General features: G+C 41.4%; 8 protein-coding genes and 1 long non-coding RNA gene across 13 annotated transcripts in view; 4 read left to right on the top strand and 5 right to left on the bottom strand.

Annotated features, from left to right (window-relative positions):
• Positions 1–13,609, bottom strand: part of plcl1 (phospholipase C like 1) — a 91,940-nt gene extending 78,331 nt beyond the window's left edge. Inside the window, exon 1 of the mRNA XM_078262622.1 lies at positions 13,423–13,609. Coding sequence (XP_078118748.1) covers positions 13,423–13,596 — 174 coding nt within the window. The 5' untranslated portion in view covers positions 13,597–13,609. The remainder of the gene's footprint in view (positions 1–13,422) is intronic.
• Positions 13,610–37,429: 23,820 nt separating this feature from the next.
• On the top strand, positions 37,430–62,206 carry rftn2 (raftlin family member 2). The gene is made up of 9 exons (XM_078262620.1): positions 37,430–37,891; positions 50,385–50,565; positions 52,694–52,802; positions 53,553–53,727; positions 54,129–54,347; positions 56,603–56,709; positions 57,497–57,600; positions 57,839–57,920; positions 60,471–62,206. The coding sequence occupies exons 1-9, from the start codon at positions 37,753–37,755 to the stop codon at positions 60,672–60,674; spliced, it is 1,320 nt and encodes a 439-aa protein (XP_078118746.1). The 5' UTR covers positions 37,430–37,752; the 3' UTR covers positions 60,675–62,206.
• Positions 62,207–64,404: 2,198 nt separating this feature from the next.
• On the bottom strand, positions 64,405–70,560 carry mob4 (MOB family member 4, phocein). Its single transcript, XM_078262618.1, has 8 exons — positions 70,452–70,560; positions 69,700–69,762; positions 69,507–69,607; positions 69,343–69,385; positions 68,611–68,697; positions 68,367–68,446; positions 66,981–67,092; positions 64,405–65,676 (listed from the first exon to the last, which is right to left on the bottom strand). Exons 1-8 carry the CDS (start codon positions 70,509–70,511, stop codon positions 65,542–65,544), a joined length of 681 nt encoding a protein of 226 aa, XP_078118744.1. The 5' UTR covers positions 70,512–70,560; the 3' UTR covers positions 64,405–65,541.
• A 2,603-nt stretch (positions 70,561–73,163) lies between these two features.
• Positions 73,164–77,627, bottom strand: hspe1 (heat shock 10 protein 1). Its single transcript, XM_078262619.1, has 4 exons — positions 77,501–77,627; positions 73,866–74,021; positions 73,465–73,554; positions 73,164–73,381 (listed from the first exon to the last, which is right to left on the bottom strand). The coding sequence occupies exons 1-4, from the start codon at positions 77,501–77,503 to the stop codon at positions 73,331–73,333; spliced, it is 300 nt and encodes a 99-aa protein (XP_078118745.1). The 5' UTR covers positions 77,504–77,627; the 3' UTR covers positions 73,164–73,330.
• A 474-nt stretch (positions 77,628–78,101) lies between these two features.
• On the top strand, positions 78,102–87,730 carry hspd1 (heat shock 60 protein 1). Its single transcript, XM_078262616.1, has 11 exons — positions 78,102–78,211; positions 80,598–80,773; positions 81,905–82,240; positions 83,511–83,606; positions 83,706–83,799; positions 83,890–84,058; positions 84,155–84,254; positions 85,157–85,402; positions 85,507–85,681; positions 85,793–85,971; positions 86,410–87,730. The coding sequence occupies exons 2-11, from the start codon at positions 80,600–80,602 to the stop codon at positions 86,566–86,568; spliced, it is 1,728 nt and encodes a 575-aa protein (XP_078118742.1). The 5' UTR covers positions 78,102–78,211; positions 80,598–80,599; the 3' UTR covers positions 86,569–87,730.
• Positions 87,731–90,825: 3,095 nt separating this feature from the next.
• Positions 90,826–98,320, bottom strand: coq10b (coenzyme Q10B). The gene is made up of 5 exons (XM_078262617.1): positions 98,189–98,320; positions 94,736–94,891; positions 92,811–93,003; positions 91,939–92,040; positions 90,826–91,713 (listed from the first exon to the last, which is right to left on the bottom strand). Exons 1-5 carry the CDS (start codon positions 98,284–98,286, stop codon positions 91,546–91,548), a joined length of 717 nt encoding a protein of 238 aa, XP_078118743.1. The 5' UTR covers positions 98,287–98,320; the 3' UTR covers positions 90,826–91,545.
• Positions 98,321–99,897: 1,577 nt separating this feature from the next.
• On the top strand, positions 99,898–115,595 carry sf3b1 (splicing factor 3b, subunit 1). Of its 4 annotated transcripts, XM_078262611.1 has the most exons (24): positions 99,898–99,973; positions 102,428–102,600; positions 102,854–102,955; positions 103,152–103,266; positions 105,718–105,797; positions 105,925–106,125; positions 106,310–106,784; positions 107,018–107,139; positions 107,255–107,452; positions 107,572–107,673; positions 108,017–108,196; positions 108,290–108,376; positions 109,098–109,368; positions 109,918–110,063; positions 110,216–110,362; positions 110,700–110,825; positions 111,540–111,761; positions 111,875–112,057; positions 112,150–112,261; positions 112,387–112,507; positions 112,603–112,734; positions 113,098–113,370; positions 113,953–114,169; positions 114,952–115,595. In XM_078262611.1, exons 1-24 carry the CDS (start codon positions 99,946–99,948, stop codon positions 115,108–115,110), a joined length of 3,972 nt encoding a protein of 1,323 aa, XP_078118737.1. In that variant the 5' UTR covers positions 99,898–99,945; the 3' UTR covers positions 115,111–115,595. The 4 variants fall into 4 exon arrangements, 3 of the variants coding, with proteins under 3 accessions (XP_078118737.1, XP_078118739.1, XP_078118738.1); XM_078262612.1 differs by lacking the exons at positions 99,898–99,973; positions 102,428–102,600; positions 102,854–102,955; positions 103,152–103,266 and adding an exon at positions 104,589–105,353; XR_013502693.1 differs by lacking the exons at positions 105,925–106,125; positions 106,310–106,784; positions 107,018–107,139; ... (14 more) ...; positions 113,953–114,169; positions 114,952–115,595 and adding an exon at positions 104,556–105,353 and having other exon boundaries at positions 105,718–105,762.
• On the bottom strand, positions 112,641–122,990 carry LOC144525627 (uncharacterized). Its single transcript, XR_013502694.1, has 2 exons — positions 122,353–122,990; positions 112,641–114,224 (listed from the first exon to the last, which is right to left on the bottom strand). It is a non-coding gene; the product is annotated as an uncharacterized LOC144525627 (long non-coding RNA).
• Positions 122,964–142,987, top strand: part of ankrd44 (ankyrin repeat domain 44) — a 44,156-nt gene continuing 24,132 nt past the window's right edge. For both annotated transcript variants that reach the window (XM_078262614.1, XM_078262615.1), the window contains exons 1-5: positions 122,964–123,088; positions 133,011–133,094; positions 139,180–139,258; positions 141,299–141,369; positions 142,751–142,951. In XM_078262614.1, coding sequence (XP_078118740.1) covers positions 123,062–123,088; positions 133,011–133,094; positions 139,180–139,258; positions 141,299–141,369; positions 142,751–142,951 — 462 coding nt within the window. In that variant the 5' untranslated portion in view covers positions 122,964–123,061. The remainder of the gene's footprint in view (positions 123,089–133,010; positions 133,095–139,179; positions 139,259–141,298; positions 141,370–142,750; positions 142,952–142,987) is intronic.

Below are 142,987 nucleotides of genomic sequence, written 5' to 3'. Positions count from 1 at the left end.
GCAGACATGAACACGAGTATTAAGTCTCTCTCTCTGTTATTCTATTTGTCATACTAATTTCCTACAGACACTCTCAAATACATACTTAGAAGTCTTACACGCTTTTAATCTAAAACTGTTAAAGTCCAACTGAGATTACATTGTTTATGATGCAAAAGCGTCCTGTACTCTTTCCAGAAAAACAATCAGCCCATAAGTATAAAATAGATGCTATACTTTTGGTTTTCATGATGCATTCTCTTTGAGTCAAGTCATAAACTTTGCATAAAGCAATAACATCACCGTTCTATCGTTGGCTGAAACAATCTGAAACCGGTTTACTGCTGTGTAGGTTTTCCCAAAATGAAAAACAAGTACTGCAGAGGTCAAGAATCATACATAAAATAGATATTTACAATACAAATATGAAAAATATATTTTAAAAACAAATGTGAAATGTTATGAAATTAAAAGAGCTGTACAGTAACAATAGCAACCAGACAGTATCCCTCCACACAGCACAGACTTTAAACAACAATCCGCTCTCTGGCTGAGGTCTTCTTCTTATCTACAGGCACGGACACACACCTTGTGTCGCATCCTAATTCGCTAAATAAGCATCTCCCGGGGAAAATGCTCATCTATGCTGCATGCTAGATATTGTAGCTAATTAGCCAGCCTGTTATGCAAATTAAACCCAGCTTAAAAACATAGCTGCAAAAGTCAAAATTGGTCAGTTTAAATGCTAAATTGTGTGGTTTATACTGTATTCTTCAACGCCGCTGCTAAATAAACCTGACATCTGTCCTCAGCATGTATGTCACAGTTTGATGTGCAAGTTTGTGTCTTCTTTCGGCCCGTACTGAAGCTTTTAATGAGAAGCTTTGAGGCTAAAGGAACATTTCTAAAGCCTTTCCAGGATTGTTTATCTTCCTTTTAATAAAGAAAGAAACAATAACAACACATTTTAAAATCACTTTGACATCCTTTTTGGACTGAAAAAAAGAGACTTTGTGATTTCAGTTGACCTTAAACAGAAGAGAGCAAGACATGACTATAGCATTATTGGCTCGGACGCTAAAAAAGAAAAGAAGAGAGAACTAGGCAGGGCTGTAGTCAAGTCCACCTTTGTCGAGTCCAAGACAAGTCCAAGACCAGGACTAGTCGAGGACCTAGTCCAAATAAGGGTCAAATTAAGCCACATTATTTACTTAAAATATAAAATTTCCCAATTCTTGAACTTATTACTTGTGATGAAGAATCCAGAGTACAAAGTGCTCACTAACATTGTGTCTGTGGCCAAAATGAATATGGTTGATGCCTGATGATTGAGAAATATGATGCAGCCAGGTGTATACCAGGTGACCAATACCGGTTTTCTGAACGAGCGCGCTTCATCAATGGCTTTGTGTTGAAGGAGGAAGTTACTTTAGAACAAAAGCATATAGTGCTGGACTCGGTCGAGACCAACTAGAAGTTTTGGCGAGTCCAATGGCCGAGTACGCGACAAGTCCGAGTCCAAATACCAACGAGTCCAAGACGAGTCCGAGACAACAGAAAAGCATCTTGAGTCCGGACTCAAGTACTACAGCCCTGGAACTAGGTGCTCCAACAATCACTCATATCATTTGTTGTGAAATTCCTTAAATCAGAAATCTGTGAAATTACAGGTATTACACATTCTGTGTGCAGGTCGGACAGAGAAATCTGCCCCGGAGTTCAACAGTTTTTTTCTCCCACACTCCTGTGAGGCCCAGAATAAATATATAAAATAACAAGATACTGATAAGATTCCTCACAGCGCTCCGATTGGTTTTCAACGTGAAAGCTAGGTGATATGTGTAATCAGTTAATCACTCTTTACAATCGGTCAGGCACCAGTTGTTTTAGACTTGGGGCTGTTTGGAAATGTCTTTCCTTTAACTTGAACCTGAGCTCCAGCGCATGAACCTCTCTTTCTGTGAAGAATACAGTCTAAGATGCAGAACACGGACTTTGAAAACTTTTCTGCAGCAGGATGTCCTCTCACTTGAGGTAGGAAAGAAAGGTTACATTACTGTTTTCAGCTGCAAGGGATTGTTTGTATTTTTTTTCTAATCTAGCATATCCAAAGGATGGTACCAAAAAGACAATATGGTAGACAGCTATGCACGCCACATTTCTGACCCATTAAGCTAAAGTTATACTTTCCCTAGTCTACGTCGACGACGGTTCATTTACGGGATAATTCCGGTGCCACCGGAAGTTCTGTCAGATGTTTCTCACTTTCCACTTTCTTTGAGTTACAGCTATAGTGCGTAGTTTCTGTCGCCCCCATGAGGAATTCTAAGTAATGACAACAAAACTTCCACATGACGCAAGCCTTCGGTGATCGCGCACCACCCCTCCTCCTCCACGCAGTTGCTAGTAGCCAAGGAGAACTTTTCAGAAGAGGTCATTATCTTCACTTGAGTTTCTGCTTGCGAAAGTCGCCAGACGCCACAATCTTCTGAACATACTGAGAAATACAGAGAGAGCTGTATTAATTCATTAATTAGCTTTGAAACAACTCATTTGGCAATTTCTCAATTGTAACGGACGTTCATTAATATCAAAAAGTTACGCACTAAAGCTTTAACTTTAAAGCTACATTGTAGAATTTCTCCCCTCTAGCGGTGAAATTGTATATGACAACCAACTGAATATTACTTTCTAGCCCCTCCCATTCCGAGTGCATTTTAACTCCTACGGTGGCCGTATTAGTCCAAGAAGTACGACTTCGTCCGTGAGTGTTCCTTCCAGTGTAATAATAGTTTTGTGTTATTTTGGTACCATTTCATTGCTAACATCAGCTATCAGGTTCCCAAACATATACAATGTATAATGTTAGTAAAGTATCAGTGCTATCGTTATTCTGTATATTGTACAAGATTGTAAGGCAATGTTTACAGCGTAGAAGACAAGCAACGAAGGTTTGTGTTTTTAATGTTTCTCTAAGCAGTACGAACAATGTCGATGAAACCGAAATTAGCTCTTAGTATCTCCATCGTTTACACGCAGCTGTCTAGCTGTAGCTAGTCTGTGTTACAACTGCACATGACAGGAGTTGTCTGCCAGGGAAATCACGACACATATGATTACGTTTATGTTACAAGGTAAACAATCCTTTTTCATCATTGACGCGAGGAAAAGTATCCTTAGACGACATTCTAGCGTTATGCACAACCATGCACCAAGCAACTATAAAACTTTGAATTTACACAAACAGGGAGCGGTGGATTTTTGCAAATCTCACTACAGGCTGTAGGTGGAGCCAGAGGAGCTGGATTATTTTTAAATGACCTGCTTCATGTAGTTCTACTGGAACATAGGGTCAGTTTCAGTAAATATGACAGAAAGTTAGTTTTATAAGTCTTACCTACTGCATCTTAAATGTGAATATTTTTTAGGGTCTTCTCTCCTCTGTGACAGTAAACTGAATATCTTTGAGTTGTGGAAAAATCAAGACATTTGAGGACGTCATCTCGGGCTTTTGGAAACACTGATCCACTTTTTTTTTTTACCACTTTTTACACTTAATAGACCAAACAACTGATCGATTAATCGAGAAAATCATCAACACATTAAATCAACTATGTAAATAATTGTTAGTCCGGGGCGACCTCTAGCCCAGTAAGAGCGTGCGCACCATGTAGGCTGAGTCCTTTGCAGCAGCCCGGGTTCAAATCCGACCAGCAGCCCTTTACAGCGTGCCATCCCTCATCTCTCTCCCACCGTTACAGTCTATCCCATGTCACCTTCAAATGAAGGGAACAAAGCCCCCAAAAAAATAAATCTTAAAAAAATAAAATAATAATTGTTAATCGTAGTCGATTACAATTTTGTTTGCATTACTGGTAGTACACTCAGAAATACGTTAATGTCCCTTCAAGACCCACTGGCCAATTTCCTACACTTAAGCACTTTAAGGTTGTTTACCTGAGTGGAGCCACAGTTTTCAGACCACTTTGTGTCACTTAATAGGAAAAGTCTACATTTTCTATTGGAATAATCTTTTTATACAGTTTATTTTGTATGAGGGACAGTGGATTAGTAAATAAATAGGTTTTTTTGCTTTTAGCTACAAGACGAGTCTTGTGTGTGCAAAGGTTACGAAACACAAGTCAGTTTTAAAAGGTCCAATGTGTGGGAATTTCTCCCATCTAGCGTAATCCTTTTCCTGGGCGAAGAAGAAGACTCCTGTTCCTGAAATTTGGATTTTGAATACGTGTGGTCCTCCATGTTTCCTTCTTCAAACTTGCCGGGGCCGGGAAGCTACTATACCCATTAGCAGCATCAGCAGCACCTGTGAGTTTATCATGTGACAGAGAAAACGCGAAAGGCGGAGCAGTACGTCCTGTATGTCCCTTACCGGCTAACGTATTTCAAGATGGAGCATGAATATGGAGCGTCTACCCCAGTTCATGCAAACGTAAATGTAAAATTTCAAGCCAATAGGAATACTTGGAATTGATGGTGGTGGTCAATATTCATGAAAAAGGACAAGTTTGTGAAGAGGCAACACAGATTTTCATGATTAACAACTAAACACGTTACACACTGGACCTTTAAATTTACTGCAATATTCTTTCACTGCCATCACTGAAGTGCTCTCTGGCACGGCCCCTACTCTTGCTGCGCACCTGCCAGTCATCTGCAATCAGCACACCTGTCTGCAATCAAGCCAACAACAGCCAGTCAGCCTGAATATTCCACTTAGACTCTAAAATGAAGAAGAATATAAATGTATTGATTTTGCTATATTACAGGCAAAAAAAAGACTATCTCTCTCATCTGGAAGACCATGGAGGCACCTACAATTGGTGCTTGGATCATGAATATGGCACAGTGTACAGAGAGGCAAATTGGGGGTGTATGAAAAAATCTGGAGGCCGTTTGACCGGTTTGTAAAAGACGAAGACGTAGGGGAGCTGCTACTGTGATACTGTCATATCATTTGCTTTTTGGATGTTGTAGAACGGCAGAGGTTGAGAGAGACATTTTATTGTGCGTGTGTGTGTGTGTGGGGGGGGGTGGGATTAATTAAAAACATTGTTTAAAAAAAATTGCTTTCAAGTACTTCATACAAGACTGCCGCAATGAATGCCGCCTTGTAGAGCTTCTTATGTTGTAAATGAATTTACAGTAACTCTCATATCTGTATCTGCCTCAAACATTCACATCTGCTGTCTTGGATTCATTTTGGAGAAACTTTGCTACATTCAGGAAATTCTTTTCAGCTTTAAGATGAAATAATCTACAAGACAAGCAGCGGAAAACACAAACAAAGGCATTCTTTGTTTCAGTGTTTGTACTAAATAACAGTAGCAACCTCCTCAACACTTTAGCTACAGTGTGCAAGATCTGACAAGGACAGCTGGGTAATGTGTGTGGCTTTACAATCTGAAGATGCCGTCCAGAACCTTCAGTATCCACAATGAATGCGGCTTTGTAGAGCTTCCTCGGTTGTCTGGAAAGAGTCGATTTGCATTTAAGGCTGCACTTTGTGCTGATTTTTGTCATGAGGTGTTTCAGAGCTTTGTCTCCCTGGCAGTCACACACATTAAACTGCGGAGCAGCAGCTGTGATGAGGTGGTGTGTGTTCCCGGAGAGATGTGGCACCAGCAGCGGGATGATACTGGGAGACAGAAGGCTCTCAGTGGCCCAGATTGCTTTGCATGCTAAATCACAGGCGATACATTGTCATTACTCTTGACCGGTTTCCAGGAGAACGTTGTTTAGAAATCATTGTTGGCTTCTCGGCACAGCAGGAGAGGGATGGAGAATTAGAGCGAATGCAACAAAGTGAGAACAATAACACCAAGAAAAACAAATATCAAAGTGCCACTGAATGAAGGACGGGGGAGGACAAAAGAAAACACAATGCAGAGGCTCATACGCTGCGCAAGGAGGCAGAGTGGGATAAGAAACTGAGAAGGGACAAAAATAAACTCGTATCAGGTTCCCACTGTGGCCTTGATATGAAATTCCATGACTTTTCCATGACTTTCCATAATAGAGTGGAGGCACATCTGTGCACTTGTATTTATTTTAAAACTTGTATGGTTTTTATGGTTCTGTTTCTAAGGTCATGATGATTTATAGAGACATGTTGCATTTACTTAACTAAAAAAAAAACAGTGACAACACCCTGAACTGTGAAACTTCCCTTAATACTTTTCCCGTTTGAACTTTTTGAACTCCCCTTCAGAACACAAGACAAAATAAAGAGTTTACTTGCAAAATATAATGTGCAAAAATAATTGGTTCTCTCGATTGCGTTGGTTTCTGTGATCGCTAGAAGCCGAAATAGCAATCAAAATCCGGTTAATTGCACAGCCCCCAAACGCATCGATTGCTATTTAAATTCCCAGAAATTTGGTGACCACTGGACACCCTGCTGTAACACTAAACACAGTCTGGCGGTCAAACTGTGAGGCATCAGAAGGCTCTGACGGTGTCCTTACAGCGAGCAGTCAGGCTGCACACCGGCCTGTCAGGAAGACATCCAACCATGGCTCCCCCCCTGAGCCTCAGCCTGGTAAACCTGTGTGTGTGTGTGTGTGTGTGTGTGTGTGTGTGTTTTAAATCCCACACCGCTCTCCCCTCCCAGGCCTGAGTGACTGCTGTGTCTACGGCGGAGCCTCGTGTTTGCCTTCTAGCCTGTTCCTGAGTAATGCTGTAAGCTAATCGCTGACGGTTTGCTGTGGAAAAATTAATATAACAGCCTGAGCACCAATGGGTTTAACTCGCTCTTTATACATGATGAAGCAGCGCTCTGGCAACCGCTCCAGCTCATCTGGCGGCGATGAATCGCAATGCATGAATGAGTGAATACAAGCCTGAACGATGGAGGAGGAACTGTCAAACAGTTACAGACTTTTCATTTAGTTTTTGCACATTTGTGGATGTAGTTGTTATTGCATTAATTGCGAGACATGGCTTTTCTGCTGTGTTCTCAAAACACACAAGTACAACCGAATATACACTTCTCTATTGAAAAGATACTCACCCAATTTCACAACTTAATTAGCCAGAGAGAAAATGATAGTTTAAAGTTATGATAAGCTCGTCTTCCTATTCGGTTTTGCTTTTCTCCGGCTGAACATCCTGAAGGAGCACCAGCAGGCTTTTTTCTTAAGCCAGCCAAGCACACAAAGTTATTTTCTTATTAAACTAGAGGGGAAGGGAGAGTTATTTCTGGCTTCAAGGGTCAATAGGTGACTGGCCGTTGGAGATTTTTCAAGGGTTGGATGGACGTGGAACTCTCCTGGATGAATCATCAGTACAAAAGATGTGAAAAATATTGCTCTTCGATTAAAAAAAAAAAAAGATACAAGTTGCTGTGTTGTGGAATAACGTAATGTAACAATCCTCAGCGGCCCCAAGGGGTCTGACTCACAAAATGGAGGGGAAAAAAACGATCACAAAGAGACACAAAATGACCACAAACGACACAAAACAACTACAAAGAGACACAAAATTACTAACAATAAACATAAACTGACTGTAAATAGACACCAGACACCCAAAGCTACTACAAACAGATGCACAACACAACAAAACCACCATAAAAAAAGATGCCAAACGACTACAAAGAGACGCAAAACCCGAAAAACACCACAAGGAAGTGCAAAAGACTTAAAAAAATAGACACAAAACGACTACAAATGTCCCAAAACCACCAGGAATGACTCAAAATAGATGCAACCACCAGAAAAAGACGCAAAACAACTATGAAGAGACGCAAAACAACCACAAACAGACACGAAACAACCACATAAGAAAAGTCAAACAACTAAAAATAGATGCAAAACCCACCTCAAAAAAATGCAAATCAACAAAAAGTATACGCAAAATAACTACAAGGAGACACAAAACGACCACATAAAAAAAAGTTAAAACGACTAAAAATAGATGCAAAATGTATTGATTGCAAAACGACTACGAAGAGATGCAAAACAACCACAAGATGACCACAAAGAGACACGAAACGACCACATAAGATAAGTCAAACAACTAAAAATAGATGCAAAACCCACCTCAAAAATATGCAAAACAACTAAAAATATACGCAAAATTACTACAATGAGACACAAAACTTCTACACATCGATGCAAAATGGCCACAAAGGGATGCAAAATGGCAGGACTGCTCCACCCTCAGTGCAAGAAGGAGCACTACCGCAGGTCCTTCATTCCAGCAGCACTCAGACTCTTTAATGCAACATCGTAATGTAGCACTGCTAGCTGTTTCTGCAATATGAGCCATCACTGGACAATATTTTGCACTATGCATATTTATTTATTTTTTATTTATTTATTTTTTATCACTTTGCTACCTCCAACTGTGCAATATGTCATCTCTACTCATCCAGACCTTACTCCTCTATACATCTGTGTTTATATACTGTCTGTTTATATAAGGGTGTTTGTGTAAATATGTATTATTATTATTTCTATTTTTCTATTTCTATACTTTATGTATATTTTTCCCGCCTATGTCTACTTAATGTGTATTTGTGTTATTCTGATGTGTGTACATTTCTTTTGAGCTGCTGTAGCACAGGAATTTCCCCCAGTGTGGGATTAATCTATCTTACCTTAAAAGTAGACTGAGACTCTGAGTTTGGGTCTCTTGTTCCTATGTATACAGGGCGGGGGGTCTCTGACATGTCTGTGCCCAGGGGCCCATTGTCTTATAATCTGTCCACATATATAACCGATTTGACCCTTTGTTGCATGTCAGACCGTCTCTCTCTCTCTTCTCATTTCATGTCTGTCTGTCTGTCTCTGTCTACATTAGCAACTGTACAATAAAAGGCAAAGATGCCGAATAAACATCCCTTTCTTAGCTTTGTGACCATGTATGTTTCAGATAAAGTCCAATGAGTTTTGAAATGGTTTATTTAGCCTCTGAAGTAGGAAACATTTTCTCCATCCATTAGGGGTGCACGATTCAGAAAATGTCACGATTCAATTTGATATAGATTTTTAGGCTCACGATTCGATTCAAAATCAATTTGATTCAAAAACGATTCTCGACTAAGAAAAATGATTCACAGTATTTAAATGTAGTTACTTTTCCCATGTGATTGCAGTAGACATACATTTTTTGCACACCCCTACAACCCATATTCAAAATCACCAAGTAGGGCTGCAGCTAATCTGCCGATTCATTTTATTCTATTTAACACTCTAAATATTTAATTTTCGGTCACACAAAAAAGCAAATTGTCATATTTGAGAAGCTGGGCCAGAGGATGTTTGCTTGAAAGAATGACCAATACATTTTTTGTCAATCGACTGATCGATTAATCGTTGCAGCTCCGTCTCGATTTTTGGAGATACAAGGTTTTTACTGGACAGTGACAAAATTACACAATGTAGTTAAAGCTCCATTGTGTAATGTTTTGAGTTGATTCTTAGCAAAAACCTCTTTGTTCTTTCACAAATATGTGCTCGTTCATGTGTAATTACTTCCGCCAACTAATCAAAGTATTCCCATAAGCGTAGAATCTGACATTCAGAATACGTACGAGCGAGTCGCTCGAATGATGGCCGCCATGTAGCGCCTCCATCTTTAAAATACATTAGCCAAAGAGGGACATACCTCCGCATTTCGCCCTCTTACACCTAGTGGCACTGTGATGAATGCCAGGGGGAGATTACTCGCCAGGGAAGCGAAAAAGAGAATTAAAAACGACAACGCAACAAGACCAAAGTTAATACTGGAGTGGCTAGAACAGCTGCGTGGAAACAACGGAGATACTAAGAGATCATTTCGGGTTCGGCCACCGTAGAAGTTAAAACACGCTCGGAATGGGAGGGGCTAGAAAGTAATATTCAGTTGGTTGTCGTATACAACAAATTCTACAATGTAGCTTTAAAGAAAAATCTAAAAATGGAAATATACGTTGGGGGGGAAAATACATCTATGAACTACGGTCACTGTAAGATCTGAGTTGAACCAATCTTCTCTTTTCCATCCTCACAGGAACAAATGTACCTTGACACATCTCTGTGTGTGTGTGCAGTACTGTAAATGAATATGTATGCATGTGCAGGTCCAGATGATTATGTGTTTATCAATTCAACCGTATCGTCGCTGCCAGAAAAAAAGTGTGAAATCTAAAAATGACTAAAACGATTACTCAGTTATCAAAACTGTTGCCAATTACTTGACTAATCTAACTTCAACTGAAAATCTGCGCAAGGATTTGGTTCCGACGGTCAGTCTTTTGCCCGTTATTAATATTGCGACATATTTCGGAGGATTCTAAGAGGTATTGGTACCCAGCCCCGGCTGTCACAGCTGATCGGTTACTATGGCCGAATAAATTAAGAAAAGAGCGATCACTACGGACGATGAAACTTCAAAAACAAATGAAAGTGAGAATCAACAACACCCAACAAACTGCAGTTACAGCTTAGCGCCACAGATGGCGCCAAAGACAACGAAACAGAGATCTTCCAGATTGTAACTTTAACTTTTTCCATTTTCTACTAATCTGAGGATTAATTTTCTCAATATTTAAGACTTTTTGTCAACAAAAAGTCACAAAATTGTGGGGAAAAAATGGAATGAATATAAAAATCACAGAGCTCAAACTGTTGTCTTTTTCTGAGCCCAAAAACCAAAGATATTCAGTTTACAATCATATAATCAAGCAGAATATCGTCACGTTTCATAAAGCTGGATCTAGAAAAAGTTTGGAATCTTTGCTTGGAAATGACTGAAACGTTAATTATCAAAACGGTTGCCGATTACGTGTCTAATCTAACTGATCAAGAATTTGGTGCCAACTGTCAGTCTTAGCCAGTCATTAATAATCTGACATATTTCGGAGGATTCTGAAAGGTTCTGTATTGATACCCAGCCCCGGCTGTCACAGCTGATCGGGCCTGTCACTGACATCACGCCTCTCATCTGTCCATCCTTTCATGCTCTTCCTCCCCAGCAGCAGTCAAAGGACTCTGTTCAGCTGGGTCTTCCAGATGGGACTCGCTGGGCTGACTCCTGGCCGCTCATACAGTACAGATGCATCAAATGTGAGAAGGTCCTAAACCTCCTTTAGCAATCTTTAAAGGGATAGCTTGAATGTTTTGAAGTGTGGTTGCATGAGCTTCTTCTCCATAGTCAGGAGGAGGGTCTGGCTAGTCCACACATAGCATTCCGAGATAAGAGAAAAACGTGCATTTCTTTAAACCAATCACAATCGTCATGTGTTTTTAGTCCTTTAACGTTTTTATGTTCAAAAGTTGTACTGACACAGAAGCTAAGCAACGTACTGCTGTGGACGGGGGTAGCAGCTAAACACATTTTACACACCTAAACACATTGATATCTGTTTAAGTGTACGCTATATTTAGAATATTTTACCTTGCTGTCAGACAGGTCGTTATGATGGGGAACTGAAGCCGTTATCTCTGCTCTCTTCAAAGCCACCAGACTCCTTTGACAAAAACGGTAATTTTACCTCGCAGAACATGGGAGTTGCTGCTCTACTGCTGCCTCCATCAGTTAGTTTGTGTTATTGTGTGATTTTCGTGTTTTCAAGGGGTTTGTTCGGATTCACCAAAGTCAGACAATAACACAAACAAACCAACCGATCGGGGCAGCAACTCCTGTGTTCTGTGAGGTAAAATTACTGTTTTTGTCAAAAGGAGTCTGGTGGCATTGAAGAGAGCAGAGATAACTGCTTCAGTTCCCTGTCGTAAAGGGCCGTCTGAAATGTTTAAAATGAGTTTAGCTGCTGCCCCCCGTCCACAGCAGGACATTGCTTAGCGTCCGAGTCGGTACTCGTGTCTGTTTCTCCAAACTGGGGGGGGCGTGCCGACCGCCATCTACTGTAGCTAACACACGGAGTATGGAGAAGTAGCTCAGCCCCACTTCAAAAGATCTGAACTATCCCTTTAACGTCCTCCTCCTGTCTGATTTCAGACGAGGTGACACATAACCTGAGGCGGAGCGGATATGTTAGACATTAATGATCCCCTAACATGATCCTCACTTCCCCACCTGGCTCCTTCGGTGACCTGCAACCTGAGCACAGGTGAGGGTGGAAAAAGCTACGTCTACTTTACTACATGTCAGAGAGAAATATTGTACTTTTTACTCCACTACATGCATATGACAGCTGCAGTTACTTTTCATATGAAGATCTGACCTGAAACAACATGAGATATATTGTGTAGAAATGCATCACATTATTAAAAATTAAACCTGTGGTTCCCTGTGCTTTTTGGCTTGTGGCTCCTTAAATGTATTTGGCCCTTTGACAACTTTCAGATATCTACTGTATAAGAGACATTTTCCCCTCTAAACTCCTGAAATGGTTTCATTTAAATAACCGTTTGAGGCCCATCCCAGTTTTTAATCTGGTGACCCTTTGGGGGGGCCTGACCCTGCACTGAACTAAACAAACAGATATCAAGCAATTAAATCCAGCTCCACCTTGGCCTGATTTACACACTGATGCATCATATTAACAATCTAATGATGTCATATATGTAATAATAATAAATCAGTCACAGAGGACAGTTTTCATCCAGAACAAGTACTTTAAGTACATTTTGCGGATCACACTGAGTTCAGTAGTAGTTTAAATGCAGGACGTTTACTTGTAGGGGAGTATTTTTTTTTTAATCATTTTACCCAAGTTAAGGATCTGAGAAATTCCTCCACCACTGTTCCAGACTAGACCAAGGCCATACTTATATATTAAAGATAAGAGTACACCCTGATGACGTTAATCTGCAGTGTGTGAGTGCGTGCGGTGCATTTGTTTCCAATATTCCCACAGAACATTCCTGCAGAGACTTTCTTGGTATTTAATCCTTTCAAAACGTGTTAAAGCACATTATAAGGGGGAAACTAATCCTTAAGGACCTTTTAATTGCATGTTTTATGAATCACCATGCAGCAGTTCAATGTCACACAGAAAAGCAAAGACTCAGAAGTCCAAAGTTGTGTGTTACTTTTGCACAGCTATCATATCATCTGAGAATGTGGCGTGGCTACTTTGAAACCTCAGGCAAAGCACAAAGACGGAGAATGTGGAAATTGTTTGTTGTTTGAAATTACGCACATGTGACGCGCGTAAAAAGGACGCGAAATGAGGGATTATTGGAGGACTTGTGCCACAAGGTGTGCAGCTGTCAAACTCCTGTATGGCCTTAGAGGACGCAGGTGAGGGGTAGACTGGTCTGTGAACCGTGGCTGTGTTTGGAGGCTAAATTAAACCCGACCTGCGAACACCGTGTCTCCATTTTTTAACTCCAGCTTCACTTATTTTAAGAGATTTCCCACATGAAGGTGTTATTTTACGCCATCATTCCCCAGACATGCTTATATTCCCTTGAGGGGGGAGCTTTACGTGTAAAATGGAGCAAAGACAACTGGAAACATGTCATGTTTTCTTACCTTGATGATGCTGCTCCGTCGAGGTGCTGCCTTCAACGTATCCAGGAGAATGGTGTCGGTGTCCTGACCGCCACCGGGGAGGATGACACCGCTCCGCCGGCCGCGGGATGCTCTCGGCGGGACGAACTCCGGCGCTCCGTCGCTGCACAGCCCGTCTCCATCGCGCTCAGACATGTCGACGGGAAAGGCAAAAGAGTTCTCGATTTATAAAACACCGGGTGAGAAAAATTAATCAAGTCGTCGGATCTGACCCGAATAAAGTTTGACTTGGCTGCACGTGGATGCCATTTATTAAAGGAGAAATGGGTTTCCCTAAAGCAGCAGACTGGAGGAAACTAATCTCTCCAATTTCGTTAATTATGAACAGCTTCTCATAGTCACTGAACAGCGAGCCGTGTTGACTTCAGTCCATTCCTGCTCCACTCAATGAGAGTCGCTGCTGAAATCAGAGCATCACAAGCACTATACAGTGGCGACTTGGATGAAAACTGGGCACTGGTGCGCTCCCCGGATGCGCGCAACAAGTCTTCACCGTGGCCAGTCTTGCTTGCTTGTTCTCGAGGCGGCGAATACAGTTTGTGAATCATAAAAACGTGTAAAGCTTCAGTGCGTGACGGGAAATAATGTACGCGACGTGATGTTGGTGGGGGGAAAAAAATGTTTGAAAACAATCCAGCGTTGGCTACACGGCTGCCCAAAACCACCCTAATGTTACTCCTCTTCTCCCCCCCCCGCCAAAACACACCGATGTCAAAGTGCAGAAAGGAGCTAACTTCCGCTGCGGTTTGCGTCGAGAGAAGATCCGTCCATGTGTCAGTGCGGAGCGCGCTGCTCTGACTAAACACAGCTTCTGTGCTCGTCTCGGTTGTACCCAACAGCAACAACAGCCGACTTTTGACGAGAACAGGGAACACAATTGACAGTCGCACCGCCTCTACCCCCGCCACCCCTCCCTTCATCCTTGCCAGCCAGCCCTTCCCACAGCCCGCCCGAATCATGACCGAGTCTCCGGGGTGGCCAATGAGCTCCGCCGCTGCGAGATTTGGAAGCAGTCGGAGGCGCTGATTGGTGGAGAGTCGAGTCCAAGGGGACTGGGAGAGCCTCCTTTACCACAAGACAATCAATTAAAGACAATCGACCAGGCATTGGGAGCACTGGAGGGGGCTGCAGGTACAGTAGAAACCCCAGGGAATATGGGCACTAATTGGATATTGTTTGGTTATAATTGTTTTTGTTGTCTTCATTATAATCTGTCTTCATTATAAAAAACTAGATTAAATTAGATTCACTTTATTGCCTCATTGTCTTATCCCAAAGTACAGCAAATGTTTACAATACAGTAACAGCACACCATTAAAACATATATATATATATATATATATATATATATATATATATATACACACATACATATACTGTATACATATACTGTATATATACATACACACATATACATATATAAACATACATATACTGTATACATATATACTGTATATATATACATACACACACATATACACATACATATATATATATATATATATATATATATACTGTATATATTTATTATAATACATGGGCAGGTAGCACCAAATAAGTTATAATACAAGGCAGTAAATCTTTAAAACAAAAAAATAGCACAAAAAAAAGTCGATGGTCGAAAAAGCAGAAGTCGATGGACAGAAAATTAACTGGCAACCTTTTTGATAAACAGTTAATCAATGATGTCTTGTTTTCAAGCAAAATGCAGAACAATCACGCCCTGGCCCCCAGCTACCTAGCTGGTATCATTCATCCCCATGTAGCCCCCAGGTCTCTCAGATCCTCCAGCCAAGGTCTCCTCCATGTCCCACGGTCCCAGCTTAAGCAAAAAGGTGACAGAGCCTTTTCTGTTGCTGGCCCTCAGCTGTGGAACCAACTGCCACCTGACATCAGAAATGCCCCTTCAATTACAGTATTCAAAACCAGGTTTAAGTGTTTGTCTCTTGATGTCGTCTTAGCTTAAATCACTGATCTGTAAGTGTATTTATTTTATTTTTTATTATTCTGTGGCTAATGTGCTATGTACAGCACGTTGGTCAGTGCGAGCTGTGTTTAAATGTGCTATAAAAATAAATTTGACTTACTTACTTACTTTCAATTTGATGGTTAAACAACATTTTCACAACTCGTCCGTCAGTGAGACTGATTATGTGGAAGTGTCTTAAATAATAAGGTTTTAGGGGAAAGGCATGTGTTTGGGAAGTACTGAGCGGACGACTGAATGATCGAGACTTGGATTATACCGCAAGACGTGTGTGAGAGTTTTTAAACGGACGTTTTGATATAGTTATGCTGTTGTTAAACTTGGCTGCCTCTCACTTCAATGCATCAAGACTTTTCTCCGTTTATTGATTCTCCGTTCACCGTGGAGGAGACTGTCATCCCACGAAAAACGCTACCATAAATTGTTTGTTCAAGCAGCAATTCCGACTTGTCTTGAGCGGTTGGTTCTGTTCCATCTCAAACCCATCACAGCTCCCCATCTTGATCCACTGCAGTTTGCTTACAGGGCAAACCGTTCAGTGGATGATGCAGTCAACTTAGGCCTGCACTATGCTCTGGACCACCTCAACTCTCCTGGCTCCTATGTAAGGATGCTATTTGTAGATTTCAGTGCCGCCTTTAACACCATCCTACCCGAGCAGCTGTGGAGGAAGCTGTCACTGATGGGGGTGGAACCCTCTATCTGTCGCTGCATTATGGATTTTCTCAGCAACAGCAACAATGCATGTGCAGCTCAGCCAGCACATGCATTGTTCCAACTGATCCCCGGTCCACCAACATTGGAGCACCTCAGGGATGCGTGCTGTCACCATTTCTCTACTCATTGTATACCAATGATTGCACTTCCAACAACAGTTTCATCAAGTTCATTAAATTTGCAGACGATACCACCTTGGTCGGCCTTATTAAGGGCAATGACGAGTCTGCTTATAAGCAGGAAGTGTCTCATCTGTTTGCGTGATGTGACAAGAACAATCTGGAGCTTAACCAACAAAAGACAGTGGAAATAGTGATAGACTCCTTTCTCCCACCCCTAACCATCAAGAGCTCTGTTGTTAAGGAGGTGGAGTCATTCAAATTCCTAGGCACTGTCATCACAAACAACCTGAAATGGGAGGAAAACAGTTCCTCCATTATCAAGAGGGCTCACAGTGGAATGTTTTTTCTAAGGCAGTTAACCAAACTGAATGTCTCCAGCTCTGTTCGGTCTAGGTTTTACAAAGCCACTGTGGAAAGCCTTCTGTCAACATCCATTACTGTATGGTTTGCCTCAGCGTCGGCCCAGACGAAGAACAGACTGCAGCGCATTGTGCAGCTAAAATTGCTGCTGATCAGTCCCATCCAGCAAGAGACATTTTTAGGCTGCTTCCTTCAGAAAGAAGGTACAGTGCGATGAGGACAAGGACCTCATGCCTCCTCAATAACCAACCAATAAGAGCAATTTCCCTCCTGAATAGCTGATCCACTGAAAGCGTCGGAAGCGAGTAGAAAAAAAAATCTTCGTGTGAATGTAGATGTCTGAACTCTGACCTCTTCCTGTTGTCCAGTTGGAGTTGGTTCAGAGTGACAGGCAGACTGGTAAAGATTGGTGTGTAGAGGTATATTAAAACTGTGAGACATTATTCATCCCTGTGGTGAAGTAGCCTTTTTCTCTCTTGGGGATCTTCCAGAGAGGTCAGGTGTCAGGGTCAGGGAGGCAGCAGCTCCTCCTGGAAGGAGCTGGCAGGGATTAAGTGTCTTGCTCAAGGACATGAATGACAGGAATATATACTATGTATATATACTATATATATATATATATATATTTACACATCATAATTTGTATTTTTATACATGTTTAGCAGGGTTACATATTGGTGCAAGGCTGATCTTTAGTATCAACAGTAGTGGAAGAAGTATTCAGAAGCTTTACTTCAGTAAAAGTGTTAATACCTCACTGTAAATACTCTACTACAAGTAAAAGTCCTGCATTCAAAACCTTACTAGAAAATGTATGTTTCAGCTTAACGTAGTTAAAGTACTTAAACGACTCATTGTGCAGTAAAATGTTCCCTGTGGAGACTGTCCTCCCCCTGAAACAACACAGGACTTTCCCCCGGGAGAGTTTGAGTCCCGTTTAAAAATAAAAGTAAACAGCGATTTCTTTTTTTAAACTTTACGCATGTCACGTTCAGCAACACGAGCGTAACCGGAAGTGATGTAACGTCTGATTTTAACCCGATCCCCTATCTCAAGTCAATTTCAATTCAAACAACTTTATTTTTCGCTAAAGGGCAATTCAATTTTCAGTCAACCAATCACATAAAAAACAAACAGACAAGAATAAACACCATCGCAATCATTCAATCAACCAACATGTCAGTAGCAGCAGGTCAACAAATGGGAAACCCAGGCAAGAGCAGCAAAGCACACATAATCAAACTTTAAAGTGCTCATATTATGCTCATTTTTAGGTTCATAATTGTATTTAGAGGTTATATCAGAATAGGTTTACATGGTTTAATTTTCAAAAAACACCATATTTTTGTCGTACTGCACATTGCTGCAGCTCCTCTTTTCACCCTGTGTGTTGAGCTCTCTGTTTTGGCTACAGAGTGAGACATCGCACTTCTGTTCCATCTTTGTTGGAAGTCACACATGCTCAGTAGCTAGGTAAGGACTACTAGCCAGTCAGAAGCAGAGTATGAGGGCGTGCCCTGACAGTACCTAGGTAAGGACTACTAGCCAGTCAGAAGCAGAGTATGAGGGCGTGCCCTGACAGTACCTAGGTAAGGACTACTAGCCAGTCAGAAGCAGAGTATGAGGGCGTGCCCTGACAGTACCTAGGTAAGGACTACTAGCCAGTCAGAAGCAGAGTATGAGGGCGTGCCCTGACAGTAGCTAGGTAAGGACTACTAGCCAGTCAGAAGCAGAGTATGAGGGCGTGCCCTGACAGTACCTAGGTAAGGACTACTAGCCAGTCAGAAGCAGAGTATGAGGGCGTGCCCTGACAGTACCTAGGTAAGGACTACTAGCCAGTCAGAAGCAGAGTATGAGGGCGTGCCATGCTAGCAGCTAGGCGAGCATTAGAACGTGTGTTCCAAAGTGACCACGTTTGTCTCTGAAGTAAAGGCTGGACTACAATAGAGCTGTTTGGAGCAGTTTGTGAACAGTGTTTTCTGTTGGAGATGGTAAGTCCCTTTGGGGTGGACTTTGGGCTTTTTTACTTTGTAAACCTATAACATGCACAAAAAAAGATATATAACACAATAAAGGAAAGGGAAAAGCTAAAAATCATAATATGTGCAATTTAAGTTTCTAAACTTAAAAAGTAGCGTTTATGCCTAAACCTAACCAAACTGCGACAGTTTCACAACGTTGAAGACTGCGACCAACGTTCTCTGGTTTAGATATGAGGCTGTATTTCAGCCACAGCTACGGGCGCTATTTTATGAAACGCTCCTGTCGTATTGGAGGGTTAGGAACAAATGACCCATATCATCGTATGGTTTGGAGGACTTGTTGGCCCTGTCAGTGTTTTCCTCTTCTATCTGCTGTTTCTGGATTCATATTCCTGCTGCATTCATGTGTATGTTGCCTTTTCCTGCTGTAGATGTTTTAAGGTTGTGCTCATTTGAACTCCTTTATATACGGTTTGGTAGTTTAATCTACAGCAATGCATCACATTCTATAAGATGATCATGTTTGTAGCGTCGCTGTCCTGTGAGAACCACGTACCTCTAAAAACTTTTAAAACTGTTCATGGTGTCAGAAAAACAGCTGTTTTCAGCTTTGTGACGATGCCTTTTCCAGCTGATCCGAGAGGCTTTTTAAAGACTTTATTTAGCTTAAGAAGTAGGAGGATTTTCTCAACTCGTAAAGGAACACTTCATCCTTCAGTTTATCACAAACATTCAACATCAACACATCTGGAGATACGTGCTTTTCACTGGAAAGGAAGGGGATGAAAAACTGTCATCTGAAAAGTAACTTAAGCTGTCAGACAAATGTAGTGGAGTAATAGTACAATATATACCTCTAGATTTGGTAGAGTACAAGAATAAAGTTACATGCAATGGAGATACTTCATTTGTATCTAAATATTTAAAGGGGTGATAGAATGCAAAACCGATAGTTGAATAACGACAGTTCGGAATCATTCTATCACCCCTCTAAGTAAATGTGAGTTACATTCCACCTCTGCTCTAAATCCATCATGCAAAACATATTTAGGGTAAAATCAAAGTCCTTCAGAAAAAGATGTCTCTTATTTGAAATAATAAACCTTTATCCCACAGGGATAACGAGATGAAGGCGACCGCGTATCCAAAGAAAAAAACACATCCTAAATCCCATATGAACTTTGAGCCTTTTTTAATACAGTGGAAACACTTTGAAGCGCGTTAAGACTTAAACTCCCTGAATCCCCTGAATTATTTTTCGAAGGTGTTTTCGTGAGCAGATACAAGTGTATGTGTGTGTGTGTGTGTGTGTGTGTGTGTGTGTGTGTGTGTGTGTGTGTGTGTGTGTGTGTGTGGGGACCTTGAGCCACACAGCTGTGGAATGTGGTCAGCTGGTGAGGCCTATTAGTGCACGGAGCTTACAAGTCGCGCCTCACTGTGAGTATTCGTGGAGCCAGAGTTCTTTTACGGAACGACAGAATTTGCCATGTTTGTATTTTCTCAGAACGATAGAAAAATCCCAGAACAGAATGTGGAGACTCTGCTGTCTGTGTTGCTTCCCACACAGACTGTACGAGAAATACTATTATTTGTTTATAGGTATATAGGTAGACGTTACAGAGGCAGCAAATGTAAAAACCAACCGCTTTAAAGCTATAGTGCGTAGTTTCTGTCTCCCCCATGAGGAATTCTAAGAAATGACAACAAAACTTCCACATGATACAAGCCTTCCGTGATTCTCCGCCCCCAGTGTGTCAGAGATGTTGATGTAAACTCGTGGTAATAAAAAAGGCAGAGCGCTCACGCACACAGAGCACCCCCATTACAGTTTACATAAACGTGTTGCGTGTTTTTTTTGGGGCTTTTCCGCCTTTAATCGATAGGACAGCTAGGTGAGATGTTATGGTCAACTCTCTCTCCGCCCTGCTTTGGGTGTCTTTTTCCTGTGTGTCTGTGTTTGTTTGTGTTTTGTCTGTGTTTTTCCGTTTGGAGTGCTGGAGGCGTGGTCTGGAGGAAAGTAGGTCAAGGTGCATGGCCGCTTCAACCATGCACTGCCGATCTTCACAGCTGCAGCTAATCATCCAGATTCAACCCAGCAGTATTTAAACCCGGGCTGATCATCCCCTCAGCGCCAGTTCGTTAACTACAACCCATGTGTTCCCGCTCAGACCTGCTGCTTTCTCCGCTGTGCCTGTATGCTCCCAGCCTCACCGTCCAGCCTCAGTCTCCACCTTGGGAAAACCACCAGTGTACTCATCTCTGCCTGTGTCCCGACTCGCCTCTATCTCGGACCAGCCAGGAGTTTTCCCCGCCCTGACACAATCAACTGTGTAACTCTGAGTACACGTTGTTTAATTAAACCTTTTAAAAATCTCTGCGTTCCGGGATTAGAACTAGCTCCTAACAGAACGAACTGGCCATGGACCCTGCAGAGATTTCACACGTAACAGACGAAGACGGCATCTTTCGTGCCATTAAAAATCAAGGAGCTTTGTTAGGGCAGCACAACCAGTTAATTCACAAATTACTCGAGACCAATCAGCAATTGTTCAATCAAGTGACTCAGCTGTCTGCTCAAATTGCTACAAACTTCCTGAAGTTGAACCCACATCCCCTCGTTTATCTCTCCCTGCAACTCTTCAATTTGGTTCACTCTCACTACCACTGTCAGCCCTTATTGATTCGGGGGCAGAGGATAATTTCATTGACTCTAATCTGGTTAAGCAGGCTAATATTCCCCTCATCACTCCCATCCCCTATCAATGTTGCGACCACTGATAGTCAGTTAATGGCAAAGGTAACTCAGCAAACAGTCCCAGTAACTCTTGTTCTTTCCGGTGACCACCGATAGGAGGTTATCTTCAAGGTTGTGGCAGCATCGTTCTCTCCTCTCTTTCTCGGTTTTCCCTGGCTCAGGTTACACAATCCTCAAATAGACTGGCAACACAAGACTATAAACAGTTGGAGCAGTTTCTGTCATTCCACATCTCAGTTCAGCTATTCCTCCCAAAATTGTAACCCCGACTGCATCTGTGAAACTGCCTGATTTGGCATTGGTCCCCAAAGAATATCTGGATTTAGCTGAAGTATTTAGCAAGGAAAAGGCTTTATCTTTGCCACCTCACAGAACCTATGATTGTGCTATTGAGTTGTTTCCAGGAGCCCCCTTGCCTTCAAGCCGACTCTACAACCTGTCCAGGCCTGAAAGAGAGGCGATGGAGAAATATATCGGTGATTCACTGGCTGCAGGTATTATTCGCCCATCAACGTCTCCTGTGGGGGTGGGTTTCTTCTTTGTGGACAAGAAAGACAAGACACTACGCCCCTGTACTGCTTTTCGTGGATTGAACAATATTACAGTGAAAAAAAAATACCCATTGCCACTCATAAACTCTGCTTTTGAACCCCTTCAGGGTGCCACGGTTTTCTCAAAACTGGACCTGCGCAATGCCTACCACCTCGTCAGGATTCGGCAAGGGGATGAGTGGAAAACGGCCTTTAATACACCGCTTGGATACTTCAAATACCTGGTAATGCCGTTCGGACTTACAAATGCACCAGCAGTATTCCAAGCGATGGTGAATGATGTTTTGAGAGACATGTTAAATCGTTTTGTGTTCGTCTACCTGGACGACATTTTGATTTTTTTCTAAGTCCCTTGAGGAACATGTCTCCCATGTTCGTCTAGTCCTTAAACGCCTCTTGGAGAACAAGCTTTTTGTAAAAGTGGAAAAATGTGAATTCCATCGTGAGTCAGTTCCTTTCCTGGGGTTCATTATAGAGAAGGGACAGGTTTCTGCAGATCCTGAAAAAATTAAAGCAGTAACTGAATGGCCCATACCTCAGACTCGCAAACAGTTGCAACGTTTCCTGGGTTTTGCTAATTTTTACAGGAGATTTATACAGGGTTTTAGTCGGGTAGTAGCTCCCCTCACCAAGCTCACTTCCCCTAAAGTCCCATTTGTGTGGTCTTCTGAAGCAGACCAAGCCATGAGTACCCTGAAATAACTGTTTTCCACCTCCCCAGTGCTCATTCACCCAGACACATCATTGCCTTTTATTGTGGAAGTGGATGCGTCAGATTCAGGTGTTGGAGCTGTTCTCTGACAACGCTCCCCCAGGGACCAAAAGCTCCATCCTTGTGCCTTTTTCTCCAAAAAATTGTCACCAGCAAAGAGACACTACGATGTGGGGAACCGGGAGTTGCTGGCCGTGAAACTGGCATTGGAGGAATGGAGACATTGGCTGGACGGGGCGGAGCAGCCTTTTGTGGTTTGGACCGACCACAAAAACCTGGCCTTTATCCAGTCGTCTAAAAGACTAAACTCCCGCCAAGCCAGATGGTCCATCTTCTTCAGCAGGTTTAACTTTACTCTTACTTACCATCCTGGCTCTCGCAATGTAAAACCTGATGCTTTGTCCCGCCAGTTCTTCAGCTGACGTCCGGGCTTACGTGGCAGTATGTACCACCTGTGCCCAAGGAAAAGCCTCCCACCAGTCTCCCTCGGGTTTACTGCAGCCTCCGCCGGTTCCAAGTCGTCCCTGGTCCCACATAGCCCTGGACTTTGTCTCCGGTCTCCCTGTGTCTGAAGGTAATGATACAATACTCACCATTGTGGACAGTTTTTCTGCTCACTATGTAGCATTACCGACTGCCAGTGAGGCAGCGGACCTCTTAGTCTTACATGTATTCCATCCCCATGGAATACCTGTAGACATTGTTTCTGACAGAGGCCCACAGTTCATTTCTCAAGTCTGGAAAATTTTTGTTCTGCTCTTGGCGCGACTGTGAGTCTCTCCTCAGGATTCCATCCGCAATCAAACGGCCAGACTGAGAGAGCCAACCAGGACCTGGAAGGCTCAGAATCCATCTTCTTGGGTGAAACACCTTCCCTGGATAAAGTATGCCCATAATTCCCTGACCACCTCTGCCAATGACCTATCCCCCTTCGAGGCGTCGCTGGGGTATCAACCTCCTGTTTCCTGATCAAGAAAAAGAGTTGGCTGTCCCCTCAGTTCAGGAGAACTTACGTCGCTGTCATCAGGTTTGGCGCGACGCCCGTGAGGCGTTGCTCAGGACTGCGGAGCAGAACAAGAGTTCAGCAGATCAGTGCAGGATCCCAGCTCCCCAGTACAAACTGGGACAACAGGTGTGGCTTTCCTCCAAGAACATTCCCCTGCGGATCGAATCACGCAAGTTGGCACCTCGGTTTCTGGGTCCATTCATTATTGATTCGATTATCAATCCCTCTGCTGTGCGGACTATGAGGTGTCATCCCACCTTCCAGGTGTCGCAACTGAAATCTGTCTCGTCCGGTCCTCTGTGCCCACCTGCGGATCCTCCACCTCTTGTACGCATGATTGACGACCACCCAGCCTACACTGTCCAAAGGCTTTTGGATGTTCGGCGGCGGGGTAGGGGGCTCCAGTATCTTGTCGACTGGGAGGGTTATGGACCAGAGGAGCGTTCTTGGATCCCCAGGAGTTTTATTTTGGATCCGCAACTAGTGACGGACTTCCATCGAGCTCACCCTGACAAGCCGAGGCCTAGAGGCGTCCGTTGAGGGGGGGGTCCTGTTATGGTCAACTCTCTCTCCGCCCTGCTTTGGATGTCTTTTTCCTGTGTGTCTGTTTGTTTGTGTTTTGTCTGTGTTTTTCAGTTTGGAGTGCTGGAGGCAAGTGCACTGCCAATCTTCACAGCTGCAGCTAATCATCCAGATTCAACCCAGCAGTATTTAAACCCGGGCTGATCATCCCCTCAGCGCCAGTTCGTTAACTACAACCCATGTGTTCCCGCTCAGACCTGCTGCTTTCTCTGCTGTGCCTGCATGCTCCCAGCCTCACCATCCAGCCTCAGTCTCCACTTTGGGAAAACCACCAGTGTACTCATCTCTGCCTGTCTCCCTCGTGTCACGAAACCACCTGGACTCTTCCCCGTCGGCTCGCCTCTATCTCGGACCAGCCAGGAGTTTTCCCCGCCCTGACACAATCAACTGTGTAACTCTGAGTACACGTTGTTTAATTAAACCTTTTAAAATTGCTCTACATTGTCTGTGTGATATCTCTGCGTTCTGGGTCAGAACTAGCTCCTAACATGAGAGAGAGGGGGAAGGCATGCAGGAAATCATCACAGGTCAGACTCGAACCCTGGACCTCTGCGTCGAGGCATAACCTCCAAGTATATGTGCGCCTGCTCTACCCACTGAGCCAATCCGGCCACACGTGTTGCAAAGTTTTGTCGGGGCTGAATGTGTTTCAGATACTTCATTTCCTGTCCTTGTCTCTTCCGCCTGTGTGATTGGCTACCCCGCCCTGATTAGTTTCACCGGTCCTTCATTAGCTTAGGAGGAGGGTTTTCTCAACACATAAGTGAAACACTTGATCCTTCAGTTTATCACAAACATTCAACATCAACACATCTGGAGATACGTGGTTTTCACTGGACAGGAAGGGGATGAAAAAACGTCATCTGAAAAGTAACTAAAGCTGTCAGACAAATGTAGTGGAGTAATAGTACAATATTTACCTCTGAGATGGTTAAGTAGAAGTATAGTAAAGTAGAAGTACTGTATAACGTTACATAAAATGTAATTCATTTGTACTTAAGTAAATGTTTCAGATACTTCATTTCCTGTCCTTGTCTTTCCTGCCTGTGTGATTGGCTATCCCTCCCTGATTAGTTTCACCGGTCCCTCAATATCCCTTTGTGTTGTTCTGTGTGTTTCCTGTTCTCTGTGCCAGTCCGTCTTAGTACCTCCGTGTCTAACGTTCCTGCGAGTGTTAATATTTCATCTTGCTTCTTTAATTCCTGACGACGTCTTAGCCTAGTGTTTTTGGATACTTCTGCTTGCTCCTGCACTGGTTTCCTGTGTTCTAATGCTGGACTTTTACTTGTATTTTTACACTGTGGTACTTTTACTTAAGTAAAATATCTGAGTTAGAGCCCGAAAATGCCTAATATCGGCCGACATTAGGCATTTTCCAAACTATCGGTATCAGCATTTATAATGGCCGATTAATTAATATTTAAAAAATAAAATAAAAACGGACGAAACCCCCTTCAACCATGTTGTGAGTGTTGGTGTTGCATAGTTTGTCCACCAGAGGGCACGCTACAACGTCCCTGTTGGCAACACTCATGTTTAACCCTTTAAGTTTCATATCTTAAAGTTTGTATTTTTATTCATTTTATTGATCAAAGCTTCAATATATTTTGATGTTCTGTTGTGATAATAAAACAAACAAGTTTATTTTTAAACTGCATTATCATATCATTTTAGTGAGGACGCATAAATAACTACAAATAACTAATGTTAGGGAAATCTGTGTATGTTTAGTTACGCGTTTCTGGATTTCTTTTTTAAATATATAGCAGCCGATATATCGGAATATCGGATTTTTAAATCACCAAATATTTGTGTCGATATCGGCCTTAAAAATCCTTTATCGGTCGGGCTTGAGTACTTCTTCCACGTCTGCTGTCTGCGAACTAAACTTCTTTTGGAAACGGAGATACACTCAACTTCCTGTTTATTTCCTACCGAATGTGAGTCATTGACATTTAAATGCCAGTTCACTTGGCCTCGCTGCAAAATGACAAAAGGTTTTGAAGTGAGGTGACAGTTAAATAAAACTCGGACAAAAAACGTCTTTTGAGCTCAGGAGAGGAAAATCAGCAAAGGGTGAAAGAGGAATGCAACTCCATCTTCAAGTGTCCCTCTGCTGCTGAAATTCGTGCCTTCATGCTACGCTGCCACTGTGGTGTGAGAAAGTCTTTCTGAGATCCGTGTGTGTGTGTGTTTGTGGGGATGTGTCAAATGTTCAGTGTGGTCAGTAGACAGGTGCTTGCTATTCTCTGTTGGTTGTTTGTCTCCTCAGGACCTTGAAAAAAACAAGACTTGCTCAAAAACGTAGTACATGGCTGAAGTGTGCATGGTTAATGTGCTTTATTGTGGCCAAATTGCTACAGGGATCATCACTGGGATATACATGCAGTTTAGTGTCCCATATTCCCCATACAATGTCCTTAATTATGAACCTGCTAAACCACCTGCTTAACAGGTGTTAGGGTTAGGGTTAGGGCAACCTGTCTCAAATAAGACCCTCATCATTTGGGACACTCAGTTTTTGGAAAATAATTTGGGACACTAAACTGCACGTATACCCATCATTGGTGGTATAATGTGAATATAATTATTAAAGGTCATCTGTAGTGGTCCCGGTAGTCTCACATTGCCTCGTCTTGCATTGCTAGACCTATCTCCACAGCGCTGTGGAGTAAGGTCTGGCTACACCACAGATGCATTCTGGGATAGGAGGGAAAAAACGCTCTGGGTTGTTTGCATTTCTTTAAACCAATCACAACAGTCTTGGGCGGCGCTAAGCTCTGGACGCAGCAATGGTGGCTCTGCAAACTGATCTCGGGAAGGAATTTGTTTTGGTGGGACATTTGCAACCCGTCAAAAAAAAAAAAAATGCCACATTAAATATTAAATAAATTAACTGCTCACACAATACCGCATTCATACAGCATGCGCTGCGGCACGGAGCTCCGCGTTGGCTCGTGATCTGGAGCAATTGTTTTTCACTGTCTCGTCTATTTTTTCTGCGAGCCACGAGCGAATCTTGGAAGAAAACACACTGATAATCTATTACAAACAATATAGATGATATAAATGATCTGATCTGCTATTCATCTGATCTGATGAATAGCGACAGTGGGGATAAAAGCCTGTCGCGCAAATACATTTTGAAAGGGCAACGGCCACACTCACTCCAACCAATGGTGTTACTGCAACACTTAGTGACTCAGTGGCAGAGGGGCAGAGGGACAGAGTTCGAGGTCAAAGGGCTGGTCCTAGGCTCTGGCAGACCACGGTCCGACCAAAACCCCTTAAACAAACTCCAAACTCCTTCTCATGTAAACACTGTCTTTAGGCACATTTATTTTGGGGCATTTTTAGGCCTTTATTGTTGATAGGACAGCTTAGACTGGAAAGGGTAGAGAGAGGGGGAACGACTCGCAGCAAAGGGCTGCAGGTCGGAACCGAACCCGCGGCCACTGCGTCGAGGAAACAGTCTATGGTCGAGGACTGAACCTCTGCATATGGGCGCGCACTCTAACAGGTGATCTACCCAAGATAATTTGTTGAGGCATTTTTAGGCCTTTTATTTCCACAGGACAGATGAAGACACGAAAGAGGAGCAAGAGAGGGGGGAATGACATGCAGCAAAGGGCCGCAGGTCGGAGTCAAACCCACAGCCACTGCGTCGAGGAGTAAACCTCTATATATGTGCGCCTGCTCTACCAACTGAGCTAACCCGACCACGCCAAGTGTTCTCTTAAGGCACATTTATACACCTAAGTTTAATTTTCAGTTTTTATTGGAACATGTTAAACCTTTTAGGGCTGTTTACTCTTCCATTAATCACGTAGACAAGTTGTATAAAACATTTGGCTGTAAAAACCGGCCGCAGTAATCCGCTACCTGGGTGGCAACCTCCCTTTGTTTCCCATACATGTACACCAGCGGAGTGACTGTTAAGCCATGCAATCATTACAGTGTTAGAGTTAATAAATCCGCATGCGAGTGATTATCAACAAGGTCCACGGTTTTGTTTCTTCGTAGGAAATTCTTGTGTCGGCTTTCTTTTAAAAAATCTCTCCAAATGGGGATATTTTTCTCACTATTTGCAGATGCACTGCAGATCATCACACACACTTACACCTACTGCCAGGTGTGCGGGGGAGCATCTGCATGTCAAAGTGTTCGGGATGCTCCATGGGGAATATTTGCATGTAAAGACGAACAGGTGTTGTGTACCGATGTTTTAATGTTTTGTAAATCTCTCTCTCCTGGGTCAAAGTGGCAGCAGCGTCTCGCACCTGCACTCTTTAAAGCACTCTTTGTTCACTAAACTGGTCTTTGAAAAACACACAGGAAGAAGCACAAATCCTTCATTGTTTTGTCCAGGGCTTCTTACAGTTAATATTTCCCTGTCTCCCTGTTGATTTAAGGTCGTGATGACAGCACAGGCTCATTCATCATCATACTATTTTCATCGCATTCTCATGAACGGGTTCATAGGATAACGTAGGCCTACGAAAAGTTATGCACACTAAACCATATGATATCATACGAAAACTAGGAGACAGCCGGCTGGTCACGTGACATGAGCTTCAGAGCAAGGGGGTAAGCCAGCCTCCGCAAAGCGTGCCTAGGTCTTTGGGGTTTTTTGCCCCCAATATCTCCTCCCAGGCAGCGTGGCAATGGTTATGTTTAGGGTTAAGGTTAGGGTTAGCTGCCTGGAAGGCGCCGTTGGAGGCAAAAAACACAATTGAGCGCGTACCTACTATGGAGCCATTTTGTTGCTAATAAGCCATCACCCGCCGTTAGCATTCCATTGACTGCCGTTCATTTTGACGTCACTTTGACAGCGAATAACTTTACATCTGAAGCGTTTAAAAACTCTAATTGTCCATTGTTTATTTCTAAAGAAACACGACAATGTATAAAAGGCTCCATTACCTTGTATCTCACGTTATGGCTCCGACGTTTTTGTAAAAATAGGCTAACGATTGTGTCATAACCACGCAACTTTCTGTCACACAGTAGAGGAATTACCGTATAGTCAGGAGAAGCTCACAGGCAGTTTCGACTTGCATTAGCTGTTTAAGTTTAGTTACTAATGTTAATTAGCATTTTAGTGATCAATAATTAGCCTGTGCCTATGTTATGTCCTTACATATACCTACGCTCTCCATCTCTGCAAGATTGGGAATGATTGAGATTTCTCTTGGCACAGCTACCAGAAGACTTATAACTTTCAGACAGGTTGCTCATGTCACATTTACGTCTTCAAGCTCAGTTGGAGGCTGCTCAGTAACGCTCAGCCATCACCGGGAAAGAGCTTCTAATAGACTTCACTGGTCTCCGTTGCAAGTCTACAGCGTCGCTTTGTCAATTTCTGTCTATGAGCGGCAGTTGCTAGCTCTTTATGCGTGTTTTACAGTAGCGCGCCATCGTGACGTCAAAATGACGCAGTTCTTGCCGGCGCGCCCAGATTTATAGCGAGTGACCAGAGGTCGCGCACCACTCTTTTATTTTCAGCGGCGCGCGACAAAGCGGAAACAGGAAGCATGAACAAGCTCCTGGGTAACTGGATGCCAGGACTCTCACAGTGACTGCAAGTCTCTCTTGTAAACTTACTGGGTTAAGATGACTTCTTTTATAGTGAATGAAAGGCTTGATCCGACCAAATAGGTCATTGAATCAAATTGAAGCATTGACGTCAATGCTGCTGCCAGTTCTGCCGTTGTTTATCTTTTTCTTCTTCTTCTAGTCCGTAGAAAGAGCAAAGTCGGTAGCCTTTCCTCATTAGCACCACCTCTGTTCAGGAGAAGACTGCAACTAGTGTGGCGACCACCAGCGCGGGTATTAATAGTTACAGGGATTCCATCTCCTCACATTTGCGCGCGCCAGCTGGGCTGCGGCTACTGTATGTCATTTTGACGTCACATTGGGCGTGCCAGCTCGGCTACGGCGACTGTAAAACAGCCTTTAAGTCGCTACAGAGCTCCGGCACAGCTCGTCGTACCAGTGGCAATTAAAATAATTTAGATTATCACTCCTTACGGGTGCGTGCACAATGACCGACCCACCCACAGAAAAAAGGTAAAGGTAAAAACTTCACTTTGAGTATTTTCATGTGTTTTTATCTTCTTATTCCATCACTGTTGTCATATCATTTCATCATATTGATCAAACTTTGCTTTTGAAAAACAAGAGTAAAAGTAAAAACCTCAAGGTATGATGTAATCACACATCTTTTGCCCTTTTTTATTCTTTCTCAAAAGAAAATATCCCCTGTGAGTTTTCTTTTCTGCTGTTACGTATTACTAGATTATTATTGATGGTGCATTAGTGTGTAAGTAGCAATTCACTGTTGTAGCAGAGCTTATTTTAACTAGTTTATACAATAGTTAGTTCATCATATTCTCATATGTAAAATGTAAGTAAAATAAGTCAAGTCCACTGTATTGTCAATTCTGCAATATGTGCCAGACATACAGAGCAATTGAAAATTTGTTTCTCTCCGACCCACGGTGCAATAATTACACGTACAACAAGTATAATATAAAAAAGATAAGAAATATAAGTTATATAAGTTATATAGGCTATACAAGCAAAAAAATAAGTAAGATGTACAATACAGTAATACATTCTAAATAGTGGAAATTAAAGTAAAGTACAAGTGGCAAGAACAAGGCAGAAACATGTGCTTCAGTGGACGCCTCCTCTCTCTCCTCAACACTAGATGGCGCCATCACCAAATACATCTCCACACAGGCCAGTCCTCCAACAGAAGATCATCCCATGATGCTTCATGTATTTAATAATCTACACTCTGTTTTTCACAGCAGACATTTTGACTTGTCATAGTAGGGAACAGACGTTACTAATAACATGAACATAACATGGTTTATGTTTCATCACGCAAAAAGAAAGAAGTATATAAATCTGAAAACAATTTGAACAAAAAAATACACCAATATATGAGTAAATGTGCAGTATATTAATAACATTAAATAAAAAAAGATTATAAATGAATCTACCCAGCAGTATATAAAGTCACTAAAATGACCTCCACCTTTACCGGCTGCAACAACAACAAGTGATGCATTATAATCCAGTCATTTAATATACATACACACCATTATTTTACTTTTACTTTTGATACTTGAAGTATATTTTGATGCTCAAATGTTTATTTTACTTAAAATTTTACTTAAGTAAGATTTTTGAATGCAGGACTTTTACCTGGGGGTGGCTGTAACCAGTGGTGGAATGTAACTAAATACATTTACTCAAGTACTGTACTTTGAAGTACTTGTATTTCACTTGAGTCTTTTCTTTTCATGCCACTTTCTACTTCTACTCCGCTACATTCCAGAGAGAAATATTGTACTTTTTACTCCTCTACATTCATCTGACAGCTTTAGATACTTTATAAATGAAGATTTTTGCACACAAAACACATGTAGTTTATAAAATATGTTTTATTATAAATGAAACTACCCGACAATATACAGGCCTACAAGTCCAGCTGAAATGATTAGACCGTTAAACACTTAGTTGATTGACAGAACTGTTCGTTTCCAGTTTCTAAAATGTGAGTTTTTTTCTGCATTGAGTACTTTTACTTTTGATACTTTAAGTACATTTTCCTGATGATATACTTACATACTTTTACTTAAGTAACATTTTCAAAGTAGGACTTTTAACAGAGTAAAAGTTTACTTAAGTAAAGGGTGTGAATACTTCTTCCACCACTGCTTGTGAAAATGTAAGTATTTAAGTATATTTTGAACCAGACAAAATGTCTCCAATGAGCATTAAATATACTCAGCACAGCAAAAACATTTAAACACACACACACACACACACACACACACACACACACACACACACACACGGGATGAAATAATTCTTCAAAAATAACTACACAAATTGAGCTTCCAGCAGGAAACCACTATCATTCAGGAGCTCCACCCGTCTAAGATGTGCTGGGAAGGAAACCCGGGGCCCTCCTCCACTAAACACAGACCTCAGTGTGGGAAGGAAGTGACCAGTTCATACAGCAGTACATTAAACACTGCTGAAGACCTCTCAGCTCTAATTCATAATGTCATGATAAGATCAGAGAAGAGTCTCAGGGAGCTGTTTATGACATTGTGTGTGACACTTTTTTATTTTATTATGTAGGCCTAATAATGAAATCATCGTGCATTAGTTACAAAATAACTATAGGTGTCAAAAATGTAGTGGATGGGAAGTAGAAAGTGGCATAAAATGGAAACACAGAAGTACAAGCATGTTCAAAAGAACAATACTTGCGTAAATATAGTTAGTTACTTTCCAGCTCTTGTGTTTATAACATCATGTGTGTTGACACTTTGTCGACAATAAGGCAACAAAAGGTGACAAAAAAGGTGACAAAAACGTCTAATGAAGGCAACAAAAACGTCTAAGGATACTTTAAGTGTTCATAAATGTATAGTAGGTTATCTGTCGGCACATAGAACTTCTCCTATAGAGACATATTTTATATTATCACAACTGTTATTAAAACTGTTTATTATATTGTTATTGTCATTCATTTCTCGGTTTGCAGCTTCCAACAGCTTCCAGTTCTGGCTGCCCACAGGAGGAGTTATCGTTGTTAAAAGATGAATTATTAAACACAAATATCTGCCTAAAAACGACCTTATATGTGTTTTAAAGTATTTTATTATTTTTTATGATGTGTTTATATACTGAATGCTAAATAGGAGGACTTAAAGAAAGAATTGGATTAGACAGACATGCAGGTGTTTGAGCTGAACAGCAGCGAGGGGGACATGTTTAACAAAGAGACATATTTATATATACAGTTGATGCACAGTAAATATTTTTAGGATTTCCACTGTTGTCCTCCTTTCCTCTAATAATGCCTCTCATCCAGCAGCTGCTTCCTCTCTTCCTCTCCTTCCTGTCATTCATTCAGAGTCGGACAAAAGAAAAAAGTGGCTGAAATCATCCCCGGAAAATTTATATCAATCACAATAGAATAATAAGTTTTTTTTAATTTTTAGTAACAAAAGCCTTCTAACATTTATCATTAATCATATCTGTATTATTACTGTAATATCTTATACATAAAATAACATGATGTGGTGTAAAAGTCTGTGTCATTTTGTTCTCTGATCCAGTTAGACAACACGTAACTTTCTGAAGTATGAGACCAGATGAGCAATTAGTGAAGAGCTGAAATGGATCCAAGTGTGTGTGTGTGTGTGTGTGTGTGTGTGTGTGTGTGTGTGTGTGTGTGTGTGTGTGTGTGTGTGTGTGTGTGTGTGTGTGTGTGTGTGTGTGTGTGTGTGTGTGTGTGTGTGTGTGTGTGTGTGTGTGTGTGTGCGTGTGTGTCTGTGTGTGTGTGTGTGTGTGTGTGTGTGTGTGTGTGTGTGTGTGTGTGTGTGTGTGTGTGTGTGTGTGTGTGTGGTTTTTGCATGAGCTTATGCAGCTGGCGTTACTGGCTCAGAGCCTCAGCTGCCACTCTGACAGTTTAGTTCCCCTATCACTGTGAATGAGATTTTTTTTTAAAAAGCTTACCATTTCCTTTTAGAAATGAAGATATGAGAATAACTGTTTTGTTTTAGTGTGGCGCAGTTTTTGTTTGCATTAAGGAGGACAGTGATATTTTAGTTGTCCTGACCTGTTTGTCAATGTCAATTTTATTTCTATAGCACCTTTCATTACAAGTAAACCCAAAGTGCTTTACATTAAAAACAGCATACACATTAAAACAAAGCAGAATATTTAACAAAAACAAACAGAACGTACAAGTACGACCGTACACATTCACACACACACACACACACACACACACACACACGCACACTGTTTGTCTTACCTAATAATTCAATTCAATTTCATTTATAGTATCAAATCATAACAGGAGTTATCTCAAGACACTTTACAGATATAGTAGGTCTAGACCACACTCTATAATTTACAAAGTCCCAACAATTCTAGTAATTCCCCCAAGAGCATGCATCTATTTATAACTGGTTATCTCTACTAAATGTACCAAAAAGTTGGACCAACAGTGAAATGGAAACTGCAAACAAAGGAAATACATTTGTTACTTGGACAGATTTAGTCGGATCAATGCAGAATCTTTCAAGTATATTACAGTAACTAGTAGTAGCTTATATAACTTAGAAGGTGATGATTTGATTGATTTAAGGTTGTAGCGCCTAAAATTTTGTCATTTTGGACTTAAAATCTGTGGACACCTTTGAAAAGGAACTCAAGACCCACCTGTTTAGACCTGCTTTTGGGTTTATTTTAATTTTAAGTAATTTCTGTTTTGCAGTGATTTGCTCGTCTGTATTTATGTCATTTCTTTTGTGAAGCACTTGAAAGGTGTTAATTAAGTGACTCACTTACTTACATATTGTCGCTGTCGGGTGAAAACTTTGCATGTCCAAAACTTTATATTGAACTGACAAAGTCAGAGGAAATTGCCTTGTCACTGTTTAAATATTTGCAAAACCCCGAGACAGACTCAAAGCATTGATTTATGAAAAAAAATGATGAAATGTGGAGATTCAACGATACGTTTATTCTCACAGATAAAAATGTTTTCCCGAACCAACATGTTAGTAATTTTGCACTTCATATGAATTTACCAACCATTCAGAATATAAAAACAAGGACTTAATTGCACGTTCCAAGGGTGTAACTTTGGGTTCAACATTGAGAGATCTCCAACTATCTAGCGAGGTCCCAGGACATGTATGCATGTATTTAAAAAAAAGCAACAAAAACATCCAAAAAATTCAAAAGGCGACAAATGTCGGAAAAAGCACTAATGACTTCGGGGAAAAAAAATAAAAGAAGGTGACAAAAACGTCGAAAACATTGTCCAAAAAAAAAAAAACTTGAAAATGGCGACCAAAACTCCAAAAAAAAGTGGCGTAAAAACCTCGAAAGAGATGACAAAAACATCAAAATAAATTCCCCAAAAAAGGCGACGAAAACTAAGAAAAATTTGCCAAAGGAAACTTAAAAAAAAGGCGGCAAGAACTCAGAAAAAAAGCAACAAAAACTAAAAGAAAAAGCTGCAAAAATGTTGGAAAAAGCAATGAAAACCTTAAAAAGAAAGTGAAACAGTTTTGATTATTGGAGGGTGTTGTAACCCTGCCATTCTACTGCCCCCCCCATTCTCCCCATAAAAATCGGCCCTGGCATAATCTAGCTTGGAAATTAGTAACTCTGCCTTCCAAGTGTATCTTTCCACGTACTTTGCCGCAGTACAATCTTGAATATTTGTGGCTGCACGCATAAAATAACTTATCAAAATGAACCAAAGACAAATTATCAGTAGTGGCCCATAGGGGTCCATAGGGGGGGCTGCCCTTCTGGCATTTGCCCAAATTCCAGAGGGCCAGTCTGTCACTGGGTGTGACAGACCTGGGATCTGCTTTACACTTTTATGAGTGCAGCTTTCCATCACTAACGAGGGACTTCAGATGGAGTGTGTACTTGGCCGCCTGCTGTGCGTCAGTCTTGAACTCTGCACTTCTAATGGCCCTAAATGGAAGTCAGTGAGTGACAGTGGTCAGAGGTCAGCAGTATTATGATGTGTGTGTGTGTGTGTGTGTGTGTGTGTGTGTGTGTGTATGTGTGTGTGTGTGTGTGTGTGTGTGTGTGTGTGTGTGTGCGGGGGGTCACTGGCTCGACCTCGCTGTTTGATGCCACATGGTCCGGATGTCGTTACAGATTTATTAGATAACAGGAGAACAGTCATTAAAAAAAAAGAGGCAGCATTTAAAGGTTTAAAGTTACAAAGACCACAAATGAAGAAAGTAAATCCTCACAGTCTGGTGTGACCACTGTGATAAATGATCACTGATTGAATTAGTCTCTGGTAATTAGTGAAGAGAAGAGTGGGCAGATGGCTCACAGAAGTAGGCTACAGGCAGAAATTTAAAGGACTATTTTGTGATTTAAAGTGCTCATTTTATGCTCATTTTTAGGTTCATAATTGTATTTAGAGGTTATATCAGAATAGTTTTACATGGTTTAATTTTCAAAAAAACACCATATTTTTGTCATACTGCACATTGCTGCAGCTCCTCTTTTCACCCTGTGTGTTGAGCTCTCTGTTTTAGCTACAGAGTGAGACCTCTCACTTCTGTTCCATCTTTGTCGGGAGTCGCACATGCTCAGTAGCTAGGTAAGGACTACTAGCCAGTCAGAAGCAGAGTATGAGGGCGTGCCCTGACAGTACCTAGGTAAGGACTACTAGCCAGTCAGAAGCAGAGTATGAGGGCGTGCCCTGACAGTACCTAGGTAAGGACTACTAGCCAGTCAGAAGCAGAGTATGAGGGCGTGCCCTGACAGTAGCTAGGTAAGGACTACTAGCCAGTCAGAAGCAGAGTATGAGGGCGTGCCCTGACAGTACCTAGGTAAGGACTACTAGCCAGTCAGAAGCAGAGTATGAGGGCGTGCCCTGACAGTAGCTAGGTAAGGACTACTAGCCAGTCAGAAGCAGAGTATGAGGGCGTGCCCTGACAGTAGCTAGGTAAGGACTACTAGCCAGTCAGAAGCAGAGTATGAGGGCGTGCCCTGACAGTACCTAGGTAAGGACTACTAGCCAGTCAGAAGCAGAGTATGAGGGCGTGCCCTGACAGTACCTAGGTAAGGACTACTAGCCAGTCAGAAGCAGAGTATGAGGGCGTGCCCTGACAGTAGCTAGGTAAGGACTACTAGCCAGTCAGAAGCAGAGTATGAGGGTGTGCTACGCTAGCAGCTAGGCGAGCATTATAACGCGTGTTACAAAGTAACGCACGTTCGTTACAAACAGAGTTATTTTGGCAACCACACATCTCTTAACCCCCCAAATAAAGCACAGAATCTCATAACTCACATGTGTTTAAGCTATAGGCTTAAAACGCTGGAAACCTTAATGCTATTTTGTGTTATATTTATTTATTACTTAGGCCTATTTATTTTGTTATTAATTATTTAATTTCTTCTAATTTCTTTGCAGTCTTTCATCTATGTATAAAGGGTTGGGTTAGGTGGAAAGAAGGGAAATGGAAATGTTTTGTAAATGTCAATGGTACAGATGTAGGGCCCAATATTTTCACAATACAATACTGTTTTCAAGAAATTGTTGTTTATTTCAGTATTTTATTTTGAAATTCTTAACGGAAGTTGTATTACCATCGCTGGCTTGATTGTGGAGGAAACTTTTCCAGAGAGAGCGCTCCTCCTCTCCACGCTTCTGACCTGCATCCACATCAGCGGGACACTTTTTGTCAAGAAACTACCGCTTCATGAAAATAATCTTCTCTTCGTTAACCGGCGGGTTTCCGTTGCTCAGGGTTTCCCCCGCGGTAATTATCAGTGTGAACACTCACAGGGATTTACGGGGAGGACGGAGGAGGTGATGCAGCCGTCCCGTTAAAGTTGAAGGCTCCAGAGAATCTGTCTGTGTCGGCGGCAGGCAGAGCGGATCCTCCGGTGCTCCCACCGCGCTCAGCGAGCGGCTGTCCCCCGCCTCGGAGGCCATGGGCTGCGGCTTGCGGAAACTGGAAGACCCGGAGGACAGCAGCCCCGGGAAGATCTACTCCACCTTGAAGAGACCACAAGTGGAGACCAAAACGGAGACTGTGTACGAGTATGTGCTGCTCGACTTCAGTCTGGAAGGTAGGATGAGATAATCGATGATGCCACCATGTTTAATGATCGATAAATCAATCGATCAATATTTCTACTCACAGCCTACAGATAAAACTCCCTTTTATATGTTTACTAAGAGGGAACTTCTCACCTGGATGTGCAAACAAGTGTTAGGCCTAGGCCTATAGCTGAAACAATAATTAATCAAACTTAGTCAATGGACAGACAATTAATTGGCAACATATTTGATTAATCAGTTAAGTCATTGATCAACTTATAGTCAATAATGTAATTTGAAAAATAATCGTCCAATTTTGACCATCGATGAATGTTTTTTTTTTCTTCTCATTTTTCAATCTAAAAAAACCCCAAATATTTGCTGGTTCCAGCTTTTCAAGTGGGAAATCTATTTCATGTCACTGAAGTTCTATATGTTTGTGTTTAAGGGCTTTAAAGACGTCACATTTGGACTTGGGGACATTGTGATTGTATTGTTTAATGTTTTCTGACATTTTACAGACCAAAAGAATCAACAGTTTAATGGAACATGAATGGTATTTACCATTTATCACCTTAAAAAGGCCTAAAGGTGTTACTTCTTTTCACTAAAACATTCCTCTTTGTGTAGTTGGCCTTAAAATGATCGTAAATAGCAGACAGCCTGTTTATGGTAGTTTTATTTGAACATAGTTTAACTTTACTACTCGCACAGGGGCCGTATTTTCCTGTGATGCTTGTAAAGCGACATACAAGTGACTGTGTTTTTGAAATTTCTATTTATTTTTAAAGCCCTTTCAAACTATACATGTTATAACGTTACAGCATCTAACTGTGGACTTTTCCTAGCAACAGGGCTGTTCAGCCGCTCAGCCTATCTAGAAATAGGTCACACAAGGTTTTTTCCTGCCTTCTTCCCTTGGCACACACACACACACACACACACACACACACACGCACACACAGCAGAGAGAGCCCCACCTGCTGTGATATGGAATCTAATTTGAACATGTGTGATAATCTCAGATGGCCGAGAGGTTGCCATTTTTCCAGAGATAATCCCTTCATCTGGTCCTCCGACTGGCTGTTGTGACTGTGACCTATTTGGAAGGAAACGGTGATTAAGTTCTGAATGGGAGCCGAGCATGTAAACAGCAGGCCGGCACCATAATGAATCATGGAGGAAAGTGCTGCTTTCCAAATTAGGGAGGTCAGGGAAGTAAAGTTCATAATGACTTCAGGATTGTCCAACACTCAACGTGCATCTAGTCCCGTCTGCATTACATCCGATCATGTAGTACAATAGTTCTCAAAGTGAGGTCCTTGAGGGGGTTCCAGGGGGTCCCCAGCAAAAAGTGAAATAGAATTCCATCCATAATAAACACAATGACAGAATGTATGACTATTTTATTTTATATTTTGGTCATAGCTTTCAGAGACTTTCTGTAATAAAACATCTTAAAGCTAAAATCCTATCAGATGGGATCTAATCTAAAATCTAATAAAATGTGGGTCCATGGTCTAGTTTCTGTTAGTTTGGGGGTTCTTGATGTCAAAAAGTTTGAGAACCACTGATGTAGTAGATTCACGGCTCAACGGTTATTTTCATTACATGTTCGCCTGTAAGATGTCAGAAAATAGTAGAAAATGGTTATAGCCAATATGTCCAGAGCCCAAGGTGACGTCTTTGAATGTCTTGTTTAAACCCAAAAGGTATTTAATCTGCTGTTATAGAAGACTTAAGCCTGGGACCAACCTACAAAAGACTAGACAAACCTACTAGGGCTGCCCCCTCTTAGTCGATTAGTCGACTAATCGGTCGTTTTGATCTTAGTCGACTCTTTAGTCAATTATTCATTGTGTATGCTTTTTTTTTCATGCTGAATGACTTATTATCAGGAAGGTTATGAGCACATCTATGGTAAACACAAGATTTAAAGTGGTGCTTTTGCACGATTCTTTATGGAGAAACTCAGTTTTACAGATCTGTCGAGTCAATCAACTAATCGACTAGTCAGCCCTAATTTCCACCAACTTGCACAGATTGTTTTGACAGTCAGGAAAGAGCATGAATCTTACGACTGAGCTTAGACCAACCTGCAAGTCATGCAAGAATGCCAGTTGTTGCGTGTTCGGGTACCAAAACAAATGTGGATGACAACCAGAAGCTTGAACTGTTTACTACTGCGGCAAGTCACATCAACTGTCACTAATTAGTCTTCATTTCCTGAGTAAGTTAGACCGCAAAATGAAACTTGTGCGTTGTCTGGTTAAAGTGGTCTCTGTAGCCGGTGTCTGTCTGAATTCAGCCAAAGATCATATCAGTGTTTTCCCTCGGTTTGTGGAAGATTAGGTGCGTGGATTTCAAGAAAAAGTGAGTTTTTTCAATAAAAGAAAAATGTAATTTCCCCCTTACATTTGTGTCTCTTTGCATCTCTTTGTAGTCATGTTATGTCTCTTTTTTAGATTATTTTTTTGACAGTACAGCTAGGGGAGAGAGAGGGGGAAGACATGCAGGAAATCGTCACAGGTCGGACTCGAACCCTGGACCACTGCGTCGAAGCATAAACCTCTCAGTATATGTGCGCCTGCACTACCCACTGAACCAACCCGGCCACATGTTATGTCTCTTTTTGGTCATTTTTGTTATCGTTGGGCTTGTTTTGGGTCTCTGTGGCCATTAGGCATCCCTTTGTAGTCGGTTTGCGTCCCTTTGTGCTAGTTTTGCATCGTTTATTCATTATTTTGGACCGTTATTATTCCCATATCTGTTTCTAAAACATTTGAAAAGCGAGAGCAGATAATAGATAAATAACACTCAAAAAGCTTCAAGACAAAACTTAAAGCTAAAGAAGTCCAACTACAATCATTAGAGCTGAGAAAAGTCTTTTAGTTACATTCATTCGGCTTTGGTGCTGCCCAAAACGGCTCGGGTGCTGCACCTAAACCTTATAATGGCAGGGGAAACCCTGCATATATGAATATGTGAAGGAAGAACCTCCAAATCTTAAACACCGCTTTGCAACCACGTTGTGTTGTTTCTGAAGTCCCAACAACTCCAACACAGTGATACGTCTTCTGTTTATTTCAGCAGTCACATCCTCTTAAGGCTCTGACACACCAACCAGACGGCCGACCGTCGGCAGAAAAGGCAGTCGGACTGATCAGCGTCCCCGAGTTGGTCAAAAAAGTGCCTCGGAACACACCAAAGCGTAATACGTCTCCATAACAGCAGGCGGCGCTAATCTGTATTGTCGCCCAAAAAATGAAAACTGGCAGCTGATTGGACGAACACGTCACGTGGGTCTGGCTTCTCCCCGACCATAATGGCGGCTCGTTTGGAATACGATCTCGTATTTTACGAAAATAGTTCACCGCAACGTGTTTCTGAAAACATTTTAAGCATGTTAGGAAGAAATAGGCCATACAGTTGCTGAATCTGTCTTCATTTCAGATCGACAAAGGTCAGTTTAAAAGATTTTCGTCAGATTTTGAGAGGCGTTCGTCACGCTTGTCCCGCTCGTCATTTCCGGTAATTGGTCACTGAGTCCGACTGCCCACTGGCCGATTCAACATGTCAAATCGGCCCAAATGAAGGCCGACGGCTCCTCTGACTGACGACGCCACGGAACACACCAAACAGACTCGGGTCACCAACCTCGCCAGACTGTCCGACGGCCGATAATCGAGTTGGTGTGTCAACGCCTTTAGTAATGCCGACCCAACACCAAACGACTTTTCAAGCAATTCCACTGTCTCAATCGTTTGGTGCAAGGTGGTCATAAGACTCAGTCCGAACTGCCTTAAGTCAGTCCTTTTTCTTTTCCCGTCTTGATGTTCTGACAAAATCAAACGTGTTTCATATTATCGTAAGTTTCAAGTCTTGGTAGTGAAGTCTTTGCAAAATCTTCTAGTCTGTGACTCAAAACTCAGTGACATTATGACGGATTGTCTTTAGATGTGAGATGGTGTCAGACTTTAGTCTTCTCAAAGTCTTTTCAGAGTCTTCTAGTGTATGGTAGGCATAAGACTTTCATTCACATCCTATCAAGAATTTAAAGCTTTTAGACTTAATACTTTTGAAGCAAACCTTGGCCTAAAGCTGTTATTATGTATCAGATGTGGATTGAATCAACATTTAGGTAAATGTAAGCATCAGATGGGACTCTGCATCTGCAGATACTCGATTTTGAAGGACTTGGATCAGGATCAGGGCCCACCAAAACTTTGATTAGTGAATGCTCCTTTGCTGCATGCGGTTTTGTCCTGGATAATTTTTCGGAAGTGCCCTGATTCGTTGTGCCTGTCCTCAGCAGGGAGTCACGGGATCTGCTCTCAGACATACTTATAAATACAGAACTTCAGAGAGGGTGTGAGTCATAGATTGTGTCTGGATCAACCTTAAACAAACACCAGGAATCAGAAAACATCTTAAATGCTTCTCTCTCTAAAGAAATGTAGGTTTGTGCTCAGTTGTGCAGCTAGAGAGGAGGAGTGAATGAATGAATGAAGAAATGTATTTCAGACATATCAAAAATAAACCAAAGTATCAAAGAAATATGCTAATAAGTCAAATAAGCAAAACATTCAATAAACAAGTAGCATTGGCCAACTTAGACATGTCTGAAAAGGAGTAGGAAGAAGTATACACTTATTTAATCCTACCAGTTTTCCATAACTCAGTAAATTATTATTATTATTATTATTATTATTATTATTATAGGACTGTTGGGATATAAACTTGAACATGTTGTCCGAGTTGTTCAGAGTCCTCTACCAGACATGCTCTACAAATCTGAGATTTTTTCACCTGCAAATGATCAAACCAGCGGCCTAGATTTGGTCACTTGCATCCCTGAATACTTCCACATGTGGCTTGAGTCATTGAAGCCTTTTATATGATCAGAATATACCGCTGTGTGTTATGTGATTGGTTTAGGAAACAAAGAGGAATCCAAGACTCTAAAAGCATTTGTGACATGTGAGTAAATGGTCAAAATGCAGGTTTATTGTCTTCTGGATTTGTTTAATCATCACAGACTTGAAATGTGCAAATATACATTTCTCTCAAAGTGGAAGGCTCCTTTTTATTTGGAACAGCTAAAGATAAACTGGACTGATTCCAGTCCCTAGTAGTCATGTGCAGTCTGGTGATCTGGTGGTCTTTTACAAGACTTTAAATTGTTTGCTTCAGTTAAGACCTGTGTTTAGCACATTATTTTATGATTTGCTTTAAAAAAATAAAAATAAAATGATAATCTCTGTCTTGGTTTCTTGCCAAATGAGAGCTGAAAAGCCAAAAGGTGCGTTTAGGGTGTGTACGAATCCACTTTTGCTAGTTTAAAGGCGGAAAAAAGGGTCCGTGGGCCAGGCGCATGGTTCAAAACGGGTTCTACTTAGTGAATCAAATTCGGAATATTGTCATATTCGGAATAATAGTGGATTATTGATGTGCATGTAAACCTACTCCCTGACTTTAGACCAGGTTTTTGTTGGTCAATGGCGCGATCACTTTCCGCCACCTCAAGATAGCAATACTCACTTCAATTTTATTGCTGCAAAATGGGATTGTCAAGCAGACAAACTCACCAACACGTATATTATAATACATTGATACTTTGCGTCTTTGTATCAATACAGTATTGCCACGGAAAATATCGCGATACTATGCTGTATCGATTTCTTTCCCCCCACCCTAGAGTTAACCCAACATACAAGATTAATATCTTCGCGGTGTCTTTCCAGCTTTAATTGGCTGATTTGAGTTTGTTGAAGGAGGAGGTGTAGAACGAGTCAGTAGTCTTGGATGTTGTGCAAGCAACACATCTGTCAGTACATGCCATTCATGACGAGCACCTGGCCGACAGATGCCTCACAGTTTGGGAAACGTCTCTGCTGCGTATCTTGTTGAACTGCTTTTCTGTAATGTTTTTTGTTCAGGCATGTTCACCCACGTGGACCACCCTTTTTCACCAAAACATTTGTGCAGATGTATTTAAAGAAGCAGACTCTGCGGAGACTCTGATCCCTGTAGTTTATTGTAAGCAGGATCACGGTCGTCAGTTTGGTTTGAAATGTGCTGGGGACAGAGACGCATTCGGAAGTGTGAATTTTCAGAAGTGCTGGGTACAATGACGCATTTAACGGTTTGAAAGACGCTGTCCTGTAGCTTACTAATGTAAATGAATACAAATGTATACAAAAATGTGATGATGTCCGATGCGTTTTATGAAGAAGAAAGCTTTGACAAAGTAACAAGTTCCATTTGGCAAACACGTGCCACCCACCCCTTCCCCAACCTAGAACGTATCCCAATGTTACACAGCTGTTGCAGTGTTGTCAACAGAGAAGTGTGTAGCCAGCGCAGCAGCAGAACGGCTGTGTCTGTGCCTGCCCTGTTGGGATAGAGATTTTTGTGGATTTGTTGGCATCTGTCGCTCAAGAATGATGTGTTATGAATTTAATTTTTTGTGGTGGGTACAAAATGACATGACGAAATCTGATAGTTAGCGTACCCACCGTCCCCACCGAAATCGACGCCTATGAGCAGGACGCCATTGTGAGAATCGTCCCCACACACCACTCCGCCCTTCACTGGCCTTGCTTCTCCTTGAAACGATGAAGCGTTTCTGGGACACACACACCGACTTAATGCCACAACTCTCACTTTTATCTGCCTCTCTCTTTCTCTCACACACGCACGCACGCACGCATCAGCATCAGCATCCCCCAGTGTATCTCCCATTGCTGTGCCCAGTAGCAGCAGTGCTCCCAGTCAGCTTGGCCTCGTTTTTACTACAGACTGGACGTCAGGCCTGGAGCCAGAGGCAGCACATCAAAGTACCTAATGGCTCATACTTCCCTGATCCTCATTACTGATGTCTGAGCGAGAAATGATGTGGACTCTGAAGAGGTCTTTATATAGTTATTGATCTTTTCATTGCAAACCGCTCATTGTTTCTTACTTTTAAAGCTCAGTCCAGTAAACAAGCTGTTTTGATGAGTTCAAGAGGTCACACAAGAATCTAGGGCTGCAACACATTTTTGGATTAATCCGTCGATTATTTTCGATTATTTATATTAGTCGTTTGGTCTATAAAATGTCTGAAAATGGTGAAAAGTGTTAATCAGTGTTTCCCAAAGCCCAAGATAACATCCTCAAATGTCTTGTTTTGTCCACAACTCAAATATATTCAGTTTACTGTCACAGTGGAGAGAAGAAACTAGAAAATATTCACATTTAACAAGCTGACATCACACAAGTTTGACTTTTCTTTCTCATAAAAGATGACTTAAACCAATTAATCGATTATCAAAATAGTTGGCGATTAATTTAATAGTTGACAGCTAATCGATTCATCTTTGTAGCTCTATGTGGAAGTAAAGTATATAGCTTTTTTCTGTAAAGACAACAGAAATCTCCTGTTTCCTCTTGAGACAAATGACTTCCTGCATGAAGCCTGAGGCTGGAGGCCATCCCAACACGCTTCTACTTCCCCACACATGTAGCCGCGTCATGCAAAGACTTGAAGTGGACTATGAAGGGGATCAAGGATCAGAGGATGACGTGAAGGGTGCACAGCACAGCGATGGCATGTCAGGACGAGATGAACAAATGAGACCATACAGAGGGATTTGCGGGTGGAGAGATGGCTTAGCCTGAGGTGACGTGTATTCATCGCTGGTTGGTTGGATGAACGAATGTGGGATGAACTGAAACATTACAATCTGTCGAGAGATGGCGACTGATTTGTTCAGATGTGGTTTGACCTAGACATCGATTCACTGTCCTGGTTTTAAAAAGGTTATCGCTCTGCCTGCCAGTAGTCATCATTTCCAGGGATAAATGCAATTTTCTGTAATCTCTCTTTTCTGTAATCTGGGCATCTGGATTGTTTCAGATTAAAGGCAGTACTTTCATTATTAAATTTAGAGGATATTTTAAGGGCAGTCAGTGCAAGGCTGCACAAACCTGGCAACCCACACTTAATAATCAATTATCTTTGATTCCAGTCTGTGTCTTACTTCAGAAGAGGTCTTGATTGGCATACTGTGACTAATGCTGAGCTGAGATGGCCAAATTAGTGGGTTAAATGCCTTCTCTAATCATGTCTAGTCATCTCTAATCATCTCTAATCATCACTGGATCGGTCGGTTTGAGTTTCAGCTCATTGTTTGTCTGTCCAGCCCGACAACTTGACTGTTCTGGTTCACTCTCAGCGCTCTCGTAGCATCATTATCCAAGGAAAAAGATATATAGAACCCCACTGTACTCTACCTACTCAGCAGCAAACTGCAGACAGTCACAGTTAGAGACTAGCTGGTGAACATAGTGGAGCATTTAGCAGCTAAAGAGACAGATATTTCCTCTTTGGAGTAGCCTGGTCCTACCAGACTCTGATACATTTCATTTGTCCAGAGAGTCAAATGAAACTGTTCTCTGATTGGACCGGTAAAGATTTGGCCGGAGAAAACCCGCAAATATACCGCAAACCCAGACGGTGTACTGAAGGAAAATGAAAATTGAGCGGAAGTACGTAGGAGGGCAGAGCCAGGCTACTTTTGGAGTTGGTAGAGACCAAAGACTTTCTCCTTTTCACACCTTTGCCTCCTTCCTCCCTCCTTCGCCTCCCATTCTCTCAGCTCTGTCACCTCTGAGTTGTTGCTCATCTCCTCTCAAGACCCTAAATCTCCCCCTGCCCCCCCCCCCCATTTCTCCCTCTCTCCCTCCATCCTGCCAGCTCTCACCTCTACTTCTTTTACCCCCTTTTTCCCCCCTCTTTGCTAGTCCTCCGTTCTTCCTCTCCTCCTCATTTTTTGTCCCACACAGAACTGAACAGAGGCCTCAGTGTGCGGGTTGAAGGGGCGAGTGGCGGCAGGATGGGGGGTGTGAGGACTGAAAGCAGGGGAGGAGACGAGCAAAAAGGCTACAACAAAAGCCTTGCTTGGAGGTGTGTGTGCATGACATCATGGTCCTCCTGGGAGCCATTATCTGCACCATGGAAGCCTGTTTATTCGTAACCCTCCAGACGTTGCGAGTGATCCACGTTTGACACAACAGGCCCCGTTTTGTCCTTTTCGTCTTTTAAAGAAAAAGAAAGTTGTCGTAAAAGTTGTCCACGGTGAAGCATCAACTTTGTCCCCCCCCAGCTGCAACATGTACATGCCCGTGTTAAGTTAGAAACTCAAGTGTTTGGAGTCAGTGGGGTTTATTAAACCCACAGGAATGCCAGTAAACTCTAGCTGTGTTTGCCCGGCCCCTGCTTTAGTGGTTTCATTGAGGTTCTGGTGGTCTTTAGTCTCATAATGGAGGCAGCTAGACAAACCATTCAGAGGCTGCAGTGATCTCAGCTGTGTGGACTGGTCTCCTCCATCTCTGGGGTGTTTGTCCGTGAGAATGTGGGGGGTTGTAGTGAGGAATGCTCTCACACACTCGACTTGAAATGCGTTAAATGGACTGCGTGCGTACGTGTGTGTGTGTGTGTGTGCGTGTGTGTGTGCGCGCTTTTTCATGGGGCACATAGCCAAGCCCCTCTGTGAACAGGCACTCTTTGTGGACACAGGAAGTATGGTGACGGTCACAGGGATTTTCAGCCAGGGTTTTCAAGAAAAACAACACAAGACTCAACTAGCAACCGCTCCTGGAACGCTGCCTGTGTACTCTTTATACCTCTAACTGGTGAGGAAATGGATAACATGGGAACTAAAATGAGAGATGGGTAAACTAGATGACATTTCCAACCAATCTTTCTTTTTTTTTTCTTTTTTTTTTTAAAAAGCACTGGGGGAGTGTATCCTTTCTTCAAGCCTGCAAAATCCTCTAAAGTTGTTGCATGTAGATCTTGATCTGTATCAAAATACACACATTGATAGACAGGCATGATTGTGCAAAAATGCACACGGACTCTACTCCACAAAATCAGATCTTCGTCAGGTAAAAATGGATACATATATGGCTGTGGTATCCATTTTTAAATGCATATATGTATGTAAATCTCAAGGCAATTAACAATTACAGAAGGTACATCTCAAAGAGTTTTACAAAAAGCATCAAAATATCAACAATCATGGTCCAAAATTAGCACCAGCCACCAGCCAAATGCTGGTAAAATATGCAAGTGGCTGGTAGATTTGCATCACTCACCAGCCAAAACAAACGATGGTAATCTATTGAGTGGCTGGTAACATTTGAACATTCACTAGCCATTTGGCTGGTGGACGAAAAAGTTAATTTTGAACCCTGTCAACAATACATCCGAAAATACAGTTACAGGGGAATCTTCTTCTGGGAAACTGTAGTGGGTATTCTTAACTATTTTCCTACATTTTATAGCCTGATAATCAGACTGAATTTCTGTTTTTGTTTTACTTCATTCTGAATTTCTGAACCAATCAGAAAAATCGGTGGCGATCCAGAGGTCTTGAACCAGGCTAGATATTTCATAGACTAAACGATGATCGAGAGAGTAATGGATAATGAAAAGAATCATTAGTTGCAACCTTGTAATAATCAATTACACATAATATCACAGCAGCATGAAGATAACACTCTACTACTTTCTGTGTATCTCCTTTAAGTCCCTTCTTAAAAAGTACTTTTATCCAAGAGCCTTTCCTGATTTTATTTGAGCTTGAACCTCCTTTGAACCGTCTTTTTATTCATTTAAAATGTTTTTTCTATTCTTACTTAAACTGTCCAGGTTTTATACACCAAATAGTTTTTATTTGTTCTGTTTTAAAAACTTGGTCTGTTTTATTGTTTTGCGAAGCCCTTTGTAACGTGGAGTTTGAAAAGTGCTCTATAAATAAAGATTATTATTATTATTTTATTATTATTAGGGGTGCACAATTCAGAAAATGTCACGATTCGATATCAATTTTCAGACTCAAGATTCGATTCAAAAAACGATTTTCGATCCAAAAACGATTCTCAATTTAAAAAAAACGATTCACAGTATGTAAATGTAGTTACTTCCCACATGTGATTGCAGTAGACATACTATGAATCGATTTTTTTTGCACATCCCTAGTTATTATTATTTATTGTGTGCTTCAGTTTAGAGCCACACCCTTCGTAATGGACAGAAAACCACATCAGGCATCACAGCTGGGGGAGCAGTACTAAAAATATGCATACAGAGTGTATATATATATATGTGTGTGTGTGTGTGTGTGTGTGTGTGTGTGTGTGTATATATATATATATATATATATATATATATATCTCCTTTACATAAGAGTGTTGTGAAGTGGTGTTTCCCTCAACATGCCTGGGTTTGTGGTTGTTATTTTTATGGCCGTCATCAGTTTTTGAAGCCAGACACAGCTGGACTCTGGATGTTAAAACTCTCAGACCAAGTAGCAGGAGCAGCAGACATTTTTACTTTCTAGATACATCTTCATATTGCATGAGGCTTGACGTAAAGGAGTTGGTGTCAATTTCACACCATAAGATTTGTTTTGACCATAAAAGTGGAAGTATGTCTGATAAGTGGTTCCATATGTGTTAACTTACTAAAAATAGGACCTACTCTGATGCTGGACTAAAATACAAGACAGAACTGATATTAAAATAAATTACTGTGTGTGTGTGTGTGTGTGTGTGTGTGTGTGTGTTCTCCAGTAGCAACAGTGGAAAAGTGATGTTCAAGTCATTATACAGGAAAGGAAAGAAAACTTTCCCAGACAGTGTGCATGATTTATGGATGGTTGACCGTGTGACAGGATACGTCAATAAAAAACACTGGTCTCGTGTTGTATTGTAAATGGTCCTGATGTGAGGTTTCAGTTTTTCTCACAAACTAAAAATGTATTTGTCAATCATTTAAGCAAAAATGCCATACATTTGCTGGGTCAAGCTTCTTAAATTTAGATTTTCTGCATTTCTTTTTTTTCACATATATCAACTTATATATATATATATCAACGCTTAACTGACAAAAAAATCTGCTTTTATAGGCTGCCAAAGTGAGAAAACACTGACAGTGTAGCCCAACATTAAAATAACTATTTAATATGTCAGTATAGCTGATCAAAAGGTGTTATCATAGACATATCTTAATAATTATGAAATTATTATAAAAGCATACTGTAAAACAGTGATTGGGGCTGTAACTAAGGATTATTTTTCATTGTCAATAAATTGCTGATTTTCTCAAATTATTGGATTACTTTTGTCAATAAAATGTAAAAAAAGAAAAGAAAAAAAAAACAAGGTGACAAAGTTAAGTCTTCAAATTAATAGGTTTTTTTACGACAAACAGCAAATGCTCCCATTTTAGAAGGTGAAACTAGTAAATCTTTGGCATTTTTGATTTGAAAAAAATATATCAGAAATATATTTTAACATTTGTCTGACAAAAAAACTCATCTGATGATGCCTGTAATGCAGAGTTTTGATGTTTTTTGAGTATTTAGCATTTTGAACCTTTTATAACATTATCCACATAGTGTAACCTTTATAAACCAGCTAGAACGCCTTTTACTGACTTGTTTCCTACCGATCATGTCTCTGTCCATGCAGGTAGCCGTCCTACGGTGCAGTATGTGGCTTCACTTTCCGAGCTGCCTCAGGCCCTGCAGCCATACTACACACAAGGCTACATCCTGGCCGCCCTGCACCCCATCATCCTGTCTGTGGGCCGAACCCGTTCACTGCCCTTCAGCCTGCTCTACCGAGCCATCCTCGCCCGTCCCAGACCCAGGTAAACGAATCCTAACCCTCTTTAAAACCTTAAACCTAAAAGAAAGCTCTGGTTTTAATACTTGCCCCTTTGAAACAACCCTTATTTTTGAAGGCTTTTCTTCTTTTCATCACTGTAAGTCTGGACCTATAAGAAAACACACACATATTTATAAACTTTATTTAATTAGCAGTCTTGAAGATGAACATCAGTCAGGGTTGGACTGGAGTCTGGGGCATATAAAACTGTATCACTGCAAAGAAAATGGACATTGAAGTACTGATTGACTAAAATCCTTAAAAAATGAAATATTGGATATTTTCACAAATGTAAAGCCTTTAAAGTCTCTAAAAGACATCCAATACTGGCTACATTCATCTTGTCAAGACTCTAAGATGCTTAAAAGTAGGGAAACACTGAATACTTTCACTTTTGTAGGACTCCGAAAAAACAAAAAGTAAAATATTTTTGGATGGATGGATTTGCGTGGAGCCAGGGACATATCAAACTGGATAATCTGCATAAAAATTAACTTTAAAGTACTGACTAGGACGAATAATGTTATGTAAGTATAATGTAAATGGTAGTGGACCAAGAATTGACACCTGTGGAACCCCATTACTGATGGTAATAGTCTGAGTTCTTCCTGTAAGATAGACATCAATCATCTTGACCCAAAGACTGTAGTTAAAAGCTTTAGTGCGTAAAATTTTTTGATATTAATGAACGTCCGTTACATTCAAGCCATTGCCAAATGAGTTGCTACAAAGCTAATTAAGACTATCAGCTCCACACAACTCTCTCTGGATTTCTCAGTATGACTATGTTCAGAAGATTGTGTCGTCCGGTGACTTTCACGCGCAGAAACTTGAGTGAAGATAATTACCTCTTCTGAAGAGTCCTTTTTTTTCCTTTTTTAATCCTCCGAGTCTTCGGCTACTAACAACTGCGTGGAGGAGGGGTGGGGGTGCGTGCGCAGTTACGGAAGGCTTGTATCATGTGGATGCGCCGACAGTGTTGTTGTCATTACTTAGACTTCCTCATGGGGAAGACAGAAACTACTCACTATAGCTTTAAGTAATGATCTTAAGTATCAAATGCCTTTGGGGGGGTCAATAAAGATGACTTTATACAGCCTGTGGCACACAAGCCTTCCCACTGTGCCCACATGTTCACCTCCATACTGTCTAGTAAAAAGATGAATGATGAATGAAGTCAGCTGCATATTTAATGCAGAGCTCTGGTAGGAGGTCAGACTGGCGTGTCTGGAGGAGACTATGTTGTGGTTTGACTTTATGTTTACCCTGATTTCTATTGGCTAGAAATCCACCCAACAACAGGGCTCCCCCAGCAGCCAATGGAGAGGAAGTATCTCTGACGTTTGCTAGGTTGGGATACTGTAACTGTCAGGATCGTTTTTATTTTATAAGATGGCAGTAGAGGTGAATTAATAATGTTAATGATGGTGTTTTTATAAAAGAATATAAAAAAGGGAACTACTTTATGCAGTAATGGAAAGTAACAAAGTACCACCACCACATCTCAGAGGGAAATGGTGTACTTACGTTTCAGATTAAGATTTTATAAACAAAACATGATTTAATTTATAAAACAAATATGGTCCTGTGCTGTCGATTAAACTATCCAACAATATATAAAGTAGTTAAAATGTGCTCCACCTCCACTAGCTGTAACATTAAAATTATACTTAAAAGTATCATAATAATATTCCAATAATATGATATTAAGATTATTATTGTCTGAAAGGGACCATTCTTCCCAACAAATTCTTTGTACTTTTACTTGAGTGGAATCTTGAGTTTAAGAAGTATTTCTCCTTCAACTTACTTTCATGTTTAAAATGCAGTATGTTGTCTACAAACTGTCATCTCTTCAATTGCTGTTTACCCTCTGAGTAATTGCTATGACAGTAGGTGTTAGCTGCCTCCTGCTGAGCCTTTAAATGATTGATGTGGTGGCGTCTGCAGCTCTGTGACAATTACAAGTGAACTATGAACCCTCCAGCTGGACACTCATCCAGAAACTCCCCACTGACCTGAACAGCATTAACTCTAACCCAGTTACTGCTCAACACGTCTCTCTGGCTGTCTAATGGATGTTTTCCTCTGTCTGTGTGTGGTGTTTTCAGTAAGCAGATGGCGTCCATGTGTTACAGCGTGCCGATGTTGAAGGTGGAGGAGTGGCCGTTACCTGGAGAGTCGCTGACAGGCGACACGGTCAGAGCGCTCATCGACAGGGTCAGTGATATTTACTGGAACCCAGTCGCCCCTCAAATACATAAATACACGAGGGAGCTTCATTTTAATGTTTCTCTAGTCCAGTGGTTCCCAACCCGGGGGGGCCAGCTGCCGCCTCCAAGGGGATCCAAAGATAAATCAGAGGGTTACCAGATGATTGATTTAAGCATTAAAAAAAAGAATCTATATACCTTTGTTCCTTAAGGCGTCTATTTACACATTTTAAGGCCTCTAATATGTTAAATACTGGATATGCTTCTCTTTTCAGGACTCTCAGATGCTTGAAAGAAGTGAAATAATGAATACTTTAACTTTTGCAGAACTTTAAAATAAAGATATTGGATATTTTCACCTTTTCCAGTATATAAAAACACCTCAAATAAGTTAAATATTGAACACTTAAACCTTTTCAGGCCACTAAAATGACTTAAAATAAGTGGAATAGTGAGTATTTGTATCTTTTCAGGCCACTAAAAATCCCTAACATAATTTAAGTACTGGATACTTTTTACCTATTTAAGCCTCTATAATTCTTAAAATCAGTGAAATATAGGACATTTTACATTATATTATGTATATTATACATGTTATCAAGACTTAAAGTTGGTTAAAATAAGTGCAATACTAAAAACGTCCCTAAAATATGTAAATTACCACCTCTTGTGTGGTGTTAAGAACATCCACGTTCCTTCATTGTAATGCTGAGCTAGATGTTTTCAGTGTGTCTGACTCGGTTTGTCTGTCCGGCAGGTGAACAGCAGTGCCCGGGGGGGCGTTCGATTCGTTGCCTCGGTCCTCCAGCAGGTGAGCGGGATCACCAACGGCCGAGTGCACAGTCCGAAGAGGGGCTGCCGCTCGCCTCCACGCAGCCCTCCACGTACTCCGCCTGGAGACAGAGAGCTGGAGGAAAATACCTACAGTCCTGGTGAGACACTCACACTTATACTCATTTATTAATACTAAAGTATTTATTTGCACTATGAAATCAAGGCAACAGAAACACAACTAGAAAAAAAGAAAGAAAGATTGTGCAGGTGAGATTGAGAAAACCCCTAGGGGCTTATAGATGGAAGAGAAAAAAATATGTATAATGAGCAAATACAAAAGTCCTGAAATATACAAATTAAACACAAGTAAACATGGAATTATAAAACAAGCATAAGTTTGGCTACATGAAATAACAAAGGTATAAAATAAAAAACTATATATATATATATATATATACATACATATGAGGATGTGTGAACTTTGTATGTGTGAATGGTTATGGATACAGTTCAGATAGTAAAGTACCAAATGTGTTTCTCCTGATCCTCCCTCATCCAGACTTGAGGTTGCTGGTCTTCTTCCACTCCTGGGCCCCGGGCTGCGCTCCTCTGGACTCCCTGGCCTGTCAGTACCACCAGGGGGCGCTCTCCATGCGCGTCTCCAGGAAGGGTCAGGTGGTCAGCTCCCTGGAAGCTGATTGGCTGGAACTGACTGCCGCCTACTACCGCAAAGGCTGGTCGTTGGTCGACTCCTTCGTCTACTGGGACACACCCAAAGGTTGGTTTCGTGTTAGTCTCGCATCGCCAGACCTTCCTCCACAGCGCTGCGGAGGAGGGTCTGGCTAGTTGTTTTAGTCGTGCAACAGAAAACTCAGATTGGACAGATAGTCTAGCTAGCTGTCTGGATTTACCCTGCAGAGATCTGAGGAGCAGTTAACCATAGTCCTCACAAATCCACTGGAGGTTAGAACGCCAACACAAAGAAAGAGGAAGGGGACGGACATCTGCCCGAAATGAGGGACATCCGGCGGAATTTCCGGCGGCACTTGAACAATCCTGGAAGTGGAACGTTGTTCATATAGACTAATTTCATGTTGGATTAAACCACCATTACCAATCTGGACAGCTACAGTCAGTCATGGAAGAAGTACTCAGATCCTTTTACTTGGAATACCGTAGTCTAAAAATACTCTATTACAAGTAAAAGTCCTGAATTTAAAATGTTACTTCAGTAAAAGTATAGAAGAGTTTATATTTATTTATAGAGCACATTTAAAACCAACCTAGGCTGAACAAAGTGCTGTACAAAGTTATATTATGTTATAAAAACAAAGGAAGACAATAAAAATATAGACACAATGAACATCATACAAACAACACACTTCTATACAAATGTCCCTAGACTAAATCATACGCCAAAGAATAAAAATGTGTTTTAAGACGAGACTTAAAGATCTCGGCAGTAAAGGAGGACCTGATATGAATGGGAAGTTTGTTCCAGAGTCTCGGGGCCACAACAGAGAAGACACTATCACCCTTTGTTTTCATCCGAGACTGTGGAATAGCTAAAAGGAACTGATCTCATCTTAGGTTCCTGGAGGAGTGATGTAGGGTAAGGAGATCAACAATATATAAAGGGGCCAATCCATGTAATGCCTTAACAACAAGTAACATTACCTTAAAATCGATTCTGTATTTGACCGGTAACCAGTGAAGAGAAGCCAATATCGGGGGGGATATGATCCCTCCTTCTGGTACCAGTCAAGCAATTTGTACTATTCTGGTATCGAAAAAGTACTCATTATGCAGAATGTCTCCTTTCAAACTGCCAGATGGAGTCACGAAACTTCACAGGTGTGTAGTTTAGATCAAAATGAAGACTCAGTTCGAAGATCGGTGTGGTCCAAGCAAGGGCGCCAGAAGTAGGGGGTAGGAAGTAGGGAAGGCGCCGTTGCCGCCCCCACTTTACACCCTTAGCCTGATTTGGCGACGCGGCTGGTGCGATCCCATCGCAACTCGTAAGATGGCCACTAGTTTTATTCTGTTTAATACATGAAAGAGATTTGTTATATTGTAGTTCGTCAATGTGGAGCCAATTTGAGATTTGTTGTATACTACTGGCATCAAATCATGTGGGTTTATTTTGTAAAAAGGGACTTCAGCTGTCAGATAAATGTCGTAAAAGTACAATATTTCCCTCTGAGATGTAGTGGAGTAGAAGTATAAAGTAGCATAAAAATGGAAATACTCAAGTGAAGTACCTTTTAAAGTTGTACTTGAATGCTGATGGGATGCTATGTGCATGCATGCACGCATGAAAAGGAAATCCATATGGCGAAGTGTATGTCATTGTATTTCTTTCTTTGATTTGTTTTTATTTCGACATTTTAAATCTGAAGAAGGGAGTGAAGAAAAAGAGCTTTAAAGAGTTAAGAGCAACTTGTGTTTCCCCGTCTTCCTCTACCTTTTCCATTATTATCTTTTCTCATAAAACAGTGATTTGCAAATACTCACAAACTCAGTCACTTCCTGTTTTGGCTGTGGTCCGTCCCCCTCTCTCTCCCGCTGTGTCTATATTTGGAGCCGTCTTCCCGACCTGGGCGACCTCACTTCCTGTTCCTCTGCGGAGTAGCAGACATCATCTGTAGGCCTCTGAGTCCTGAATTAAATATAATATACACACACACACACACACACACACACACACACACACACACACACTGACATTCATGCTCGGGCAGCAACAAGAACTCTCCACACAGAGAGTTTAACCTATTTCTAAAAACTGGGTCGTCATCATCAACCAATGATATCCTCTCATTGTCATGTGTCCTTTGCAGTCTTTCAGCATTAAAAAGATGTGCCACCTGACAGTGTTAAAAAATGTGAATTATTATTTATTTATATATATATATATATATATATATATATATATATATATATATATATATATATATATATATATATATATAATGATAAAAACATGACAATATAAACCTTTGTTCATATTTTTGTGTGTGTGTGTGTTTTCAGGCGAGCCGGTGCCCAGGTCACTGGAGGGATTGTTCGTGTATGAAGAGAGAAGCACCTCTCCTCCGGCCAATGACACCATCGTCGTAGAGCAGTGGACTGTCATCGAGGTGTGTGTGTGTGTGTGTGTGTGTGTGAGAATGCCTTATAATGATCGTGCATGACCTCATTCTGACGAAAGCAACGTGACATGAAATTCAATATCGGCCAAGCAGTGTAAGCTGTAAGTGTAAGTAGGGTGAGAGGGCCGTAAGTCTTATGGAAAGGGTCAGTTCACCCAAATTACACATAAAAAAACCTACTTAAACTATGTGTTTATTCACACCCAATATTTCAAGAGGTTTTGAGAGCTCTGTCACACCACAAACAACTTTCATTCACCTCTCATGTACACATCTTAAAACCTCACCAAACAGTGTCTACGCATGGCTGCAGTAGATACCAGTAGGGCAATGTGTGGATTCAGATGTTGTTAAAGGTACTGTACGAGTGAGACGATGAAATACTCTAATCCTCTGGCTCCAAAATGACACAATGGCAGCGCCCGCATCCGGGATATTTTGGCTTCACTTTTGTACGGTCCATCTTTAACCACCACTGCATCGGTGGGCCAGCTCCATTCAGATAAATGAGAAGGTTGCATTTTTTTCATGCAATGCGAACTAGGCGAAAATACCGTTTTTGTGAAAACTGACCCTTTTAATTGTCTTACAATACTGGCTCCCCCAAAAAACATGAATCCAAGCCAGGTTAGTTCACTAACTGTACTTTGGTTTACTTTATCTAGATTTATGACTGGTTATAAGCCATACATTGCGGTATCTCTTCCTTCTTCTTCCAACTGCTGGCGTATCTGAAAGTGGCTCTTATATATGGAGATGTTGTGTTTACACTCAGGGCTCCAATGTGAAAACGGACTACGGGCCTCTGCTTCACACTCTGGCTGAGTTTGGTTGGCTGCTCACATGTGTGCTGCCCACTCCCATCATCCGTCACGACAGGTAGATGTAATAACTAATTCAGTCTGCGCTCCAATACCCATACTACCATACTATTTAGTATGCCAGAAAAAAATATAGTTATGTCCCAATACATAGACTGTCAAAAATTCCAGGATGTCTGACTGCATCCGGTTGGAAAGTATGCGATGTGGAACTCAGCCTCAGTCTGCTCTGTACTTTTTTCAAGCCTGTTCTGTAAGCTAACCCTGTGTTTGTTTGTGTGTGTTTGTGTGTGCAGTGATGGGAACCTGGCCACAAAGCAGGTTGTGTTTCTCCAGCGGCCGGTCAGAAGTCAGGCAGCAGGACAACCGAGGAACCAGGTGAGAGGAGGAGAGGCGTGAATGATACAGAGTAGACATTATTTTACACCTTTTTATATAGTCTGGATCAATGGAAGTCTGTGTGTTGTCATTCTCAAAATACCTTCGCTACGGGAAACAACAACAAACTTCGAGCTAGCAAGTTACACGCTGAAAATGTCATGTTTTAAAGTGCTCATATTATGCTTTTTGGCTTTTTCCCTTTCCTTTATTGTGTTATACATCTTTTTTGTGCACGTTATAGGTTTACAAAGTGAAAAAGCCCAAAGTCCCCCCCAAAGGGACTTACCATCTCCAACAGAAAACACTGTTCACAAACTGCTCCAAACAGCTCTATTGTAGTCCAGCCTTTACTTCAGAGACAAACGTGGACACTTTGGAACACACGTTATAATGCTCACCTAGCTGCTAGCATGGCACGCCCTCATACTCTGCTTCTGACTGGCTAGTAGTCCTTACCTAGCTACTGTCAGGGCACGCCCTCATACTCTGCTTCTGACTGGCTAGTAGTCCTTACCTAGGTACTGTCAGGGCACGCCCTCATACTCTGCTTCTGACTGGCTAGTAGTCCTTACCTAGGTACTGTCAGGGCATGCCCTCATACTCTGCTTCTGACTGGCTAGTAGTCCTTATCTAGGTACTGTCAGGGCACGCCCTCATATTCTGCTTCTGACTGGCTAGTAGTCCTTACCTAGGTACTGTCAGGGCACGCCCTCATACTCTGCTTCTGACTGGCTAGTAGTCCTTACCTAGGTACTGTCAGGGCACGCCCTCATACTCTGCTTCTGACTGGCTAGTAGTCCTTACCTAGGTACTGTCAGGGCACGCCCTCATATTCTGCTTCTGACTGGCTAGTAGTCCTTATCTAGGTACTGTCAGGGCACGCCCTCATACTCTGCTTCTGACTGGCTAGTAGTCCTTATCTAGGTACTGTCAGGGCACGCCCTCATACTCTGCTTCTGACTGGCTAGTAGTCCTTACCTAGGTACTGTCAGGGCACGCCCTCATACTCTGCTTCTGACTGGCTAGTAGTCCTTACCTAGGTACTGTCAGGGCACGCCCTCATACTCTGCTTCTGACTGGCTAGTAGTCCTTACCTAGGTACTGTCAGGGCACGCCCTCATACTCTGCTTCTGACTGGCTAGTAGTCCTTATCTAGGTACTGTCAGGGCACGCCCTCATACTCTGCTTCTGACTGGCTAGTAGTCTTTACCTAGGTACTGTCAGGGCACGCCCTCATACTCTGCTTCTGACTGGCTAGTAGTCTTTACCTAGCTACTGTCAGGGCACGCCCTCATACTCTGCTTCTGACTGGCTAGTAGTCCTTACCTAGGTACTGAGCATGTGCGACTCCCAACAAAGATAGAACAGAAGTGCGATGTCTCACTCTGTAGCTGAAACAGAGAGCTCAACACACAGGGTGAAAAGAGGAGCTGCAGCAATGTGCAGTACAACAAAATATGGTGTTTTTTGAAAATTAAACCATGTAAACCTATTCTGATATAACCTCCAAATACAATTATGAACCTAAAAATGAGCATAAAAGGAGCACTTTAAAAAACATTTTGGATCGTGCAACAATACATGTCTCGTGCTTGGTTCTTTTGGGGAATGACTGTAAAGATTTACAAAGAATATGTTGATTGTAAAGATTTACAAAGAACATGTTATGACATTTACTCAAAACTGGGACGTTTTGGGACCGATTGGCTGGCATTACGGCATCAAAAGTCAAAGATTGTGTCTGTCTGTCTGTAGTTGCAGGGATAGGTTATTTAAGTGGTTACACTGCACCCTGGTGGACAGAGTGGAGGTTGCAGTTAATTTGCTGTGGCCTAATGAAGGTTAATAAAGAGTCGTTGCCCTTACTATTTGAATCTCCTCATAAAAACGTTAAAAGTAATGTTTCTGCTGCCAAAGCTAAGGTTAGAAGAAAAGACATGAATGCCTGATGAAATCCACCTGACCAAAAATGTTGCATTGATAATCATTGGGGAATATATTTAAGTGTGGATTATTTTTCTTCTTTTATTTCCAATTATCAACACAAAGCCTCTTGTTATTCTGAGCTGTAGTGAAGGAATACATCAAGAATCCTTTCAGGAATGAAGGAAACTTTGCACAACTGAAATGCATTTCTATTTGTTATGTATTTAGTGTCGTAAACTCTCCTTCTGCTCCGTTTTAAAACAGCGGAAACCCTGGAACAGCAAAATGATTCTACTGATCAATAAAAAATATAATTTGCCCTTTATTACTTGTCACTTTATTGTAGATTCCGATACCAATTCGGTGACTTCACTACCGGTTCCTAAATCACAGACATTATTAGATCTTGGTAGAAGCATGCTGCGTGCTGATTGGCTCACTGACGCTAATGAGATTTACTCCTTAGGGATTGAAATTTGGTACTGAATGACAAGTCTTATTTTTTTTCCCCCCGATACTTAGAAGGCAGTTCGGTCAGGTTCCTAAAAAGTACTGAATTCGGTACCCAGCCCTACATGATTTCATCTACCGCCTGTCCCTGTGTCCGTCCCTGTCCTCCAGGCTTTATCTGTGCACGGCGACGTGTCCAGTCGCTCTGTGAGTCGGGCGGTCAGCAGCCCCGTCCCTCCAGAGGAGCTGTCTCCGACCGCCGGAGGCATCGGGGGCTTCCCGGTGTTCGGAGGGGGGTATCCCAGCGCCCTGTCCCACCTTGAGGAAGGCGGCTTTGAGCAGGAAGAGGGGAAAGCTGAAGTCACCTGTATGTGAGCCGGACGGGAGCAGAACTACAGTTAAGAGTTTAAAACGCCGTCGGATTACAGAAGGAACGTCCATAGACTTCATCACTGGGCCATCATGTTCGTGACACCCTTCTTTTTAACAGAGACTTTAATGTAGAAGAACTCGGCACTTTAAAAAGAAAAAAAAAAGTTTTTTAATGAAGCCATAATGAGAATGAGGTATCGTTTAGACAACACGTCCATGGGAGACACGTTACACATATTTAAATCCACATCTTTTCAAGGGATTTCCACCCTCTGATCGGTTCAGGCGCTTATGGGAAATTGTCACAATACTATAAAGCACAGTCGGTTACACTTTACTTGAAGGTATCTACTTAAGAGTGACATGACACTGTCATGAACGTTTATGACATAACGCTTCTGTCATTAAGTGTCATTCGGTTTTTGTCATGACAAGTTAGTGTTAGAGTTAGGGTTCATGTGTTCATGACAGTGTCATGTCACTCTTATGTAGATACCTTCAAGTAAAGTGGTACCGCACAAACACCGATTTCTGCACATTTTGGAAACAACACTGGTGGTGAAATGAGGGAAAGGGGCTCTGACTTTCTTTTACGACCCAGCTCACACGTCTTTCATTTTGGATTCTTTCACAGTTGAACACATTTTAATTTCCCCTTATCTCTCCTCAACCCCTTTTTACTTTCCCCTCCCGAGGTGTTTCAACACCTTTCACGTCACTCTTGCCTTCTCGTGTGTCAAAGTCAAACCCCTCTCTCCTCTCACACAGACCGAAGCAGGATGGGAATACTTATCAGGGAGACTGTCACAGTTTCCCTGTGTACTTTTGGTACTGACAATAGTACTGCCGGAGACGGGGCACATTTGTGCAGATAACGGTATTTCTCTGAGGGAGGGTTCTGGTGCTAGGGGCTGTGATTAACTTGGAGACATTATTTGAAACATTTCATATCAGTGTGTTGACCCCGTTGATGTTTAATCTGACTGGTGTCATTTCATAATCATTCTGGAAATGGCTGTGTCTCATCATGCATACATTTTAAAGTGTTATTTAAAACTATTCACTGTTATTCAAAACTGCAAATTGCTGCTTTACAGGTTACATGGTACTGGCAATACACCTGCTACTCTCTCTGTTATGGATTAAGTTCTTCAGAGACGTTATTACATTGAAACAATGATGACTGTATTTTTTTTATTTAAAGGGGAACTCCACCGATTTTACACATCAAAGTCTGTGTGCAGGTCTTTAGGAAGTACTACCACATATGTGAAAAAAAGGTTGTATAAAGGATCGGTTTGTTCTGAAGACTACACGTTTGAGGATTCAGAAAGAAATGTGGAGGTTTGAGGTTAGGAAACAAATGATCCTACCAGACATCTGCTCGTCTCTGCTGCAGGCTACATTAGCTGGGTCTCTAATAACGCACCTGAATCTGTGACCCAACCGTCAGCGGTCGGGTTGGATTGTGGGTAATGTAGGCGCCAGGTTTTGACAAGGAAAAGAAGAATATGTGGAATAAAAAAGGGACTGTATCTGGTTCTGCTGCATCGAATTTTATACTTTTATGAAACGGTCTGCTAAGAGTCTGAAAATGTTGTGAGTGCAAATGTTAAATCGGTGGAGTCCTCTTTCAATGCTACAAAAGGCATACTGTTTGTTTTTTAAGAGGACAATGCTGTTGTATATATCTTAGATGTTAGTTTTAATTGTGCAAATTTGGGATCCTGCTAATTGTGATGCATGTTATTTTGCATTTTGGGGGAAGGAACGGGATCAAATGTGCCGAAAATATAGTCCGATGTCCAGTGATGTATACACCGCCCACATTTTGAATCATACATGTTTTAAATGTATTTAGCTCCACAAACTCCCCATCAGGGTTTACTAAATGTCAGTATTAATATTCCAACCTTTCCTTTTTTTTGGAGAGTTGTACATTTTGCTTCCTCTTTTATTGTATTAAACAGTTATTTCCCATGGTTTGAAAGTCATGTCGCATTAACAGCATTTTCTACAGTGTTCATTATGGCCCTGTTCATGGGTGTAATTTACAGGAAGGAGGGGGGGGTCCCCCCCCCCCAATAATCAAAACTGGTCAGTGCAGCCCCCCCCCCCCCGATTATCAAAGAATCATTTTCCTTTACATAATTAAAGACATTTGCACCATAAATGGATGAAGAAAAGGCACAAAATTGTTGCAGAAAAATTCGTCAAGGCGTTTGATATGCTCAAAATTTCAGTTTTGCTCAAAAGTGGAGATCTCAACCATACGCTTCCATACAACCCCCCCCCCTACAAGATCCGATCACTCACATTCGGAGGTGGTCTGCGCCGCATATGGCCACATTCTTTAAGTAGTGTGTACACCATAGCATATGTGTCATGGGCCACATTAAGGAGACTATAGCTAGCTCTGTGTATTTTGGCTGCCTTTCTATTTTTAAAAAGTATTTCTCATTACACAGAAACCACAGTGAGTGACTATTGTGTGTGTGTTGGATATTATCATACGGTCAGTCATGTTTTTTTTGTTATTGTTCTTTTATTATTATTGTGGCTCTGCACAGATCTGACACCCGCCCGACTGCTCTCATCCCCGACTCCCCGGAGCTCTGTGCGCCCCAGTTGCCTGGCAAAAATGGCTGTCTCGACGGCACGGAGGTCCCCAGGGACTGCCAGACAGATAATGTTACTTTTAGGATAATAAAGTTAACCTAAAAAAATCTGAACATATTACACACATTCCACCACCAGGCAGTTAAGTCCTTCTGTGCACAAAGACTGTAGGCAGCGCTTTTTCATTAGCCATCGCACGTTTCTGGAATATTGGATGATATGAGTAACGACTAAAATTTACACACACAACAAACAATTGTTTATTAAAATATGTAGGCTATCTACTGGTATATGCAAACGGAAATGTATGCCTTTATTTGCATGTAGAGCGGGGAAGTGAGATCCGTTCACACATTCTACTGCCGAAGTGAACAGACGTACTTGGAGCTGTCCACTTATGTCTCCACACATTAATGCCAGGTGTGAGCACCGTCTAGCGGTGAATCTCACCCTTATTTGATATCTCCTCGGCTGAACCCATTGTTCCGTCCCTCCTCGGTGGAGGCCGTCTCAAAGCTCTCATTTCTGCCCCAAGGAGCGAGCATCGAAGAGGGATCACCGAGGAGCTATAGGCGAGGAAACGCGAGAGCAGCCTTCCTGGAAGCCGTGCAGCTGAAGGAGTTGCTAACTCCGCCCATACAGCTGACAAATTCATGCGACGCTTCAGAGGAAAGGACATCTCATCCCTCTTAACACACGCTCGTTTCCTCTCTCCTCCCACGATTTCATCGCTTCTCTCCCGTGCTTCCTCAGTAGGGTTGGGCATCGTTTGGATTTTAACAATTCTGATTACTCCTTTTGATTCCGATTCTTTGAGGGGTGGAGTTGAAATGGGTCACATGCCTATTTTCACAAATTTTATTTTGATTCAATGGTGGTTTTCAGTGTAAAATAAAGCCACACTAGAGCCCTGCTTACTGTGCTCCCAAGGCTGCAACACAAGAAGCGAGGAAGGGAGGCAAATGGAGGACTCGAGGAGGCCACTTTAGTGACATGAGATGCAGCGTAGGACTCATTCCAGTCCTAATTAATTCTGACATAAACATAAGTGTTAAGTTTCACACCACAGTTTGCAAGAAACACTGAATAACATTAAAATGTCCACGCAACCAGCTGAATAATAGGTCTTTTTTATTAACAGACATCATGAAAATGTCGACAGTAACAAAATTGTTTTAGTCCATTTAAAAAAAAAAAAAAAGTGGGTTTGGATTTACAAGACTCCTCCCACAAAATAACTTAATGAGGGGGAGGGTAAAAGAAGGGAGGTTGTGCTCCGATAGGTAAATGTAGCTGATACTTCATCCTTTCCTTGTATTTACTCAAATATTTAAGTAAAAACTGGCTTAAAGCAGCACAGTCACAGAAAGTCATAGTTTCTATCATGTCAAGGAAAAAGGGAACATCAGGCACATTTTACACAGCATTAAAATAGGGGCATGTCACAAAGCAGGATCAGAGTTAGCCAACAAGCCTTTTCTAAATACTCTGAGACATAATTTCAGAGGCCAAAGAGAAAGAATATCTGACTGCTAGTACACTCACAAAGCTAGAGATTACGTTTGTCTTTGTTCACTACCACGCAAGCCACACACCTACATTTGTGTTTAAATAGCATTACTAAGTCAGCAGGCTAATTTAGTGATCCATTTCATGGGACAACCCCCCCGAAAACAGGCAACACAAACGAAGCGAATAGAGAGAACAGAAGCAGACACAAAAAAAGTGAAGCACCATCAGAAAACATGATAGTGAATTAAGAGGGGGGGGGGGGGGTGGGGTGGGGGTTATATACAGAGGGAGAGGGGAGGCTGTCAGTGTGTGCCTTTGTCAACAATACCGGTCACCATGATTACATTTTTATTTTATTTTTTTTTGCAAATCCAGCTGCTTAAAGAAGACTAAAAAGGAAAAGGGGTTTCCCCTAAGAGGAGTAGTGTGAGAGCGGGGGCTGTATCCAGAGACACATGGTGTGAATCTGAATAAACACAGAGTGTAAATAGGATAGAAAACCTCATCTTGTCCTGCAGGCATGGCTGAACTCTGCTCCCGCTATTCTTTAACCCTTACTTCCTTTGAGACAGACACAGGTGACAAGGGTGGAGGGGACATGGACAGTGTTACTAGACAGGAGCTGTAATACACTGTAGAGAGAGTGTGTGTGTGTGTGTGTGTGTCGCCTCTGTCGTGTGTAAACTTGTGTGTTTTACGTATGTGTCTCCCTTTATGGCAGCAGCAGCAGCTTGTGTCTTTAGGCCTCACTCTCCCCAGCTGACGAGGTGTTCTGGACTTCCTCCTCCAGAATGGGCACGATCAGGTTGTCCTTGGACATCAGGTTGTACTTCATTACGAAGCGTGTGAACCGGTGACAAAGGAACGTTTCGTTCTGAACACAGAAAAACATGTCATGTTTAGAAAGTCATCCCCGACATTGACTGTTTGTGTGTTGGGGGATATTATTTACTAGCATGACAATTATAGTCCTTATTATAGAGTTTGCGATTTAAGAGAGTAATTGTACCTGACAACTGGGGGCAGAGCCAGACACTGAACAGCCCAAACCTAAGGGGGTCAGGGGGCATGCTCCATTTACAGCAGCTATTTGCACTTTTTTTTCAAGCCCTTTCATAAAAGAATATATAAGTTGCCAAGAGAAAGCATTTTCCTGTAGAGCTGACATCCTGTTTTGGATCTAATTGTCAGCTAAACGGTTTCATCATTCTGAAACCAGAACACAACAAATGTTGAGGACTTATTTTCACTCCTGCCACCTAAAGCGAGGAAAGAATCGTCCGATGTTAGTATTTTTAAGTTACGTAGCGTAGATAGGGTAGGCATAAACAGCATTACTCATTTTGAAACCCTTTTTTTACGAGTTCACACAATATTTGCCACAGTAATAGAACTTTAGCGCCATTGATTAGCCGCTCCAGTCAGAGAGACTGAGGGAAAACGACACAAAGTTGAAGTTATTTTAAAACGGGAGTAAAGCCCCCAGAAGCCACCCTCCCGCTCCGCCTCTGCCTCAAAGTGCTCCTTTTATGCTCATTTTCAGGTTCATAATTGTATTAAGAGGTTATACCAGAATAGGTTTACATGGTTTAATTTTCAAAAAACACCATATTTTTGTTGTACTGCACATTGCTGCAGCTCCTCTTTTCACCCTGTGTGTTGAGCTCTCTGTTTTAGCTACAGAGTGAGACATCACACTTCTGTTCCATCTTTGTTGGGAGTCACACATGCTCAGTAGCTAGGTAAGGACTACTAGCCAGTCAGAAGCAGAGTATGAGGGCGTGCCCTGACAGTACCTAGGTAAGGACTACTAGCCAGTCAGAAGCAGAGTATGAGGGCGTGCCATGCTAGCAGCTAGGCGAGCATTATAACGTGTGTTACAAAGTGACCACGTTTGTCTCTGAAGTAAAGGCTGGACTACAATAGAGCTGTTTGGAGCAGTTTGTGAACAGTGTTTTCTGTTGGAGATGGTCAGTCCCTTTGGGGGGGGGGACTTCAGGCTTTTTCACTTTGTAAACCTATAACGTGCACAATAAAGATATATAACACAATAAAGGAAAAGGGAAAAGCCAAAAAGCATAATATGAACATTTTAAAACAATCAAGAATACACACCAAAATACAGATAAAAGCATTTTACATGTAATTGGTTCATGAGATATTTCCAGTGAAACTTACCTCATACTTGTCAAATATCTGGCGGTGATGGAAGTAGGCATGAGAAAATATCCTATAGATGCGACGACAGACTGAGCCTAGTTTGGCCACTGATGACTCCTTGATGCTCACCCTACAAAGACAAATCAGACAAAGGAAGCTGTGTGAAAATATAATTAATGAAAGGCAACAGTGCAGTGCTTCCTAATAGCAATCAAAAAACACTCCAGCCATGATGGCAATAAAGGAGTCACAGTTTGCTTCAAATAAAGTTTCTTCTTGTTCATGGATCACTGGGGAGCGTGTAGGGAGCTGACAAGGTATGCAGGAATTGAACTTCTCTCAAGCTCTCTTCTTTCATTTTAACAACTGTCACTTTTCATGTGAACAACTGAGTGCAACACCATGAATGCCTCCAAAAGAGTGCAACCTTATTTCCATTTTTTGGGGGGCATTTCTGCCTTTATTCGACAGGAAAGCTGAGACATAAAAGGGGAGAGAGAGGGGTGAAGACATGCAGGAAAACCGCCACAGGTCGGAATCAAACCTTGGACTTTCTGCGTCGAGGAACAAGCCTCTGTACATGTGCGCCTGCTCTACCAACTGAGCTAAACGGCCACGGTCACCACTCATTTTGACAGCAAGCTTGTCATAGTGAGCACTTGCAGTGATGAATTTACAGAGAATCCGCAGCTCCCATCGGCTTTACAGAGCTTTATAGCGCGAGCCGGCTCATTGCTTAGCTGTTCTGGTTGACTCTCAGTACTCTCACATTGGCGTTTTTAGAGAAAAAGCTCTAAAAATCCACTGTACTCTAGCTGCTGAGCAGCAAACAGCAGACAGACCCAGTTAGAGACTAGCTGGTGAACATAGTGGAGCATTTAGCAGCTAAAGAGACAGATATTTCCCTCAAGAGTTGGTGGAGAGTACATAATGTCAAAGTGTTCGCTCGTAGGGATGAACCTACAAAGAATTGTCAGCTGAATCTGCAGCTTTTCACAACTTAACGGAGCTTCATTGTGAGTTTCAGCTCATTGTTTATCTGTCAGGTACATGAATTTACTGTTTTGGTTCACTCACTGCTCTCATAATGACATTTTCGGCTGCAGCCAGCAGCGGTTTTCAGAGAAAAAGCTCTAAAAGCCCACTGTACAGCAGAGAGACACCGTTAGAGACTAGCTGGTGAACATAGTGGAGCATTTAGCAGCTAACGAGACACGGATTTCCCTCAGGAGTTGGTAGAGAGTAAAAAGTGATCGAATACTGGACTTACACTCATCAGGTGGACACAAACACGACTGTTGCTCTGCATCTGTGTTGCTTATGTTGTGTTTCCACTTTGTTTCCACTGCCCGCAAGTGGCAACCATTTGTTTGGTTACTGCAGGTTTAAAGGAAGATGACTGACCTGCTGGGAAAGTATTTGTTGCTATTGAGAAGACAGGCAGCTCCGTCCAGCGTGTGCCTGGTGTAATCAATGGCAGGGCACTGTGGATGCAGCAGCACAAAACACACATACAAATTTCTGTTTTACTTCGCACAAAAGCAGAGACAAATAAATCATGCTTAGGTATTCTTACATAGAGAGGGGATGAAAAAAATTAGTTCATGTCACACAAGTGAGCTTTGAGTAAACCACAGTCCCGACTCACCTCTTTGGGTGTCTTGTGGGCAGCACATAAAAAGATCCACTGCTCTGTGGCGGTCATCTGGGTGCAGGTGTCTGGGTGGCACTCACTCTAAAAAGGAGGAGAGACAGGCATCACTACAGCTGACGTTACATTGATACAAAGTCAAATTGAACATACCTTTAAACCACTCTTCAAAAGGAAGGACCTACCTGTTCATTTCACTCTTTCATCATTTGTGATGTCAGACATGATTCCTTGGGCTATAGCTATTTGATTCAATCTACAAACGCTGAAATGTACCAATTAAACTGCTCAAGAAATGTCGATTTTGGTGCATGTTCCTTTTATAAAAAAGGTACAATGGCGGCCCTTTTTTCAAAATGTGTGTTCCTTTAAAACTTTGAATTGCATCTTATTCAGATCTTTGCTGAGATAAAAATCCTTTAACCTAAGCAACCTTAAAATCAGTAAATAAAAAAAGAAGGTTTGTATATCTTGTAGGGTTGGGCATCGAGAACAGATTGCTACTTGGAATCGTTTCAAAAATTATGAATCGTTTCTTTATTGCGGCCAGGTGCTTGTTGTGTTGCAGCCTTGGAGCACAGTAAGAGTAGTTGTGAAATAAGCATGTGACCCGTTTCAACTCCACCCCTCAAAGAATCGGAATCGAGAACAAGAAATCGGAATTGGAATCAGTATCGTTAAAATCCAAACGATGCCCAACCCTAATATCTTGTGAGTTAGATCACTTACCTGCAGTTTTACGGCTAGTCCATTGAGCTCCAGGCAGAACTGCCTACAGAAAGGACAGAACAAGAGCACAACAATTGAAGGCTAGTAACATATGTTTTTCTTTTATTATATTGTTGTTGGTTTTATGTGCCCAAAGTATTTTGTGTTAAACTTTTTCAACATACCTGAGGTGTTCGTACTTCCACACCCCCTCATCCTGACCCTCCGGAGGCTCCAGGATTTTGTCGATATTGGAGCAATCTGATCTAATGTTCTGCTGAATATACTGAAACAGAACCATCACACAACAGTTTTTAGTTGAGACCCGCACTCACCTACAGCACACACACACACACACACACACACACACACACACACCTGTTGGACAGCCAGGGTGCTGTCCATCTCCTCAAATGATTCATCCGGCCAGTTGTAGAAATCCTATACACAGAGGGAGGATAATTTTAGACTACACTCAAAGTGGACATTGTAGCATAAACATGCTAACTACATAGCTGTCATCTGACGTTAACTAACAGCCCTAACGTCATAATAACACATATGACATATGGCGGCAGAGAAGCTAACGCTGGCTAGCTGAAGTCTGAAGTTTGGTTACAAGCAAAGCTCTGAAAATACCTTACTGCCAAAATAAGCAGCCATTCGTTTTTCTACATTATTACACAGCTACGAAGCTAACCTGACGCTAGCTAGTTAGATAACGTCAGCTGGGGTGCGACTGCTTCCTGCAACAGCTAGCTAGCTGTTGTTACTAGAGAGCATTTACGCTAGGTGATATGTTAGCCATGGTTGAGAATCTTGTGCGAACTCCATTCAACAAAATGACTGTCTTATTATTTAAGCAACAACGACTATCACAGGGAGCTCCGAAATGTAGAGCAAGCCCCCATTTAAGTTAACGTTACTCCAGGAACTAGACGGAAGAAACAGCTAACGTTAGCTAGCTGGCCATTTCTAGGTCAGGCCCCTTTTCCTATATGTTGTCTGCGACCTCAGTTGTCGACAAAACACGTTAAATTAAACAACGCGATTTAAAGGAGACAGCATCGCAGAGTCGTGCGGAGTTTTTTGCAGTAATGGTTAAGTGTTCCTGCGGCGTGAAAACGCACCTTTGCCTTGGTTCCAGGCCGATTCCTCCTGAGAACTGCAGTACCCTCCGCCATGACCATCTCGACAGAATACCCGGATGTTCGTCAGCCGCTGTGTTGTAGCAGCGGACTAGGATACGAGAGATATGAACCGATATGAACCTCTTGATATAACGTTACAGTCTGATATGAACACGAAGAAAAGACTTGATATTGAATATTATTAAAGCCCATTTCTGCCAATTTGATTAAAAAAATTCAAAATAATGGCTTACTTTCTCAAAATAATGAGATTTTTATTTTCAAAAATAATGATAGTCTCTCCAATTTGATACTAAGCCATTATTTTCAGATACTACATATTTATTTTGCGAATGTTTCTCATTATTTTGCGAAAGTTTCTTATTATTTTGCGAACTAAGTCATTATTTTGCGAAAGTAAAATCATTATTTTGAAACGTTTCTTATTATAATTGACTTGCAGGATCTGTTTTTCTTTTCATCACATTGGTGGAAATGGGCTCCCATTTCGCCTAAAAGTCCTTCCTTTAAAATATTACTTAAGTAAAAGTATGTGTAGGCCTGTAATAAGGAAAATGTACTTAAAGTATTCAAAGTAAAGTGAAAGTACTCAATGCAGAAAACTGTCCCCTGTGTTATACTATAGGCCTACATGATATCATTAGATTATTATTATTCATTCGTTCATGTAAAAGCAGGATTTTACTGTTGCAGGTGCTTGAGCTGGAGCTAATTTTGAACTATTAAGTACAGTACTTGAGTAAATAAATGCAAATAGTAATACAGTATTGCATTTATTTCCCCTTTAACTTCCAAACAGTATTGTATTTGTTCTTACACAATGGACCTTTTTCACAGCAGACATTTTTGACTTGTCATAGTAGGAAAAGCACCTTAACAATGGCTCAATTCCATCAAGTGTCCCAGTGAGCTATTTCAGTGAGTCAGCATGAACAATACCAGGGTCTCTCCGAAGTGGAATGCAGCCATCATTAATGGTTTTGAATACACCTGTGCTTTTCCTACTATGACATGTCAACATGTCTGCCGTGAAAAAGGTCTATGTCATTCCCCTGTGTATTGAGATAATGACCACTTTGTATTAACATGGAGCTTCTGCTTTCTTAACTGTCTTTGATAGAATAAACGGACCCCAGAGGCAGCTTCAGTAATAACCAATACAACACCAAACCCCACTGGTTCAATAAAAAAGGAACCTAACAGAAAGTTTTTGCCCTGGGGGGTCCAAACAGGTTAATCTGTCCACGACTGTTAGTTAAGTAAATAGTTCAAATTAGCTCCGCTTTAACCAGCTGCAACATTAAATACTGCTTCAACATGAGTGCATCAGTAAAATCACTAACATAATACATATATGACAGTATATGAAAGCCATTTATAACAGGTAGTGTTGTTTTATATACCTCACTAAAGTATATTTTAAGTATAAGTATGTATATATACTTATATTTGCTGTTGCTGTAGCACTGACATTTCGCAATTTTGGGATCAATAAAGTCTAGTACATTTATCTAGTATGTCAATTCATATTTACATTGACTCCTTCAACATTTATACAGTCTGTCCATTCATCGCTGTTATGCTCATGTTTCTCAGATTTTTGCATCATTTTCTATTATATTTATATTACTTTTCTATGTTATTCCAGACACTCAATACCATTACTTATAAATCAGTCTGGTGTACACTGGTAACATGACTTGTGACTCTTCTGCTATTAATCACACTACTGTCACTTTACTTTATTTTTGTCTCCATATGCTCTTGTTTAGTATCTATTTCTATTCTTATTTTAGTTTTACTTTCTCTATTAATCTGTATTTATCACAGTCCTCATGCTGCTGCAACAGCTCTATTTCCCCTCTGGGGATCAATACAAGTTTCTCTTACTTTGGTAATTTATGTACATAAGTTGACAATATTTAAGTCTATTTGAATCACTCCCCTCCGGCAGGAGGCTGAAGTCCATCAGGACCAAAACCTCACGCCTCACAACAGTTCTTCCCCTCCGCCACTAGCCTTATCAACAAGGTCCAGAACACACCCTGACTCTCACCATCTCTACATGCCACTGTACTTACTCTGCTGTACTGCTCTTTTTTATTTTTAATACGTACTGTATTTTTCTATTACTTGATTTTCTTAACCTTGTTATATTTAGACAATGTGTGACATGCACCAACACCAAAACAAATTCCTTGTATGTGTAAAAAAAACGTACTTGGCAATAAAGCCTTTTCTGATTCTGAATATGGGTTTGAATGTATTTTACTTGTATTTGAGTACTAGAATACAATCAGTAGTACAGCATTAACGATCCTCTTCACAAAATCAAATTGTCATCAAATATTGCCCTATATCTCATAGTACAAGTTTAGCTTAAAACTTTTGTCAGCCTTTAGTTTAAGTTCTTTTTTAAATTAGAAAGATTAAGTGAGATCAAGTGGGTTTATCTTGCACTAAATCCCCAGATTTAATTTGGCCTAGCACAAGTCATGTCCGCTTCTGTTTTTAGGGATCTCTCTTAAGTCTTAAGAGTAGGATAAGGGACTACGTTTCATTCCCTGAAGACGGCTGTGAGATACAGTCAAGGGCTACAGAAAAAGCTAGTAAGTGAACCTTTACTTTAGTACACATTACAAGTATACTCAATATAAACTGCTAAAGAAATGCAGAAATAAGACAAAAATCAACAGTTCACCTTTATTATTGTTACCAAATGTGATTAGAATTATTTACAATTGCAATAGAAAAAAAAGGAAAGAAAAACAGACACGAAAGAAGCAACTTAATTCCTTCTCTCCAGGTATGGATGACAGGGACTTGACATGATCTACAGCAACAACAAAAATGAAGACTCATTCCACGTATTTACCGAGGATATCTCCATCCCGGAACAGGAAGTAGTCCTAGAGGAAAGAATAACAAAATTACACAAGGAAGGTACAAGAGGAAACCAATCTCAACGGATTCAGATGAAAAGCTACTGCACCTTGTCGTCCAGACTGACTTTAGTTCCACCGTACTCTGGTAGGAGTACTTTCTCTCCAACCTTCACACTGACTGGCAGTACGTTCCCTTTCTAGAAAAAGAAGAAAAAAAAACACAAGAGCCCTTAGAGCTTAATACCATTAACTATAAAACCCCACATTCCTCATAGCAGATGTGCAAGTATCTCCAATGTTTTAGCCAGAAAATAAGCTCCAATATCAGGGGCATAGCACAAAATTCTGGGCCCTGTAGAAAGGCATTTTCTATGGGCCCCTCCCCACATCCACAGCTATTCATTCTAGCATCTTTTTGGGCCCTCCTCAAATGAGGGCCCTGGGTACTCAGTCCCCTTCCCACCCCCAGTCCGACCCCTGTGCTAATACCAGGCTGAGGTAATCTTACCTGAGTGACAGAGCCAGGACCTACTGCCACCACTGTGGCCTGCAGCACTTTGCCTTGAGCCTTCTCTGGCAGCATGATGCCGCCCTTTGTTACCGTCTCTGCGACTAAGCGCTCCACCAGCACCCGGTCGAACAAGGGAAGGAATTTTCTGAAGGCCTGTCAGTGACCAAAAAGAAAGGAAAAATATCAGCAAATGCGATCAATTATTATTAGGGTTGAGCTGCGGTGGGAGCGTCACTTAAATGGCTTTATTTGTGCGACGTCCTGTCGTGTTCTTTAACTGCCCCAATGTTGCACAAATAGACTTCATATTTCACAATTATTGTTTTTTTGTCAGATCATTTGTAGATCTTGACATTCCCGACCGCACGTGAAGGCAGCTTCATCTCACGGAGAAAGAGAGAACGAAAAGAGGGACCGAGGACACAGTCAGCTGTTCCACAAACTCCCGGGCAGTTCGATGCTTGAGTTTGGTGTTCTCGTGGCAGCGATAGGAGCAGTGATTCTCCCCCCCCCCCCCGTTTCCTGTACGGGAATCTCACACCGCCTCAAAACACACCGACAAGTCTGATCTCCGGTTATATGACAGGCCATCGCAGCGTGACGTCGGATGGCGTTTCTCCAACAGTTTAATCTGTCGCAACTTTATTACATAAATTACAAAAACGAATATTCAAATGCCAAAATTGAAACCCAACTACCTACCCAACCAATGAATATCCAAATAGTCAAATATCCAGATCCAGCCCTAATTACTACTGAATAATATTTTACTTTTGTTACACTACCACCACTGAATAAAGCCTTTATTTGCTGCAAGAAGCCAATAATACCACAAGGGGGCTGTCTTGAGTCCGAGCTTGTGTTAGACAAACCTAAAGACAGTGGACCCTGGACCCCCACTGAATTTAAAGTGGGGTTTTGCAACAAGCACATGCTGATGAAATACGATCTCTATGTGATTTGATGCAGCCTAATAGCAAAGCATACGGTATGACAACTCTTACTCACTAATGTTACCACATAGAACACTGCAATATATGTCTTGTCCTGCCTATTCACCACCTGTCTAATACTTGAATATCACATTGCACTTTTCTGCTGTTTTGCACTCCTGGTTGGACGCAAACTGCATTTCGTTGTCTTTGTACTTGTACTCTGCACAATGACAATAAAGTTCAATCTAATCAACTACAGTTGGGGGGGGGGGAAGGCACAAGCTCAGGGTTTAGTTAAAATGTTTTTAAATACAAAAAAAGTCTGGTTAAAGTACAGGAATGATTAATCAGCAGTTGTGGCTGATCTGTTGGGAAAGGGAGAGCAAGGTAAAGGGAGGAGGGGGGGGTAAGTCTACAGAGAGCTTAATTAAAGACTGTGTCTAACCAATGAATTAGAAGCTCCTCCACAGAGGCAACCTTTGTAAAGTCAAGTATTGCTAAACTCAAGTGTAACCAAAGTCAGCATTCCTTCATCATGTTTAAATATTCCAGGAAAAGAACAAGTAACAACTGAATGAGGGAGGACACAAACATTTCAAACACCAGCTGCCAACATGTCTGATAGCAGCAGATGCATGAGTGACCTTGCGTGAAGGTTGTTTTGGGAACGAGGCGGTGGGAGGGTAAGGGGGGGGGGGGGGTTAAGGACAGTTTGTTGAAGGATCAGTCGGTAGACGGTCAAAGGGGGTGGAGTTACGTATTCATTGTGACAGTTTAACCCGGGCAGAGGAGGACAAGGATGAAATACTTTGACGCCAATGGGGAGGCATTGGGATGTTTAGGGGAATCAGCCACAGTTGGTAAATCCAGTTACAAACTAACACTAAACGGTGATAAAAAGCCTTGACTGGTGATGAAAACGCCCTCCAGGTTTTTAACATGAAGGTCAAGTTCTCCAGTCCTCCAGAAGGTTCTCTCTGCAGTATTTTACGAGGTTGTATAAGATGGGTTTAACTGCCAGCTAATTATCAAACCGCAGTGTTTCACCATATTTATATCAATGAGGGTTATAATTTATTGAGCACCACAAACGGCAGTTTTTTTTTTTTTAAACTTTTATTTAAAAGCCGCACATTATAACATTCATTAAGAGGAGGATTTTCACAGAGCGTTTTTTGCTAGATGTACGTAATGAACTGCCAGCTGTTTTTTTTTTTTTTAAATCCATATAATATTCTGCTATTATATTCACTGTCTGTAGTTTTAGTGGTGCCTCTAGTGCTGTAAGAGTCCAAATTCCCCGCAACATCACTGTAATAAAACCAGGATATTTTGCAAATCTTATCCTGCATTAGCATGTACAGTACAGTTTGTCTTAGCACAAATAAGTTACTATAAAAAGACTATATTAAGATGCTATGTTAAGAGAGCTGGGTTAAAAATAATCAATTCTCGAATTAAAATCAATCTTTGTTTAAGTGACGGAAATGGATGTATGTCACATGTTAATCCTGTTAAGTAAAAACTACTTTGCAAACATTTTTGGGGTGGTGGTCCGTTCTTACTGTAAACATTACCTGGTGCGTTATAAAAACAGTTATTTGAGGGTTGCTTTTTGCTTGTACAATTTACAGCATATGTTCTGAGAATCTCTTTTGTATCCAAGCTAAATTGATATTGTAACTGAAATGGCATTAACCTAATTGATATTGAAATGTAAATGAATCTGGACCTTGTGATTTGGAATTAAATAGATTCGGGAAATCACTGTATCTAAATCATTTATATAAATAAATAAATACACATCTATCTATCTATCTATCTTAGGGTATTCATCTCTACCCCTTACTGTATATTCTATTACTACTATGTTTATTCTATATTTTACTATTGGTTATTCTGTACAATACTGCTTTTTGCACTTTTGTTTAATGGTAAATAGCATTTCGTTGTCTTAGTACTTGTACTCTGTGAAATGACAATTAAGTTGAACGTCTAATCTAACCTATAGCGTGCACTGAGAGGGCGTGAGGTCAGAGTCTACGTAACGGAAGCAGGAAATGGTTTAAACGAGCATGCAATTCGTGTTTTTCACCCACCCAAGGGCATGCATAGTGCAATATGACAGATGGATCTTACGAACGGGTCATAATAAGACAGTTTAAAAGATGGTAACACCGAATTAGTGTGAATATTGGTCTGCCTGTGCGATCACAGACACTTCATCCATCCACATGTGTCTGCTGCTGCTCCAGTAATGAATGAATGAATGAATGTCAGGATTAGTTGATTGGTTAGCTAACGTTACACTATTACATTCTCTACACAGGATCCCAGGTGTCGCGTTTAATGATACAAAAACCAACTAAGCAAGGGAGCAGAGATATGTGTTAGCTGACAATCAGTTTTTAACGTTAGCTGCACATGCACGCGTTTAATTAACCCTCGTTTGTCTCCTCTGACGGTCTACAGTGTATGATAAAGATAAACATGGCTGTGTTTAGCAAATGTTTCCTTCTCACTTGTCTCACATGTGCTTGACCTTGTGATTCGATGTTACAGCTTACACAATATTAGCTATCTGCTAACGATAACGTAGCAGTCGTATGTAGCCTGCTGCTTTATCCTGTATTTTAATATGCGTCTATCTTTGGCGTTAATTACGAATACCGAGAGTTTTGGGACAAAGTATCTTACCATTTCTGGATGTGTGAGAGGTCTTCTAGTCGACGTGAAGCTGCTGCACCCCGGTTTCTTCTTGATCTGACACACTGGAGGGGGGGATCTCTGCTCTCTCCACGTGAAATATACAGCGCATGCGCACTACCTGCTCGGAACTTTGGTGAAGATTCTTTGCCTTCCAGAATATTCTAGAACACCTAACGAAAAAAGCAAAACACGTTTTACATCCATAAATTTTATTTAATGATATTCAAATACGTTTTAAAACTGTTTTTGTAGTGTTTTCTCTCTTATTCGTACATTTCAAGTCGGAGCAATATTGCGCAATGTCCACTTTGACCTTTATTTTTTTCCTCCAATTGCGCACAAGAAAATTCTGGAAACGCCAGCCCCGGAACGAGCATTTACATACATTCTAAATCATAAAATTGTGATTAAGTGTACGTATAACTTACATGCACTTATTATCAACAATATGTACTTAAAGTATCAAAAGCATAAGTACTCAGTGCAGAAGATAGAAAAAAATAAACATCTTAAATCAGTGATCTAAACTAGTTTTGTCGTTATTCATGGTTAGGGGCGCGCCGGTAAATCACCCGGATGTGATAAGCCATGTGCAGTCTCGTCTCAGGAGCTATCCACACGGCTTGTCCTTTTACCTCCAGTATCATTCCGTCTCGCAGACGTGCATCTTGTAGCAGCTACAAGCGTCTTACCTCACAAGTAAGTGCTGACATTTTCACATTTGTGTGTTGTATGTTTATGTATTAAGTTATACAAGCTAAAGAGGCTAATATTGTGAGCGAAATGCTTTTTAAAACGCTGACTTTTCATTGTACATTTTGCACCAGCTGAGAGGTAACGCTAACGTTAGGCTTAAATACTCCTAGCTAACATTTCTGTTCGTAACTGCAAGGACATACACGCTAAACTGTTACTACTACAGCTCTTTAAGCCACATTTATTTTAGCCGGATAATGATTACTATTTAATCAGGAACGTCTCGTGTCTGACATGATGAAACATTTCCTTAAGGTCCCTCCCCCATAATGCTGTGCACAATTTGACTGGCAATGCAGGAGGTGTCTTATTAAGCTGTGTTAACATTTGTCGTCAGTTACACAAATGTTGAGCAATTATTGGCTCTGACAGTGTGATGGCCACTCATTATATTAAGGCTGAGCACGAGCAGAGATGGTGAGGCAGTTCTGCACATGTCGTTTTTACAATTTGACCTTGTGACGCACGACCTGAAGAGCACACGTGCGGGGGTAACCAGGAAGTGGTTTTGGATGAATACATTTCATAATCAGTCACGATCAAGGCCAATATAAATAAAAGTCTAATTCTTTCTTTATTATTGATATATAAATTTAAGAATGTTTGCCAAGTAGGAAAACGTGTGATTTCCAAACACATTGAAGCACATTTACTGTGACTAAGTACAGTTTTGAGGTACTTTGCTTGAATATTTAAAATGTATGCTAGTCCTGCACGATATTGGAAAAAAAACTTGCATTGCGATATTGTTTTTCCCCTGCGATATATATTGCGATATGAAAAAAAAGACATTTTTTACAAGAGGACATAAATAGCCCTATTTATAAATACTAAATCATTCTCAACTACTGGGGTGATTTTGTAGGAGTGCATCTACAAAGAAAATTAAAATGAAAAAGGAAATGTTCTTATGGGAACCAGTCTTTGTTGAACTTTAATGCTTTACAAAAACCAAAGCAGGTAAGGCTGTGATTACTCTTCTGAAGTGATTTTGGAGAGGGAAATTAGGAAGAAATACACTGGTTGACTGACATGACACCATTGTATTCATATAATATCAATCCAGGCTAAAGTGAATGATAACGGTGAAAGTTTACTTTTTTTATCAAGCAGCAAATAAGTTGTAGCGTCAACTGACGCATGCGCACATCGCGATGTAGACGATGAAACAAAATATCGTGCAGTCCTATGCAACGTTATATTTCTACTCCACTACATCTCAGAGGGAAATATTGTACTTTTTACTCCACTACATTTGTCTGGCAGCTTTAGTTACTTTTCAGATGACAGGTTTTTTTTTTGTTATCCCCTCCTGTCCAGGGAAAACCATGTATCTCTAGATGTGTTGATGTTGGATGTTTGTGATTGTTATTATCATTCAACCATTATTGGATATATTGATCTAGCACAAATGCCTCTCATTCTTCCAGCTTCTTAAATGTAAATGTGTTTTTATATATGAATGTCTATTGAATATATTAGAGACAAACAATATGAAGATGGCCCCAAAATTGTGATGAGCATTTCCCCAGTTTTATGACATCATTTACTAAACAATGCTTTGAATAATTGAGCAAAACTTGACGACAAACTATTAATACAAAATAGTTGCAGCCCTAATTGTAGTTGAATATCTGGTCTCATTGTAATAAAAAAATACAATAGTTGCATTTAAAAAAACTAATTCATACATTTGAGGTCAACTAAGTGTGCTGGTGTGAAATCATATCTCTCCCTGCAAACATAAGCTTTGCTGTGACATTTTCTTTGGTTATGGTTTCACCTCTGTAGAAGGTGACTTGGGGAGCTTTGAAAATGTTTCACCATCCCATAAGTGGAGTCATTCATTCACCGGTGTCATGCCACTATTGACCACGAGGGGGCGCAGTTGACCTTTGTAACACATCTGTCCTCCTGTGACAGTGGTGGGGGGGGGGGACGATGGGTGAAATTATTTAGGCAGTGGTGGAAGAAGTACTCACATCTTTTATTTAAAAGTAATACCACAGTATATATTTTACTTTAAGTACAAGTATTAAGTTTTGGCATCAGAATATACTTAAAAGTATTAATTTAGCAAATATTTATAATATAAAGTGGAAAATGGAAGCGCCTTTATGTACCTTAAATTGTACTTGAGTACAGTGCTTGACTAAATATACTTATTTGTATTTAGGTGTACTTTGGCTCCACTCATCGCATCTATTTTCAATGTATGTAAGATTCCTGTGACGACTCAGTAACTTGGCAGATTTGATCTGGACACCTCTGGTTCATCAGTGATCGTTGGTCTCAGACATGCTGCTTAACTTCTCTTTTCTTCCCGCAGAGATGTTTCGTTTACCAACCGTCATGAAGCAGGTGAGGCCTGTGTGCAGGGCGCTGGCGCCTCACCTCACACGAGCCTACGCTAAGGATGTGAAGTTTGGAGCGGATGCTCGTGCCCTAATGCTGCAGGGTGTTGACCTGCTGGCGGACGCTGTGGCTGTCACCATGGGCCCAAAGGTAATCTTTGTCTAGTATTCAATCCACTGGCTGGGTTATTACTAGAGCTGGGCGATCTGGAGAAAATATCGATATATGGAGATATTGTAAGGTTGACAATAGGTGCTTTCACAAAATATGCACACAATGAGATTTTTGAGAAATAATCATCAGTTATGTTGATATAATAACTATGTGGGTAAAGGCAAATAATAGCTAGCAGACTAGAACAGTCTGGTGTGTTCAGAAAATTACATCACTTCACTGTAATACAGCCTTTAAAACCAGGAAAAGACAACACTTTGGTCAAATATTACAATATCCAAAATTTAAGACGATATCTAGCCTCGTATATTGATATAATATCGATATATATATATTGCCCAGCCCTATATGTTTAAAGCACTTACACATTGGCTTCACTTTTCAGACCATGAAAAGTGAAGCCAATGTGGAAGTGCTTTAAACCTGCATTCTATCTAATTTGTTGATGTTCATTTAGTAAATCATGGTCCCATTTATTTTTAAATAGACGATAAAGCAGGGGATGCTTTAGGGGCGTGGCTACACGCCACCTTGTCAATCAGGACAGAGGCTTAGCAATGCTAACCATGGCACTGTGGACATTAAAATGGACCTGAACTTGTTTTTGGTGTTTGTGTTTTCATCTTAAACTTTGACCCTCTCACTGTGTGTTTTTCACTTAAAATGGAAAATTGTGGTTGCCTAAAAATGTCTTGTTCTGCCAACCAAGCTAGTTATGAACAGCGCCAGTGCCCCGAGAGTCGCATTTAAAAAAACTCGCTGGCAAAAAACGCCGCTGTATGACTCTCTTCAGCCGGTTGGAAATCGGCAAGTGTCCCTCATTAGCGTTTAGCTTAGTGCAACACAATTGAAACCATAGAAGACGTCATCTTCCCCAGCTCCACCCTCTCGTTCAAAATGTGTTTCGTCAATTCAAAAGAAACCGCGGCGGCCAAATGCCAAACGAAAGGCTTCAAAACAGCAGTCCACAAACCAAAGGGTGACGTCGTTGCTGCTACGTCCATTATTTATTACGGTCTATGGTTATTACTCACTTTTGTCATTCGGAGCTCACTTGCCCCAACGTTACAGACCCCTTTACCTCACCACTTCCTCTCTGTATTCCAGGGTCGCAATGTCATCATCGAGCAGAGCTGGGGCAGCCCCAAGGTCACCAAGGACGGCGTGACGGTGGCCAAGAGCATCGACCTGAAGGACAAGTACAAGAACATCGGTGCCAAGCTGGTGCAGGACGTGGCCAACAACACTAACGAGGAGGCCGGCGACGGCACTACCACCGCCACAGTGCTGGCTCGGGCCATCGCCAAGGAGGGCTTCGACACCATCAGCAAAGGCGCCAACCCCGTGGAGATCCGCCGGGGAGTCATGATGGCCGTAGAAACCGTCATCAAAGAGCTGAAAAATCTCTCCAAGCCAGTCACGACCCCCGAGGAGATTGCACAGGTAAACGGGATCAGTGGTAAATTCATAGAAATGATGCGTCGCTACGCAGTGGGGGAATGTAACGAAGTACATTTACTCAAGTACATTGCAACATACACATTAATAAAGCAGTAATCCAAAAACATAATTTAAAATAGTAAAACACTGACGAGGAACGTTTTAAGGCGCGGACACTAGGGCTTTGACTCCGAACTTCGTTATTCGAATATTCAAAAAAAGAATGATATTCAAACGAGTATTAGGCAGCCCTTAATATTCGAATTTCGAACCTGTTATGGGCATTATTTTTTGTAAATGTGTTTGCTGGTAATCCTTTTTCAATTCAGGTTCCGAGGCTTTTTCACACATTTCAAAATGTAACTACACGTCGCTCGGCCGCGGCTTAGTAGCCAATATAGGTCTTACTGAAGGCATTTAATGGTCAAAATATTATTAATAAATATTCGAATATTAATAAACAAACAAACTTCGAATATGATTTTTGGGGCAAAAGTCAAAGCCCTACCGGACACACCGAGCCGATAATCGGCCGTCGGACAGTCTGGCGAGGTCAGTGACTCGAGTCTGTTCGGCGTGTTCCGTGCCGTCGTCCGTCCGAGGGGCCGTCGGCCTTCATTTTGGCCGATTTGACATGTATCATCGGCGGGGCGGGCACTGCCGGCAGTCAGACTCAAATGACCCATCTGATTGGTGGAGAGCTAACCCGGAAACGGGGAGCGGGATCAACGTGACTAGACTCTCTCAAAATCTAACAAATCTTTTAAACTGAACTTTGTGGATCTGAAATGAAGACAGATTCAGCAACTGCACGGCCTATTTCTCACTTAAAATGTTTTCAGAAACACGTTTCGGTGAACTATTTTAGTCCAATATGAGATCGTATTCTGAACAAGCCGCCATGACAGTCTCTTTGAATTTCCGGAGAAACCAGACCCGCGTGACGTATTCGTCCAATCAGCTGCCGGTTTTCATTTTTGGGCGACAATGCAGATTAGCGCCGCTTGCTGTTATGGAGACGTATTGCGTCTCGTCGCTTTGGTGTGTTCTGAGGCACTTTTTTTGACCAACTCGGGGAGACTGATCAGACCAACTGCCTTTTCTGTCGACGTTTGGCTGTCGGCTCTGTGTGTCTGCAGCTTTACTGCACAATGACTACTTTTGATACTTTAAGTACATTTGTGCAATACTTTCTACTTAAGGTTTTGAATGCAGGAGTTTTACTTGTGGCGGAGTATAATAAAATGCTTTTAATGTCATTTGTCTTTTTAAGGTTGCCACAATCTCAGCCAATGGAGACGTGGAGATTGGTACCCTAATTTCCAACGCCATGAAGAAAGTTGGCCGCAAGGGAGTCATCACCGTCAAGGTTAGTATTAGAACTTCACACACATTTATTAAAATACTTATTTACTGCTATTATGATAGCTTAGTCTGTGACCTAATCAATACCTGCTCTTCATCTCAGGATGGGAAGACCCTGCACGATGAGCTGGAGATCATTGAGGGTATGAAGTTTGACCGTGGTTACATCTCCCCTTACTTCATCAACACTGCCAAAGGTAAGGGAGCTCACGCTGGCTCGTATAACTTCATCTGTCTGTTGCCTATGAAAGAAACGCATTGCTAAAATCAGTTGTCTCTGTTTCCAGGTCAGAAGGTTGAGTTCCAGGACGCCTACCTGCTGCTGAGCGAGAAGAAGATCTCCAGCGTCCAGAGCATCGTGCCAGCCCTGGAGATCGCCAACCAGCACCGTAAACCGCTGGTTATTGTGGCCGAGGATGTGGACGGAGAGGCCCTCAGCACCTTGGTTCTCAACAGGTACATACGAGAGCTGCTGTGTTGGAAAAAAAATATATATATAAATCATCATTAAAAAAGAAGAGAACTAAAAGTATTCAACAACTTAATTTGCAGGCTCAAGGTTGGGCTTCAGGTGGTGGCTGTTAAAGCTCCAGGATTCGGAGACAACAGGAAGAATCAGCTAAGGGACATGGCCGTCGCCACCGGGGGCACTGTAAGTCCACTTCTCACTCAAGAAACTAAGAACTTCTGTGCTTAAATACTCTACTAGTCACATTAATAATACAAAATAACACCAACAAATTAAAGGACAAATCCAGCGCAAAATGATTAACACGTGTACCGAGTCGACCGTTCTCTGGGATTTGTTTTCATGCTAATCGAATGTGACCAGTTTTAGCCCAAACCGCTAATTAGCTTATAACGCTAGTCATTGGGGCAGAGGGTAAAGTAAAAAGAAATCTCTATTTCTATACCACTAACAAGGCTCAAAATAGCACCACACTTCAACGGCAGCATAATGAGGGTCCCTACATGTAAACTGAAGCATTGAGAACTTTGTAAGTGTACAGACAGTTTATTAAAAAGAGTTTAGAAAGACAGTACCGTTGACGTATACAGGCAGGCGCCATCTTGGGAAAACGAATGCCCCCGCATGTATACGTGACTATAAGCTAATTAGCGGTTTGCGATGAAACTGGTCACATTCAATTAGCATGGAAACAAATCCCAGAGAACGGTCGCCTCGGTAATCATGTTATTATTAACCCCGAGGTTCATTTTGCGCCGGATTTGTCCTTTTTTTAAGTATGATTTGTTTGATTGTAACTTTATTGATCTCCGGGAGGAAATTCACAAGCTGCCCAATAGATAAAAGTATATGAAGTAGTTAAGTTCAGCTCCACCTTTTTACTTTTGGTACTTTTAGTATATTTTGATGCCAGTATTTTGAGCCGGGGGTATTACTTGTAGCAGAGTATTTCTACACTGCGGTACAAAGTAAAAAGATCGGAGTGCTCTTTTCACCACTGCTAAATTGCATGAAGCTCAAGTTAAATGTAATATCTCGGGTGTGTGACTTGATTTCTAAATGTTCCATTATTTCTCTTTCCCCAGGTGTTTGGAGATGATGCAGTAGGCCTGGCTCTTGAAGACATCCAGGCTCACGACTTTGGTAAGATCGGTGAGGTGCAGATTACCAAAGATGACACCTTGCTGCTGAGGGGAGGCGGCAGCCCCGCTGAGGTTGACAAGCGTGCGGCGGAGATTGTCGAGCTGCTGGAGAGCACCACCAGTGACTACGAGAAGGAGAAGCTCAACGAGAGGCTGGCCAAGCTGTCGGACGGAGTGGCGGTACTCAAGGTACGTCTCAAACTGGAGGGGAAAAAAACACAGCCGGTACTAATCGTGGTCATTGTAGTTCTGCTCTAGAAAAACAAAGCTGTGACGCATGCTCTCCATCTCAGATCGGAGGAACGAGTGACGTGGAGGTGAACGAGAAGAAGGACCGTGTGACGGACGCTCTGAACGCCACACGGGCAGCAGTGGAGGAGGGCATCGTGCCAGGCGGAGGCTGCGCCCTGCTGCGCTGCATCCCATGCCTTGACACTGTCAAAACTGTCAATGCTGACCAGAAGATTGGTTAGTAACGCGCACACAGGCTCAGAAGAAACCGTAGTCCTATGTATTATGGCTTAACAGACACAGCTTTCATTATTTTCATAAATCTGATTACCTTTTCGTCTGGACCAGGTGTGGAGATCATCAGACGGGCGCTCCGGATCCCCGCCATGACCATCGCTAAAAATGCGGGTGTGGAGGGTTCACTGGTGGTGGAGACGATCCTGCGGGGGTCGGCTGAGCTCGGCTACGACGCTATGCTGGGAGAGTACGTCAACATGGTGGAGAAGGGCATCATCGACCCCACCAAGGTACAACGCTCATTGATTGTGGACGTGTCAAAGAGAGACGAGAGGCCGCGAACGTCCCCGTACACATCACACCGCTTCATTTGTAGCTTAAAGGACAAATTTCTGAAGTTTTATACACCACAATCTGTTTGATTATGAAATAATGACAAGTTTGCAGCCCTAACTATGTTCAATATCTCTTTTTTTTTTTTTCAAAATCTTAATCCTCTTCACTACATAATGTCTCATAACATTACAGCGCAATTATTGTTGGCTGGACAAAACAAAATGTTTGAAGACACTCTTTTCATGGTCTCTTATTTATTGTAAAAATGTACACGAATAATTGATGTTATATAATAAGACAGATTAATCAATGAGTGAAATGATCGTTAGTTGCAGCCCTAATTATATGCAAACTGGACTGCAGCGTTAACGTCTGGTCTCCTCCCTCTACAGGTGGTGAGGACGGCCCTGATGGACGCCGCAGGAGTCGCCTCCCTGCTCTCCACTGCCGAGTGCGTCGTCACGGAGTTGCCCAAGGAGGAGAAGGAGATGCCAGCGGGCGGCATGGGAGGCATGGGAGGCATGGGCGGTATGGGAGGCATGGGTTTCTAAGCCAATCCTCCTGACTTCCTGTACAGACTTATGTAGGCAGAGTGGTGCTGGGGGGGGGGGGTGTCTGAGGAGAAATCCTACAAGAAAACTGCACCCACCTCCTCCGAGCTTTGCCCAAACTGACTGGCCATGAGTATGTTGGAGCTGCAAATGTTTGATGCCCCTCACCCCCCCACCCCGTCGCCCTTCCACGACTTCACACGCCTCCCATCTCTTCTCTTTCTGGAGGAGTCGGCCTCGCCCGACTCAAAGAAAAAAAAACTGCGAATGAGAGCCCATCAAACCCAGTTACTATACCTCTGCTCCACTCTAACAGCCGACAGAAAGATGCTTATCCAGATTTACATACAGTTGTGATCTCTGTAAAGTGATTATTAAAGTGGTCTAAGAACATAGTAAACATATTGTTGATGCTCTGCATTACTGTGAGCACGAGAAAAGATGCCTAGCTAGGATTGTGTCAGTGTCCTTTCATTTTTGTCATTGTATTTTGTTAATTCTTGTTTTTTGTTTTTTTATATATATGTTTTTGTCCCCCCCCCCCCTCCCCAGCTAACATTATGTGAGTTAAAATCTGTCATTTAAATTTAATTAAACCAATTTTCTTACAGAGCTTTTGAGGATTTTCTGTCTGAAGTGAAGTTCCATTGCATGTCCTTGTACGTGACCACAATTGGGTGAAGAGTGCCTAAATTACCAGAGTCGGGAGTATCACCAGGGGCCTGTTTAAAATTTTTTACAATAATGTTTACAGAGTTGCTGTGGTTGTCGTTTTCATGCGTGCAGCGTTTTTTTCAGATCATCAGCTTTTACGTCGTCGATCTTCGCAGGGTCGGTTGATTTCATAATAAATGGCTGATTGAATGTGAGACGTGCGGCTCAGCTTACAAAGCCGTTTCTGGACCATTCAAGGTCTTAGCTACAAATGTCTAAATGTGAAAACGTGTGCTGTTAAACATTGACCTTCATTTCTCCCCTCATACGCTCTGCTTTAACTATGAAGCCAGAAAACTACTGTAACTACCTAGATATTTTACTGACAGAACACAGGATATTAGTCCTTTGCAAAACGGCAAATAGCAGTGATCACTCGACTTCTGTTTTGTACAATGATTGATGGTGATTTTCTTTTCTTTTTATTTAATAAATTCCATTGTTCAGATTTGTTGGTTACCAAAGTTCTTCTTAAACAACACTTTAGTCTGGTTACACTTTACTTGAAGGTATCTACATAAGAGTGACATGACACTGTCATGAACGTGTCATAAACCTAAACAAGTCAAACGTTTATGACATAACGCTTCTGTCATTAAATGTCAATCGGTTTTTTTGTCATGACAAGTTAGGGTTCATGTGTCATGACCGTGTCATGTCACTCTTGCGTAGATACCTTCAAGTAAAGTGTTACCCTCTGTTTAAGTCGGTTCATATCACATCTCGGTTCATAACAATTAACGTGTTCATTAGCTGAGATCCAAAATTCAAAGCAAAGTCAATCCAGAAACATCAGATAATAGGATAACACTGACAGGTAACCTTTTACTGCACCGAGTACTCTTACTGTTCATTTTTTACTTAATGCTTTGAATGCATGACTAACTCTCCATGGAGTAGCTTCAACAGTGCAGTCACAGAAGCCTTAAGAGTTCAAATTAAACGTCGCCCCTTTTTGGGGTGACCTCTAGTGTGCGTCCCATGTCGAGTCCTTGGCAGCGGCCCGGGTTTGAATCCGACTAGTTGCACTTTCCTGCATGTTGTCCCCCGCCTCTCTCCCCCCCTTTCTTGTCTTAAAGCTATCCTGTCGATAAAAGCCCAAAAGAATCTTTAATAAAAACCAACTTTACCCTTCGGCAGCAGTGACATTTCCAAACCTTATGACCGACTCCGATGCTGCCATGCATCACACCAGTCTATTATTACCACTCACATGATGACCCTATTTCTGTCCAATCAACCCGTGGCCACTTCTGTGACAGTGTTAATGAAATAAATGATCAGTCAGGTTTTTTTTGTTGCGAAAATAAGTTTATAAATCATGCAGTGGATACATCTTTTTAAAGTCATTAAAAACATTTACACAAGTCCTTTTCCCCAATCCCTTGAAACACACAACCATTTTCTTTAAAAGCAGCATAAACGTCTTTCTTACATGATCTTCAAACCAATATTTACACTTAAACTCAAGTAATAAATATTAAAGAATGAGTAGAATGTTTCAACACTAAAAGATTAATATGCTGCCAGTAGTTCAGGAGGCACTCTGTGAGCGGTGCGGGTCGGACAGTTGGAATCGTGACGGTTCCAGGGCGCCACTGAACATTTGTGACCTGGCCTCTGTCTAACCGGCCAGTTTGGGCCCTTTGTATCAACTTGCTTAAGATTTGTTTTATTTTTTTTATTTAACTTTTATTTAACCAGGTAGCCTGTTGATAACAGGTTCTCATTTGCAACGACGACCTGGCCAAGAAAAGCGTAAGCGTACAAGACAAACATGCAGTTTCACATTCAATAAGAGTTAAAAGTTAACACCTATATACTGCCAATATTGCACACTTTGCTGTATAATGTAGCTTTAACTCTTATGGCCAGCATAGCTCCCTTAATGATGAGAGCATAGTATATGTAACATAAAGAGAAGAAAAAAAACAGTTTCCTACTAGGGCTGGGCGACAGGATGATATGCATTGTCAAAACGTTAAATTTATTATTTCTATTGCAATGTCAAAAAAAAAAAAAGCTGCCGAACTGCTTTACGGCAATATTTACACCATTTGGACGCCGCTTTATGTGCATTTTTGCATATTTGCACATTATGTTCATTTTACACTTAATGAGAAAATAAAGAAGTTTAAAAGTATTTCATTCAAAGAGTATACAAAAATAAGCTTTACCGTGTGGAATATTTATTTATGCAATTACCAGAAAACATGCTCCATCTTGAGATAGATAGATAGATAGATCGTTATGAAAATATGAAATGATCTATTTCGGGATAGAAGATTTCAGTCTTATCACCCAGCCGTAAACCTACTAAAGCAAAAATAAAAGTCCAGCACCCTTTGAAAGGTGCGTTTGTTCCTGATAGTTTACAGTACATTTTGTACATGTAGTCCTTTGTACACAATCCTCACTGCATGATTCCAGTGATACAGTGTCTCGCCTGCCTCTGCCCTTTATTCTTAAAATATATTCTTATAATATACAGTTCTGTGGTGACACGGTGGAGGTGGACATTTAATAGGTTACTGTCCATCAGCCGCATGGCTTGGAGTTCATTTTGCATAAGTTTAAACATTACCTTCTTTAGTTGCTTTGTGCCCTTGATGCTTAATTCATCCCAGAAAAGCATCAAGGTTGTAAAACCATCTGGGCCCTGCGGCTTATATCATCTCTAGCTAACAAAAGATGGGTTGCCCTTAACTCTAATCTCTGTAACATGATCAACAAGTAATGACCCATTTCAACTGGGAACTGGAACCTTTCTTCATCTTGAACCTTTCACAAACTGTTCATTCCCATTGTAATAAACAAGGTATTCTCACCAATTGGGGGGGGGGGGGCATCTTTAAAAACCTCTCTCTCCTACAACTTTGAACAGCCTCATCTGCATTGTTGTCTTATTTGTTGTGTGTACTCCGACACAGGTGATTTGCAATATCGTCTACTACACATCCTGAAATCAGTTTTTTTGGAAGACGTGTACTTGTAAAGTGTCTTCCTAAAGCAGCTTTTTGAATTACAGTTTGGAACTGTGGTCGCAAAAATGGAGTTCAAAGCAGTGTAGTTAACTATTGAGTGAAGCTATTGTTAACAGTGTTTCCTCTATGTTGATTTTGTCGTGGTGGCCTGCCATGGCAAAATTTCTGCCGCCACCGTATCAGAAATAGGACAAACGCACAATGTAGTCGTGGTTACCTTTTAAATGATCCTGCCGACATAATGCGTTGCAATTTAACCCAAGTAGAACTATCCAGAGGTTGTTGGGCCCGTCCAGCTGAACTCCACATACTGTTGTGTTGATGTAGTTTATTGTCAAAACGTTCGCTTTCTTCCGAGTCGACCATTGAATGAACCGCTCCACCAAAAACGTAAAATATGCCTCATTGTGTGTGAATAGAGGTGAATAAATACATTTGTGTTGCAGTGAAGTGTCAGTTCCGTTTAATACGTAAAATATTTAGCGGCGGGGCGTGGGGGGGGGGTTGTTGTTCGGACAGACCTGCCCCCACTGCTAAAAAGTATTTTTTCAAATACGCCGCACTTTCGCCACATAAATTGCAGATTTCCGCACAAAATATGCAGAGCTTGCATGATTTCATAATCCCCGCATTTTCGTTGCAAAAAAGTCACATGTATCTTAGCAGAAAGTTAAAAAAAAAATGTTTGCGTTTACTTCACACAAGAGCAGCTATTTTCCCCCTCTTGCCATGGGAACGTTATGAAGTGACGTGATGAAGTGACGTTATGAAGTGACGTTATGAAGTGACGTTATTACGCGACGTGAACATCATCGAAAAGCTGCAAACCCCGCGATGAAGCCATGATGAAACCGCAGTTTTTGCAAGTTCATCGCATATAATTGCATAAATATCCCGCATAATCCATCGCATTTTTTAAGAAAACATGCCGCATAATCAAGGATTTTTGCCCGCAACAATCACAAAAAAAACTCGCATTTTTCTCGCAGGACTGGATAATGAAATGAATTGAAATGAAATCTTTTTTTTTTTTTATAGCACCAACGTGAAAATGAGCTGGTCGATCCACATCAGTCATATAGTATATACATAAAAACGTTTTTAAAAGAGAGAGATTGGAAACTGTTGAGAATAAACTTGGTCGTTGCTGTGAGAAAGGCACTGCAGTTTTCAGTTAGAACAAGGTAGCCTGTCTACACTCCTCCTCTCTTATCTTATCTTTCCCTCCGACATCAGCATTGGGCGTTGTGTTTGTTTGTGTATCGGGGTTTGTGCAGCGCTACGTGCTGTGAACCTCGTGGAACATGAGCTCGCGAGGGATGGCCGTCTCGGCGCCATATACATTGGAGGCGCGACGCTCAAACGCCGAAACCATTTGCTTCACCACCTCGTCGAAGAAGACGTGGGCTAGATGCGAGTGGAGGAGGGAGCGAAACTCGAAGGAGATCTGAGGAGAGGGGAGAGGAGAAGGTTAGCAGCTGAGTTGCATCCTGTACATTAGTCTCAGAGTTTTGAACTGATCTGATAAGAAACAACTCAAGCTCAGACGTGGAAGAACACATGATCACGCATACAGAGCAAAGGCTAAAAACAATCTTTGACTGTTTATCTTCTTTTTTTTGTTTTAAACAGGGTTCAGCATGTTGGACTGCTACAGTTGGCGTCTACTTACGGAAAAATCCACAGTGCAGGTACGAGGATATCCCGGGAGGCCAGGGCTGAAACGCCAAACCGTCTCCAAGTGGTTGAACAATCTGCCGTCTGAACAGGACGCCTGACAAGCAACATAAACACATTATTTGCAATTAGTTTGCTGCAACAAAATTGCAAAAGAAAATGAGGGGAAAACTTTATGAATTTCTAATCTAATAGGTACTAACTGATTTTACTTTATCAGCATGTATAACCTTTTTAAACTTGGTGGATCAGTCAAAGTTACCAAATATCTGAGGCTGAATTTTGGGGAAATGTGTAAAAAAATAAATAAATAAAATAAACCAAAAAAAAAAAACAATCACATTGTTATCAACTATACTGCTAATATTTTCCAACTGCTTTGCATCCCCTAATACGACTACTGACTCTGCTAAACTTATCTTTTTGTCTGCTGATTTCCGACAGCAGGAGTGAAGCTCCCCGCCGTTTACTCATTTGCTCAACGTTTGTGTGAATGAAACTGAAACAAACTGAGCGAACAGGCCTTATATGGTCTTTTTTTTATACTAGTTAATTTTATATGTATGTACATATCTATGTAGCCCACCCAGTGCTGATAATAATAATAATAATAATAATAATAATAATAATAATCTAACAAAAGCAACCCTCAGAGAAAGAAAAATTGGAACTATATGTATATATGTATGTATAAGCATACACATACATACATCTTTACATATATGTACGTATACACATACAACATATGCATACACTCCCAAACTTTTACCTAAGAAACATAGGAGTTGATTTATATATATATAAAAATAATAAGTTAACACACACAATAGCTTAACACAATAACTTCATAAGCAAACAGTGCCTTACCTTGACCAGGTGGGGGCGTACTGAAGTAACAAGAGAGGTGTAGTTTTCCATCACAGGTGGGAAGCCCACGCCTAGTTTGGCCTTGCAGAATCCAGCTCGCTTGAACACCACATCAGACTTCTTACACCAGGGAACAAAGACGCAGTAGTTTTCCACTCCGGCCACCACCTCATATATCTCCTGCATGGAATGCCTGAAGAGTCAAGGATGGAGAGGGAAAGAGCCATGAAGTCTGCTCGACAGGAAGCAGGTGAAGCTCAGCAACTGTGTCACAATATACACACTAAACAAGGCTTGCACGGTACAAGAGGGTCAGCCCTATGGTCCCACAGCCCTATGGTCCCCACAGCCCTATTATCCCACAGCCCATTGTTCCCACAGCCCTATGGTCCTACATTTCTAAGATTTTTTTTCACTGACAATTAGGCCCTATTATCCCACAGCCCTATGTTCCCACAGCCCTATGTTCCCACAGCCCTATGTTCCCACAGCCCTATGGTCCTACATTTCTAAGAATTCTCTTAAAATTAGGCCCTATGTTAGGGTTAGGGTTACATTCCCTCTGTAGTCCATTGCTACTGGATAATAGGTTGGGTGTAATTGGCTACCAAATTGGGAGAAAGGGGGATCAAATCTGATACAAATACATGAAAAAGGAAATACGGCCTAATTTTGGAGAAAAAAAAAAATCTTTGAAAGTTGGGAACTGTGGGAACATAGGGCCTAATTTTCAGTGGAAAAAAAAATTCTTATAAATGTGGGAACATAGGCACGCTCCCAAGTTAAGTATACAGTAGGTCAATGAGAAACAGAGAGGGGGAGGGGGGGAGAGAAGAACAAGAGGCAAAAAGAGCGCAAGAGAGGAGATTAAAAAGTAATGAAATAAACAAAATAAAGGCAAGATGCAGTGACTGAGACACAGACGGAGACCGTTTCCCACACCGCCGTTGTATTAACAGCCTCAGCCCAGCTGAGGGAAAATAGCTGCAGCAGCCTGCGTCTATTTATACAACGAGATTTAGTGATTATGACCTCCCTACAGAACACAGGAGGACATTTAGTGCGTCATACAGAAACGCATATGTAGAGCCTCAGATAGGGCACCGGCATTAAAACAAATATGATTTATGAGGGCTGTGATTGGGAACACAACTTGTTTTAACTATATACAGTATTAAGATGTGACGAGCTTTTTGTTTCTTTCTGTAAAGTGTATTGAGACTATCGTTATTAACGTAACAAGGACATTTTGAGCTCAAATTAAACCTAAATATGTGCCGAGTGTGTCTCATGAAATGCCATGGGAGTAGGGCTGCACAATTAAATCACAATTTTATCAAAATCGCAATATGGACTAGTGCAATTTCCAAATCGCTGGGGGGGCGCAATATTTGTTAATGATAAAATATGTGTCAAACCATTCTAAAATAAAGTATTGTGGTGCTGCAGAGACGTCCCGGCCTACAAATCCTATCCTACAGACTAAAGAAAAAAAAAAAATATATATATATATATATATAAAAAATATATATATATATATATATATATATATATATATATATATATATATATATATATATATATATATATATATATATATATATATGAAAAGATTTGAAGTGTATATATATATATATATCACACTTCAAATCTTTTTATATATATATATATATATATATATATATATATATATATATATATATATATTTTTCAATGGAAATGAGAATAAGGATACAAAAATGATCATTCCCTCCAATATCGTGAATCATATCACAATCGCAATATCAGTCAAAATAATCACAATTAGATATTTTCCTAATATCGTGCAGCCCTACAAGAGAGGAAAGAAGAGACAGTGAAGATGATATAATAGAACAACTCTCTTAAAAAAAGACTTTCACTTCATCACATGAGCACCGACTCACCCAATGATGCGTCTCTCCGAGTACTCCTTCCTCTTGGAGAAGGAATCGGCCAGGTTGAAGAAGCTGCGGGCTGGTAACACGACGCCACGCTGTGGCATGGCTCCACCCAGCAGGGGAGGTAGACGAGTCATCAGGATCCCACATGACGACAGGTATCTGAGCACAAAATTCACACAAACCGGGTTAAGGTAGGGGTTCGAATCAAGTTTTATAAACAGGACAGAGCCAACACACTCTGAATTCTGTTTTGATGGTACCACAATTGCTTTAAAAAGTCTGTTCTTCCTCTTGTTGTTTTCTGTTTTTTTTCTGGACTCAGATGAATAAGTGTGACAGGAAACTCTCCAGAGAACATTGATTTATCTTGAATTACATCAACAAAAGGCCCGCTGCTAATTAACCCAGAATACCTGTAAGTCAAGAACAAAAGCAACAGAAGCTTTTATTCCTGGGGAACAGGATACTTTACATGGAAAGCCTTCCATCAACACTTGCCAAGAATTTGCCATTCAAATTAAATGGCTCACAGACGCCAGTACATAACACGGGAACAAAGTCAAGGGCACTAACTTTAGCTTTGGAGACCTAAAACACAAAACAGCCAAACATTTTTTTGGTCTAGCTTCTAAAATGTAGAGATTTGCTGATTTGGATTTCTGTTTGATATATGAGTTTAGTGAAAATACTTGGTACTTGGATTTCGTACAGTTGTACAGTCAGACTAAATGAGCAATTTGAAGAGGTCACCTTGGGTGATGGGAACTTGTGTGTAGGTCTGTAACAATTAATTTTCTAACCACAATTTTTTTTTTTTTTTTTAAACATTATCGCGGCTATTTTTTTTTATTGCGTTCATTGTTTGTGTTTCACAAAGAGTTTAACCTGAGCCAGACCGACAACAAAGATAGAAATCATATCATCCATACAGAGATAGTAGTATACAGCTGTTAAAACATAATAAAATATATGACACACTGGTATCGGATCAGTACTCGGTATCGGCCGATACGCAAGTTCAGGTATCGGAATCGGGAAGCAAAAAATGGTATCGGACCATCTCTAAATTAAAGCATTGGAGCATTTTTTAAATGAGATTGGTCACACTATTGTTTGGATCCATCAAGCGTGTTTGCAATACCGGCGTAGCCTCACCTAACAGTAACGTTAGCTAGCCTATGCTACTATGGATTCCTACCAGAGGAAGCCCCACCCGCAGTTGCAAGTTCAGTCGGCTTTTGAAACGTTAAAAATCCACCAAAGCACCTTTACATGTGTTTAAGTAATGTAGTTAGTCCGTCTGTGGTGTTTAATCTACTATGGTGCTTTGTTTAATGTTTAATTAGTAACGTTACCATAAATGACGACGCTGCAGTGGAAATGGCCGTCATTCATTAGCATTATACTAACTTAGCCAATAGCCACTTTCCGACCGGAGGGATTTTTGCAGTTCCTAGAACATAACATTCCTAGAACCCTTTCTTTCTCGTGTTCCGACTGGACCAATTTGGGGATTATTAACTTCCTCTGACCACAGTTCCTGTAACTCTTTCAGCTCCTACTTCAGGGCAGGGTTTTTTCACTTTCCCGCATAGTGGTGGTTAGATGGCTGTGTTGTAATAACAAAAGGTCAGTTCCTATGGCCACTTGGCCAGTGTGAATGCAAATGGTAAAAAAGGTTTTGGGGGAGAGTAGTTAGTAGAACTGTTTAGAAGTGGACTGTTCCTTTGACTACATTACTGTAACTACTTGGTCGGAAAGAGGCCACTGGGATTTGTGCTTTTACTTTTCTAATCTGTACAGAACAGCTTGTTTGCTAACTTCTGCTAAGGTCCTAAGGGACTGTTGATGGTAATTGTTGTTTATGTGTGCCAAATTTTAATTATGTAAGTGATTATTGGTGGGACTGTTGGCAGCTTTCACTTGTTGCCATAGCTAGAGATGTTCCGATACCGATACCAGTATCGGCTCCGATACTGCCTAAAACGCTGGTATCGGGAAGTACTGGAGTTTATGCACCGATCCGATACCACGTAATAAAGCCCTAAAGAAAAAATACGTTAAAGTAGTTTATTTATGTTCTTTTTCCGTTATAACTGAATGTCAAACTGGAGAATAAAAGAAGTTCTACAGTTGTTAACATAATAAAATATATGACACACTGGTATCGGATCGGTACTCAGTATTGGCCGATACGCAAGTTCAGGTATCAGAATCGGTATCGGGAAGCAAAAAATGGTATCGGACCATCTCTAGCCATAGCAACTCCAAACATCATGGGCTGTTAGCCGTATAAAGCCAGAGAAATGAAACACAATCTGTTTTTTTTGTTTATGATTAATGCTTTGTTTGTAATTGACGATATAAATGTTCTACTTTCATTTTTTTTCATTTAAAGCAAAAAATACAATGTTTTATGATAAGGCGTGGTTTACTTCATAGAATGTGAACCTGCGTATCTGGGTAACGTAACAGTGATATATAACAATCCTAAACTTTAATTTGTTTGAAAAAGTAAGAAATAAATGTGTTATTTCACTAAGAGTCAATTATATTGTTAATCGCAATTATTTCTGAGACAATTAATTGTCCAGCAAAATTGGGAATTGTTGCAGGCCTACTTGTGAGTCTCTATTTCTTCACTTTTTCCATCAACAAAACCACTAATCCATCCTCAAAATAACAATTAGTTGCAGTTCTAATCCATTTTCCAAATCAATGCTAAACTGATTAGTAGGTGATCAGTGGGATCAAGTGGACAATGGCCCTGAGTCAGATCCCCGCTGACACCATGAATGGGAGGACTCGGTTAATCTTGGATGGAAAAAAATGGCTTGTAACCCCCCACAGAAGCTATGCCTGTGGCAGCCTGTTCCACAATGTCCCTGGCACAGCTCTCAGGGCATGCATTTAGATGTTATGTCACCACTTAATATGATGTGATAATATCAATGTCATCATTAGCCTAAACCAATGAAACCTATTCTGTGCTTCTCATGACGTGCTGCTTTGAATTTCTGTTCCATTACTGGCCTGCTGGTCACTTAGAAGAAATCCCTTTCACTACTACCTGAAATGTGATGCAGCTGACACATGGCACTGACCTTAAACTGCCAAGTCTATGCAAGTGTATGCATGCGTATGGGTGCAGATATGGAGAGGTGTTTGAGAAACTGGGACTTAAGAGCAAAGGACAGTGTACTGGCCACATTATACCCCAAAAGGGTGCAGATGCAGGACAAAAAGGTAGTTAGTTTGCACACTTAAAGATTACAAGTTAAAGCTGTAACGTTAAAGCCAACAACGTTAACGTTACCACTCAACAAATGAATTTGTAACCGACTATCTTTGGTGCTAACGCTACTAGCTAACTAACGTTATTTGTTATTGTCAGAGGTGTATCTTATCCTTTCACTTTCCAGTTTCAGTCGAAATTTACAAGATAAAATACTTTACCTTACGTTGTTCCTAGTTTGAATTTCCCGGCTGGCTGTCGAAGGTATACTTTTCATACACTCAGCTACTTTTCTCAGGCTACGACTACCTCTCGCCATCTTCCCTGTCTTTGACGGATTTCTCTCCAGGCTGAAAGGCTAGCAGCAACCACAGATTTACCCCGCCCCCTTACGACACGCACTCTGCGAATATCGGACTGCCATTGGCTGACTCGTACCCACTGAGCGTTTTTTATTGGCCAGTTCTGTTGTTCGTCACCTGAGATTACTGACGTTTGTGTTTTGCAGGAATGTCACGAGATGCGGGCTCATGTTTCTCTTCTGTTGCCCTGTGTTACCTTTACACTTAAGTTCAGTGTACTTTTTAAGGTTACACACAGCCACTGTGTGGTCTTTTCAGATATTATTTAGGGAATTAGGCTAATTATATACGTATTATAGTTCAATTTACCGTAGTTTATTTGTGTGGATCAGTAGTGGAAGAAGTATTCAGATCCCACTTCACTGTGAAAATGCAGTCATGCATTCAAAACTGTTACTTAAGTAAAAGTATTTATCAGAAAATGGACTTAAAGTATCAAAACTAAAAAGTTGTCTGGTCTCACTGGACAGAGAGAGGATGAAAATTGCAATCGTAAATAAAGCTGGCAAATGTAGTGGGCTAAAAGGTACAATATTAGCTACTGCATGTAGTGGAGTAAAAGTATAAGGTTACATAAAATGGAGATACTCGCAAAGTAAAGTAGGCCTAAGTTAGGCTACCTCGAATTTTAAGTATACAGTACTTGAGTAGATGACACATGAGGTTTGGACTGTTTTTCTGGACAAAACAACATTCCTTGAATTTTGATCATCAACCCAAAAATATTCTGGTACACAAAATGATAAAATAAATGACAGGTTGTTTCTTCTTCCAGTTCAGAGAAAGTGCAAGAATATTCAATATCAAGTCTACATCTCTCTATTGTCTTTTTTGCAAGATTTTAGAGGAAACTTATTAAACTTTGTTTAAGACCTTACTAGATTTATTGCCAATTCATTTCTCCATAAAGCAAAGAATCTTGCTGTGGGCTGTGAGTTAAAGATGGTATATGTTATTCCTGATGTATTCATTTGAGCTCCTATTATTTTTAAATATCTTTATTGAAAAAAACAACATTCAATGATACATTTCATTGCTCAATATCATGAGCCAGAGAAAAAAGAATATGACTTAAAATAAAAATAAATAAAAAAAATAGTGTTAATAAAAACGTATAATGGAGATAAATAAACTTCAATAATACGAATGTATAGTAAGGCATGCAGTTTTGTTACTTTGTTTTAGTGTTTATATGTTTGAGAGTGTTAATATATTCACAAAACAGGCTGTAGTAAAATTTACCAAATAAAACCAATAGTTTTTCAATTAATTAAAATGTTAAAAATATAGAATTATATATATTTTTGTTAGGATTCTTTGATTGATGATTGATTTTACATAACATGTTATGTGTCGTTCCAGTCCAAAAAGTAGCCTAACTGAATGAATACAATGGTAAAATAAATGCGTTGCAGATTATGGTTTATTATTGCAAAAATTACATTCGTTTTCAATATCTATACATTTGTAGAAATATAAATGTGAAGGATATATATAGATATAGGCCTATATTGTTTTATTTTCCTTCTTTTATAAAAGGGGGCATGGTTTATTCTTGGTAACGGAACTCTGGATTAACACACTTCCGGTTTCAGACTCGAACAACCACCACCAAAATGGCGAAGATCGCCAAAACGCACGAAGGTAAATTATTTGCAAAACAACACTAAATAGCTTCGGTTTCCGATTACTTTTCATGCTAGGATGTGTCACGGAATGATGTAGTAAATGTCGCAGTGTTTGGAGCACATTCCCATGTATGAATGTGTTGTTTTAAAACGCGATAAGCAGCAGGCCGTGGAACGACGCAACGCGGACGTCTGAGATAATGGCGCTGGTTGATAGCTTTGTAGCTTAGCTACTAGCTAGCTAGTTAGTTACCGTCAACGTGCAAGAGTTGCCCCTTTATGGATATTTATATGCAACTTCGCCACCAGACTCGTCGACGTGATCAGATTAATATCCAAGCATATGTTTTATTGTATGACTAGTACATTGCCTAATCACTATTATTGTCGTTTAAATGCGAATATGGGTGTCGTTTGGCTATCCCAGTTAGCAATAGCTTCATAGAACCACAACACTCGACCACACGTTACGCATAATGGCAAGCTATTTGTGTCATGTTAACTGTTATTGCCTCTGTATCTTGTAATCAGCGGTGGAAGAAGTATTCAGATCCTTTACTTCGTTAAAGGTAACGTTACTGATACACACTGTGAGAATACTCCACTAACGTTACAAGTAAAAGTACTTCATTGAAACAAAAGAAGTGGTGGAAGACCTTCAGATCCTCACTTTAGTAAAGTAACGTTGGTCTACAAAGTACACTCGGTAAAGACTCTACTACAAGTACAATTACTTAATTTAAACACTTCAGTAAAAGAAATGGTGGTGGAGGAAGTATTCAGATCGTTTTACTGAAGTAAAAGTACCAAAACTACATTGTGAAAATACTGTTACAAAAAACGTCCTCCAACCCTACTTTAGTAAAAGTATAATTATAATCGGGAGATATTATGAAGAATGACCAGTGTTGGGAAGAATACTTTCAAAACGTATTCCGTTACAGAGTACAGAATACATGCCCAAAAATGTAATTTGTAACGTGTTACGTTACTCAATCTGAGTAACGTATTCTGAATACTTGGATTACTTCCACATTGAATTGCATTTTATAATGTAGGAATGCGGCCATCACATACAGCTTACTAAACAGGCCTATTCTGGTGTGTTCTTCTGTTCCAACTGGCTGAATGTGTACCTAAATAAGCAGATAGATTTTTGTATTTGTAGTCCAGAACTGCATACTACAAAAATCTAACCGCAGTCTAAGCTACCACGAGCTAATTTTAGCTAACGTTAGCTAACATGTCAAACGGCTCTGGGGCTAGTAAATCAGCACGCAGGAGAATGTAAAGTAACTATTCTAAATACCAACTATTTAAATTGTAACTGTAACGGAATACAGTTACTCATAATTTGTATTCTGAATATGTAACGCCGGTACATGTATTCTGTTACTCCCCAACACTGAGAATGACTCAATGCAGAATAATGTCCCCTGTGACTGTTCTACTTTAATATATAATATCATTAGATTATTGTTACTCATGCATTAATAATGTAAAAGCAGGATTTTACAGGCGCAGTTGGTTGAGCTGAGCTCATTTTGAATCAGACTGCAACTAATGATTTTCATTTTGGATTAATCTGCTGATTTTATCCATTAATCGATTGATTGATTTGTTTGTTTTGTTTTAAAAAAAAAAAGAAATTTAAAGTGAGAAATGGGTGCCTGGGTAGCTCACCTGGTAGAGCAGGCGCCCATAGAGGTTTACTCCTCGACACAGCGGCCGCAGGTTTGACTCCACCCTGCGGCCCTTTGCTGTATGTCATTCCCCCCTCTCTCGCTCCCCTTTAATGTCTTCAGCCGTCCTATATAAATAAAGGCCTCAAATTCCCAAAAAAAACAAGTGAGAAATGTTGTCTCAAGTATCCCAAAGTGACACTGTTCCTAATGTTTGTTTTGTCGAAACCAACCGACCAAACCTCAACATTATTAGTATTACTAATACAATTAAATAATTGATTAAAAGCTGCAAATCTTCACATTTCTGAAGCTGGAACCGTAAAATGTTTTTACATAATAAAAAATAAAAACGCACACACACCCTAATGATCAAAATAGTTTCCAATGTACTACTAATTGATTAACCAGCTAATTGTTTCAGGTGTACTTGTATAATCTGTTGCGTAGTTTAATTTATAACAAAACCTATTTTACAATATCTTCATTTGCTTTGTGTTCAAAAATCTTAATTTAAGTAACTAAACTGTCAGATAAATGTAGTGGAGTAGAAAAGTACAGTGTTTCCCTCTGAGATGTAGTGGTGTAGAAGTAGAAAGCAGCATGGGGAAAGAAGAAAAAAAAAATCAAAAGTAGCTCACATTTGTACTTAAGTAATTGTAATTTAGTTGCATTCCACCACTGCTCGTAGGTAATTGGTCTTAAACATGTTTGTGCCGCAGGGTCAGATTTGTTGGTTAATTATGCAGTTTCTCACCCTCTCGTTTGTTTTCTTGATTTCCCTGTAGACATCGAGGCCCAGATCCTGGAGATCCAGGGGATGAAGGCTACCCTGCTGGAGGAGGGAGATCAGGGGGTGGGCCTGGACTCCACTGGCTTTTATGACCAGGAGATCTACGGAGGCAGCGACAGCCGTTTTGCGGGTTATGTCACTTCAATCGCTGCCAATGAACAGGAGGAAGTAAGTATTTTCATATAAATATTTATCCAGAGTAGTTGCAAAGTCTTTTAATGTAAACTACAGATCTTCCTTTTTTATCTAAATAGTGTTATTATACTGTTACTTTTGGCTGTTACCTTATTCTATCCCAATTCCACAGTTTTTTTTTTTTGGGGAGCTTGACTGCTCCACTTTGCTTGTTGCATATGAGCTAGGAGAGTCTTGCCTTTTTGGTGAGATTTGATTAGACTCTTGTTTCTCTTTCTTTCCTCAGGATGATGAAGAGGATTCAACAACAAGCTTGTTGGGACAGAAGAAGCCAGGGTACCATGCACCAGTGGCGATACTCAATGCCATTCCTCAGTCAGACGAGCAAGTATGTGTTGATTTATTGTCTTAAACATCATGGTTTCATCCCTGTGTTCTTGCTATGAAATGCATTATTTTCGAGTTATGTGATATCGTAGAATAAAGCAGAATTCAAGCAGTTTCTTTTTTGTTCCCTGAAAAGGGTCTTCTACTTTTCAGTTTAGAAATACACTTGCACTCTATCCGCCATCTTTGTTTTGCAGTACGACCCATTTGCAGAGCATCGTCCACCAAAGATCGCAGAGCGGGAAGATGAATACAAAGCCCGGCGCAGACAGATGATCATCTCACCGGAGCGTCTCGACCCTTTTGCAGATGGTAAATTTTTATATTTTTTGACTTCATTACATCTTCCCTATTTGTTCCCCCTTTTTTTCACGGTTCACTTTTTTGTGGCCCCCATGACTACCAATGGTTTCACACCCATAGTTTTGCTGTTTTTAACCCTTCGACCACAATGCAATAGCTTGCTTCCCAGACTCGATGCCTTCCCCGTGGTCATCCTCTGTGGTCCAAGAACATTTTGTGTCCTTGTACGTTTTCTTCCTAATATATGATCTACATATGTATCGACTTTCAACTTTGCAACAACTGTCAGTGTGGGCTCAAAGTTTCTCTTAAGTATTCTGGTTTGGAAAAATATTTTCATGATGTTAAAAATCAGTTTTATCCTGGTGCGTGCAATAAAATAAATTGAAACAAACTATAGGGTTACCATGCATTTTCAGTGGGAGAGGTGGTTAGGTTCTTCAATGTTGTACACCTAACAAACGTGGGTCGCAGATAGGTTGTATGTGAGTCGAAGGGTTAACAATCCCGTGTTGGCTTCAGCCTAAATAATGATGGGAAAGGGAAGTGTCCTTTTGTCGTAGCATATGAGGAATTTAAGTTTGAGGGTTAGCTAAGGTGAAATTAACCTACCAATGAACTGTGCTATGCCATGCCAAGCTCTGTAACTTTTAAAAACGACGACAACCTGCTCCCTCATGGACTGTTTTAGGTCCCAAGGCAGGCAGTGAAGAGAAAAATGCTTGGTCCCTTGGCGTAGTCAATTTAGGATCATATATATCGGGTCATAATCCGGTCTAATTTGTCTTCCCAGTGTCTCTTTGTCTGGGCTGTAATTCAAGAGTCTTGTGGTTACTTACAGTAACCACCTCTGTTGGCTTGTCAAACTTGGTAGATATGCAAGGTGACAAGTTAGTTATAGCCAAGTGTAGCCAGCTTTTCTTATAGACCTGAAGATTAGGCTAATGAATTTATAATTTTTTTTTATAATAAATGGACGTAAAAACTGTGCCTGGAAATGGCGTTGTGCGAGTAGACACATGCAAGAACCTGACCCAGCTAGTTAATCTTTCTTTCCGTTTTTATTGCATCTTCACATTCGCCGACAATGTGAGCTTAAATGGCCCGAGTGCTTAAGGTTTGGTCTAGGTAGGGCTTGTCTGAAGCCTGCATGTAGAGAGAGCTCTTTGTGCAAAGTTATTGTGTAAATATATTTCTATTTTACAACTCTCTCTGTAAAATAGAAATATGTTATCAAGAAAATTGTGTACCACAATACCACAGGCCCATACTAACTGTCCTTAATTTCTCTCCTACAGCAGTACTGCTTTGCCAGTCCTGTACTGCACTCTGTTAAGGGTGCAGCAACTCATCCTGTGTAGGTTATGGGGAACACAGAGAACTGTGCACTTGTCAGTTTGGTCAGGGTCCACTGGCTGCTTGTTTGGGGCCTCTGAGGGGAATCCCAGCCCAGCTACAACAAACCTCACACCCCAAGAGCCTTTTTTTAAGTTTTTATTATTTGGCTTATCAATTTCATACAAATTTAGATTTAAAAGCAATCCCATGCATTCATGATGGAAAACGACCGCCCAAATAATTGACTACATATTTTATCAGTCGCCTTTGTCCTGAAAATGAAGTCAAGATCTAAATGTACAATGATTGGACAATAACCACTGCTGTTATGACAAGTCAATGTGGCTCTGGCATGTCGTATTGTCATATTTCTGACAGTTGGGCTAGATTCATCATCATTTTTTGCCTCATTTTTTTTTTTTTTATATTTGAATGCTAGCGTAGATGCTCACATTTTGTGCAAATGTCATTCCTAGATGTGGCCTCAAATACTTTACTTCATTTTTATATGCTAGTATGAATAATTGGGAACTGGGCCACATGGTCGCCATATGATTTCTTTTTCTAGTTTTGTGGTTATACCCCAAGAAGATGCCTTGTTTTTTTGAGTGCTGTAAATCAATGCAACACAGGTGGTATACTGTTGTGTGTGAGTTCAAACCCTTTTCCAAAGTGTTACTAATGGTAAAGAGAAATTTTCTAGGCTTCTTTTCTGCCGGTTGAAGTCAGACTGCAGAGGGACCCTTGGCACTGAAAGTGTACGTATTCTGAAGAGCACAGCCCAGGACCCCTGCATCAGTGATGGCTATAACTTCTTAATCCACTTTAAGAAAGCACCACAACTTCAGCTCTTCTCTCTATGTATCTGCTTGTTTTTCATTAGAATGATATGACTGTATGTAAGAAAGACAAATGTATGTAAATTTGTATGTAATTCACTAGGAATGATTTGTGCATCAGCTGTTTATAAAAAAAAAAACAAACAGGAACGTAAGTTAATCTGTTGGTAAAGAGAGTCTGGGTTAGCTGGCTGTGTTGTGCTTGCTGTGTTTGTAATAACTTGGGTCCCTAGAGTGTATACTGATGAGTGTCCTTTGTTCTTCTTCGTGCTCTTTCGCGCAGGGGGCAAAACGCCGGACCCCAAGCTGCAAGTCAGGTCGTACGTGGACGTCATGTTGGAGCAGAACCTGTCAAAAGAGGAGGTGTGCAGCCGCTCAGTTTTCTTTTTACTGCAATTTATTTCCAGATGGTGATATATAGAGTCCTGTGGTTTGTTGCAGCACAGTTATCGTTTATTTTTCTGACGTTTTTGAGCATTTTTACTTGTAGAGAGAGATTCGTCAGCAGCTGGCAGAGAAGGCCAAATCTGGGGACCTGAAAGCTGTCAACGGGTCCGCTGCCTCACAAGCTGCTGCCGCCGCCGCAAAACGTAAGCGCCGCTGGGACCAGACAGCTGACCAAACCCCAACTACCGGTAATACTACACCCAAAAAGATTTCCACCTGGGACCAGGCCGACTCCTCTTCTGAGGTGAGCAACCATAGGCGCCTTGTAGTGGCTAAAGATATTCTAGTTAATTCCTCATAAGTACTCCTCTATAACGTAACTTGGTAACAAGAGGGAATCCAGTAATACAGGACAACTATTTTGAAGTTGTAGATTCTCACGCATGTTTTTTAAATCTCATATTTTCTTTGTTTCTGGTCCTTCGTAGACTCCAGGACACACGCCAGGACACACCCCCGCACACACGCCTTCAAGCACCCGATGGGATGAAACGCCCGGCCGCCCTAAAGGCAGCGAGACCCCGGGGGCCACTCCCAGTACCCGCATGTGGGACCCCACTCCCAGTCACACGCCTGCTGGCGCTGCCACCCCTGGCAGGGACACGCCGGGCCATGCCACGCCTGGTCATGGTGGAGCCACGGGAAGCGTACGCAAGAACCGCTGGGACGAAACCCCGAAGACAGAAAGGGAGACCCCGGGACACGGGAGTGGCTGGGCTGAAACGCCTCGCACAGACAGAGGAGATGAGTCCGTGGGCGAGACTCCGACCCCAGGGGCCAGTAAGAGGAAGTCTCGGTGGGATGAAACCCCCGCCAGTCAGATGGGATCCTCAACACCACTACTTACCCCAGGAAAAACGCCCATAGGCACGCCAGCTATGAACATGGCTACCCCAACACCAGGTAAATAAGCCTTAACGTTTTTGGTGCATTATCATTTTCTATTTTGCTTCTTTATTTCTAGTACGTGACTAACTTTTAATGTCTACCATTCTCGTGGTCTTTGTTTGTATTCAGGGAGTTAAAAAAAGAAGGAACCACATTTGCAGAAGCTATATTGTAGTCACAAGGATCCTCAAGCCCCTTCATGGTTTAACTGTGCTTTTAAAATCAGTTTCCTCTTCTGTTTCCGTCAGGTCACCTGATGAGCATGACTCCAGAGCAGCTGCAGGCGTGGAGGTGGGAGAGGGAGATTGATGAGAGGAACCGGCCTCTCACAGACGACGAGCTTGATGCCATGTTCCCAGAGGGATACAAGGTCCCCCCCCCCTTTTTTATTTTTTTTTAATAAATATTCTCTAGTGACAAAAGCATGAGTAAATATAAATTTAAAAGTGGTCACGTAACTGACAGTTTCTTGATCTTCTCCACAGGTCTTGCCTCCACCAGCGGGCTACGTGCCGATCCGAACTCCGGCACGTAAGCTGTCGGCCACGCCTACGCCCATTGGAGGCATGACGGGCTTCCACATGCAAGTGGAGGACCGCACCACGAAACAGATGAATGACCAGCCCTCTGGAAACCTCCCCTTCCTCAAACCGGATGACATCCAGTATTTTGACAAACTGCTGGTGAGCATCAAATTTGTGCGCACAACATGCGTTAAAAAAAAAAAACCCGCTGAGGTGTTTGTTCTGTCTGAATTTCAACATAACGTGTGTTAATGGATAGCTCTGCATGTTTGTGTTAGGTTGAGGTGGACGAATCCACGCTGAGCCCTGAGGAGCAGAAAGAGAGAAAGATCATGAAGTTGCTGCTGAAAATTAAAAATGGAACACCGCCCATGAGAAAGGTTTGTCGCTGTTATTTCCTTACATATGATTTCCAGTGTCCCTTTTTATTAAAACGGTCCCCAAATGTTCTATATTCTCCTTGAGCTCCTCCATTTCTTATCTAAGCACAACAACGGCACCTATGCAAGATCAACACCCAGCACTGAGCCTGTATGTGGCTGCGGTGTGAATATTTGCTTGCTAAAGAATCTCCCCTCAGAGGAGCTGCAGCTTTCAGCAGAGGTCTAAGTGTTGACCACCATGCTGCTGGGAGCCGCGGACAGAAATCATCCGATCTGTTAAGACTGAAGTCCATCGGTCTGTCAAGTCCGTGATTAATCCTCTCCCCTCTCTCGTCTCCAGGCCGCTCTGCGTCAGATCACAGATAAAGCTCGTGAATTTGGAGCAGGCCCCCTGTTCAATCAGATCCTGCCATTGCTCATGTCGCCCACCCTGGAGGACCAGGAGCGCCATCTGCTGGTTAAAGTCATTGACCGCATTCTCTACAAACTGGATGACCTGGTTCGACCATACGTACACAAGGTAGGCTCCGTGTGAAAAAGATGCGCACTTGTTTTTTGTGGATTGCATGTGAGGAACTTTACCAACTTCACTAACCGCCCTCTTTGTGTCCAGATCCTGGTGGTGATTGAGCCCCTGCTGATTGATGAGGACTACTATGCCAGAGTAGAAGGCCGAGAAATCATCTCCAACTTGGCAAAGGTAATGTGGGGCACATTATTTATTTATTTATTTATTTTTTACGCTCACTCTTGCTTCCTGCGAACTATTCTCGCCTGTTCAACCAGTCCGTGGTTCAGATCAGGGCTAGTTGTTTGCTAGATTAACACCAACACGAGAGCTATCAGACCTGATGTTTTATTCCTCGTCTGTTCTCAACCTGCACCCGTTGGTTACAATTAGATATTCATATGAATTTGCATCATGTTCCAAAACGTGATGCAAATGATGTAATTTAAAATGTTGTGGTTTGATGTGTGCTGCTTCACTTAATGTCAAGAGCCTGAGCTAGCCGTTGGTTACAATTTTAGATATTCAATTGACAGAATTTAGATTTTTTTTTTTTTGCCACTGTTGATTTTATGCAGACTTGTTGACCTCTTGAATTTTAATTTTAGGAAGTACTCTCTGTTTAAGTTGTAAGTCTGCTGACTGGTGCTGTCAGGGGTTATATTAGTTATTCCTGTGTTTTGTCATTTCTGATCAGCAGAATTTACATGAATCACGATAGCTGAACCTTTTTATTTTCATTTTAATTGCCACTTTAGCCAAGGGTCATCCCCAAACATTATTGAAGTTTATTATGAAAATATCTAGTTTATTTTTAAGAAAAGCCGTTTTGCGTCTCTGATTTCAATTGGTCACTAAATGTCTGGAGATCTGACTCAGATATTTGACATTCGTCTCCTTCTGTCTGCCTCAGGCGGCCGGTCTGGCCACGATGATCTCCACAATGCGACCCGATATCGACAACATGGACGAGTATGTCAGAAACACTACAGCCCGAGCCTTCGCCGTGGTGGCCTCTGCTCTTGGTATTCCCTCTCTCCTGCCGTTTCTCAAAGCCGTGTGTAAAAGCAAGAAGTCCTGGCAGGCCAGGCACACGGGCATCAAGATCGTGCAGCAGATCGCCATCCTCATGGGCTGCGCCATTCTGCCCCACCTGCGCAGCTTGGTGGAGATCATCGAACACGGTCAGTCATGTTTGCATTTAATGGTGTTTGCAGGTCCTTGCAGACTTAATTAATGTTAAATGCAGTTCATTACAGCCTTTTTTAGGTTTTATTTTCACAAATTTATTATTCACAAATCTCAATTTGACCCCCCCAAAAAAAAAGTCCATTGGTCTACTTTTAAAATGATTCAACCACAGTTTATATGAAATCAATCGTCTGAGTATGTGCAATTAATAACATGAGATTAGAACTTTATTTATCCCAGAAATGGTTGTGCAGCGGTTGCAGTACAAAGTAGAAAGAGTGCAAGTGAAATATATTTGTTTTAATGCCAGTTTACTGTTTCTTTTGTTCTTTTTTTGTTTTTTATAAATTGTTACATGAATAAATACTAACTATAACTACTAACTAAAAATATAAACCCTAATCTGAACCCTAAAATGGATTTAAAAAGTACTTCAAGTTGTACGAAACCTGCAGATACAGTTTCATAAACATGGTCATAATGTCGCGAATGAAATGTGCTCAACCTCTGACTGTTTTGTTTTTCACCGTGTGACGCCACAGGTCTGGTGGACGAGCAGCAGAAGGTGAGGACCATCAGTGCCCTGGCTATAGCTGCCCTCGCTGAAGCTGCTACGCCCTACGGTATCGAATCCTTTGACTCGGTCCTCAAGCCGCTCTGGAAGGGTATCAGACAGCACAGAGGAAAGGTAAGAAGTCATGTTTTTGGAGGGAAGAACAGGGTGGATATTTGCTTGCCATAAAGTCTCATTGGAGCATCAGACAAATGCATTGATTATTAATCTGCAAGTCGTAAGCGGAGTTTGTATTGACAATACTTTTTGTCACTCTTTGTTGCCAGGGTCTGGCTGCTTTCCTGAAAGCTATCGGTTACCTGATCCCACTGATGGACGCCGAGTATGCAAACTACTACACCAGAGAGGTGATGCTGATCCTCATCAGAGAGTTCCAGTCCCCTGACGAGGAGATGAAGAAGATTGTACTCAAGGTAAGCGAGGGGGAAGAATAACTTGTCTTGCATACTTCTGTAGCCAAAAAAACAAACATGCTTCTATAAACGTTGGCTAACTTCCTGCGACTCATTCTCGCCTGTTCAGCCACTACATGGTTGCGTCAGGGCTAGTATGTCGCTAGATGAACACCAGCATGAGAATTGGCAGAGCGGATAACTGCGTCTACTCTGTTCTCACCCTGCACCCGTTGGTTACACCGGACTAATCAGCATTGTGTCTGAACTCGAATGCCAGAGGTCCAAAGAAACACTGCAACCTTGTTGATGTCCTCAGCGTCCTTCTCTGACCTGCATCTGTGCTTTTGTCTCATAGGTGGTGAAGCAGTGTTGTGGCACGGACGGTGTAGAAGCCAACTACATTAAGACAGAGATCCTGCCCCCCTTCTTCAAGCACTTCTGGCAGCACAGGATGGCTCTGGACCGACGCAACTACAGACAGGTTAGCAAACAGAAGTTTGTGTTTAACTCAAGATGCCTAAAAATATCAACAACTTGACTGTCCATTCCTCTGACACTAGATCAATATAATTACCTTTTTACATGTGATTTAAATCCTGAAGTGTATATATTCAGATGTTTTAAAAAAAAAAAAATGCATTCAGCAGAACTTACTATGTGCCACAGCCTGTCTTTATTGGATTAAGATGTAGGCTGCTTCCTGCGAACTATTCTCGCCTGTTCAACCAGTCCGTGGTTCAGATCAGGGCTAGTTGTTTGCTAGATTAACACCAACACGAGAGCTATCAGACCTGATGTTTTATTCCTCGTCTGTTCTCAACCTGCACCCGTTGGTTACAATTAGATATTCATATGAATTTGCATCATGTTCCAAAACGTGATGCAAATGATGTAATTTAAAATGTTGTGGTTTGATGTGTGCTGCTTCACTTAATGTCAAGAGCCTGAGCTAGCTACACAAAATATCAACTTTTTTGTACAGTTGTGGCATTGTATATTTTGCCTAAACTCAAAACTTGCGAGTATAAAAATAGATTTACCATACTGTAGGAATTTTACCGTTGTCCTCACCAGAGCTCTTTAAACAAGAAATGTTGTGATCTTTTTTTTCTGTTTGTGGGGTGTATGGGATTTTCTATAGCGTTTGCACACCTCCCACACATGATTTTCATGTGGTCTCTCTCCCCCCGAACAGTTGGTGGACACCACAGTGGAGCTGGCCAACAAAGTGGGAGCAGCAGAGATCATTTCTCGCATCGTTGATGACCTGAAAGACGAGGCGGAGCAGTACAGAAAGATGGTGATGGAGACCATCGAGAAGATCATGGGCAACCTGGGTGCAGCTGACATCGACCACAAGCTGGAGGAGCAGTTGATCGACGGTATTCTGTATGCCTTCCAGGAACAGACAACGGAGGTGAGAGGGAGGATATATATGATGCAACGTCGAGATTTTCGAGCACAAGATGAAGCCTCTCTTCGCGGAGTTTTTCTGTTTTGTTAATTTCACCCCTTCTCGATTTCCTCCAGGACTCCGTGATGCTGAATGGTTTCGGCACAGTGGTGAACGCCCTCGGGAAGCGCGTGAAACCCTACCTGCCTCAGATCTGTGGTACGGTGCTGTGGCGTCTCAACAACAAGTCCGCCAAAGTCCGTCAGCAGGCTGCCGACCTGATCTCCCGTACAGCCGTGGTCATGAAGACTTGCCAGGAGGTAAACTATGAAGACACACACACAGACTCGAAGACACAACCATAAAACGTATTCTAGAAACTAATGGCTGTTCTGTTTGTCTGTCACCGCAGGAAAAGCTGATGGGTCACTTGGGTGTGGTGCTGTACGAGTACCTGGGAGAGGAGTACCCGGAGGTGTTGGGTAGCATCCTGGGAGCATTGAAGGCCATCGTTAACGTCATCGGTATGTCTCCTCATTGCATCAACGATCGGCGCATTTTCAAGGATAACCCCGTTTTTAGCTTTGATTCAGGGTTTAGAGAAGGAAGCTTTTGGATAGCTGTTGGATCATTTTTCTTCTCATTTCAGGTATGCACAAGATGACTCCGCCAATCAAAGACCTGCTTCCTCGTTTGACTCCCATCCTGAAGAACAGACACGAGAAAGTGCAGGAGAACTGTATCGACCTGGTGGGCAGGATCGCTGACAGGTGGGTCGAATAAAACCTCCAGATTGACACCCCCTATGGATCTGATTGTGGTGCATTACTAGTATCTGTATCCTAACTTGTCGTGTATATTCTAGGGGTGCTGAATATGTGTCGGCCAGGGAGTGGATGAGGATTTGTTTCGAACTGCTGGAGCTGCTGAAGGCTCACAAAAAGGCCATCCGCAGAGCTACTGTCAACACATTTGGTTACATCGCCAAAGCCATCGGGTGAGTGCCGTCGAGATCTTCATAAATACCAAATGTGTTTGTTTAATTTTCTCTGTTCAGGGAATGTACAGCATTGGATTTAATTTCCTTAAATTGATGTACAAATTCACTCATTTTCAGAAGTCTAAAAGGAATTATTAATTTCATACTACAGCTGGGCAATATATTTATTATATCGATATCGTGATATGAGACTAGATATCGTCTTAGATTTTGGATATCGTAATATGGCAGAAGTGTTGTCTTTTCCTGGTTTTAAAGGCTGCATTACAGTAAAGTGATGTCATTTTCTGAAATATCGTCTTTCTTTTTACAAATGTATTCTTAACCACCACTTTCCTCTTCCTTTCTCCTTCCTCTCAGCCCCCACGATGTCTTGGCCACGCTGCTCAATAATCTGAAGGTCCAGGAGCGTCAGAACAGAGTCTGCACGACCGTGGCCATCGCCATCGTCGCCGAGACCTGTTCACCGTTCACTGTGCTGCCGGCGCTCATGAACGAATACCGCGTGCCTGAGCTCAATGTGCAGAACGGCGTGCTCAAGTCCCTCTCCTTCCTGTTTGAGTACATCGGAGAGATGGGCAAGGACTACATCTACGCCGTCACGCCGCTGCTGGAGGACGCGCTCATGGACAGGTGAGTTCTGAAGACGAGGTTTTTTTTTTGTATCCTCGGTTTCCCTTAAAGGCCAATTTATGCTTCTGCGTTAAATGGACGCCGTGGGTACGTCTGTAGCTACGTGGAGATACGAACCCTACGCCGTGGCCTAACGTGCAGCTCTCAAAAAAATGGAACTACACATCACGGCGATGCAGACCGCAACAACTGTGATTGGTCCGCTCGACCGTGGCTTGGTAGCGTTGCATCCCCCCCGACTCATTTCCTGGTTATTGTTCTCCATAAATATAAACAACATGAAATCAAGGAGAGGGTTAACTTTTCCTGCTACAGGTTACCGACCGTGGTCAGAAAGAACAGGGGAGACACTTTGTTTCTCTCACTACGACTCTAGAGAACGCTACTCGCTCTGAAGCTAATCACCGTCACTCCCTATGCACGCACGCACGCTTGGCTTTCACTCTATACTTGCCTTGTCACATGGACGTTGTAAAAACACAAAAGAGTGATAGTTAAAATGTATGACACAAATGAACATGTTGCTTCTGGTTTGTAATTTCCACCAATAACTGTTGACCGTGTACTGGTGTCCTCCTGCAGAGACCTGGTCCACCGACAGACAGCCAGCGCCGTGGTCCAGCACATGTCTCTGGGCGTCTACGGTTTCGGCTGTGAAGACTCCCTCAACCACTTGCTGAACTACGTGTGGCCCAATGTATTTGAGACGTCGCCTCATGTGATCCAGGCGGTTATGGGCGCCCTGGAGGGGCTGAGGGTCGCCATCGGGCCCTGCCGCATGCTGCAGTACTGCTTACAGGTGAGGACCACCAGAACATTGAAAGGGGTCAGCTCCAGTGGTAAAGATGGGACACCTGATAAACAAAGATTAGATGGAAGAAGTTTGCAAATAATAAATAGGCCAGAAATTGAAGTTAATGATAATTCGTCAGTGACTGACTTCATTCATTTTTAAAAATACAAACAAATGTATTTGTATATTTTATCAAAAATATGAAGTTGATTTTTTTTTTTTTTTTAATGATAGCAATTTTTTTTTAACAACTTACAACTGATTCTTTTTAAAATACTACACACTTTATTGTCATGGGATCTGATATTTGAGAATTTGCATTTTTTTTTCTCCATTTCATATCATTTAAAATTGGCGTTTTGTGCTACTTGATTGGACAAAATAACCAATTTGTAGATGTCACTTCGAGCACTGGTCACTTATGTCATCATTTGTGGTATAAAATGAACAATTGATTAGTTAAAAATAATCCAGACTTATTGTTAATAGATTTAGTTTTAGTTGTAAAAACCAGCTGGCATGAGTACAGATATTGTACTTCTGGTCCAATAACTGTTAAAGTAGGTAACCTGTTTTGGAATTGAGTTTTGTGGATAAAGAAATACACAGGATGGTGACGGCACAACTAGTACCACTTATAGAATAATGCTCTGAGGAAGGAAATGTGTTGCAACAGTGAAACATTTTTAATCATCAGGGTGCGAACTCTTTAATTGAATGTGTTGGATAACTAAAGTTCAACGTCACTGTGAATAAGCCTCTCATTACTGCGTTGCTTGTATCTCCAGGGCTTGTTCCATCCAGCCAGGAAGGTGCGAGACGTCTACTGGAAGATTTACAACTCCATCTACATCGGCTCACAGGACGCCCTCATCGCTCACTACCCACAAGTCTACAACGACGAGAAAAACATGTACGTCCGCTACGAACTAGATTACGTCTTGTAAATATGAATTCATGTGCTCGCCACTTTTCTCCTCCCCTCAACTTTCACTCTACATTGTCGTCTCTAATCTCGGTCTAGGACTGAGTAACTTTTTATTTAGCAACTGTGATGTTTCCCCGGGTAAAACAATCCAACACGGGCCACAATGAGCCTCTGTTTGGTGCCACTTTTGACACTGAATTGAAAAATGAGCATGTAACTAGGAGAAATAAGAGGAACATTGTAGAGTGTGTATGTATTTTTTTTTTTTTTTTACTCTGAGTGTAACCTGTAAGGAATGGCCGAGGTCAGAAGAGCCTTGATACGAAAAATGCAGAGCAAGTCATAATGTTTTAAATATGTGGTTTATTTTTTTGTTTGTGTGTATTGATAGGCCTCTGTACAGGCTGATCCCTTTACACACCTTCTCCACGTTTCCCACCTCTGTTCTTATTCGATTGTTGCTTTATTTAACCGAATAAAAAATTTTTGTGTATAAAACTCCAATTTCTGTGTATCGAGTTTATTTTCTTCATACAACTTGAACTGTGTGTGAATATGGACATTAATACACACAAATTGTAGCCAGTGTTTTCCCTAGGTTTGTGGATGACTTAAGTTCACGTATTTGGTGGGGGGGGTTAGGGGCCCGCACTGAAGAAAATATTACATTTTTCAATTAAACATGTAATTTCACATTTTGAACAATTATTACTGTGTCTAAAACGTTGGAAAAGCTAGAGCAGATGAATAACATCCAGCTCAGTGGAGGAAGGCTCTTCCAATGGATAAGTTTTACTCTCCATAACAAAGTGACAAATGTCATTTTGAGTGTAATTAAAGGATTATTATTCTCTCCTAGGCCAAAAATGGCTTTCATAAGATGTGACTGAAATAGAATTTTAATTTTTTTATGATCAATTTTTTATGTTTTTAATATACAACATACAGAACAAATAAATGCACCTCTGCGGTCTCGAGGAAAACGAACCAATATACAAAAACCGAAATCGCACCTTGCCTAGTCACTCTCCTCTATTTCTTCTGATGGTGAGGTCATTAGGCAGGTTTTGCAGGTTTTCCTACTTACAAAGCATGTAGAGGTCTGTAATTTTTATCATAGGTACACTTCAACTGTGACAGACGGAATCTAAAACAAAAATCCAGAAAATCACATTGTATGATTTTTAAATAATTAATTTGCATTTTATTGCATGACATAAGTATTTGATCACCTACCAACCAGTAAGAATTCCGGCTCTCACAGACCTGTTAGTTTTTCTTTAAGAAGCCCTCCTGTTCTCCACTCATTACCTGTATTAACTGCACCTGTTTGAACTTGTTACCTGTATAAAAGACACCTGTCCACACACTCAATCAAACAGACTCCAACCTCTCCACAATGGCCAAGACCAGAGAGCTGTGTAAGGACATCAGGGATAAAATTGTAGACCTGCACAAGGCTGGGGTGGGCTACAGGACAACAGGCAAGCAGCTTGGTGAGAAGGCAACAACTGTTGGCGCAATTATTAGAAAATGGAAGAAGTTCAAGATGACGGTCAATCTCCCTCGGTCTGGGGCTCCATGCAAGATCTCACCTTGTGGGGCATCAATGATCATGAGGAAGGTGAGGAATCAGCCCAGAACTACACGACAGGACCTGGTCAATGACCTGAAGAGAGCTGGGACCACAGTCTCAAAGAAAACCATTAGTAACACACTACGCCGTCATGGATTAAAATCCTGCAGCGCACGCAAGGTCCCCCTGCTCAAGCCAGCACATGTCCAGGCCCGTCTGAAGTTTGCAATGACCATCTGGATGATCCAGAGGAGGAATGGGAGAAGGTCATGTGGTCTGATGAGACAAAAATAGAGCTTTTTGGTCTAAACTCCACTCGCCGTGTTTGGAGGAAGAAGAAGGATGAGTACAACCCCAAGAACACCATCCCAACCGTGAAGCATGGAGGTGGAAACATCATTCTTTGGGGATGCTTTTTCTGCAAAGGGACAGGACGACTACACCGTATTGAGGGGAGGATGGATGGGGCCATGTATCGCGAGATCTTGGCCAACAACCTCCTTCCCTCAGTAAGAGCATTGAAGATGGGTCGTGGCTGGGTCTTCCAGCATGACAACGACCCGAAACACACAGCCAGGGCAACTAAGGAGTGGCTCCGTAAGAAGCATCACAAGGTCCTGGAGTGTCCTAGCCAGTCTCCAGACCTGAACCCAATAGAAAATCTTTGGAGGGAGCTGAAAGTCTGTATTGCCCAGCGACAGCCCCGAAACCTGAAGGATCTGGAGAAGGTCTGTATGGAGGAGTGGGCCGAAATCCCTGCTGCAGTGTGTGCAAACCTGGTCAAGAACTACAGGAAACGTATGATCTCTGTAATTGCAAACAAAGGTTTCTGTACCAAAATTAAATGCATGTTTTTTCTGATGTATCAAATACTTATGTCATGCAATGAAATGCTAATTAATTACTTAAAAATCATACAATGTGATTTTCTGGATTTTAGATTCCATCTCACACAGTTGAAGAGTACCTATGATAAAAATTGCAGACCTCTACATGCTTTGTAAGTGGGAAAACCTGCAAAATCGGCAGTGTATCAAATACTTGTTCTCTCTACTGTATCTCTTTCTGAAATACCATTCTGAAAATATTCTTAAATAACCTGTGATTGGCCAAAGTCTCCCGTTACCAGCACGATTTTCTAAAGCCTAATAATGGAGCCAAGATGAAGTGCAGAAGTTTAGTTTTCTCTCAGACCACTTGAGTAACAATATGCTGAAAGGTTATTATAAGTTTTGCCCAATGACTGCCGTCCCCAGCTTTAATATTGCAGGGGCCACTGGCAGTGTCGCTCCACAATCATATAGCTGAGGTACAAATTGGGAATTCACTTGCAGTAGTATGCATGACAGCTCATAGACACACAATGGAAAAAAAAAAAAAAACCCTCCCTCACTCACCACTGCTGCACAGCCAGTTTCATGTGCTTTGACCCAGATTCCCTGGCAGACTGTGTGTGTGTGTGTGTGTGTGTGTGTGTGTGTGTGTGTGTGTGTGTGTGAGAGACTGTAGCAGAGGGATATCCCTTGAAAACTAGAGGCAAATGTGTATACAGGTGCTGGTCATATAATTAGAATATCATGAAAATGTTGATTTATGTCAGTAATTCCATTCAAAAAGTGAAATTTGTATATTATATTCATTCATCACACAGAGTGATATATTTCAAATGTTCATTTCTTTTAAATGTGATGATTATAACTGACAACTAATGAAAATCCCAAATTCAGTATCTCCGAAAATTTGAATATTACTTAAGACCAATACAGGACCTCAGAAAACACAGTGGACCAACACCAGCAGATGACATGGCACCCCAAACCATCACTGACTGTGGAAACTTTACACTGGACTTCAAGCAACGTGGATTCTGTGCCTCTCCTCTCTTCCTCCAGACTCTGGGACCTTGATTTCCAAAGGAAATGCAAAATGTACTTTCATCAGAGAACATAACTTTGGACCACGCAGCAGCAGTCCAGTCCTTTTTGTCTTTAGCCCAGGCGAGACACTTCTGACGCTGTGTCTTGTTCAGGAGTGGCTTGACACAAGGAATGCGACAGCTGAAACCCATGTCTTGCATACGTCTGTGCGTGGTGGTTCTTGAAGCACTGACTCCAGCTGCAGTCCACTCTTTGTGAATCTCCCCCACATGTTTGAATGGGTTTTATATGTCTTGCCCTCCTTGTGCAAGGTGTCAATGGTCGTCTTTTGGACAGCTGTCAAGTCAGCAGTCTTCCCCATGATTGTGTAGCCTACAGAACTAGACTGAGAGACCATTTAAAGGTTTTGAGTTTTGAACCTTGTCACAATATTCTAATTTTCTGAGATACTGAATTTGGGGTTTTCATTAGTTGTCAGTTCTAATCATCAACATTAAAAGAAATAAACACTTGAAATATATCAGTCTGAGTGGAATGAATGTATACATTATACAAGTTTTTGAATGGAATTACTGAAATAAATCAACTTTTTCATGATATTCTAATTATATGACCAACCATTTGATAAATAGAAGGCCTGTACAGTTGGTACTTATTTATGGCTCACAATCATTCACATTTGGTTGAGCAGCAGCTTATCTGACCCAGGTCAAATATCCCTGCTGCTGTGTGGTTGGTTTGCTTTGAGGCTAATTGGTTGAATGCATGCATTTGATCATGTATCATTTATCATGTTTCAAGTGATTAATGTCATAATCTCATCTAATTTAAACTAGGTCCTGTGTTGTGTGGTGCTGAGTTGAATGTTGTTATGTCTCATTATTTTGGTTGTTTTTCTTTCTGTGATGTATTGAATGTTTGGTTTGGTGGTTGTTTTTATTGTAATTATGCACGGCAATGTATAGCTGCACAAGTTTTGGGTGGACTCTAGGAAGAATAGCTGTGGCTATGGCCCCCAGCTAATGGAGATCCCAATAAATCAAATCAAATCAAATCATGTGATGATTGTGGCCCTGTAAGGCTGCTCTAAATGGTAACATCAGCATGCTCTCAATGACATAAACATATTCTTTGTAAATCTTTACAATCATTCACAGAAAGAACCAAGCAGACCTACGTTGTTGCACGATCCAAATTTTCTTAAAAACCTGCCATTTTCAGCATGTGGCTTGCTAGCTCGAAGGTTGTTTTTTGCCAAAGTGAAGTGATTTTGAGAACGGTAACACACAGATGTCAGGCTTTATTCTAGAAATATACTTCAGTGGACTTGTGGTGGTGGAGTTTTGATGTTTTTTATTAATTATGTTCGAGACACAATAAAGAGCCTCTTCAGTTTCCTTCCCTCTAGAACCTTTGGAATGCATCTCCATGAAGAATACATGGTGGTGTCTCGTGTGTGTGTGTGTGTGCGTGTGTGTGTGTGTGTGTGTGTGTGTGTGTGTGTGTGTGTGTGCGTCAACACTGGGAAGTAACCTGCCCCTGGGGGAGATGACTGTGATTAAAAAAGTTTCCACAGTGAAACATTGTGTACATGAAATGACACGAGCAGTAATGTAGTAGGATAATAATCTGAGATTGCAGACGCAAAACAACAAACTTTAAAAAGCTTACAAGTTTGTTGTTTCTTTTTTTTAAGGACCATTCTTGGGATTTTGCAGGTTTTAAACCATTTGCTCAAAATCTCAATATATAATAATAAATATATTGTACTATGAATGACTTGTAAGAACTTAGTGTTTTCACAGTTTTCCTTCCCTTACCAGCAGCGTTTAGCATCCATTAAGTTCTGTATGAAAATCTTGATCATTTACAACAATAATTTCATAAAAGAGAAGGTTGTGGGTTTGTGATGGTGGAAAGTTTCCAAAGACTTATTGTCATGTAGCTCAAAGGGATAGTTTGAATGTTTTGAAGTTGGCTTGTATGTAGGTACTTCTCCATAGTTAGTGTATTAGCTACAAAAGATGGCGGTCGCCACGCCCCCAGCGGCATGTAAACATGAACGCAAGTGTCTTTATAATCTATCTTTTCAATAAACTGTCTGTACACTTACAAAGTTCTCAATGCTTCGGTTAACATTTAGGGACCCTCATTATGCTACCGTTGAAGTGTGGTGATATTTTGAGCCTTTTTAGTGGTATAAATAGCGATTTGTTTTTACGTTCCCTGTGCCCCGAATACTAGCGTTGTAAGCTAATCAGCGGTCCACGCTAGTGGCTTTCAAGCTCCAAACTCATTCGATTAGCATGAAAACATGTCCCAGAGAGCGACAGAGTGGGTACACATCTGTTAATAACCCCTAGGTTCGTTTTGCGCCGGAATTGTCTAAGGGCCTGAACAGTGATATGCCCCTTTAAACAGATCTAATCCTCATATAACCTACATCACACTAGTCTCTTATATTAGTGGTTCCCAACCTTTTTGATCTGATGTACCCCCACAGTCCTGTTAGATGATCTCCCGTACCCCTTCATTGATTCCCAATGTGTTCCAAATAACACTATTAGCTATATAAAAGCGGATATTATTACTTTTTTTCATACAATTCAATATTAAGGTTGGTTTGGTCAACATTGTACTACTACTACTTGGGAGTGAAGCTGAGTGTTTCAACCGTTTATCCATTACTTTTAGCTAACGTTAAATATTTGAACTGTTTAGCTAGTCAGTAGTTTTAGCTAACTATTTGGACTGTTTAGTCAGTAGTTTTAGCTAACTATTTGGACTGTTTAGTCAGTAGTTTTAGCTAACTATTTGGACTGTTTAGTCAGTAGTTTTAGCTAACTATTTGGACTGTTTAGTCAGTAGTTTTAGCTAACTATTTGGACTGTTTAGTCAGTAGTTTTAGCTAACTATTTGGACTGTTTAGTCAGTAGTTTTAGCTAACTATTTGGACTGTTTAGTCAGTAGTTTTAGCTAACTATTTGGACTGTTTAGTCAGTAGTTTTAGCTAACTATTTGGACTGTTTAGTCAGTAGTTTTAGCTAACTATTTGGACTGTTTAGTCAGTAGTTTTAGCTAACTATTACAACTGTTTAGTCAGTAGTTTTAGCTAACTATTTGAACTGTTTAGTCAGTAGTTTCAGCTAACTATTTGAGCTGTTTAGTCAGTAGTTTTAGCTAACTATTTGGACTGTTTAGTCAGTAGTTTTAGCTAACTATTTGGACTGTTTAGTCAGTAGTTTTAGCTAACTATTTGAGCTGTTTAGTCAGTAGTTTTAGCTAACTATTTGGACTGTTTAGTCAATAATTTTAACTAACCATTTCAGTTGATTATGAATTACTTAGCTACCTGTTTAAAATGCCAGTGTCCAGGTGCTAGAGCTGATAATAGAACCGTCAGACACCGCCTACCAAGAGCCTGGGTCTGTCCGAGGTTTCTTCCTAAAGCGAGTTTTTCCTTGCCACTGTCGCATTTACGCACTTATACATGCTCTTGGGGGAATCACTGGAATTGTTGGGTCTTTGTAAATTATAGAGTGTGGTCTAGACCTCCTCTATCCGTAAAGTGTCCTGAGATAACTCTTGTTATGATTTGATACTATAAATACAATTGAATTGAAAAATTGAATTGAATTATTCTTTCAAATTCTGCTCCACAATCTTTCCAAGTGTAAGGTATTGTGTAACCTCTCAGTTGAAGGTTAAGAAGGAAGTCACAATAAAAGCTCTAATAAAATACCGTACGTAACGTTACCCCCGGAGTACAAGTACCCTGGGTTGGGAAACACCGTCTAATTTCATGCACCTTGATTTATTACTTTTGGAGGCTGCTGTTGAAAATGTGTTGTTCCCTCTGTGTCCAATGGAGGGCAGCAGCGAGGAGGTGCTGGTTGTTGATGCTGAGGAAGCAGCTCCTCCACTTCTGCATCTGAGAGGAGGAGGAGGAGGAGGAGGAGGAGGAGGCGGGAGGAGAGACAGGCTCCGACTTCCTGTGTGATCTCCGTTCAGCTGAATTCAGCCTGGCTGCTTCTCCGGGAGGCTAGTGGCTTTACTGACCGGGCAGGAGGGAGGCTTCTGTGGGTAGTGTATGGCTCGGAGAGACGCCTGGGAGCTCTGTGCATCACCAGCATCAGCAGAAACGTTAGCAGCAGTAGCAGCAGCAGCGGCGGCCATACATGTGGATTGTTTTGGGTCAAACCGTTCCTGCTTCCCCGCCTCCCTGCGACTCCCGAGCGGCCGCCTCTGCTCCGCAGCGTCGCCTCAGATAGCGTGAGTGGAGCCGGGCTGCTGGCCCCTGGTGCTCGCACCCGGCCTTCATCACCATCACCCGCCACTTGTGTGCCTGCTACAGAGCTACGAGAAGCCTGCTACAAGCTGCTACAGCTACAAGTCCCGCAGGAAGTCCGGAGGAAGGAGAGGAGGAGGAGAAGGAGGAGGAGCGGGGCGCAGCATCGCACCGTGCATGGTGCTGCGGTGTCGGAGGGAGTGGATGAACAGCCGGAGCTGACCCAGAGATGGCTGTCCTCAAACTGGCCGACCAGGTAGACGTGCTAGCTGTTAGCTTAGCATCTAAACAGGCAACAGATTTGACGCTTCATCCCACTGCTGTTTGGTAGAAATGTATTTTTAATGTCTTTGTGTCGCCACTTTGGGCACAACTGAGAGAACATAAAGCACATTTCTCTCCTGCAAACCGAGCACAGAACACATTCATAAAGCTGCACAAAACTGCACGTCGCTAATGTCCTGATTTTGTCGGTATCATTTTCGGTGCTCTGTTAAAATTAGGACAGCCCACTTCACTTACACTTCCTGCTCTGTCTTTTTCCGCAAAGCGTCAACGCTGCAAACCGCAAAATATCCTCAATAATCAAGATGTATCTGCAGCTAAATGCAGATTTATGTCTCCTCAGGGCTGAAATGTGGTGCACAAATTAGTGTTTAATGTGAAGGACCAACTCATGCATAAAAAAAGAGTCAATTTCTGATAAGATTTCATGCCAAGGAGACATATTTGAGAAACAATCTCACCTCAAGGTCTACTGAGTTGCAGCTCTGGAGCTTTTGGTAGTAATGCTCCTCAGCAGAGTTTCAATCTCACTTTTACACTTAAACTTAGACAAATGGTCTTTTAAAGTGTGCACACAAATTGAGATTTGAACATGTACATCTTTGGTGTATGCTGAGGAAGATGGTGTGAAAGCTGGTGGAAAGCTCCAGATCAGCTAAATGGATCTGTAGTCAAGGTCAAGAGTAAACCTTCATGCTCACATATCTGAAAGGGTTTCGATTTGTTCTAGAGGTGCAACTCATTTTTCTATTAACAGATTCCCTTTTCAAAGAAATGCTTGGTGTATAATATATCAGAAAATTGTGAAAAATCGACTAACCGATTAATCGTTACAGCTTTAATTTGCTCTATAATGCCATGACTTCGTCTATCTGATGTTTCTGAATTTATATTCCTGCTGCATTAATGTGGATGTTGCATTTTACTGCTGTAGATGTTTAACAACCCTTGTGTTGACTTCTGTGTTTTCAATTTTTGTTTTATATCAGAAAATATGGGACGTAGAAATAAGCGCTGAAAATGTGTAGAAGAAAAATGTAACAATTTGAAACGTTGGAAAACGCAAAAACAAACTGTGAAAAAAATGGCGTCAAAAACGTCGAAAAAAACCCACCTTTTTTCAAGGTTGACGGGAGGACAACACAAGGGTTAAGGTTGTGCTCATTTGAACCTGTTTTCAGCTTTGTGATGACGCATTTTTCAGCTGATTAAGATTGAACATTAGTCTGGGGAGTCTATGTATTTTCTCTGCAATGGGCATAGTTCAAATGACTCTGTACGCAATTGGATAATCCTTCAACCAATCAGACCAACGAACCGGGTGACGTAGCAGCGACAGCGGCATCAACGGGTTGCTGCGCTTCGTTGGCCGGCTTCCTGAATGTAAAGAAAAAGTCGTCGCTTCTCTATCGTCATCGTGTTAAACCTGCCAATAGTGCGCCAGGTGGATAAGCCAGTTTGAGATTGGTACGTTGTCTGTGGTGTTGTAAAGGAGACATAAATGATATTGGGGCCGAACGGCTCGCGTGAAAATAGTCCTGGCAGGTATCTTTAACGGAGCAGTTCTTCTGTGCAGAAACAATGCATAGGATACCTGCTATGGCTAAGTTGGTTAGCAACAGACATCAAACTATTGACATTATACCGCTATATCACATTTAACTGACCTGACAGATCAACATCGTGGGCAACCTTTCTCCACGCAGCAGCCTTTCTGTTTATATCTCTATAGCCCTCAGATGAGAGGTCATAGAGAATTGGACATTTGGACACTGACAGAATGAGTCGTTCTAGTCTCTCCGCCATTGTTTTCCTACTCGCTTCAGACGCTTTCAACGGTGTAGTACGACGTCCACTGGGGGGCGCATTGGGTATTACGGAGCTGATTTCAAGTGTTAGTGTGAAGGCGCCGTCAGAAGGTAGGGAACCAACGACCCATATCGCCGTATGGTTTGGAGGACTTGTTGGGGTTTTTCACTAGACAGGAAGGGGATGAAAAACTGTCATATGTAAAGAAACTAAAGCTGTCAGACAAATGTGGTGGAGTAAAAACTACAATCATTCCCTTTGAGATTAGAGATGGTCCGATACCATTTTTTTGCTTCCCGATACCGATTCTGATACCTGAACTTGCGTATCGGCCGATACAGAGTACCGATCCGATACCAGTGTGTCATATATTTTATTATGTTTTAACAACTGTATACTACTATCCCTGTATGGATGATATGATTTCTATCTTTGTTGTCGGTCTGGCTCAGGTTAAACTCTTTGTGAAACATGAATGCCCCAGAACTTCTTTTATTCTCCAGTTTGACATTCAGTTATAACGGAAAAAGAACATAAATAAACTACTTTAACGTATTTTTTCTTTAGGGCTTTATTACGTGGTATCGGATCGGTGCATAAACTCCAGTACTTCCCGATACCAGCGTTTTAGGCAGTATCGGTATCGGATACCGATACTGTATCGGTATCGGAACATCTCTATTTGAAATGTAGTGGAGTAGATGTATAAAGTTGCAGAAAATGAAAAAACTCAACTAAAGTACAAATGCCTCAAAATTGTACTTTAGTACAGAACTGTAGCTGACATCTGAAGAGAAAGAAGACGTACTGGTAGAAATCCCTGATCCGACGCAGCCTTCTCAGTCCATACAGTATTTATCAGATCTGTCGTTAACTTCGAGGAGGTTCGAACAGTTTTTTTTTTTTTTTATGTAACTCAGAACTGTGGGACTTCCTGTTATTTTCAGACAACACGCTGATGATGATGATAACTGGATGCCTCAGCTCAGCAGACAGCTCAGCAGGACTGTTATAGAGTTTTTTTTTTTTCTTCTTCTCTCGCTGTTTTTCATCATGTGCTGATCAAGAGCGGGTCACATGGAAATGAAAATCAGCTATTGTAGGATCTTTTATTTTAACCTACGATAGTAAATTATGCTCAGCTTGTTTGTCCTGGTAGAGGGAGACGTTTTGCAGGTACAGATGTTCTCCAGAGATCAATCTGGTAAAAAAAAGATGTAAAGGTCTAAGTGTTTTTTTTGTGCAGCTCTGATGTCTTCAGTCTTTATAAATTATCACACGTTGCTGCTTGAGCTGCATTTACTCAAGTACTGTACTTAAGTACAATTCTGAGGTTCTTGTACTAGTACTAGTATTTCTGTTGGAGCTATTTCATTGGCCTCCACTGTGTGACGCTGGGGGTAGCCAAAGTTTACTTAAGTGTGGAGTAATTGTGACAGGTGTGTTGCACACATTGAGGTCGAAATGAACGTGGAAACAAACGGGAGAGTGTGTTTGAGTTATTTTGTTTGATTATAGTTTTGTTATAATGTAAAAAATAAACGGATGGACATATCCAACTTAAAGTGGCAGATTTCGGACAATTATTTGAGTGACAATAGGAGTTTTTTTTTTTTTTTTTCTACACTGGATTGTACTTCTACTCCACTTCATTTTGGGGGCAAATATTGTACTTTTTACTCCTCCACATTTATTTGAAGGCTTTTAGTTACTTTGCAGATTTTGATTATCAGCACAAAATATACATCAGCTAATAAATAAATACTCAACATATCTCTACGTTGTACAGTTAAATGCTTCGTTGCCCCGTCGTACTTGTCATGTGACATAATAAATAAATAAATACTTTAGTTTAAAGCTATAGTGCGTAGTTTCTGCCGCCCCCATGAGGAATTCTAAGTAATGACATTAAAACTGTCGGAGCGTCCACATGATACAAGCCTTCTGTGATCGCACACTGCCCCCCCCACACCTCCCTCCACACAGTTGCTAGTAGCCAAAGGAGGACACGAAGGAATAAAAAAAACACGATGGACTCTTCAGAAGAGGTCATTATCTTCACTCAAGTTTCTGCGTGGGAAAGTCACCGGATGCCACCATCTTCTGAACATAGCCATACTGAGAAATACAGAGAGAGCTGTGTGGAGCTGATAGTCTAAAGGCCCTGACGCACCAACCCGATAATCGGCCGTCGGACAGTCTGGCGAGGTCAGTGACTCGAGTCTGTTTGGTGTGTTACGTGCCGTCGTCCGTTGGAGGGGCCGTCGGCCTTCATTTTGGCCGACATGACTTGCTGGGTCGGAGGGCGGGCAGTCGGACTCGATGACCAATCTGATTGGTGGAGTGCTTACCCGGAAATGAGAGGCGGGATGAGTGATGGACACCTCTCAAAATCTGATGAAAGTCTTTTAAACTGACCTTTGTCGATCTGAAATGAAGACCGATTCAGCAACTGTATGGCCTATTTCTCGCTTAAAATGTTTTCAGAAACACGTTTCAGTGAACTATTTTCGTAAAATACAAGATCGTATTTCGAACAAGGGTTAGTGTTCGGCTGGAGAAGCCAGACCCAGAGTTTTAATTTTTTGGGCGACAATGCACATTAGCGCTGCCTGAGGTTATGGAGGCGTATTACGTCTCGCGTGCGCACAGAACGTATGTGGCGTCGCTTTGGTGTGTCCCGAGGCACTTTTTGGACCTCAGGGAGCCGACTGATCAGTCCGACTTCCTTTTCTGCCGACGGTCGGCCATCTCGTTGGTGTGTCAGGGCCTTTTAATTAGCTTTGTAGCAACTCATTTGGCAATGGCTTGAATGTAGCGGACGTTTATTAATATCAAAAAGTTACGCGCTAAAGCTTTAAGTTATTGTTACACATATTGATTTTTGGCCAATCACAGATCATTTCAGAGAGAGAGAGAGCGTTCCTATTGGCTGTTCTGCGCATGCGTTGTCCGTGCGACAGAGAGGGGAGAGGGAGAGATGCAGGAAGAGCTCTCACTTTACTTTTTTGCTTTCTACCCACTGCAGCTGTAAAGCATCAATAATTATAATCCAGTAACATAATAAACATCATTCTGCATAATGAGTACTTTTATAATAATATTTTTATAAAGGACTTAAAGGAGACCGCTGACCTGATATTCTTTTAGTACTTTGAGTACATTTTGATTGATTACTTATGTACTTTTACTTAAATAAAAGGACAAAGTATCTCTACACTATTGCTGCTACTTTTACTTAAGTAAAATATCTGATCACTTCTTTATTTTTTTGTCAGTAATGTATGCATGCAGAGAGACGTCATCTTTCCACCAAACAGAATACAAAGGAAGCACAGGAAGTTGTTGACTTTTGACTTTCCGGACGCAAGCGTGTCTCTGTAGTGGATGTGCGCATGTACGCTTATCAGATTTCCTGTGTTTTTTTCTCTTTATTTCTGGTTTTTGACATTGGCTTCCTCTATTGTCTCCTGTGACTGTTTAAGGCAGGTGAAACGTTCAGAGTTTGAGAGAGGGACTGAGGGGAATAATAACTTGCAGAAATAGTGGAGTTTTGATTTGGCGCTTCACTGTTAGGACATCTGAAATGTGTTGTTGACCCAGAGGGGAAGGAGATGAGCCCGTTAGAGGCCTCAGTCAACTAAGGCTGTCCTCGACTAAAGAAATTCTTAGTCGACCAACACTCAGACGATTAGTCGATTTAATCGACAGATCTGTAAAACTGAGTTTCTCCTCAAAGAATCATGCAATAGCGCCTCTTTAAATCTTCTGTTTACCAGTGATGTGCTCATAGGTTTGTAGGAAATAAGTCATTCAGCATGAAAAAAGCATAAAAAAAGACTAATCTCCTAAATGAATCTTAGTTGGCAAAGACCAAAACGACCGATTTGTCGACCAATCGAATAAAACGAGGGCAGCCCCACAGTCGCCTCTGGCGTCTGAGGACACGATGGAGACACAAGACAGGACGTACACAATGTGTTTGTGCGTTTGGACATGACGTTTATGTGTTGCAGTTTAGCGTGTGTGATGAATATAGAGGTTATCTGATGGAGGAAGTTTGTGTAGGATAAGAAGAAAAGATCACTGTATGTTCTTTTGAGACCCTGAATCAGTTCCTTAGAGCAGTGGTTTTCAAAGTGGCACCGTTGTCTCCCCAGGCCCGTAACCTTGGCGTTATCTTTGATTCTACCCTCTCCCTTGAGCCCCACATCCTTCATGTCATTAAAACCTCCTCCTTTCACCTCCGCAACATCGCCAAAATCAGATCCTCTCTCACACCCCCCGCTGCTGAAAGTCCCGACTGGACTACTGCAACTCACTTCTCCTCGGCATCAGCTCTCCCAACATCAACCGACTCCAACTGGTCCAGAACTCAGCCGCCCGACTCATCACCCGCTCCAAATCCTGGCACCACATCACTCCAGTCCTAAAAAAACTCCACTGGCTTCCTATCTCCCACCGGATCACCTACGAAATCCTGGTCCTCACCTACAAAGCCCTCCACCATCTGGCCCCCTCATACCTCACTGACCTCCTCTCCCCGTACCAACCCTCACGGTCCCTCAGATCCACCTCAGCCGGTCTCCTCTGTATCCAAAAGTCCAACCTCCGCAGTTTTGGGGACAGAGCCTTCTCCAGAGCAGCTCCCAGGCTCTGGAACTCCCTCCCCCAAGAGATCCGCACCTCCGAGTCCCTCTTCATCTTCCAGTCCGGCCTCAAGACCCATCTCTTCACCTCTGCCTATCCGTAGCCCCACGCCCCTCCCCTTTTCATCTGTGCCTGAATCTTGTTTTGTTTTGTTCTGTTTTTGTAATCTACCTCCCGTGTAAAGCGACTTTGAGTCTTTGAAAAGCACTATATAAATTCAATTTATTATTATTATTATTATTAACAGAATCATTTAGAACAGACAAATAGACAGTTTAACATTTTGTCACACTTTTGTTCTTGTGTTTTTGGTTTTGTTAAGGTTAAAAAAGGATACCACCATCCAAATTCCCATTCATAATAAGGAACAAAAATCTTGACTGACCTGTCGTGCCTATTTACGGTTGCTAAGCTATGATTGGACACACTCTGTTTTGGGGGTAGGTTTTAGCAATTGCTTATCACAGAAATGTGCGTTTAAAGGTCCCATGGCATGAAAATGTCACACAGTTTTTTAACATTAATATGAGTTCCCCCAGCCTGCCTATGGTCCTCCAGTGGCTAGAAATGGTGATAGGTGTAAACCGAGCCCTGGGTATCCTGCTCTGCCTTTGAGAAAATGAAAGCTCAGATGGGCCGATCTGGAATCTTCCCTTTATGATGTCATAAGGGGAAAGGTTACCTCCCCTTTCTCTGCTTTGCCCGCCCAGAGAATTTGGCCCACCCATGAGAGAGAGAGAGAGACATCATGGCTTGAAAACAAGTGAAGCATGGCAGTTGGTCAAGGCCAAGGAAAGAGACTTCAGATACAGTATTAGGGGACCACTAAGGCCTATATAAAAGAGACTTCAGATACAGTATTAGGGGACCACTAAGGCCTATATAAAAAATACTTCAGATACAGTATTAGGGGACCACTAAGGTCTATATAAAAGCATCCAAAAAGCAGCATGTCATAGGACCTTTAATAGGCTGGATTTTGTATGAATATTTGACCATTTTCTTGATCTAGATTTAATCATTTTATTTATATTTTTCAATAGTATTTATAATCTCTTGTTAAGTTGCTAAGTGTCAATTACAAATACAGTATTGCTCAACAGTTACTGTAATTTATTTTCATACGTTTTGATTCCCAAGCAAATTTGTATTATGTCTTAAGTCTTTTGATAGATCTTTGTCAAATGTTAACGCCAAAACCAATACTGGCTGATGAATTCCGATTTTTATAATTCTAAAATATTTATCGGCCTTAAAAACATTGTAACGCGTTTTAAAAGAAATGTTTTCATTCATGCTTACACTCCCTAAATCTGCTTTTCCTTTCTTGTGCCAGCATCCGTCTCCCCGAGTCCCCACAGCGATCACAGCTCTGTGACAAGGGGCCGCTGCCAGCTGAGTTTTACTGCTGAAGATGGGAATGTGTGTGTGAGCGCATGTGAAGCACTTAGAAAGAAATGCATAGCTAAAGAGGCCATATGCTGCCAAGCGTTGGCTGCTTCTTTAAAGGCACAGCCCCCCACTTTTCTGCTCTCCAGCTGGGGCCTCGTTCACCTCTCTCTCTCTCTCTCTCTCTCTCTCTCTCTCTCTCTCTCTCTCTCTCGACCCTAAATGTGTCCTTCCTCCCTCCAACTCTTATCACTCTGCCTCAGGTAAACCCTGATTAAACCCTGATTAAACCCTGAATCAGTGCTTAACAGCTTTGAGCTTGTGTGAAAATGTGGCTAATCACCAGGAGAAAAAACAGTGAGGAAGGCTGGACAATCCTCTTTGGCGAGGTGCGTTCTGGTTTGTAAGGTGGCTTGAAAGAAGAAAACATCAGTTTAACATTCAGAGAAACGGCGTATTATTAGAACACCATGTCCACACTATGGGGGAACATTTCAAACACCTTCCTGGCCTGGCCTGTGATGTCATGATGCTGATGCTGATGATGATGATGATGATGATGTGACCAGAATTCAATTCAAAGGAGAAAGGGGGGGGACAAAAAACAGGTCCAATGAGGAAGTGGTATCATTTTGTTTGAACATGTGTGCTCAGTTTTTTAAAGCAGAAGTGAAACGCTGCTCCGTGGTTCCTCTCGCTCTTGTTTCTGAGAAGGAGAGACTGTGCAACAGGAAGTGAGGCAGGAGGCGGCAGAAAAACACACAGGAAGTGAAGTGAGGCCTTTCTCTGTTAGGCGTGATTCATCAGTAACGCATCGAACCTGCAGCTTACGTTTCTGTCTCTGCAGAGACTTTTAGTGTTTTTAAATGATCAATGTGGTCTTTCTAGATTAGATTTCCATATAGAGCTCAACAGTGTGGCTCTGAAAGTAAAACCCCTATTCAATTTCTCTGTAAGGATTTTGATTATTAGCCATCATGTCTAAACGTTTCAAAGTGGACTGACCACGAGCTGTGAGGTTGTGAAACAAAGGTTTATGTCCCTGTATAGAAGCCACAAGTCTGTATGAAATCAACCTTGTTTTAAGTTTTTTTTTTTTTTTATTCGCAATGTCATGGAGAAATACTATACTACCCACAAACCTAAGCGTACCACTGAAGTCTGTGATGATGAGTTTCTGTACACAGTCTTGTACCTTTTTTTTATGTTTTCAAAACGTTTTTTTTTTATGACAAATCAAAAGATTATATTCAAGTAAAGTAAAGGTACCTCACATTTGTACTCAAGTACAGTACTTGTACTGTAAATGTACTTAGTTAAATTCCACCATTGCTGGCATGTTGGCAGGCTTTTTTCTTTACCCATGCCTGCTTCTGTTTACTCTAAAATCCACAGTATAGTGCTGATTGACACTGGTGTGTGTTTGTGTGTGTTTGTGTGTGTGTGTGTGTGTGTGTTTTTACGGCCTCTATTTACCTCATATCTGTGATCTAGTAAGGAAAATAAATAAGGGCTTCAGAGACATGACCTCCACACGGTGCCCTTCATTAAAGCCTTTTCTCTGCACAGACATTTTATTTTTATGATTTGTATCTACAAAGAATCTTCTACAACAATAGTTTCTCTGTATGGAGGGCAAAAAATATTTCCCTAACTAGTATATAGTATATAGTTAGAGGTTCACTGTAAAAGAAAAAGAAACGTCCTGTTGGTATTAAAGAACATTTTTGTATACTGTGTATAAGAGGCTGCAGTCTCGTAGTAGCTCCAGCTTTTATAAACACAGCAGCTTAAAGTCAAGCAGCTGCTCACACACACACACACACACACACACACACACACACACACAAACAAAGAGTTTTATACCGTGGGAAGGATCATGCTCTTGTGTAACGTCCAGGAAATATTTGTGATTTTGTCATGTCGCTTCACTCCCGATGAATTCCTTATCGCTGTTTAAATCGATCCTGTGTATTTATCTATTAGAGTCTGACATGTTGCCTCTGGTCATGTGTTGAATCTTCTTTCTTCTGTCTTGTTGTCAGCCTCCTCTCATCCAGGCGATCTTCAGCGGAGACCCTGAAGAGATTCGTATGCTCATATATAAGTCGGAAGATATCAATGCTCTGGTGAGGACACACACACACACACACACACACACACACACACACACACACACACACACACACACACACAAACATGCATCAAGACAGAGGTGTCAGATATAATAAGGGATGTCTGTTTACCTAGAGTTCACCCTCTATCAAATTTTAAGGAGCAGTGTGTAGGATTTAGGTGGGATCTATTGGCAGAAACAAAATATAACTAACTAACTTACTCATAACTATGTTATCATGGGTGTATAAACACCTGAAACTAGAATAGTTGTGTTTTCGTTAGCTTAAAATGAACTCTTCCTATTTACATACTGTAGGGAGCAGGTCCTCTTCCACGGAGCCCGCCATGTTGCACCACCATGTTTCTACAGTAGCACAGAACGGACAAACCAAACACCGGCTCCAGAGAGGGCCTATTCGTGTTTTTACCTGTTTTTACCTGGAGGCCACCGCAGGGTCTGCTACACGCTTGGGAAAGGGCAACCTGCAACCTCACTGCAATATGCCATCAAATCCTACACACTGCTTCTTTAAGAGGTCCTACAATCCTACATATTTCTTCCAGTCTTTAAAAAAAAAATCTTGTTAAATATATATTTAGATGAACCCAAGACAGTTCTTCTGCATTCTGTAAACACATACAAGTTATGTTTTCGAGGTCTAACAAACGTACTGGGTGCACTTCCTTCCTTATAAACCATTCAGATTCTACTACATGCTTGGGAAAGGGAGGGGTGAGCGGAGGGGTATTCAGTTGGTTGCAATCTGCAACCATACCTTTTAAAACTAAAACTATAGCCCATTTCCTCATCCGTCCACCAAACCTCCTCTAGCAGCCGGTACTTCAAATGCATTTAGACTTTTTGTTTCGCCAACCAGCTTTTCACTCTTCCTCTTGCAAATTTCTTCCAGTTTGTTATTAAAATCTTGTTAAAATGTATTTAGATGAGCCCAAGAAAGTTCTTAATCTCTTGTTTGATTTTTACAGAAGTGCACTGCATTCTGTAAACACACAAAAGTTATGTTAACGAGGTCTAACAAAAGTACTGGGTGCACTTCCTTCCTTATAAAACATCTGCAGAGCTGAGTTTTAAACACTGCATTGTAGCCCCTCTTCTTCACTTCCTTTGCTGTATGCATACATCTGTAGCCCCTTGCACAATACCAACAGAACCCACTCATAAGAACATACTCTATAGTACTACTAGTGGTCAAAAACTCCACAGAGTACCTTTTTTAAATGTTTTCTCATAGTCACAACGTCTCTGAAAAACGCAATAAAGTCCGAAGGCTTATTTCCATTGCGTAGTAAGTAAAACAATCATCACACCACAAGACAAAACAGCTCAACAACAGACAACAATTGCAGACAATACAATCAACAAAATAACATCAGGCGGCGTGGTAGCTATGTCAACGTGCTTCTCTCTTTCTTGCTCATAAAAGGTCAAAACATCTAGAATTGAAATTGAAAATGCTACATGATACTTTGTAACCATTATTCCACTGTACTGCTGCACTGTCAGTGGTGGAATGTAACAAAGTACAAATACTTGCACTTAAGTACATTTATCACGTATCTGTACTGAAGTAGAATCAATAGTGCATACTTTTGACTTTTACTCTGTTACATTTTGCAGCAGTTATCTGGTGTGTGGTAACACAGTGGTTTAATAGGGTTTGAGTACGTTTTACATTGAAACTGCTGTAAGGAGGAATCATTTTGTGTAGCTGGAGTGTTTTAAGTGGAAACTGATAGAGAAACGGGTAAAGAGGTAGTTGTGTGTAATATCATTTGAAGAAATATTGCAGTTAGCATATTTGAAGGGTGTGATTTGTGTTATGTTTTTTTTTTTTTTTTTATTCAATCTAACTGCTAAATATTATTTGTACATTTAAGTTATCGTTCAGTAAACAATACCTTTTTTTTCTTTTACATAGATTTGCTGGTTAAAAGTAGGGTGATATATGACTAATCCAGAATAGGTCACCCTTCGTGGTAGCTACCTTTAAAGAAACAAATCCAAACACTTCATCATTCCAGTCTAAAGTTACTTATTGAAGCTTGGGCATTGCACTTGACAATGCAAGTTTGTCAAGTAAAATATCTATAATGTATATAATATATATGGCTTTAATAGAAAAATGTTTTTGACGCGATGCATCGAGATATCGAATCGCTGACCTGATAATCGTAATCGAATTGGGAGATCAGTGAAGATTCACACCTCTAAATAAAACCGTCCTAAAATACATCCATGAATAAAACCAACCGCATTCCGATTCTAACAACATATTTCCGTTTTATGCTGGTTTAGGGTAGGACTTTTTTTTTTTTTTTAAAGCCAGGCCTTGTTTGTGGTAGTGGACAGTATGGATACTGTCGAAGCTCAGCATCAAAATAACTGAACCAGCCCTTTGTAAATCACGGGTCGCTAGACACCGTGCCTTCACTGACCAACTAACCAACAATTTTTTTCTTATTTGCATATTACCATTTAAAATGGTAATATGCAAATAAGATTAAGACAATAAGTCGTTATGCAAGTACTTTTACTTTTAATACTTAAAGTACATTTACAATCAGGTACTTTTTACTTCTACTTAAGTAGGGTTGTCATTGTGGTACTTCTACTTTTACTAAAGTAAATATGTCTGTGGTTATTTATTTATTTATTTATTTATACTTTTACTTAAGTACTGAGATTTAGTACTTCCCCCACCACTGTGCACTGTAAACAAATGTGTTTTAAAATAAAACCCTGGCTCAGTGGAAGTCGTCTTCAGGCCCCACTTCCTGTTGGAGCATGCGCCCAAGGGTGAGGGGAGGAGCGACGCAGGTCAGGAGTGAGAGAAGCCAAAGTTCAGAGCGTGTGTTGCGTTTATTTACATCATATGGGTATAGATGCATAGCACATGCCTGTACTCGAGCGGCACAGGATGTGGGCTCTCTGCTGTATTTAGTCTCCTGTGTCTGGCGATGGTCATTCCCACGTCACCGGCATTGTCATCCACTTTAGATTAGGCCTGCACGATATTGGAAAAAACTTACATTGCGATATTTTTTTCCCCCTGCGATATATATTGCAATATGAAAAAAAGACAAGAGGACATAAATAGCCCTATTTATAAATACTAAATCATTCTCAACTACTGGGGTGATTTTGTAGGAGTGCATCTACAAAGAAAATTAAAATGAAAAAGGAAATGTTCTTATGGGAACCAGTCTTTGTTGAACTTTAATGCTTTACAAAAACCAAAGCAGGTAAGGCTGTGATTACTCTTCTGAAGTGATTTTGGAGAGGGAAATTAGGAAGAAATACACTGGTTGACTGACATGACACCATTATATTCATATAATCTCAATCCAGGCTAAAGTGAATGATATTAATAATGCATGTTGCTTCCTCTAAATGTCAGGTTGTGGTCGACTAGCGGGGCCTGCTTTGGTTGTTGATAAATTGATTAAAATGTATCATGATTGTTGGTTTTCTGTGCATGCAGAGCCTGCATGTCACACTCCTCAACAAACTGTGTATCCAAGAGCACTTAAATCAGTGTAAATGACGTTATATCAGAAACAGACTGCTGTTGTAGATTAGTGTCTTTAGTGGTTTCCAGCGTCGCAGCTCCGAACCATAACGTTAGTTGGGACAGACGCCTTGTTTCTTTAGGCTAACTATGTTAGCTTTAGCCTGGCTGGTAGCAGCTTTCTGCGGTGAAAAATGGCCGGGAGACGTCGTGATTACGTTGCATTAATCAGGTGATTTAGTTTGTCTTTGCAGCGAACATAAAACACTGACTACTGTAGCTTCACTACCCATAGACAAGCATGTGCATCACTGCGTCTGCGGCAGCTGCCGCTTACGGCACTTTTTTTACACACGGGAGAGCCTCACTTCCCATAACAACCAGTGTTGCCAACTCTTTTCCAATGAAAGTCGCTAGCACCAGCTCCAAAAGTTGCTAAAAGTCGTTACATGACGTCATACGCTCATTTGCATATGTTTGACGTCATTACGCAATCAATGGTATAAAGCTTAGTGGTTGTGTCAGCAAGGTAGATAGAAAGAAATAGAACTCTTTAGCCAAATAATCACAAATTCAATACGGGAGTTTATTTTACCTTATAATTATTACTTAGGTAGCCGATCTTTGAAGTAAAAAAAAGAAATTCTACAAAGGGAGGGAAAAAGATCGATAAAGAATTCTCAAAGAAGGCTGGCTTGCCCAGGTCCAGGCCAGCTCAGCGGCGCTTTCTCCCGTTGGGTCCTGCTGTCTCTCCTACCTACACCAGCTAGGGCTGCAACGATTATTTTCATAGTTGATTCATCTTTTGATTATTTTCTCGATTATTCGATTAGTTGTTTGGTCTATAAAATGTCAGAAAATGGTGAAAAATGTTGCTCAGTGTTTCCCAAAGCCCAAGATGTCGTCCTCAAATGTCTTGTTTTATCCACAACTCAAAGATATTCAGTTTACTGTCACAGAGGAGAGAAGGAACTAGACAATATTCACATTTAAGAAGCTGGAATCAGAGAATTCTTACTTTGTTTTTCATTAAAAATGACAGAAATCAAGGCGACCTCTAGCTCACCCAGTAAGAGCGTGCGCCCCATGTAGGCTGAGTCCTTTGCAGTGGCCCGGGTTCGAATCCAACCTGCGGCCCTTTGCTGCGTGTCATCCCCCATCTCTCTCCCACCTTTCCTGTCTATCCACTGTCACTCTGAAAAAAAGGGAACCCCCCCCAATAAATAATCTAAAGAAAAATGACGGAAATCGATTATCAAAATAGTTGGCGATTAATGTAATAGTTGACAACTAATCGATTAATCTTTGCAGCTCTAGACACAACTACTTTGTTGTAATTGATTTTCAAGCACCACATGTAAAAAAACACTCAGTTACTGAAAGCTTGGTCTTGTGTTATTAACTGATTTTGAAGAGTTTGTGTATGGCTTTTATAGGATAAAATGTACTCCAGCTCACTGGTGCCCTTACCTGACACACCAGATAACTTGTTAACACAAAATCTGAGAAGCCGTCATTGGGACACTGTTTGGGAAAGGGCCGGCACTTTAAAAAAACCTAGCTGGTGATTGGATGAACCATCGTCCGCCATTGCTGTTTTGAACAAACCGTTGCGGCCGTCACAGTCAAGTAGTCTAGCTAGCTGTCTGGATTTACCCTGCAGAGATCTGAGGAGCAGTTAACCATAGTCCTCAGAAATCCACCAGAGTTTAGAACGCCAACACAAAGAAAGAGGAAGGTGACGGACATCCGGTGGAATTTTCGGTGGCTATGGAGCAATCCCGGAAGTGGAACGTCGTCGATATAGACTACACACAACCACGCCCGTAGCTGCCATTAGGTCCTCACCGGACGCTGATTGATTCAGTAAGCGGTTAGTTCAGACACATTAGGTTGGAGCCTGACAAAATGGATTTTCGTGCCATATGTAATCCCGCGACTCTCGTGATATCATGAGAATCCAGTTGCAAAAGTGCCCTCTTGGATGCTCCTATGGTACCTAAAACATGATGAAGTGCCCTCCAAGGTGGCCCAATGTGCAAGAAAACATAATAAAGTGCCCTATTGGCTTCCCAACATGCTATAAAACTTGCTGCATGCAGCTGGTGCCCTTATTTCATTTGTTCGCCTCTGCCCCTCAGGCTGTCTGAGGAGCAGGGGAGCTCTAGCCTAGAAATCTAGACGCACCCTAGCGGCAGCAAATTTAATTTGCAGCCAGGAGGGTCTAGGCACTCTCCATTGGATTGCGAGCTGGAAAAACCTAATTCTGGTCAGGCCAATCACATGGTTGTAGCGCTATCCTATTGCGTGCAGAGATTATTTGAAAGACCATTTATCCCATTTATCCCACCCCTCGGATTGAGCCCTGCCAATGGTGAGTTCCCAGACCCAACATCTGGATGTGGGTCTGGCTTGTCAGGCTAGGGGAGCTCCAGCTCTAATTTAGGAATTGTGGAATCTAAAGGTGTTGCATCATATTAGGTGTAAAAATGTCCTGATGTTCACCACCCCGTGCCTTTCTCATATTACAAGCAACAAGTACCAACTGACCGTCTTCCTCCCTCAGGATGCAGAGAAGCGCACCCCGCTGCATGCAGCGGCATTCCTGGGCGATGCCGAGATCACAGAGCTCCTCATCCTCTCTGGTAACATACAATATATTCCCTTCTTCCTTTTGTTTCTGTCTCTGTGAGTTTTAAACCTTTCTTTCAGCTGTTCTTGTTTCCAAAGGTCTTGGTTGCGTTCTAAATGACATACTTTTTATTTTTTTGGTACATACATACAAATTTTTATCTGACATACTAAATAACAAGGTTGTATGGGTATTGGAAAATTAAAGGAGAATTCCTGCCAATTTTTACGTTAAGCTTGATCGCTATAAATATGCGTGTACTTTAGTTTGAAAAAAAATCCCGACACGAATCGTGCCTCTTAACAGACACAACATGCAATTAAAATGTCTATGCAACATGAACAGGGCCCTTACGTGACAACAAGATGCGTTTTCAACTCATACATTGTTTTAATTCACCTACCCTGTCCCGATACAGCTAGCTCGCTCTGCTAGCTGCTAGCTGTTCCGTGTGTATTTATAGCTCATGCATTTTGTGTGTGATCGATCTGGTGTTGGTGAGTAGGAGGCTTGGCAGTGTCGATTTGTGTGGTAGTTTTAGCCGCGCCAGCAGGCCCGACCGGCCGGCATCCTTACTTCTGATTTCTCCCCGCCTTCATTGCCTCCCGCTCCCGAAAACAATCCAGTGAGCGCCCGGTGGTCTGGCTACGTCCTCCAGAGGAGAGGTCATGCCTTTGCGACGAAAACTTTAAGTTTATTCCCCCTCAAAAATATGTAATTAAGCACTATGTGCCATATCAGTGACTATGTAACTACATGGAAACATTAGAGAAGGCTATCTGTAGTCTCGCGCTGAAGTCCCGGTGTAGCAGGAAAAAGTAAACAGTGTGCCGATCGGTCCGAGAAGCAAGGTCGTGCCTGCTAGCGCGGCTAACTACTACACCGATCGACACTGCCAAGCCTCCTACTCACCAACACCAGATTGATCACACACAAAATGGATGAGCTACAAATACACACGGAACTGCTGATGTGATATTTTGGCTGAACACACTTATCACGGACGGCAGCTAACAGCTAGCAGCTAACAGGGCGAGCTAGCTATCAGCAGGATCAAGACAGGGTAGGTGAATTAAAACAATGTTTGAGTTGAAAACGCATCTTGTTGTCACGTAAGGGCCCTGTTCATGTTGCACAGACATTTTAATTGCATTTTGTGTCTGTTAAGAGGCACAAAGGCACTCTAAAACTTGCCCCGACCACTGCCGTTTTAGCTCAGTGGGAGCTTGTACACGTAGCTGCAACTACTCCGTGTTGCCTGCACTGATTCGGGTCGGGTTTTTTTTCAAACGAAAGTACACGCATATTTATAGCGATCAAGATTAACGTAAAAATTGGCCGGAATTCTCCTTTAAGTAGCATTAAGTGCAGTTATGGCTCTTGGATTTAAAGTGGTTCTGAAACAGCTGGTCGCTGTAGTTCTTAGCAAACATTACTCAAACAGAAGTAGGTAGTGCATTTGTTGGGGACTATTTTCAGCCACAGATTAATACACACTTGATGTAATAGTGAGTTTTTACAGCAGCAGGGCGGTGTATGCAGGGTTGTCTTAAAATAAACTACAGTGTGTGTTCGTAGAACATGCCATCCAGTGCCAACTGTGTCTCATTGATTTATTATTTACACATTTTCTGGACAACAATGCAGCTCTGTGGCACAAAGGAATAAGCTTTGTCAGAGTTTCAATACACAGACAATACTTGTTGTTGGTTTTGGTCTTTTCATTGGATATATTGAAAAAAAATATTTTCCTTTTTAATGAATGGATTTGCATCTTAAAATAAGTCTTTCAAAGTGGTTAAACCCTTGGAGCGCTGTTCTTGCTATTTAAATTGAAACTAGTCACACAGGCCTTTTAATGTCAGCATATACTTTTTCACTAATTCTTCATTTTTTTCCCATTTGACATTAAAAAGTTCTTTCAAGGTTTTAAATGTTGGTAGATAAAATTTGCAACTGTTATGCTATGAGTGTTTGGTTGGTAAAGTTGACGTTGCACCTCTTCTTTCTGCCTTGTGTGCTCCTTTTGTTGTTGTTGTTGTTGTTGTTGCAGGGGCTCGGGTCAACGCCAAAGATAATATGTGGCTCACCCCCCTCCATCGTGCTGTGGCATCTCGGAGCGAGGTGAACACACACACACACACACACACACACACACACACACACACACACACACACACACACACACACACACACACACACACACTCTTACACTTACACTTACACTTACTTACACTTCCAAAACAACAACTCCAGCAGAACTGCTGGTATTTACTGGTAGGGAACTGATATTTACCTCAAAACAGTCCGACACACACTCATCATTTTCCAGCCTCTCCCGGCACATTTCACACAATGTTCTCAAAACGCGTCGGGCAGCTTTACCTTTGCAAGCATCAAGAATCTGGGTCAAAGCAATAAATCAATCGCCATCGCTCCCAGTGCCCAAACAGGTAATTCAACATAGCTGAAATAGCTGGAGGATGATCTTTAGTGGTGCCAAGGTTTCATATACATTCAGGGCCGAGTTAGTTTGTGTGGTAGGAATATTTTAAAGAGTTGAAGTCTGTGTCTGAAATCATTTTTCTTTCTTAATTCATGCATTCCCACAACTGCAGTTTAGGGCTGCAACTAACAATTATTTAATAGTTGATTAATCTGTTGATTATTTTCTTGATTAACTGATTAGTAGTTTGGTCTATAAAATGTCATAAAATGGTGAAAAAGGAGATGGGTCAATCCCAAGCAGGATGGATAAGCACATAAGAAGTTTTATTTAATTTTTTTTAGATTATTTTTCTCGGCTTTTCCGCCTTTAATGGATAGGACTGCTAGGTGAGAAAGGGGAGAGAGAGGGGGAAGACATGCAGGAAATCGTCACAGGTCGGATTCGGATCCTCTGCGTCGAGGCATGAACCTCCTATGTTTATGTATGCCTGCTCTACCCACAGGGTCCAGACTAGTTTGATGATAGCCAGACAGATTATTTTAAGGGGATGGAAGAATGAAGGGGTGCTGTCAATCCAGGAGTACCTGAACTTTCTGGAGGGCTCCTAAGAAGCTTTGTGCTGGGGAGAGACGTGTATGACTGGCTTATGGTGTTGTCATTTATACATATGTTTATTTGGTTTATGGTTTGTTGTCTATGTTTGTTGTGTGGATTTTTGTCTGGTTGTGTGGTGATGACGGAAGGGGGGGGGGGGGTGGGGGGGGGATTTGTTCATGTTGCAACTTGTATGTTTTTTTGAAAGAATGAAAAATTATTAATCACAAAAAAGATAGTAGTGAAAAATGTGGATCAGTGTTTCCCAAAGCCCAAGATGTCGTCCTCAAATGATGTTTTTTTTTGTCGACAACTCAAAGATATTCAGTTTACTGTCACAGAGGAGAGAAGAAACTAGAAAATATTCACATTTAAGAAGCTGGAATCAGAGAATTATTACTCTATTTTTTTTTTTTAGCTAGAAAAAATAATTTCAACCGATTTATTGACTTTCTTCCTCAGGAGGCAGTGCGAGTTTTGATCCGCCACTCGGCCGATGTGAACGCGCGGGACAAGAACTGGCAGACGCCGCTGCACGTGGCTGCAGCCAATAATGCGCTGCGATGCGCTGAGGTCATCATCCCGCTGCTGAGTAGCGTCAACGTGTCGGACCGCGGCGGACGTACCGCCCTGCATCACGCTGCCCTCAACGGCCACACTGAGGTACTGCAGACACAAACTGACTTCTTGTTTTGTCAT

Source organism: Sander vitreus, chromosome 11 (genome assembly GCF_031162955.1).
Source record: "Sander vitreus isolate 19-12246 chromosome 11, sanVit1, whole genome shotgun sequence".
In the NCBI taxonomy this organism is placed as follows: domain Eukaryota; kingdom Metazoa; phylum Chordata; class Actinopteri; order Perciformes; family Percidae; genus Sander; species Sander vitreus.
The sequence above is the reverse complement of the archived record's forward strand: the minus strand, read 5'-3'. Positions and strand labels throughout refer to the sequence as shown.

What these genes read in the sequence shown, in the direction of transcription:
- rftn2 (XM_078262620.1), top strand. Translation starts at nt 37,753, where the DNA reads ATGGGCTGCGGCTTGCGGAAACTGGAAGACCCGGAGGACAGCAGCCCC. An exon ending in TCAGAGCGCTCATCGACAGG is followed by an intron (nt 52,803 to 53,552) that starts GTCAGTGATATT and finishes TCTGTCCGGCAG; the next exon opens with GTGAACAGCAGTGCCCGGGG. An exon ending in AGCAGTGGACTGTCATCGAG is followed by an intron (nt 56,710 to 57,496) that starts GTGTGTGTGTGT and finishes GTTTACACTCAG; the next exon opens with GGCTCCAATGTGAAAACGGA.
- mob4 (XM_078262618.1), bottom strand. Translation starts at nt 70,511, where the DNA reads ATGGTCATGGCGGAGGGTACTGCAGTTCTCAGGAGGAATCGGCCTGGA. An exon ending in GGCCTGGAACCAAGGCAAAG is followed by an intron (nt 69,763 to 70,451) that starts GTGCGTTTTCAC and finishes CTCTGTGTATAG; the next exon opens with GATTTCTACAACTGGCCGGA. An exon ending in AGATATTTGACAAGTATGAG is followed by an intron (nt 65,677 to 66,980) that starts GTAAGTTTCACT and finishes TTCTGTGTTCAG; the next exon opens with AACGAAACGTTCCTTTGTCA.
- hspe1 (XM_078262619.1), bottom strand. An exon ending in GTCCTGGCTCTGTCACTCAG is followed by an intron (nt 73,555 to 73,865) that starts GTAAGATTACCT and finishes TTCTTTTTCTAG; the next exon opens with AAAGGGAACGTACTGCCAGT. An exon ending in AAGTCAGTCTGGACGACAAG is followed by an intron (nt 73,382 to 73,464) that starts GTGCAGTAGCTT and finishes TCTTTCCTCTAG; the next exon opens with GACTACTTCCTGTTCCGGGA.
- hspd1 (XM_078262616.1), top strand. Translation starts at nt 80,600, where the DNA reads ATGTTTCGTTTACCAACCGTCATGAAGCAGGTGAGGCCTGTGTGCAGG. An exon ending in CTTCATCAACACTGCCAAAG is followed by an intron (nt 83,800 to 83,889) that starts GTAAGGGAGCTC and finishes CTCTGTTTCCAG; the next exon opens with GTCAGAAGGTTGAGTTCCAG. An exon ending in ACGGAGTGGCGGTACTCAAG is followed by an intron (nt 85,403 to 85,506) that starts GTACGTCTCAAA and finishes TCTCCATCTCAG; the next exon opens with ATCGGAGGAACGAGTGACGT.
- coq10b (XM_078262617.1), bottom strand. Translation starts at nt 98,286, where the DNA reads ATGGCGAGAGGTAGTCGTAGCCTGAGAAAAGTAGCTGAGTGTATGAAA. An exon ending in CAAACTAGGAACAACGTAAG is followed by an intron (nt 94,892 to 98,188) that starts GTAAAGTATTTT and finishes TTTTGTGCTCAG; the next exon opens with ATACCTGTCGTCATGTGGGA. An exon ending in TACGCCCCCACCTGGTCAAG is followed by an intron (nt 92,041 to 92,810) that starts GTAAGGCACTGT and finishes GTTGCTTGTCAG; the next exon opens with GCGTCCTGTTCAGACGGCAG.
- sf3b1 (XM_078262611.1), top strand. Translation starts at nt 99,946, where the DNA reads ATGGCGAAGATCGCCAAAACGCACGAAG. An exon ending in TCTCGACCCTTTTGCAGATG is followed by an intron (nt 103,267 to 105,717) that starts GTAAATTTTTAT and finishes TCTTTCGCGCAG; the next exon opens with GGGGCAAAACGCCGGACCCC. An exon ending in TCATCTCCAACTTGGCAAAG is followed by an intron (nt 108,377 to 109,097) that starts GTAATGTGGGGC and finishes TGTCTGCCTCAG; the next exon opens with GCGGCCGGTCTGGCCACGAT.